This window comes from Megascapheus bottae, chromosome 7 (genome assembly GCF_031878675.1).
Source record: "Megascapheus bottae isolate mThoBot1 chromosome 7, mThoBot2.hap1, whole genome shotgun sequence".
Lineage (NCBI taxonomy): Eukaryota > Metazoa > Chordata > Mammalia > Rodentia > Geomyidae > Megascapheus > Megascapheus bottae.
The window spans coordinates 2,655,682-2,799,860 of NC_143515.1; the positions used below are offsets into that span (position 1 = coordinate 2,655,682).

General features: G+C 42.3%; 2 protein-coding genes across 3 annotated transcripts; one reads left to right on the plus strand and one right to left on the minus strand.

Moving 5' to 3' along the window:
* The first annotated feature begins 32,671 nt into the window (after window positions 1-32,671).
* Window positions 32,672-114,472, plus strand: Uxs1 (UDP-glucuronate decarboxylase 1). 2 transcript variants are annotated; one of them, XM_090336287.1, is made up of 15 exons: window positions 32,672-32,861; window positions 56,395-56,422; window positions 57,970-58,033; window positions 59,375-59,418; window positions 63,023-63,083; window positions 71,206-71,386; window positions 78,457-78,561; window positions 81,136-81,195; window positions 84,300-84,421; window positions 92,953-93,072; window positions 101,970-102,013; window positions 106,366-106,426; window positions 108,244-108,301; window positions 110,176-110,279; window positions 113,604-114,472. In XM_090336287.1, exons 1-15 carry the CDS (start codon window positions 32,768-32,770, stop codon window positions 113,733-113,735), a joined length of 1,278 nt encoding a protein of 425 aa, XP_090192413.1. In that variant the 5' UTR covers window positions 32,672-32,767; the 3' UTR covers window positions 113,736-114,472. The 2 variants fall into 2 exon arrangements, with proteins under 2 accessions (XP_090192413.1, XP_090192412.1); XM_090336286.1 differs by lacking the exon at window positions 32,672-32,861 and having other exon boundaries at window positions 56,385-56,422; window positions 57,985-58,033.
* Window positions 114,473-128,928: 14,456 nt separating this feature from the next.
* Ecrg4 (ECRG4 augurin precursor) lies at window positions 128,929-142,588 on the minus strand. The gene is made up of 4 exons (XM_090336076.1): window positions 142,413-142,588; window positions 135,757-135,804; window positions 133,614-133,771; window positions 128,929-129,266 (listed from the first exon to the last, which is right to left on the minus strand). Exons 1-4 carry the CDS (start codon window positions 142,489-142,491, stop codon window positions 129,105-129,107), a joined length of 447 nt encoding a protein of 148 aa, XP_090192202.1. The 5' UTR covers window positions 142,492-142,588; the 3' UTR covers window positions 128,929-129,104.
* Between the last annotated feature and the right edge of the window lie 1,591 nt (window positions 142,589-144,179).

Genomic DNA, 144,179 nt, shown 5'->3' on the forward strand with positions numbered 1-144,179 from the left:
TCAACAAAATAGCTTTCTTTCATTCTGCTAAGCAGTTAAGCCTACAGGCTGTATAAGAAACCGCAACCACTGGCCCATATTTGTAACCCAGTTAGGCAGGAGGCAGGGACCCAAAGTTCAAAGGCAATCTGGGCAGAAAAAAAAATGTGATACTTCATCTCTGAAATAACCAGCAAAAAGACTTGAGGAATGGGTCGCGCATTTGAGGATAAGCCATTTTGGGTTGCAAAGATATATTTTCTTTTGTTTTGGCCATCTACTGCTCTTTCATGTATTATATTTTGACCTTTGTCTTGGGCATGTATGTGTCATTCATCTTTGTCACTTTTATGCTGAACCCGTAGGTTCAGTTCCTGACCTTCTGGTTCCCTTTGTCCTCTGTCTCTGCTCTAGAAACTCCATCTGTCATCTATTCCCAGCTTCATTGGGGCTGAGGGCCTGCTGGGAGTCTTATAAACTGCTCTTTAGAGCTATGAAGGCACAGATGTAGAGAAAATAGAGGGACCTTCTCTAGGCTAAGTGCTGCCCTTATTGAACTTCAGAGAACTGAACAGATCAGCACATGGAAGCGATAGCAATAGCTCCAAACTGTGAGCTAAGAAACAGCTTTAGGGCATAATTGGATACCAGTTCTCTTTGGGAGGAAAATGGCCAGATGACACTCTGATAGTAACAAAGCTCTTTATCTGCCTAAATTATTTATGACTAGGGAATACTCTTGCATAGGAACGAGTCTCACCACTGACCATCCTGTGTCCTGGAAGGGGAAGCCTGATCTTTCTTTGACAGTTCCTACCTCTATCAAGTCTGTCAGTGACCTCTGATATATTCCAGGCATCCTTCTTAGTCATGTTAAAATTCATACTCTGTATTCCTGACAACAGTATTATACAGATGGTGAGAAATATACAGGGAGGTTTGGAAGCGTTTACCAGCCTGATTAGACACAGCTAACAAGTGTAAGATTCAGAATCCACACACAAGCCTTTGCTCAGTGAGTCTCTGGGCTTTATAACCCTGCAGCTCAATGCTGAGCAGCTGTGGATTAAAGTTGCATTAATCTGCAAGTGGCTACCAACACAGAAGTAATTCTTACATCAGTGTTCATGCCAGTGACAGACCAGAGACCTACTATATAATATGCTTAACAAAAATAAAGGAAGACTTACTTATACCAAAGGGTCATGTGCTTCTTCATGTCTAATCTTCTGGCCTCAGAGGAAATGTTGCCCTGAAGCTGAGTAGGCTTGCAATAATCAATGCTGGTCATGTACAAATGTGCCCATGTTGCTTATGCTCTTTTCTTTTTCTTTCTTTTTTTTTTTGCCAGTCCTGGGGCTTGAACTCAGGGCTTGGGTACTGTCCTTAGACACTTCTTACTCAAGGCTAGTGCTCTGCCACTTGAGCCACAGCACCACTTTGGGCTTTTTCTGAGTATGTAGTACCGAGGTATCAATCTCAGGTCTTTGTGCATGCTGAGCAAGCACTCCACCACTAGGCTATGCTCCTGGCCCATTTATGTTCTTTTCTTTTCCTTCCTTCCTTCCTTTTTCTTTCTTCCTCTCTCCCTCCCTCCCTTCTTTTCTTCTTTTGAGGATACTATAGATAGATTCAGAGCTTTGCACCTGCTGGTTAATCCCTCTTCCACTTGAATCATACGAATATTTCTTTGTGCTTTACTCTTCAGATACGATCTGTGCTAAGGGACAGTGCCTAGGTTCAGAGTTCAAACCACAGTAATAGTACAGAAAACATCAAACAAAATTCAGAATGTGCAGCTGCTGTGTTCAGTACAGGCAGACCATGTGCTATGCCATGATACTTTTCCTGTATTTCTGCTTAGTGTATAAGTGTCTCAGCTTTGTTAGATTCAATCTGTTTTGCTCTGATCATGTTTTGATCTCTTGCATGTAAAAGAAAGTGTTTTAAATTCAACAACAAATATAATTAACATCCAAACAAGACATTATGCTAAAAATTTAGTGACAGTTTGATTTCAGGTTTATGTTATTGTGTTGAAGTTCTCACCTGCCAATGATTTTTTTTTTCTATTAAGAAGTCACCAAGGAGAGTATCCCTAAAAGTTAGATGAACTTGACTGAATAAAAGTTTGCTAGACTTTTTTATTGAAGGCTCTCACTATTCTTTTGAAAAAAAAATCATCTGCCTGTCTTTTCTATCTGAGATTCAAAAGATAGATGCAGACAAAGTCATGAGGGTGCTAAGTTTGAGCTCTGTGACTCCTATCTCGCTCTTCATATGGAGCTATTATCTGGGGAAAGCTATTAGCTGGAAAAAGATGACATCATCACAAAGCACTCTGCTCCACAGCTTCCTGTCAGTTCTGACTGAGAGGAGCCTGAGCCGAGCCATATGAATAGCTATAAAGCAACTATGTCTAAGAGCTTCTTCCCAGAAATTCTAAGTGCTCTATATAGTTTATCTAGTTCTTTCTTCTTTGGTGAGCCCACCCACCCCAGACATTAAATCTTTTATTTCTTTATTTTCTTTATTTATTCATGTTACTGGGGTTTAACTCTGGGTCTCACCCCAACTTGCTAGGCCAATACTTATTAATTAATTTATGATACGGGCATTTCATTCAGGGTCTCACCTCAGTCTTCCCATGCCTTTTCTCAGACACATCTTCAGCAATGTTTATGTATTTGTTTATTTATTGGTTTGTCTATTTATGTACTTATGGTACTGTCATTCAAAGTTGGTGTTTCCCCTCAGGCTTGCTAGCCCCACCTTCAGGCACCCCCTTACCAAAGCTATGTATTTTATTATACGGAATTTAAGTCAGGCTTGCTAGGCCTCATGCCACCCTCAGAAAAGTTACTTATTTATCTGTTAATGTGATTACATTTTAAGTTGGGTTTTACCTTAGGCTTGCTAGGCAGATTCTCTACCTTTTCATCCAATATTCCCACAGTCCCAATTCCAAATGGCAGGATTTAGGGGAGAGGGGTTGTTTTCTTTTTAAGAGAGGGTACCACACTGCTGTGACTATAAGTTCAAGCCAAAAACCGTTCTCTTAAGTTCTCGAAAAAGATGTGCTGGGAGCCAATTCCTCACCCTGACAGAAGTTTGTCCTGTCCATGGCCCAGCAAGCATGCTTTCACTAGCGCACAGGAGATGCCTCCTGAGCCCCCCCGCCCCCTGCCCGCAAGCCCGCGTAATACAGGCTACCTTCAAACTTAAAACTATCTTGCCTCAGCTCTCAAAAGGCTGGGATCACAAGCATGTACTACCATTTTTTACTTCTTACTGGCTCTCATCTCTCTGGTGTGATGATTCAAAAGTACTAGAAGCAAACAAAGCAAAACACTAGAAGCAAGTAGTGTCAAGCAAGGTGTCTCAAAGTCAATGGTTGCTTAACTCAGCTGCACCTCACTCATGACATGGTATAACTCGATTAACCCTCCTTCAGTTTTTCCCTCCTAAATGAAGAATTTGTACCCATCAGAAGTGGAAATCTTTTATATACCTCAAGTTTTTGCACACTGTCAATCAGTTCAGTTCTAAGTCCTCCTAAGTGCTGGTGGCTCACAACTGTAATCCTTACTACAGAGGGCTGGGGGGTATGGGGACCTTGGTTTGAGACCACGTTGGGCAGACAAATCTCTGAGTCTCATCTACAGTTAACAACAACAAAAACAACAACAAAAAAGGAGGGGCTCAGTAGTATAGCACCAGCTGTGAGCAAGCAAGCTAAGAAAGACCACAAGGCCCTGTGTTTAAACCCTGGTACTAGAACACACAAAACACATGCTTATTAATGCTGTTACTTTCTTTGGACATAACTGTAGTTATAAATTTCTCTATTTGGAAACAGATCCTACCATATAGCCTGTTTGCTTCCTTTGTACCTGTTCACAGTACACAACAAGAAACTTGAAACTCGATGAGCAACTTCATTTAAAAAAAGGGAAAGAGAGAGAAAAGGAAATTGCAGAAATCACATAGGATTTATTTCTTTCTACTGCAGTTAGCTCCAAATGTACACATGTGCACACACACACACACACACACACACACACACACACACACTTACTTTGTCATTCTAGAACAGATTTGTAAAAAGAAGCTTGGACAATTAATGTTATTTGGAGGGCTTGGGCTTAAACTCAGAGTTTAGGCATTCTCCCTTAGCTTTTTTGTTCAATATTAACACTGTACTATGGTAGTCACAGGGCGGACGGGGTGCGGGGGGTGTCAGAGAGCCACTATGGCTTTTCTAGTTAATTAGAGATAAGAGTTTCACAGACATTTCTGTCTAGACTGGCTGTGAACCTTGACCCTCATATCCCAGTCTTTACAGTGGCATGAGCCACCAGCTCCCAGCTGGATAAATTTCACTGAAACTCAAATACAGGTCTCTGTATGAGGCCCGCCTTGGAGAGGCCAGCAGCGTGAGTGTTTCCCACATAGGCCTCCCCTCTAGATTCCCTACATCCTTAGGAGGTAAGAGATTCTCCTTAGGGTCCTGCTGGATGGGAAGTCCCCTGCCATCTTTGAGAAAAGCACAGAGCCCCAGTCGTTCTCAGTGTTTTGCACCAGTGTTTCCCAAATCTGTCTTGGCTGGAACCAGGAGCAGGAGAATGTGTTGTGTATTATAGAATGTGATGCAGTCTTCCTGGCACTGACCCACTGGATGCCAAAGACATTCTTTTCCAGGTTGTGAGGATCAAAAACTTCTCTAGACATTGCCAAATGTCCCTCGCAAGGCGAAATTGTCCCCAGTTAAGAGCTACTGTCCTATGTCTATACTCAGAGGATTTTAATAACTAAATTTCTTCTGTGAATTGGCAATTGTCAGATGCTACCCAGAATGCCATTATGCTGCATGGAATGAATGAGAATATTAAACAGAAAAACCCTCAAGAGGCCCCACATCACAAAGGCTCAGATGCAATTGCAAAAGCTGCACTCTCCTTCCCTCCTTCCCTCTTGGTGCCTTTTCTAAGAACTGCAGAACACCTTTCAAGTTAAATATCTTGCTTCACTCCTTAGGGATTTAGGGATTAAGGATATTTTCCCCCACCTAATTATATAGATGTCTAGGAATTCAATGAAATGTTACACTAGTAATCAATGCTAAGATGGATTGCTTTGCCCTGAAAACACATGAGGATTATAGGACAGCTTAGTGATTAAGCAAACAAATTGACACCCATTATAATCATGTTACTACTGCAAACAATTACATGCCGAGGACTAAATTATAGATTTACATACACTTCAGGAGTAAACTTAACTTCCTTTGCATTTTAAGGGGGGGTTTGATTGCTGGAACTTTCTATTTTAAATAAGTCCATCAATCAGGACTTGATTTATTTGGTTACAAGCAGTACTGGTACAAGTATCAATTTATTTAGCATTTCGTTCCCCTTGAAATGCTCAGTGGTGGAGAAAGTTCTCCTCCACGAATTATGTTAGGTTGATGTAGACAGACCTATCCTTTATTGCAAAAACAACAGAGGTAGCATTTTCCAAGAAAAACCACCGGACAGGACCCTGCTGGTACAAATAGTTTGGTGTTGTATTAGTAAGAATATACAACCCAAGCACAGTAAATCAAACAAAAGCCTACAAGAAACAATATGAATACAGGAAGCATTCTGCCAAGGATTTTTAAAAATAGAATAAAAGAAAAACTACAGAGGTAGGGGATGGAAGTCAAAACTGAGTCTTTAGAATGCAGCCTGTGGTAGGTAAAAACACACATGGCATCATAAGGGAGAGAGCCAGAGGCTACACCTTCTACTTCTATTCCAGGAAAAGGACTCTGCAAATATCTTTCCCACGTGTTCCTTTGAAATCATCACCAAGCCCCCCACCATACAATTCCAGAATAGTTCCATTGATGGATTTGTTTTATTCAGGGTACTCTGAAAAGCAGATGTCCTGACTGAACAGGATTCTACCAGGGAAAGTGCTATGTGGAAAAAAAAGTAGGCCAGTTTCCAGGCACTAGTGACTCACACCTATAACCCTTGCCACTCGAGAGGCTGAGATCTGAGGATCACAGGCAGGAAAGTCTGTGAGATTCTTGCTTCCAATTAGCCACTATAAGCTAAAAATGGAGCTGTATCTTAAATGTAGAGCACCAGCCATGGACAAACACACACACACACACACACACACACACACACACACGGAAGAAACAGCCCCTAGCTTCTAAGTTCAAGCCCTAGTATAAACACACATGCACGCAACACATGAGAGAGAGAGAGAGAGAGAGAGAGAGAGAGAGAGAGAGAGAGAGAGAGAGAGAGAGAGAGAAATAAGCCATCAGACCGCATTGCAAGTCTGAACTCACTGGAACTCACTGGAAAGAGAAAGACAGAGATGAACACGTGTTGCAGACACAGTGCAGGAAGCCAGTAGGACATCCTTGGAGTGCCCTTGAACTGCAGCCATCAGAGGAGCCCTTGCCTTTCCACGTCTTCCCTGCCTTTGCATCTACAGCACTCAGTGTGACTGAAAGCATGGCTTCTGCCAACTTAAAAGGACTGCAGCTATAGCCACAGGCTTCTCAGTTAAGCTCCTGTACTCTTTTCTGCGCAAAACACTTCAGAGATGCCACAACCTGACTTTAGAACACCACAATCTCAAACCCACCTGGGCATACCTGGAGACAGAATTGTGGAGTCAGACACACACTGCCAGGAGAGATGGTTACTAAGTAGCTGAAAGATTCCAATCCAAACTCCACTGGAAGCTGCCATAAGCCTTCTATTATCTTCAGCTTTCACCAGCAGAGAAGGTTAAAACATTTAATATATTTAAATAGGCTAGAGGCTACAAGGTTAGACTCACAAAACAGATCAGTGTGTTTTTGTGCTAAAATGATAGTTGTTCGTGTTTCATATTTGTCCACAGACATGTCAGCATTGTAGCATTAACAGGACAGTGAGGTTAAAAGTGTTATTCTGTAGCATAATAAATGGGTCCACAAGTATCAATATTTTCCAAAAAGAGATATTTTGTATTTAATGTTTGGAAGATTTGGGTCCAGGTGATAGTGTAGTCATTTTTTTTCCTTAGTTATTCTGCGGATTCAACACAATCTCAATCGGCATCCCAGCAGGCTGGTTTATGTGTACAGATAAACTTATTCTAAACTTTACATTAGAAGGCAAAGAAACTAACACAGCCAAACAAATAAGAAAATCAAAGGATTTTTTTTTTTTACAGGATCTCAAGATTTTCTCCAAAGCTTCAATCAGGACATCTAGCCTGGTGAAAAGATAAATACATGGGTACATTCTCTGCGCATGGCTGTCCAGTTGTTTCAGTACCTGTTGTTGAAGAGCAGTCATTCTTGGAATTGTCTCTTTTAGCTGTGTCACAACTCATATAACTGCTGTGTCTATTTCTATTCTGTTCCACTATTTTAGCTATTTTAAATCCTTTACCATGAATTGATTGCTCTAGAAATGATGCCTAGGTCAAGTTAGTGGGTGGGGTTTGGTTTTTCTTTAGGTAGTCATTAGAACCACTTAGTTTCTACCTATTTATATTACTGCTGAGAAGGAGCCTTGACATCTCCACAAATGATTGTGGATTTGCCTGTGTTTTGTTGTTGTTTGGGAAGTTTTTGTTTCATGGATTTTGTCTCGTTCAGTACCTGTGGATCTAGGAATGCTATGAAATCTTCCTCCTTGAGTAATAATGTCCTCCTTTATCTCTAATAAGAAGTATTTTTCCAAAGTCACCCTGCTCTCTTTACAGTAGAGCTACTCCAGTTCTCTTGGCTAAAGTTTGTATCATATATATTTTGCAACTTTTGCTTATCCTCTGTTGTACCATATCACATGAGGTGGCACTCTCGCAGACAGTTTTAGAACTAGTCTTGCTTCCTTTTTCTTTTATTTTTGTTGTTATTCTACACTGGGGCTGAAATCAGGATCTCATGCTCTTTCTTAGCTTTTTGCATAAGACTGGGGCTGGTGCTCTACCACTTGAGTCAAAACTTCACTTCCTGTTTTTGATGGTTATTCAGAGATAAGCATCTCATGAGCTTTCCTGCCCAAGCTGGTTTTGAACCATGATCCTCAGATGTCAGCCTCTTGAGTAGCTAGGATTACAGGCATGATGAGCCCCTCACACTTGATTATCATTTGTATTTAATGTGATAACTGGTATGCCTGGATTTAAAACTATGATACGTTCAGCTGTAAACTGAACATTTCTACAATTCACGTCAGCTGCACTGTTGAGTTATCATGCATGTCTGATTTTCTTTTGTTGTAAAGCACTTGTTAGCAATTGAATGAACCTGCCGATATGTGACATCAAACCACCAAGACACAATCCCCTAAACATACACACCATCAATCTCTCCACAGAAGAATCTGACATTTGGGATGCAGGTCTACTTGGGGAGTGTTCCCTTCCTTTCAGTAGCCCACATCACTGGTGGCTGCAGCTCTACTCTTATTTTTGGCAGCCAGCACTCATATCTGCTCACCAGCTAAACTCCATCATTTATCCAAGTATACAGTTGAGCAGGAGCCATGGTTCCTCTTGAGGTGGTAATTCCCTTTCTACCAGCTTTCCAAAGTAAGCAGGGTGATGTTTGCTGAAGTTTGTCCAATGGAGCTGCAGGCACCAGGTGCCAGGGCAAATTCAGTGTCCTGGGAGACTGCGGTGTAGCAAGGGCTCAAATGGCACAAAGATCCCAGGTTTCTCTTGGGTAGGCTGGCATGTTGGTGGCCAAGATGAAAGAGCATACATTTTATTTCTTGTGGTTGCCTTAGATTTACAATATACATCTTAAATCAAGAAGAGTCTAACTTTAAATAACATAACAGGATTTTGCATGTAATGGCAAGACCTCAATACAACACATACTCGGTTCAGTTCACCCTCCCTTCATTGGAGCTATTGGTAGCATATATAGCTTCAGTGTATTATATGAACATATAATGCATTCTAAGGCACTTGCTGTAGACAACTGATGTTCTTTTAGAGACAATTTTGTCTTCATTTATTCCATTTCCAATATGCTTTTTTTCCTGTCTTTTACCATCATCTGCAAATGCACTTACTATGTGCAAAGCACGGCACTAGGTGAGATAAAAGATGTGACGGACTGGGTTTGCCTCAGTGCTGTGAATCTGAGAAGGGAATTGGGACTCAACTCTCAGACCACAGAGCTCCAAGCAATTAGACATGCCCTCTTGCTATTGTGACTTCCTTAAGCTTAATATTATCTTCATGTCACCACAATATTGTCTTTGAATTCTACCTTATGCCCTGCTCACAACAGATAAACATTAATAAATGTTAAATCAAGTCAGAAGCCAGTGGCTCATGCCTGTATTCCTAGCTATTCAGAAGGCTGATATCTGAAAACAGCAGTTCAAAGCCAGGCCAGGCTTTGAACCACAAAAATCCAGAATTAGAGGTGCAATTCTGGCAATAGACAGCCAGTGTTGAATAAAAGCCTAAGAGAAATCTCTAGTTCTGAGATCAAGCCCCCATACTAGCACAAAAACTAAATTAAATTAAAGTTAAGTCAGTGTTTACAGTGCTCCTGAGGGAAATATTTACAAATCTAGGAGTCCCAGGATGAGAGCCAGCAATGCTGAATTAAAAGGATAAACTTAGTATTTATGACTGGAAACTAACGTGGCAGATTTTCATTCTCAATTTACTACTCAGGAAAATTTTGTTAACGTTTCTTTGATCCTACATTTCACATCTACCCTGAGTTATAGAGCTAAAGCAATATAAAACACAAATTAGAAAACTATACAGAGTCACGAGACACAATTAGCAGTCCTTTACCTTTGCCTTTAACTCTTTTTTTTTCCCTCATTTTGTGTCAATACCACAGTTTGAACTCTGAATCGTGCTTTCTTCCTCGGCTTTTTTCACTTAAGGCTTGCTTATACTCTACCACTTGAGTCACACCTCCTCTTTTGGCTTTTTGCTGGTTAATTGGAGATAAGAGTTTTATGAATTTTTCCTACCCAGGGTGGCTTTCAACCTTGTTCCTCAGATCTCAGCCTCCTGAGAAGGTATGAACCACTGGTGCTTGGCCTTTTATACCTTCACCAAATAATTGTCATCATGACATGACATAACAAGATGAAATTTGTCTCAGCATTTGAAGAATGTACAAAAGTAGTAATTGCATGTCTCTGAAGCATTTGCACCTCTAGAGTGAATCCTACAAAAACACTTGGCACAAACACACTATGAATGGGAATGAAATCCTGGAGACCACTTGTAGGTTTGCCAATTTAGATTGCCACTACACAATCAATATACATACATATGTGCACATATATTTATGTATGATCTATAAAAGAAAAAAACATATCTATGGTCATATGTAATATCTAATTTGTATTCTTTCATTGGTTATAGGAATGATTTCTATATTTATAAATTGAATAAAGCACATCATTAATAGCAATTACATTACTTCTGAGTAAGGAAGTTGGATTCACAGAACGTGTGTGTGTATGTGTGTGTGTGTGTGTGTGTGTGTTGAGAGATTGATTTAAGTATAAAAATAGGGATTTTTATTTGACGAGAAAACAGAGTCCATTCTATAAATTATAGATTTAAATACCAAATAAAATCAAAGGCTTCATAACAATTGCAAGAGTGAGGGTCAGGACAGTAGCCATTCAAAGTCAGAAAAGCCAGAACTGTGGGTATACAGATGAATGGATATGGAGTCCTGCCACATCCATAAAAGCAGAAATGCTGGAAGCGGCATTGCTGATTGCTCACAATGGAGTTTATGTGTATGTCTGTCCAGCTTCCACATCGAAACCAACAACTTTCACCAGGGTGACCTCTGATAGAACTGACTTCCAAATCTCATGACTATTTCTCCTTGGCCAGTTCTAACCCCGTCAGGGAAATGGTCCCTGATCCCAAAGCAGATGGGAGTGATGATGCCAGCTCATCCACAAGCAGTGCAGGCATGGACTTAGACTCTTTTCCAGTGTAGATATTGACATGGTTTCAAGATGGGAGAACTGCAGCCTCTACTGAATCACCTCGTCTGTTTAACTCCCAGGGCTCACACAAACTCTCACATTGAAGTCCTTCATGAGAGAAAAATGCTTCTAATGTGTTTACTGGAAACAGAACTCCAGTGCCTGTCAGTTTGCAACATTTTAATTTTTTATTGGACTAGAAATGGATTCTAGCAATTAGGTGAGTGTTTTCCAAATGAATCATTAAAAACCTGCTGTCAGCTACATGCAGAAATTGTAAATGCTTACCCTCGTGCTTATCTCAGTGATTTACAGGCCTAGGAAGGCAGTATACACCACCCACCATTCGAAGTAAAAAACTCACCAGGAGCTTACACTCAGGACTGCGCAATGTCATCTTAGAATGTGCCTAAATTCTAAAAAGCCGGAGGCAGGCACATTTATTGCCTCTCAGCAGCCACTTTTCTCTCCCTGAGTCAACTCAGGCGATGGATAGTACATCTCAGCTCAACCTGGCAATTCCCAATCAAGAAGTATCCTCAATGTGTATGGCCAAGGGAACCTGGAGTAGAAGTCCTCTATAGAGCCTTTTGGACAGGGTTCCCTTGCTCTGACTCACTAAAGGGCCATGGGAGAAGCAGCTCCTCATCACAGGCAGATCATGTGACATTTGAATAAGCTGATGCTGCCTGCTAGCTGATATCCTCCAAAATCCAATCTGGGCAACAGCCCTGGGATACGGACCAGCACAGAGTGGGCAGGGACAGCTGGTACCTAATAAAACTGCAGAGCCATTGCTGGGCCTGGCTCTTTCTCTAGGCTTCCAGGGATTTTTGACATTCAATGTTACATCCCAATTCATCTTACCTGATACTGAATGCCCTTTCTGGAATTCCTTAGGTATGACCCTGAGTGTACATTAAAGTAAAATGTAATGTTGGTAGAGATGTTTTGCTACAGTCAATCCTTGAGCTACGATCATCTAAACTTTCATGTTCCATCGTTCATTCCTCTATTACACAATAGTGATGTCATGTACTCTTTCATCAGTATTTTCAATCTTCTTTGGAGCTAACTTGAATCTATTTTTAATGGACAGATGAGAGCTAGTAATAAAATTGCTTCAGAAGGAGCTCTTGGAGCAGAAGCAAACTAGGTAGGTCTGTAAGAATCACACTTACTATGTGGCATTTTTTAAAATTAAGTCCAAAGATTTTTCCCATATCAAACTGGAAAAGTCACTCTCATTTAAATAGTTGAATGTTTTGGTGGGGGGTTAGACACAGAACTTATTTTAGTTCTTCCATATTAATAAGTTGGTTTAGTAACCAGATGATCGTGTAAAATCTTCTAAAAGAAAATGTCTAGGCTTATTTCCTAAGGTAACATCTTTCAGCCAATTCAGCTTCTTCTCTCCCATGATAACTTGTACACTTGGTAAATATATGAACAAATAAGTGAACTAAGCCATGCGATGTCCAACAAAACCACTACTTCTCCAGCTCTCCTCCATTAGATGGGCCTCGATCCAGGCTTGTATCTCAGCTTTGATATTTAGTATTGGCGATGTTACTGAACGTCCTCAACAAGCCACTGTTTCCATGGTTACACAAGGAGGGTATTAGCAAAATAGTTTTGAAGAGGATCATTGTGATTAATGAGGCAGTGCTCTTAGTGAGCAGTGCATCCATCCCAGAGGGACCAGATTCTTCACAGATAATGGATTGGATGTCTAATCTGTGTTGGCTTAAGCTCCTCTCCTAACTTGTCCTGTTCTTCCCTGTGGAGGTACTGACAGTGCTGGCTAAGCCCAGGGTCCGCTGACGCTTGTGCGGGGAGGAGGCCCATTTTGGTTACACTAGCCTGGCCAAAACAAGCAACATTGCACCTTCAAGCTAAGGAGCCACTGTAACCTGAGCAGTCCCAAGTTCAGCACCTGTCTAGCGAGCATCATGATGAAATATTTCCACCTGAGCATCCAACTTCAATAATTTAAAAATATTGAGACTGCAATCAAACCTTGAGATGAAAAGATCTTCACATGTCTATTAATCTTTCCTCTCTCTGAGGAAACAAGCTTCCAGAGTGCTCTATCCTGAAAGAGTCCAAATCCTGAAAAAAAGGAAATAAAATCATAAGTATGACAGCTCCAAAACAATCCATAAGTACTCAAACTCTCTGCAAGATAAAAGAAATAGAAACATCCTTTTCCTCTATGCCAATTACCTTGGTGAGGGGACTTAGTTGTCAATGATTCCCTAAGCCTTTGAGTCAACTGACAATTAGAGATAACATGAACACTGATTAAGGGCCAGCTGTGTACTGTATTCTTTAGTATCTATCTCATTTAATCCTTGCAAACAGAAAGCATCAGCACTATTATGATTTTCATCTCACGGAAATATCATCTTGAAATCATACGCTGAGTACGTAAGAGTCTCTGGGCTCATTTTCCATTGCTGTCACAGAAACACCCAATGCTAAGTCCTTTACAAAGCATAAGTTTACTTAGTTTATGGTTTAGAATGCTGAAAAGTTTAAGATCACGTGGCCCTCTCTAGTCAACTGAGGCCCTTCTGGCTAGATTTCCACCTGGCAGAGAAATAGAGTGAAATCCAGTCACATGCAGAAGGGGCCAGGAGCTTATAAGCTGCTCATATTGGTGGGAACTGACCAGGGTCCCACAAGAACTACATTCATCTCATCCAAGGCCACATTCTTAATGACCTACCCAGCTTCCACTAGGCCCTGACTCTGAAAGGTTCAGCCATCTTTCACATTTACCAGCACGTGAACTTCTGGGTCAAAGCATACCAGCTTTCAAACCTTTGAAGTCTGAGCTGGGGCTCCATTCTCTTAAGCATGGCCCCCACTCCAACCTCCCAGATGTAGCAAATACTGAACACCTTAAGGCTTACACCACAATACAGACAAAGGAGAGAGAAACACAAGGAGCTTCCCTTCCCAAGGGAGAAGCAACAACCCACTGAGGAAGGCAGACAGAATGAATGACAGCTTTAAGAAGACAGAAATAAACAAGTGTCCTGCCAGAGCTGAATCATGACACTATGATGAGCCAACAGGACAACCACAGAAATGCTGCAGGGGACAAAGAGGACTTCCAGGAGCACTTCAATGAGCCAAGAGCACAAGAAAAGACAAAGGAAAAAGAAGGGAGAAAACTGAGGGCAAGGTGACCGCCAGAGGACTCTGGATAGGATGCACAGCTCAACACAGAGGGGAGCAATGATTGGTGGCAGTGGAAAATACGGAATATAGGACCTCCCTACTGCCTTGCCACTCCAAAGGGCTTTGAAGAGCCCTGGAATTTTATACCAGTTTGTATTTCCATCTGTGGGTCACTGCTAGCGGTTAAAAATCTTGAGCCTTAAAGTGTTATGATTTGGTTTTCCTCCTCCAGAGCAAGTTCTTAGAGAGAAAGAAAATTAGAGGGAAGAGAAAAAGATTGTAAAGGGAGAAGGAAGTGATCCAACAAAGAAAAAAAGCATTGGGATTAAAAAAATATGTCAAAATAGTGTTTCAGAGCTTCACATGGTACTACACATCTGTAATCCCAGGACTCAGAAGACTGAAGCAAGGAGATCAGAAGTTCAAGATCCAGCCTGAGCAAGCCCCTATCTGGGAAAACTAAAAAGTAAAACAAAGACTTGCAAGGGACAGACTTCCTGTGAATGGATGAATGAATAAATGAATGAGTAATTGAGCAAATTACTCATAAGTCTATGAGTTACAGAAACATTAAAAACATGAAAACTAAAAGTAGAGAATTCTCAACTTGGAGGTGGAAAAAAGTGTGACTTTGTTCCAGGCCCCACCCACTTCCTGGAACAAGCTTGCATTGCTTCATTTTATAAGTACTAATTACTAGTGCTTATAAAAGTTCAGAAGTATGCTTTAAAAAACAAGTACATTCCCTGAACACTTCAAACTTAAGAAAGTAATTTCAGGGAACACTGAGGAGTAATAGACCCTATACAGCCCTTTAGGGTATATCTGTAATAATTTTTAAGGTCCTTTACCTTGTAAAAGAGTCTCATGCTGAAAGGTTATCAATGTATATGAATTAATGCACCTTCTATTTGACGAATATAATGTAACCCTTCTATTAATTACAATAAAAATATATGAAAAAAACCCCAAAAGAGCCTCATGCTCTCCTAAAACCTACTGGATTTTTTTTCAATTTCAGAATACATGGTTTGATTAGAAAATAGAGGAAGATGCCCTTATACCATTATAGAGGTTGTTTTGCTTTAAAACAAATGAAACCACCCAAAAATAGCTGGGGCAAGAGATGCTCAAACTGCATAAAATCCCATCTGCCAAGACAAATGATGTGGCCTGTAAAGGGGAAAAGCCAGAAGCTAGGAAGTGAGGGAGTGGGCTGGAAGGAATGTTCTCTCCATTTCCATAGGGTTATGTGATTAATGGTCTTGTCCTAGCTGTTTATTCGAAGACTGCTCCATTCTCATTGCTCAAAATTGCTGTCTCTAACTTCATCCAGAGATGGCTTAGGGCTTCGATTTATTTCTACATCTTTTAATAGAGAACATCTGAAATAGCTCAGGCTTCTATGACATAATACTATAGACTGGAAAGCTCAGAAACAAGGGAAAGACTGATGCTTCAAAACCAAGGTGCCAGTACATCAGACATCTGCTGAGATCATAGATAGTTATTCCCTTGTTCGCTGACAGTCTTCTCACTGTGTCCTCCCAGAAGGATAGGGAGCTGTCTAAGGTCTTCTTTTATAATGTCAGAATCGCATTTATGAAGGACTCTATGCTCGACTTAATAATCACCCACCCCCTAACAACATAGAGGAGGCGAGTGGCAGAAAGTAACAACACCTATATTTCAGAGGAATGTAACAATTCAGTCTATATCTGTGACTAGTATTTCTGTAGCTCAGTCTCACATGTGTGAGAGAGAAAAATGTCTGAGGAGCCCAACTGGAAAGATCTAGTAAGTATGCTCAGAGGAGCTGGCTCCAGGGTTAATTCTATAAAGTCAGCCACAATGAGTTGAGTTCTGATCAAGGGTCAGGTTGGGGAGATTTTCCCATCATCATCCACAAGAGATCTATTCCTAAAATCTATGTAAATACCATGTCTTAATACACTAACTCATATTTAAAATCATCAAATAACTAACACTTGTATAGCAATGCTAAAGCAACAAGACTGTTTAAACGTATCATTCTGACTAGTGTTTACATCCATCTCCATGAAATAAGTGGTATAATCACTATCATAGATCTGAGAAAAGCTCTTGAAAGGTAGATGAGTGAATGACAGCTACATGGCCATGGAATGAGCCTCTCCTTTGACAGCTGAGAGAATATTTCTACATAACTTTTTCTGTGGTATTTGTGATCATTGCTCTTCTTTATTATTGGTTGTTATCAATCTGTTCTCATACCTCCTTTATAAATTAGTTTTACATTAACATGTAGGTACATGAAAAAGGTGTTTGTAGGTACTAAAACTTTGGTACTATCCAAAGTTTCTGGCATTCTTTAAAGGTGTTAGAAGATATCTCTCATGGATGGTGGGATTACTGTATGTATGTTTGCACACACATACGTGTAGAACTTCCTATGTTTATACATATACATACACATGAATGAGGGAAAGAGAGAGAGCATGGATGCCATAATTCATCAAGTCTTCCTCAATGAGTGTGTTTTTCCAACAGAAATGAAATTTTCAGCCAAGTGCCATTTAAATATCAAAGTATTTTCAGCTTAAACTATTTTGGATGGAAATATTTCTAAAATGAAAAAGTCCTTATAAAGCCTGAAGCACAGACCCTGGCACACAGCACTCCATAAGTATGAGTTATTTCTGATGTTCATAAAATATATTATGTAACTCCTGCCTTAAGACTCAGAAAATAGAGTACAATTTAACTTCTCTCCATGACCCAAGTCATCATGAACATTAATTATTTAATGGAACTAGAAGCTCATTACTTAATGAGCACCTTGGGAGGGACTGGGATTGTAGGGTTGTTTGCTTCTGGAATCAGCCTACTCTTGGCTATCTAACTGTTGCTTCTCATGGCTGCCAATATTGTGCCAGGCTACTCCTACCTCTACCCATAATCCCTTTCCACTACTTATCTTTTAAATGTTAGGGCTGAGAGAAAGGGGAACTGTTAGGTAAACAGAGATTTGTCTTTAAGTGGTGGACATAACACATAGCAGACATCTTCCTATAGTGATGTGAGTTTCTGCTCAAACCCTTTTTTTTCACCATAATGCACTGGGTACCGACTCAGCCAATGAAAAGAGCTTGAGTGGGGCATGCATAAGTCATCGACTAATCAGCACAAAGTCCAAGAGCAGAGGATGGCATGAAAGGAGCCTGGCATTATAGTAACTGCCCTTTATTGGACTCTGTTTTTTCGGGGGGCAGGGTGGTCTCTCCAAATGGATGGAAATTCAAGGTACTTTCATGGCTTTCCTATCACTTTCAAATAAAGTGTTTGCCTTAGACAGGTTCTTGCCTTTTAATTCTTTAATGAGTGGAGAAAATGAATTCATTTCCTCAGACTATATGGGAGCCATATTGTAACATGAATCAAATGCGTTCTGACAACCTCAGCTTCAGCATCTTGTTTGTCCAGGTCTTGAATTTTTCAGCCCTAAGAGCTATGAGTCTATCAAACAGTTCAGTAACACTCAGTAGCTATTTTTTAATAGAACTCAGGCCCTGAGCACTGTCCTTGGGCTTTCTCAAGGCTAGAAATCTACCACTTGAGCCACAGCACCATTTCTGGCATGTTTTCCCCCTTTCTGTGTATGTGATACAGGGGAATTGAACCCCAGTCTTCAAGCATGCTAAGCAAGCACTTTACCACTAGGCCAAACTCCCGGCCCATATACCTGTACCTGGAGATTTTTTTCTTTTTGAAACTCTATCTCTGTCTAAGAGGAAATTGAGTGGTTACTGCATAGATTGTCACAGTTAATAGAATATAAAGCTAGCTTAGAACAGTGCAGGCAAGTTGAGGAGGCACAATAAACAAAGCAAAAGCAATGAAATAAAGACTGTAATGTAGCACAGAATTGCTAAATGGTGCCTTATTCTTTGAGTCCTAAGGACTCAAGGCAAAAGGTTCACAAAGAATAATATGAATGTAGCCTTTCCAATGTAAGTTTTCCATTATCTTCTCAAAGAGATGCAGGATGTGGGCACCAGTAGCTCATGCCTGTAATCCTCAAGAGGCAAAGATATGAAGAGTCCAGTTCGACATCAGTCTGGACAGGAAAAGTCATGAATGAGACTCTTATCTCTAATTAACCACAAAAAGGCCAGAAATTGAGCTGTAGCTCTAGCTCAACTCGTAGAGCACCAGCCATGAGCAAATAAAATTTAAGGTCAAAGTTAAGCCCCAGTATCAACACACACACATACACACACACACACACACACACACACACACACACACACAGAGGCTAAAAAAATTAAAATCTTTATGCACTCACATTCTTCCTCTTATTCTTTCAGCTAGATCATGTTCTTTAAGTTTTAAAAATATAATTCAAAACTCACCTCCTGAGGAAAGACTTTTATCATTCCCACTTGATGGCTTGTTTGCACAGACTCAGGACAAACTGTTCCTTCCATCTCTCAAATTCCTCCTTCCCATTGAAAATCAGTTCTTGTTGAGGTTCTATGCATTTTCTTGAGGAATCTGTCAGATAAGATGAGACCTTCTTTGAGAGAAGGTGTTCTCTTCTGGGACACCCACTATGGTGCAGCAGCTAGGACACATCTGGAAGACAAAACTGCCTTTAGGCTCTGTCTCATTAGGGTTACATCTAGACTTACACTGAAAACGATAAGACAATCATTTCAGCAAACCAATGTTCTCTTTCTACCGTTCAGAGAAATCATTGTACTATGCATTGCAAATTTCCCAACAGTTTTTCTTAAAGGAAAAACCACATGGTTTTCACTGTCTTTAATTTTTAAAGTAATGTTTCTACACAGGAAAATGTTCTGAGAATACTTTTCAGGAGCTTTGTAATTTGGAAATAGTAAGTTGGCTATAGGAGGAAGACAACAGGATATCATGCACAAGTGAAGAAGCAAGTCTTACAAGGCTGTTTTCCCATGTGCAGGGAAATATACAACATGGGTTTAAAATCTAGGGAGTAATTAAAGCAGACAGATAATGGACTATCTTTTCTAAGCAGCTACAGAGCCTTCCTGCCATCTTTAGAAGTTTTGTCTTCCTTCTTAGGAAAGGAAGAAGACAGGCTATTAACACTTCTGGGGGTTTTTGTACAAGTGTTTTGAATTTTCACACTTAAAATTGTCTAGTATCACAAGATAACCATGTAATTAAAGTGTTTAGTAGTTAATTGGGCTTCTGGTAATGAACAGATTTATATGAGATCAAGACGATTATTTAAAAGGCAAGGAGCCTGCGTAGAAACTTGATGATAATAGCAGTTTTCAAAGCAGACCTCGAGAGTCCTGATGCTGTACATCTGATGACGGCTTTGTTCCCACCCGATGGGAAACTAATTGCTCATCACACCCCAGAGAAATCACATTCTCTAATGGCCAATGCAAACTTGACAAAATAACAAAATGAAAAGGTGATTTGGTTCTATAATATACTTCTTTGAAGTCAGATAGCATTTACTGAACAGCTACAGTGACAGTTGGCATGTGCCTTAAAGACTAGAATTCATTACCAGTTCATCAAAATCTCTCTCTGCTAGAAAGGTCATATTACCAGTTAGACAGACAAATAATAGTTCATGCTTTTCATGGTGCAAAAGAAAACAAGAAGGAAAACTTAAAGAAAAACGTACCGGGTATTTCTTTCTCTGCTCTTCACTAACAGTCATTTAGCACACAGGTCTGTTTTAAGTTCTTCTTGTAAATCTTCAAAATTTGAAAAAGCTGACAATTTTATTTTAGAAAGTATGAGTGCTGGTTGCCAGTGGCTATAATCTTAGCCACTCAGGAGTCTGGGATCTGAAGGTCAAGACACTAGGCCACCTTGGGCAGGAAAGTCTGAGAGACTCTTAATTCCAGTTAACCAGCAAAATGCTGGAAAGAGATGTGTGGCTCAATTGGAAGAGCACAATCTTAAGAGGAAAAGCACAGGCCCAGTGCTGACACACACAAAAAAGGGCACGGTGGCTCACGCCTAGAATCCTAGCTACTCAGAAGGCTGAGATCTGAGGATCAAGGTTCAAAGCCAGCCTGGGCACTAAAGAACGTGAGACTCTTTTTTTCTGTCTAGATAATTCTTTTTTTAATATATATATTATTTTTGGGATAATATATAGAGGGGTTACAGTTACATTCATCAAGAAGTAGGTACATTACTTCTTGCACATTGATACCCCTTCTCATGTAGAACATGAGACTCTTATCTCCAATAAACCACTAGAAAATGGGAAGTGTGGCTGTGGCTTAAGGAGGTAGGGTGGTAGCCTTGAGCTTCAAGAGCTCAGGGACAGTGCCCGGGGAAGCAAGGAAGGAAGGGAGGGAGGGAGGAGGGGAGAGCAGAAAGAAACTGTCAGTCATGCAAACGCGAATCTTGGAACCTCCTAAACTTGTTTTGTCAATTGCCAGCTTCATTGTCAGCAAGATGGGCAAAGAGATGTGGATTCGAAAAGGTGTCCTGTGAAATCTGCAGGACTCTGTCGGTGCTTGGGCTTTTCTTCTGAATACAATCACTTAGCAGAAACTAGATAGCAGCTAGCACCCTAGAATTCTTTACACCTCAGAACACACATTCGCCATGTCATCATCTTCTCCTTTTATCTTGTCTGGAAGAGATGATCTGCCTGGAGTTCTTGTCTGGCTAAAGGGATGCTGCCTGTGCTCCAGTCTCACTCCATGCTTTGGTCATTGAGTACTTTTTCATTATCTCAAGTGACCAGACCACTACACAATGAATGACCAAGCTACCTCTCCTCCATGTCCCCACAGTAATGGAGTTACATCTGTGGGAAATAGAGGTATGGCTGCTCCCCCACAAACTCCACTCGCCATCAGCATTCCAAGGTCCACATCCATAAATTCAATCAAATGTGAGTAGAAAATATTGTCTTAAAAAAGCACCCACCCCTGGGCTGAGCCCACACCCATTTTTTTCTTGCCATGATTTCTGCAATAATACAGTATGATTACTCCTTTTGTAGTAGTCACAATGTATTAGGTACACGTCAGAATATTCTAGAGTATTCTGGAGTTGTATGGATGCTCTATGCAAACACTACAGGTGTTATCCCAATCAAGTCTTGATCGTTATGGAGTTTGGTGTCTGTTGGAGTCCTAGAGCTGTTATAGATGCTAAAGAATGACAGGGTGCTGATTCTTAACTTTTCCAGGGCACAATGAGAAGTTGAGTAGAAAGATTTATGGACACCAGGCCCCAGGGTGGTCAGAGAGTAAGGGTGGATTCAGATAGCCATCCCTAGCCCTCAATGCCACCAGGGCCGCTGTACTTAAACTCTGATTGAGAAAAGTTACCCAGACAAAAGGCAGAGATTGGAAGGTGAGGAACTTTTCCTTTATTGTGATTTTTTCCTCTAGTTCTTCCTGCAGGTATCTGCAGGGAGGCCATATGAGGAAGGTACATTACACAGGCATCTGGCTTATGTTTACTCTGTAAACCTGGCCGCCTCCCTTCCCATCTGTGAGCAATAATTTCTACCACTCTGAGCCACAAAATACTGCTCAGGGGTGGTGATAGGCAGGAAGCAGATGTCTAAGCCTCTTCCTTTTCAAAGGCCAGGGTGCATGTGGTCTGATGAAGCAAGATTTCTATATAAATAAAGAAAATACTTCTGGCCACCTGATGGCAACCAAAATGCCTAGCTCAGTTTTCAGGAACTGCCTAGTGCCACAATTTGAATGTGTCCTTCCGAAGTTCACTCATCAGAAACTTAATCCCCAAATCCATACCTTAATGGTAGTTGGAGGTGGGGCCTTTGGGATGTGATTAGTGCTAGAAGAGCTCATCAGAACAGGGCCCCCACAATGATACCAGTGGTTTTACAAGAAAAGAAAGAGGAATTTGTGCTAGCATGTTTGCTTCCTTTCATCATGGATTCCATCTCATCATTTTACAATGCAGCTCTAGGTCCTCTCTAGCTGTTTCAGCTTTGCTTTTAAACTCCCCAGCCTCTAGAACTATGAGCCAATAAATCTCTTTTTCTTAATATAAACTGTTTAGTGTCTGGTATTTTATTATACTAACAGAAAGCAAACTAAGACATTATCCTTTGTTTCATTTTCTTTATAGACAAATGAATAGAGGAACTTTTAGGGATATAAATGTAGATCTGTTCAAATGTCTACTGGTAATACTTATTATATTAATTTAGCTATAATACATGCAATTAAATAATATATATATTTATAAATTCTATTTCCCCACATTTTTATTTCTGAGTTTATATTAACTTTGCACATGACTATTTGATATAACTATTGTTCTCATTACCTGTGTTTCCCCTTCCATTTGACATTTTCTATACATGTACTGCACACTTTTATATCACAAATATTGTAGGCATCAACACAGTCTCTAACAGGAGTTTCTGATTAATTTGAATAGATACTTTTTATTTTTAGAATATTCATGTTGGGAAAGAGTTGTCATGATATTTATATCTCTTATAATAAGGTCCGAATCTGCTTTTTCCATGTTTTTAAAGCTAATATACACCATCCCAGACTTCCCACAAAAATATTCCTGAATTCTTCTAGAGAATATTTCTCATTCTACCAATAGATATAGGGATGGTCCAACTTCACTGTCCCTCCAGGCTTCAGGCACTAGCATGTGACCCAGCCAATCCAATCATCATCCAATGTCCTGTAGAGTATAACTGGTTTAAGGAAGACTTCAATTACCCACATGGGAAATGACTGGCCAATTATTCACTTTTCTAAGTAAATACTACAGTAGTTATTTTTCTACAGTAAGTAGTAAAATTCCCATTCTTCAAAAAGGATTTGAGGAGATACTTAGAATTTTGCAGGCCAAGGAGAAAAATTGAGAAAGTCAATTTGTTTGTTTATTTACTTACACTGGTGGTACTGAAGCTTGAACTCAGGTCCTGGGTGCTGTCCCTAAGCTTGTTTTTCCTCAAAGTTATCACTCTATCATTTGAGCCACAACCTCACTTCTGGGATTTTTTTTTAACATTTTTTCATATAATTTCGATTGTAAATAATAGAAGGGTTACATTATATTCAACAGATAAAAGGTGCATTACTTCACAAACATTGACACCCTTTCTCATGTTTGGGTCCCCTTTTCCCTCCGCCCGCCCCCACCCCTCATCTTGTTTTCCCCCTTCTCTATCCTATTTCAAATAAACATATATATAATATATCAGATAACAAGGTAAAATGCTGTAATAATATGAGATAACCAAGGGACAGCAAAAGAGATGAGAGATAACATAGTACATTAAGGACAACAATCACATATTATAGGGCTTTTGTTTCTATATCCTGGAGGTCCTTTCATTTAGTGTCATACTATATGGCCTCATATATGTAGGTTTTGCTCTATTGTGAATCTCTGCTAGGAGAGCCCAAGGTTTCTACTGATTATGACAATTGAGGGAAACCATTAAGCCTATGTTCCTTTGAGTCTGGCTTACTTCACTTAGTATGATTTTTTTCTAAGTCTTTCCATTTCCTTACAAATGGGGAGATGTTCTTTCTGACAGCAGCATAGAATTCCATTGTGTACAAATACCACATCTTGTTGATCCACTCATCAACTGAGGGACATCTGGGTTGGTTCCTTATCTTTGCTATGGTAAATAATGCTGCAATGAATATCGTTGTGGATTTAGAATGTCCTTGTTTCTGGATGAGTGGGTAAATGCCAAGTAGTAGAATTGGTGGGTCATAGGGGAGCTCTATGTTTAGTCTTTTGAGGAACTGCCATACTGCTTTCCATAGTGGTTGAACAAGTTTGCACTCCCACCAACAGTGTAGTAGTGATCCCTCCTGGCCACATCCCTCCAGCATCTGTTGTTATTAGATTTCTTGATCCTGGCCATTCTAACTGGAGTGAGGTGGAATCTTAGAGTTGTTTTGATTTGTATTTCTTTTATGGCCAGAGATGTCGAACATTTCTTCATGTGTCTGTAGAACATTTTTATTTCTTCTTCAGAGAAAACTCTCTTTAAGTCTTTGGCCCATCTTTTAATGGGATGGTTGTTTCTTCGGAGATTAGTTTTGGAGTGATTCAATTTTTTGAGCTGTTGGTATATTTTAGATATGAGGCCTTTGTTCTGTTGTAGGGTTAGTGAAGACCTTCTCTCACTCTGTAGGCTTTCTAGTTAGTTTGCTAGTTATGTCCTTCGCTCTACTGTTTAATGCAGTCCCTCTTATCCAGCCTTTCTCTGATTTGTTGTGATTCTTGGTCCTTATTAAGAAAGTTTCCACCTGTGCCAAGGAGACCTAGTGTATCTCCTATTCCTTCTTGTAAAGTTTTCAGTATATCTGCTTTTCCCTCGAGGTCTTTGATCCATTTGGTGTTAATCCTGGTGCAGGGTGACAAAGAAGGATCCAACTATAGTTTTCTGCAGGTGCTTAACCAGTTCTGCCAGCATCACTTGTTGAAGAGGCTGTCTTTCTTCCATTCTATTTTTTTTGGCTCCTTTATCAAAGATTAGGTGGCCATAGGTCTTTCGGTTGATTTCTGGGTCTTCAGTTCTATTCCACTGATCATCAGGCCTGTTTTTGTGCCAGTACCAAGATGTTTTGATTACTATAGCTCTGCAATAGATTCTAAAGTTTGGTATTGAAATTCCTCCTGCACTGTTTTTTCTGCTGAGAATTGTTTTTGCTATATGCTTTTCCATATGAAATTTTGGATTGCCTCTTCTATTTCTTTAAAGAATGACATTGGGATATTGACGGGTATTGGGTTGAATTTGTAGATAGCCCTTGGTAGGATTGCCATTTTCACAATGTTGATTCTTCCAATCCAGGAGCATGGGAGGTTTTTCCATTTCCTCAGTTCTGCTTTAATTTCCTTTTTCAGGGTTTTAAAGTTTTGGGATTTTTGTGGTTAATTGGGTATAAGAATCTCATGGACTTACTATGGTGAAAATAAACTACACAACTTATGGATGAGGATGGGAGGGGAAAACTGGGGGGGAGCATGGGAAGAGGTGACATTGTACAAAAAGAAATGTAGTCACTACCTGACTTATGTAACTGTAGCCACTCTGTACAATGTCTTTAAAGTAATAATAGAAAACTTGAAAATAAATTAACAGAAGCATCCTACAGCCTTTCCTGCCCAGCTGGCTTTGAACTGGGATCCCAAGATCTTAGCCTCCTACGTACCTACGATTACAGAGTCACTGCCACCCAACTTGATAAAACTCATTTCTATAAAAAAAATTGAAAATTTGAAGTATTGGGATAGATGAACCCTTTTTGTAGTACAAGTTTGTGTATGAGAATAATAGAGTTTTTGTTTGTGGGATGATAGCTTGCATATGTGTGGCCAAGTAACCAAAATCAATTGCAAATGTTCACTTGTTAATATTGATCCATAATGACTTGCTATGTATTTTACCATTCTCTTCATACAGACAATGAGCTGATGAAAATCTATGAGAACATGATTGTACAAAGAATCACCATTGCTTGAGAGGCTTTCAAGGAATTCTATCATGTTTCCCTTGTACATTACAATTGGACTTATCACTTCCAACAAAAGGTTAGGCAAAAGATTTTTAATGCATAGTCAAAAAGAATGGGAAACATAGGAAATTCCTTTACACTTGTGCTGAGGTCTGATAAATAAACACTGTCAGAACTAGTGCCTTAGATTTGAAAACACCTGCTACAGATTTGGGTAGAAGCAAAGTTATCTTTTCTTATTTTAACTACGACAGCATGAGAAGTGTATTAAAGAACTTGATGTGACCATGGTTTAGACATTAGTTGTGACTGATGATTAAATGGCTTCACATAGTTTAAGTTTTGCATGCAAGTGTTGTTTTACTTTGTAATTAGAGGATGGATTTATTAGGGAAAGTTATCAAGTCTGAGGTAGAAAATAATTTCCCCAAAGCCATTCAATGTTCGATAATGAGTTTAAGTGCAGTTATTTTTGTTCAGATCTTTAATAGTCTTGACCTCAAAAAGTTGTAATAAAACTGATGTGTAATGTGCTAAATGGTGATAATGAAGAGATGAGTGAAATTTCTCCCTCTGCTCTCTGAAGGTTTACTGGGATGAACGTACGACAGGGCCAGGCCAAGTCAAAGCAAAGTCATTTAAAAATCTGTCTTGGGGGGGGCCAGGAGTTTGGCCTAGTGGTTAAAGTGCTTGCCTAGCATGCATGAAGGCCTGGGTTCGATTCCTCGGTAGCACATACATAGAAAAAAGCCAGAAGTGGTGCTGAGGCTCAAGTGGTAGAGCTCTAGCCTTGAGAAAGTCCAAGGACAATGCAATAAAAAATGTATGAAAAAAAAAGAAAGAAGGGCCTGGGGCTGAACCTCACATCAAAGTGCCTACAATTAATCAGTCTAGTCAGATATGTATCTACTTCCATTCTATAAATCTTTGTAAAGCCAATGTAATTGAACTTTTAAATAACAGTGACAGAGATTTTGAGTGAAATACAAAAGAGAGCATTACATATACTCATTTTTCTATAGTGACTCCTTTGCTTTCACTGCAGCAAATCCCAAAGTCAAGGCCTGGCCCTTTCCAATAGACACAATTATTCTGAGGGGTTTCCTTTGAGCGGGGACACACACATGGATAGATATTTTAGCATTATTTTACTTTTTAAATATGTATATGTTTCTGTGTATGTATGTCTGTAAATATATATATATATATATATATACATTAATTTCTTTAATGCAGCAGGAGAAAGTTTCAAAGCATAAGATAACAGTTGCTACAGTATTACAACTTCAACGAGCTCAGCATCCTGTCTCTTTGTAGTGAACATAGACAGTACAAGTGACTCCTCCTCCCTTCTTTTTTTCTACTACATCGAGAGCCTGAAATTTAATATTATTGTCACTTTTAACTTTAACAAAGACTTTAGATACTTCCAGGGTAGTACAACTTTCACCATCATCTATTACTAGATTTTTTTCTACATTATTCCAAACAGAAATTCTGAATCTATTGAACACTAACTGCTACCCCCAGCCCCGGAAGCCATCATTATCCTGTTGCTGTGAGTTTGAAAGGTCTTAGTTCCTCACACAACTAGACTCATTCTTGTCTCTTAGCAATTGCCTATATTTCAATGTATAATGTCCGATGCTGCAGAATGTGCCAGAATTATTCCACGGTGTATTTATGTCACATTTTATTCATCCATCGAGTGTTAATGGACACATTCGTAATGTTACTCTGTTTTTGTTTTATATATAAATTCATTTGGTGTTTTCTCTCTTCCTTTTTTACTTTTGGTTACTAGGGTTTGAACTAGGGGTCTGTGCCTACTAGACAGGTACTCTACCACTTGACCGTGTCTCCAGCCCTTTTTGCTTTCATCACTTTTTCAAACAAGGTCTTACTTTTTGCCCACCAGCCCAGAACACAATCTGCCTATTTAAATTTCTATTATAGATGAGATGACAGGTATGTACTACTATGCCTTGCTTTTACTGATTGAGATGGAATCTTGCTTTCTTTAACAGGCTGCCTTTGAACTTTGACCCTTGGATTTCTTTCTTCGAAGTACCTGGGAATAGCATTAGTCATAAGTTACCAAGTTTGGTTAGACTTCATGCTTTCTTGAGCTGCTATTCATCAGTGGATTCTGTTTTCCCTTAAGCCCATATACTAGCTCAACAGGTTTTTAATGGTAGGCCACGCACTGGTGACTCATGCCTGTAATCTAGCTACTCAGAAGGCTGAGACCTGAGGATTGTGATTTGAAGCCAACTCAGGTAGGAAGCCTGTGACATTCTTCTCTCCAATCAGCCACTAAGAGAGCTAGAAGAAGAGCTGTGGCTCAAGTGATAGAGCACTAGTTTTTCAACAATAACGTTTAGGAAGATCTTCTCCCACTCTGTGGGCTTTCTATTTAACTTGCTAGCTATGTCCTTTGCCATACAGAAGCTCTGAAGTTTAATACAGTCCCATTTGTCCAAATTTTCTCTGATTTGTTGTGTTTCTGAGTCCTTATTAAGAAAGTTTCGACGTGCCAAGGAGACCTAGTTTATCTCCTATTTCTTCTTGTAAAGTTTTCAGGGTATCTGCTTTAACCTTAAGGTATACCTACAGCTCAAAAATTGAATCTCTCAAAAACAAATCCTCAAAGAAACAACCACCCTATTAAAAGGTGGGTGAAAGACTTAAAGAAAGACTTTTCTGAAATGGAAATAGGAATGGCCTACAGACACATAAAGAAATGCTTGATATCTCTGGCCATAAAAGAAATGCAAATCAAAACCACTCTAAGATTCCACCTCACTCCAGTTAGAATGGCCATTATCAAGAAATCTAGTAACAACACATGCTGGTGGGGAAGTGGCCAGGAGGGATCCCTACGCCACTGTTGGTGGGAATGTAAACTCTAGAAAGAGTATGACGGTTCCTCAAAAGACTAAACATAGAGCTCCCCTATGACCCAGCATTTACCCAATCGTCCAGAAACAAAGACATACTAAACCACTAGCACAACTATGTTCATTGCAGCATTATTTACCATAGTGAAGATATGGAACCAACACAGATGCCTCTCAGTAGATGAATGGATCAAGAAAATGTGAAATTGTATGCTACATTCAGAAAGAATGACTTGGATAAAATCATTGCTACATTCAGAAAGAATGATTTGGAAAAAATCATATTAAGTGAAGTAAGCCAGACCCAAAGGAACATAGGCTCAATGGTTTCCCTCATTTGTAATAATTAGGACACATCTAGGATACTTCTAGCAGAGAATTACAATAGCTCAAAACCTAGGTACATAAGGTCATTTAGGATGAGACTAAATGAAAGGAACTCTAGGATATGGAACAGAGGTTCATTTTGTGTGATTGCTGTCCTTAATGGACCATGTTATTTCTCTTCTCTTTTTTTTGCCTTTTTGGTTAATCCCATATTGTTACTGTATCTGGCTTGGTTACCTGGTGTATTTTATATATATTTGTTTATTTATAATAGGGAAGCTAAGGGAGAAAACAAGATGATAGGGTGGGGGGATAGAAATGGGGCCAAAAACATGAGAAGGGGTGTCAATGTGTGAGAAGTAATGCACTTACTATCTGATGAATGTAACTGTAACCCCGCTACACATTATCCTGACAATAAAATAATAATAATAATTAATAATAATAAACATTTAGAAACAATGCACAGGCCCTGAGTTCAAGCCCCAGTGCCTGCGTGTGCATGTACGTGCACACACACACACACACACAGAACAAAGTGACATTCATTTTCTCTGTGTCTTCTCTTCTGCTTTACCTTCACATCCCGACCTATTCTGTTAAAATGCTTTGGTTCTATGCCATTAACCTTAATCAATCCTCCATTTCAGCCTTCAGATTGTCCATATTACCCAAAGATGAAGATTTGCTACCAGCACGTGGGTCTGTGATTTTTGCCTCACACGGGTAATTTAACAGCCATTGTCAAGCTAGCTGCACAGGAAGTATGATAGAAAGTAACTGACTTGCATGTGTCCAAATGAATGTTGCCTTTCAAATTCCTCACCTTGAGATTGCCTGCCCATCTATTTTAAGAGACTCTCTATTTTCATGCCAGTGACCTCTTCCCACATGTGACTTAATTCAGACCCAATTGCACCTTCCCTCGACCCTGTCCTTGATTGTGTGTCAAGGGCAGTGGAATGGGAGACATGTGGGATTTCCACACATCACCTGCTTGCCTGCTTGGTTGTGTCTTTGTAAGTGGTAATTGGTTGTGCACGAGAAAATCTAATCAGAGTAACTTTAATTGCAATAGTTCCACAGCCCACAATGTATACAGAGAAATCGTTTGTTTCCTAGCTTGTCTTTTATCTTCCCACTGGATCACTCTGCCCTACGCCCACCACCCTTAGCCACGTATAGAACATACACCTGTGCCGTGCATACATTGATCAAGCACTGTCATAGAAAACAAATGCGTGCAGTCACCATGACAATTCCCTGCCAGCTAGAAATACAGTGTGTTGAGGGAGGTGAGCCATTTTCTGCTTCCTAGCAAAGATCCTATGGGACTATTTGCATTTGCACCCATACCTGATGGTGTCATTCTATCTGAAAGGATGACTGAGTCAGGGCAGATTTCTAACTCACTTCTGCTTATCACACGGTGTTCTGGGCAAAGCCCTTGATGCTTAAAGGAACTCATCATTAATGGACTCTAACCCAGGTCCTTACTTCAGTCTGCAGTACACTGGATAATGAAGCACTGCCTATGAAGGCTTTTGTTCAAAATTCTGTATTTAAATCGATCTTTAAAACTGGTAGTAGAAGGGGCCAGGAGTGTGTGGCGTGGTGGTAGAGCATTCACCTAGTATGCACAAAACCCTGAGTTCGATTCCTAAGTACCACATACACAGAAAAATTGGAAAGTGGTGCTGTGACTCAAGTGGTAGCGCTCTAGCCTTGAGAAAGCACAAGGACAGTGCCCAAGTTCAAGCCCCAGAACTGGCACCACCACCACCACCAACAACAAAAGTAGTAGTAGTGGTCTATTTTTTGTTTGTTTTTGTTTTTATTCTGATATTGAAGCTTGAACTTGGGGCCTGGTTGCCTTCCTTTAGGTTTTTTATTCAAGGCTGGTACCCTACCACTTGAGCCACAGCTCCGCATCTGGCTTTTTGCTGGTTAATTGGAGGTAAGTGTCCTATAAACTTTCCTACCCAAGTTTCTTTCAAACTTCAATCCTCAGATAATGACAGCAAGCAGTACTTCAGCTGCAGCTGCCAATGGCATTCCCATACACTTCATTCAAAGGGGCCAGACAAGTTGGCAAGTGTCAAGTGGCAGGAAAAATATTCAACTAAAAAGTCTGGGTTTTGCAAAGAAATGGCACCTGCGCCACCATTTTAGGCTTATTTGAGTGAATCTGTAGTTATCAACTAAAACCTGTATCCATTTAAAATTTGCTTTCAATCTGATGTTGTCATTTGGTCTCCCATCTCTAGTTCTCATCTTTAAAAACCAAGGGATGGATGTACAGAGGCTATCTTCTCTAGTTACTCTTCTTTCCAAAAATCACAGATCAGCCCATACCCTAAATGTCAATGACAAGGAAAGCAAGACTCACAGACAACGCCTGATTTGTTCCAATTTGATCTATTCGAGAGCCTGGCCCCTTTGCGAACTCAGGAGTTGGCCTCCCATGCCAGGTGCCTTGTAACAAGTCAGCCTCCTTGAACACCTCAGAGACAGGGATATGATTTTCATGGCAGGAGGCAGCATGAATAGTAGTCAGGTGGGAACTGATTCCCTTGTTTCCTGCATTCAATGATTCTACACGTATTTATGGGGAAATGAGCAATGCAGAAAGGACAAAGTAGCATCAAGAGCCTCTGTGCTCAGGAGTTGGAAGAGTGGGGGCCCATCAGTCCTTTTGATTTTTCTATAGTTGGATAGTTTATTTTTGGAGGTTTCTGATGAAGCAGAAGGAGAGCATTCGGTGGTTAAGTTTAGCAAAATAAGCTGCATGTCAGAGGGGGTCTGAGACCATGATCCTATTTAATACTGTGTGTCCTTGGACTCATTGAGCTTCTGATGGGCATTCAGTCTGGTACCGTGTGTAGCTACCATTCTCAGTACACCAGCACAATTCACCCTGTAACTGAGTCGTAGATACACTCGATAAAAGATGGGAACTAGCCTGTTGTCACTGGCTCATGTCTGCAAGCGTAGCTACTTGGGAGGCTGAGATCTGAGGACAGTGGTTCGAAGCCAACCAGAGCAGGAAAGTCTTCAGGCCTCTTACTTCAGGACGCCGGAAACAGAGCCGTGGCTCAAGCGGTGTGTGCCGGCTTTCAGCAAACAAGCTAAGGGACAGGACCATGACCTGGGTGCGTGCCTCGGCGTCACACTCACGAGTGGACCTGGCAGTCTAGTCGAGGAAACCCAGCGTCTTCGTTAGTTCCTCTCCGCGGTCAGTGCCACTCCTCTTCCCTTCCCTGTGGCTGGGCCGTCCCGATGAGGACCGCTTTTACAGGACGGCGAGGGCGGTTCCGGGGGAGGAGGGGACTTATCGCCGGCGGCTCGGGCTCACTCTCAGCAGCCCCGAGCCAGGCGGCGTTCGAGGGAGGCCTTCCCAGAACTGCAAAAGACGTGCGAACTGGGCACACACCTTTCGTGTGCCGTCCGCCCAGTGGGGCTCCAAACACTCCCGGCCCCCGGCCGGCCTCCAGGTTTGGGGACGCACCTTTGCAACTCGCAGACCCCAAGGACGCCCAGTCCCGGGGCACCGCCAGGCGCGGGGCAAGCACGCCGGTTCGCGCATGCGCGCCCCGGCCCCACCAGGCCTTCACGCCACCACCACTGCGCCTGCCCGTGGAGGAGGCGGAGAGTGGGGCGCTGGCGGGGGCGGGGCTGATGGGTGGGGCGGAGCTGCGCGCGCGCAGTGGGCCTACCGGCAGGAAGCCCAGGGCTTGTGGGCGGGGCGCTCGGAGTGGCGGGGGCAGGGCTCTCCCCGGCCGCCGCCGCCGCCGCCTCCGCCGCCGCCGCCGCCGCCGCCGCCGCCGCGCATTGTGCAGCAGGCGGGCCCGCGCGGCAGGGCGCTGGACCAGTGCGGCTCCCGGGCATGGTGAGCCAGACTCTGCTGCGCCTCGTGTCTGCCGTCAACCGCAGGAGGATGAAGCTGCTGCTGGGCCTCGCCCTGCTCGTCTACGTCGCCTGTGAGTGCGCGCCCACGGAAGGCCGGGAGCTCCATTCATTTCCCGCACGACCGCGGGAGGAGCCGGGTCGGGAGCTCGCGGCGGGCCACGCGGGGCCTGGGGCGGTCCTGCGGCCGGCGTGCCTCCCCGCCCGGACCCGCCGGCATGCACCTCCCGCCTCCACCCCTTCCACGCGCGCGGCACAGCCGCGGGCCAAGCTGGACGCGGACGCGCGGCCGTGTAGGCCCGGACGCGGGAGCCCGAGGCGGGCGAAGGGGGCACCGTGCCGGCGGGGCCCCCGCAGCCCTGCCTGCTCGGTCTGGCCGTCTCGGGTCGGGTTGCCCGGGACCCCGCGGCCTCAGCGCTGTCCGCTTGGCCTCAGGACTCCGCTCGGGTCCAGAGGGAGGCGCGCGGGGACGCCCCTGGGGACGCCCGGCCGGGTTACGCGGGACAAAAGTACGTTCAGCACTGCCGGCCCCGCGCCGACTGCGCGCCGCTCAGGAAAATTACTCAGCCTGGAGCCCTCCCCGGTGCCCGGTGTCCTCCCCCGGTACCCCTCAGGGTCACCGCCCCGGGGACCTGGCAGCGCGCTGCCTGGACACAGGCTGGAGGGCCGCGGTGCGGGCGGTACGTGGGGAGGCGGCCCCTCCGGTTTCCAAGAGGTGGCAGAAGCCGTCTTTAAAAAAAAATTGAAAAAGAAAGAAAAACGAGCCTATTAGTCGGTAATGTAAATTGTTGCTATTAATACTTTCCAGAGCAACAAAGTTGCACTAAAATTAGCTCCCAGCGGGAGCTCTTTTTGAGTCCTGGCCACCCAGATGGACACCCACTGAATTGAGACCACTTGCTGAAAGGTTTGAGCAACCCGGGTCCCATGCCCAGGGGAGCAGGTACTAAAGAAAATGAGTGTCCTTGGGAGGAAGACCTTGAGTAGGATCCATCCTGTCCACTGGAGTCCAGGTGTTCTAGGAGGTGGAGCCTGGACATTCCAGCCAGACTCCTGGCTCAGGCTGGGGCTGGGAATAGATATTAGATGTTGAGTACTTTTGCAAAGCAGAATTAATCCTGAGGAGTGTGTGTGTGTTATCAAAGAGAAAGTTCAGCTCCTGCAAAAAGACCCCTTACAATTGCATAAGTGACTAAATTACAGCTGTCATTATAAAAGAATCCTGTCATGACAATGATCATACCTAAATTTATGGAGCTTTTCTCATTCCACGGTTGACTTCCCTTGATTTTGTTGCCCACTGAGGTAGAATCCCTTCTGAGCTCTTCATGCGTGTGTTTCTGATTCTGGTGAGAATCTTAAGCCTCAACAAGGATGAAGTCACTGTCTTAGCTGGTAAAGTACTTAAGGCAGTGCTTAAAACACATTGGAAAGCTCAGTCACTACCCAAGGGATTGAATTGAAATTCATGCCAACCTACCAGATAGCCTGCAGGCAGAGATCCAACTTGAGTTACCATCAGTAGTCTGTTCCCCCCCTCCCCCCCCTCGTCCCCCCTTGTGCCATTATTGGGTCCTTGAACTCAGGGGCCTGGGTTACTTAGCTTTTTTTCTCCAGACGGTGATCTGCCACTTAAACCATCGTCCCACTTCTGAATTTTTAGTCTTTAACTCAAGATTAAGAAGTCTCTCAGTTTTTTTGCTAGGCTGGCTGAATATTATATCTCATTCTCCTGAGTGTTTTGTATCTTAGCACGTGTGTAGATTGAAAAGTCATGTGAATCCCTGCATATAGCCTATGTCAAGCTTGTTAGGCTCAGTAGCCTTCCTGCCACCACCTCCCCTACCCAGAAGCAAACCCTTGACTTGTAGCTCATTGTTCATTATGATTCTTTTCTTTTTCTTTTTAATTATTTTCCTGCTGAATCACAGGCTTCTAGACTTCTCAGTCAGAAATATATGTAGTGACTTTTTTCTCATAAGTTTTCTGATTTCTCAGTGTCATATATATGAGATATATGTAATATATACAAGCTGTATATACATACATATGTAGTGACTTTGTTCTTTGGAAGATGATTGTTCATTCTCCCCCTTATGACCATTTAGTGTTTCTGTGGATGACTGTAAATGCTGCTGGTCATGAGCCATGACATATGTTACTTTTTGTTCTTTCTGAAGCTAATAAGTAGATTTTACCGTATTTGGTGGTACTGGGGTTGAAGTCAAGGCCTTGTGCATGCTAGACAGGCACTCTACTACTTGAGCCCCACCCCCTAGACTTTTTTGCTTTACTTGTTTTTGTATTGGGGTCTTGAGTTTATTCCCAGGTAGCCTGGACCACAATCCTATTGATGCTTCCCTGTGAGCAGGAATAATAAGCACGTGCTACCATACCCAGGTGTTGGTTAAGATGGGGTCTCATTAACTTTTGCTCAGACTAGCCTTGAACGACAATTCTTTCCTTATTTCTACCTCCTTAGTAGCTAGGATTACAGGTGTGAACCTGTAATTACACTTGGCCTTCATTTATTATTTAAATTTTGCTTTGCTTTCTACTCACGGTTACTGAATAAGTCTATACTTCTTTGCCATTTGTCTCTGTCTTTGCATAGACTGTTTGTAAGCATCAAGACGTTTCTACTGGCCCACTTTCCAGAGCATGTCTGGGGACCCTGTGCCTCAGCATCTGCATCTGCCTGGATCTGCCCACCCTAGGGATTTTACTTCTTTCTCATTTTACTCCCTGGTTTGGATTGGGGCATGGGGTAAAATTTGAGGCTGCCTTCATACTTGATGAACTGATTCTGTAGCATTCCAGAAAAGTCTGTTTGGGATTGCTAAGGTATTGTTCCATTCCTGCAGGCTTATTGTATGGTAGAGGAGTTTGAAGCCAGTGTTTGCCTTTCTGGAAGATTGTAGGCTCTTTTATGTGTCCCAGATAGTGTCTATTCACCCCCTATTTCCATCCTGTTGCCCCTGTTCTCACAGAATTATTCTTCCTCTGTGCTTGGTGTTCTTATCCAGTCTCTCTATCCAGGATGAGCCCATGTTTGCCAGGAGCTGAACTGGCCTGCTACCTCTCACTCCTGGGCCCTGTGCTCTGTCACAAATGCAAGTTGTTGCTTCCCACCCCCACCCCCTTTTTTTTCAGTATGGCTTGGTAACTTACTACACTCAAGATAATAGTGCTTGGTGTAGAGAAGACGCTCCCTTTTTCTTCAATTCAGAGATCTAAAGAAGAATCAGTCTCTTCATCATTTCCTGGGACCATTCAATTTTTCTTTGGATGTTCTTCCCCTGCAGTCTCCAGAATTACCCTCCCTTTCCCTTTCCTTAAAACTTTCCCTTTTCCCCTTTCCCCTTCTTCCTACTCCCTACTCTGTTGTGCCCTCTCTCTCTTTCTCCTCCCTTCCTTTTCTCCTTCCTTCCCTTCCTCTCTTCTTTTCTCCTCTCCTCCCATGCCACACTCTCTTCTCAGAGTTTAGTGCTCTTGCATGGCTCTTTTGCTTAAGGCTGGCACTCTACAGCTAAAGACAACTTCCCTCCCCCTTCTACCCCCTTCTTCAATTCTGGCTTTTTGTTGGTTAGTTGGGGATAAGAGTCCTGGATATGTCTACCCAGGCTGGCATCAAATCTTTACCTTCCGATTTCAGCCTCCTTAATTAAGTAGCTAAGTTTTACAGGTTTGAGCCACCAGTGGGCCTTGTCTTTTCTGGAACTATTCCATTGTGATGTAGAGTTGCCCCAAATCGATGCATTTATTTCCTAGTGTCCAGTACTTTACTTTAGAGAATTGCCCTCATCTTTGTGTTTATACTCTTGTCAGGTCCATTCAATTTAGATTTGCTATTTTTAAATTTTTAGTAGTTTTTTTTTTCTCAGAATAGAAGAAGAAAAATGATCTTTCCTTTGTGGTTGCCTTCTTTTAATGATCTTTTTGCCTGCTCGTCTTTCTTCCCATTGAATGGTCTCTGTCCTCCAGGTTGGTGTTGGAGGTCTCCTGCTCCAGCTCAGGAAGAAGACTGTCCTGACCTCAGTGCTGAAGTGCTGTTATGGCCAGAGTTTCCCTGCCTCCTGCTGGGTGGAGAAGAATGACTTCCTGAGCTGAGTGGGGACAGGGCTGTAGACCTAAGTAATGAAATCTGATCGTTCTATTTGGCTAGGAACTCCCCAGTCCAGAGATGGAACTTCAGGTCTTCTGTTAGGATGGGACTTAGACTAGGTAGTTGGCCTGAAATCAGACTGCCTCCACTACCAGCTTCTCTCATGCAGATGTGCCATGCTGGCCCAGTGCTTGGTCTTTCCTAAGAGTAAATCAGCTATTCCCATTGCTGGCTTGGGATCCTATCTTATGAGAACCTCTGTGCCCACTGTCTTCTTTCTGTCTTCCAGCAGTATTGTGTTCCTGGTTCTCCATTTTACTTTTCTAAGTCCATATAGATTTGTCCCTTCAATAAGAATGCTTCCCCCCAAAATACTCAACAAACGTTCTCACATTTAGTAAGGTTTAGGAGATATTATACCAACTATGGTTGGAGCATGAGTTTTCCAGTTTACAGTCTTGCTAAAACTGTTCAAATTACATAGAAACCAGATTTCAGACCTTGGATTTGGATCTTTCCCAGGCTGATGATTCATTCTTGGGATGTTCAGCCACGAAGGGCTGCAATCAGTCAGTTCTGGGATCACAGGGGAAACCACCCACTCTGCATTGTTCAGTGCTGATGAGTGGGGTGTAAGATGTTAGGTAGGTTAAGCATATTTTCTGTTTAGAATAATTTCCAGCTGGGTTGAATCTACCATGATGCAAATCTACCTTAACTGGAGGAGCATAGTTCACAGTCAAAGCATCAGTACCACTGCCAGCAAACTCAGGACATTTGAAAAATAACTTTTTCTCCTTAGAGTATTTTGCATTAAGGGTGCACACGTAGCACTTGTGCTCAAGTATCATATGAATCTGACATAGGGGTGTGTTCCTGTAATCCCAGCATTTAAGACACCAAAGAATTGTGACAACAGAATGAGACCAGGTCTCAAAAAAACCCCAAATTACTTGACATAATATTTTTCTATGCCTAATATGCTTTTCTATGCTAACTTAAACTTACAAGATTATTATTTTGTTGTTTAGGATTTTCCTTTTGGGGGCGGGGGCAAACCATTAGATGGTTTAAAAGCCAAACCAGGAAGTTTCACTGAGGTGTCTGTCCTTGCCTTCCCTTACTTCTCACCAGAATCAATTTCCTTTTTAGTTTGGTTATCCATCCTGAGTTTAATTTAGTAGGTATAGGCAGATAGGTATTTTTCCGTGATCTGCTTATACTTTTGCTCATCTTTCTTCTGGGTATTGGTTGTCCTTTACCCTCATTTTTTAAGAACTCAGTCAATTGAAAACAGTCTTTTTTAAGCCTGGTATTCTCAAAAGAGCACAAATGATACATTTGATCTAGAATTCCTAAACTCTTAAAGCCTTGGTGTCTTCCCTTACCCAGAGAACCTATTCTGATGACACCTATTTGTGAGTTTGGGGCTCTAGACAGACTCAGGATGGGATCATGAAAAAGAACAGTAGATTGAAAAGTTTCAGCCCCATCTGGGGCTGGACACTGAGCTAGGCATGGAGGCTGTACCCCTCTTCCACCTTATCTCTTGCAGCCCTTCCCTTTGGCTGTTCCTAAGTTATATCCTTCACAGAAACTAACAATTGCTAAGTGTTTTCCTGTGAAGTATTCTAGTAAATTCTTGACTCTGAGAAAGGGTTGTAGAAAGTCCTGCTTTGCAGCTGGCTGGTCAGAGGCCAGAAATCTGTGATCTGCAGTTGGCATCTGAAGTGGGACAGTCCTATGGGTTGAGCTTAGCCTGTGAGATCCATGCTGATTCCTCTGTGGGGTCTGAGCTTCCGCTAGGCCACTGATTCTAGAATATATCCAAAGTGGTTTCTAGAAAGTTGCAAAATGGCTTGTTGGTGGTGGGAAAAGCTCACCATTTGATTTCAGGGGTGTTCCAAGAAGAAGTAGGCTTAGGACCTGGGAATGTTCATTTTCAGCAATTTCCCTGTGTAGTTCGGTGGTTTGTATTAGACAAGAATACCACCACTGAACTACTCCTTCATTCCCTTGAGTGCTTAAGAAAATGGTTGTGCTGAGTGCTAGGTAACTTGTGAAAGAGAAAGGAGACCCAAGACCTTGAAGGAACAGGACTACCCTTGAGGTAGAGATACTGAGGGAACAGTTAGCACATGAGTAAGGCTAGGACAAGGGAGGTAAAGAGGAGGCTTGTATGGAGTCTGCTGAGGGGAGGTACATGAGGAGCAGAGTCCCTTGGGGCCCCAAAAAACAGAGTAAGGAAGGCTGACCCTATTGGAAACTTATTTCAGTGGGATGAGTAAACATTTTTTGAGAAGTCAGTCGTCCTACAAAAGGAAATTTTGATGACCCTACTTGAAGCCTGCAAAATGTAATTACCACTTTTGCATTCTGGGGCTCTGCATGGTCTCAACAGTGTGTCTTGCCCAGTACATCTCTGTGCATGTGTACAGGTATGCTGGTGGATTTTAGCTGACATATATTTTGCTAAATGGGCCAGTCTGTTCTTGTCTGTGCAAATTCATCTGTTGAAATCTTTACCCCAAAGCACTGGCATTATGAAGTTGGGCCTTAGGAGGTGACTGGGGCATGGAGTTGAAGCCTTTCTGAGTGGGGTCAGTGTCCTAGGAATGGCCTTGTGAGAACCCAGCAAGGAGTACCGTTTGTGAACAGGCAAGCTGGTCCTTACCAGACACTGACTCTGCTGTTCCAGAGGTAGGAGGTGGAATGTTACGTTGTATATAAGCCATACAGTCTGTGGGGTTTGTGAGAGTAGTCTGAGTTGACTCAGACAGGCAGGATGTTAGGAAGGACCTATGGTGAAGTTGAAGGCTTTCCTCATGTAGAGGTGTCTGTAGGTGTGGTCAGATAGCAGATTACTGTGTGAACTAAACCTTCATGCTGTCTTCACCTTTCTTCTCTTACTTTATCTTCTACAAATGTGATGGACTTAGGAATTATCTGAGGGGTAAAGGTGGGGAGGAGAGATTCAAGGTTGAAGCCTTTTCCCAAAAGGGTGGTCTCACCTGTCCAATTCGAGCCACTTGGGGTGAGGAATCTCTGTACTGTTTTCTCTTAGAAAGTGGAATGTCTGTGTGCTTTTATGTCTTGGAAGTAAGATTTCTTAGGACTACTATGCAGAATTGAAAGGACATGTGTAAGAACAGTAAAATTGAGGAGCCATATAGGAACCAAAGAGGCATCCAAGTATAAGTGTTTTAAAAACTCTGTGATAGGAAGGAACTTCCCAGGCAAAAAGGCCAAGAACTAGCAAGAAGGAACTCCTAGGAGGAGGGAATTTGAATTTATCGTTCAGTTTCTTTTCACTTCCTGATTAAGAATTTTAGAGTTTCTTTAACCAAAATAAGTAAGTACATCAAAAAATACTTGGACTTCTTTAAAGCAGGCTTTTTTTTTTTTTTAAACAGGGAATCTGACTATGTTAGCAAACCAAAACAGTTTTGTCAGGGTGGTGATATCTTCGAATATTTTTTATAACTTTTTCAGAAATGTTGTAAAATTGAGAACAGAGTGTGCTGGTTCTAATTGACATAAATTTTGCGCGTTCTTGGCTTTCATGTATATGTACTTGTCTTAAAGATGTCAGCAGTAAAGATTGGAGGGGTAGATAGCTCAGTCATAACCAAGTAAAGGTTAATCTGATACTCAATGGGAAGAGTGTTTCTTGTAAGTGATTGTGGGCTGTGAATATGGGTCCTTGGAAATTGGGTTCAAAGCAATACTTGATTGTAGCCAAGTCAGTGTCTTCCTTTTCATACTCTGAGTTTCCTTATTAAATAGAATTAACTTGAATTTCCTTGCTTCCCTCATCTTGCTGCATCTTCATTATTTAAAGACAAAATATCTGGGCATATCTTGCCTATAGTGACCAGTGCAGCAGTGAATGTGGTTATACCACTGACTTTACTGTATCCTGATTTGTAATCTTTTAGATAAATGCCCCCAAAGTGGTATCTCTGGATCATAGGATAGTTCTGTGTTTAGTTTTTGAGGAATCTCCGGAATGCTAGTCTCTAGACATTTGCAGAGTCAAGGTACAATTTTTGTTTGTTACAGTGTTTCACTGTGCAATGAGGCTAGCCTGGGATTCTGTGTTCACCTCCCAAAATGACAGATATACAGCATATGGTCTGCTCAGGAGTACTTTTTGCTTTCTGGTTTTTGGAACTGATCTAGCATGCTTCTTTGTATCTTTTCCTTCCTGTCCTCTTCTCCTTGTTTGGTACTATCCTCCAGATGAGAATAATACACTTCTGATGTTTACTGATTCCCTGGCGACATTGCAGAACTGAGTGATACAGTGGAGGAAACTGTTGACAGCCATTCAGGTGACATGTTTTGAACTGCAGGTTTTACATGTTGGCAGTTCTGAGGAGAGCTCTGACTTGTCAGATTGTCAGACAGAATGTATCTTAGTTTCAGTCTAAGAGTTGGACATGTGATTGTTAAGAATGTCCATTTCTATAAAGATTTTACTGTTAGATACTGGGGCTTGAACTCAGGGCCTCGAGCTTGCTAATAGCTAGGGATGTACCACTTGAACCATATTTCCAATTCCAGCTTTTTGCTGTTTAAGTGGGTAGAAAGTTTCTTGGATTTGTCCGCTCAGGCTGGCTTCAAACCTTGACCTCAGGATCTCAGTCTCTTCAGCAGCTAGGATTATAGCCATGAGTCACTTGCACCCAGCTTAGGAAGCTTTTTCTTTGTCGGTCTGCTGCTGCTAGGTACTAAATAGAGTTTGGGACCCAGTTTACTTTGTGTTTAAGGATAGTGTACAAATTGGCTAGTAATGTTCAAGGGTTATTGATATTTTGCCTGTCTTCCTGGGACTTACTTGTAGTTTATCACTAAAAATGTTTAACATTTGAACAATTCTGGGGGCATTTGGGAAGCCTCTGACTTCTAGCTAATCCAGTTCCCTTCCCATTAGACACTGGATGGCAGTTTAGTAGTGTATGTGCAAATCACCACGGAGCGCCCTTTGTGTTCTGTGTTAGTAAGCTGTCTTTAGGTGTTTTTAGTATGCAACAGCTTTCTACCTTAGGTTTTCCCATGACTTGCTATTTCCCTTTATGTGTGGAAAGAAATGTTTCAGTATAGAGATCTACACATTCATCTGAATAGTTGTTTAAACATACTATGTCTTCATTTAAATGAAAAGTCTGATGGAAGGTTTGAGGAGGAGAGCTCTGTTCTTTCAAACTATTGTTCTGATAAGTTTCATAAGTAGGGTAAAGCTCAGTATTAGAGATTTTCGTGTTTTGTCTTGGGGTTCCAAGGTCAGCTCTGTTGCAGTCTCCCTTCCTCCCAATGTGTAACTTGTAGAGTAGTTAGAACAGGGACCCTACCATGTATCCATATGTGGCTAGAGATTCTACAGAGGTTATCACAGAGGGTACCCTGGATGTCCTGTCCAGAGGCATAATCAGGGAATCCTAGTGTTGACTTGCCTTTATGGAGAATGTTCTGCCATGGCCTGCCCATGAAGAGTCTTGGGTGGGAGCCTTGAGCACCCTCATGGAGGAAATAGAAGACACGCAAGGCTTTGCTGTGTAGAGTGGGGGCCACAGGCAATTGTGAGTTGTGCCCGGTGTGCTGGGCAGCCCTGAGACTCCCTGCTTTCCCTTAGAGACCTCTTTGTGATGGAGCCAGTTAACTTGGTTGGAAGTACATCTGTAGTGACATAAGCAGCTACTCTCTTCCCAACCATTTTAGGTTGAGAACACCCCACTTCATAATACTGCTCCAGGGACTGTTAAATTTCCCCATGTATCTGAGAGGCCATTCCAACCATAGCAGTAGGGTGTTATTAGGTAAGCCCGGGAGAAGGTGTGAGTCACCCATAAGGATTTTATAGTTGGAATTCAGTAGCATCCAGGGGAGGATGGGAGGGCCACAGGGCAGGAAATGGAAAGGATGGTCTTCTATGCTTCTCCTATGGCCTCTGGTACCAAGAGTAGGACCAGGGCTCTTAGGAGGCCTGACAAGTCTGATCTTGTATGTGAGACATGGAGAATAAACGAATTACTACAGCCTACTTTCAGCCCTGTGCAACTACTTAGTGTGTGCCCAGGCCTGACCCCTTTAACTGAGAACAGCTCTCAGCCTTAGTGGATCTCCAAGGCCTATTCCAAGGGGCATGCTGGTCACTCTTGTTGCCTGTATTTAACACCTTGTTCCTGAAGTGGGACCTTGAGACAGGAAGTTTCTGCACTTCTGCAGAGCCCCCATTTGTATTGAAAGAATGAACAACAGTGCAGTATCTCCTTGCTTGAACCTCTGGTCCATAACACCAGAACTTCGGTGCTTTTCTTATTCTGAGAATAATGCACCTCCTTATCTGCTTTGTGAGAAGATTTTCATTGCCTGGAGTGAGACACAAATTGGATCTTTTCCGGAGTACTTTGCATTGTTGGGGTTCTTTGGAGGTGAATGAGGTATATATTCTCCAGCTGAAGAGGATGCTTTGTTCACTGGGGCTGGGAATATTGTGCTGTATGGTCAGATCTCCCCAGAACTGCATACTGGACCCTCCCTTTATACCCATATGGCACTATTTTATGAGGAAGGGTGCAGCCATACTTGGTGGGGAATACAGTGAGCCAGGAGTGGTTGAACTGCTGCTGCTGCTGATGATGACTAAGATGTCTTAGTTAGTATAGGCTAACAGAAGAGAGATCTGGCTCTGTTTTGGTCCTGGTAGTATAGCCGCTTTTCCAGCCACTTTACAGTGGTAGAAAACAGCTACTGAGACATTGTGTTCCTATGGCTTTGGGGGTTGAGAATTTTAAAAAGGATGGCTGTTCTTCCATATTTTATAATGTCTTGACCTCCAGCAACCATGCTGGAGGATTCACCTGCAGGTGGCTTCTTCACTTCCCCAGAGAAGCAGGCTCAGCCTCAGTTGTTAGCCACTCCAGCCTTGTGCCACTCCAGCCTTGTGCCTTGAATTTCTTCCACAGTTACCTAGGGTGCCCAGGCTAGGGGTTGCAGCAGCTGAGATGACATGTTCCTGGTCATGGGAGGTGTGTCAAGAAGTTTTTGACAAGGTTTTATTTTTTAATATATTTTAAGACTGGCCACAAACCGTTGCTTTCTATTTTATGTCTCGAGATGGGAGCACAGGTGTATGCTGCCACATCTCACCCTTGGGCATTTTGAAAGCCTCATTGGAAACACTGTGTGTAAAGCCAGTGACACTGTAAACTTTGCACTGAACCCTGAATAGACACACTGTTACATGTCAGGTAATGCACTTTGATGCCCAGGAGAACTTGAGGGGTACATTCTCCAGCAGCAGAATGGATGCAAATAGTAGTATTCCAGAATATTCTGTGGCATTCATACTGTAATTTGTGTTAGGTACTTCTGCTTGATTGCTTGTCTAAACTGGAGTGTTCTGGCCCTGAGAACAGCACAGGGCTAGAATCACTGGGCACTGTCCTGAATTAGGGAGTGTTTTCCATGTTGGAATAGGCTTCGTTGCTTCTGAAGGGCTCACTGAGGACTATCACTCTATTTGACTTTGAGCCACATGGCATTAGAAGTTGGGAGGACAAGTCTGAGAATGAACAGGTGCCTTTCTTTTCTTCTCCACACTTGTCTGGCTCTGGAGCCCTGGACAAGTCACATAAGCTTTAGAATGAAGCCTCATGCTAGGAACGGTGGCTTGGTGCTGGGAGTCATTAGCTTCCTGGCCCACAGCAAGCTATAGGCAATTTCTTGACTCCTTCCTATTTGCTAGTAATATGGAGGTAGCAGAGGGTTATCATGTTACCTGGGAATTAGAAACTGAGAAGGCAAGGCATTGCCCCTATGGTGGTGTTTGAGGCTGTAAAGAGCTGTACTTGGAAGCATGAAGAAGGCATGATTGTGTTCTAATGGCCCCACGCATGTCCTATTTGCATCCCATGCTGGCACCAATATTCCCAATGCCAGGCCTCAGTTTCTACTTTCTGGTTTGACATTTTTATGAGGTCATCCCCACCTCCACCAAAGCATTAAATTCATGGCTTCTGACATCACTGCCTTCTCCATCCTCTGCCACCTACCTTCTTCCTGCTCTGTCAACCTCTCTCTCACATGCTTGTTTCCTGCTTAGCTCATGTACAAACTGGAACATCTTGCTGGACTTCATCACTCTTTTGAGCTGTTGTTGTCCATTGCCTACTAACCAGACCCCAGCTACCCATGAAAAGAAAGCACAGGTTCTGATATTCCATTCATTAACAGAGTCTGTGGAAACTGATGAAGAAAATCACCGTCCTGGCTCACCTTGACCTTGCCATCTCCCATCTTCCTCAAGGTCCTCTGCCAGCACTCTGTCACTCACTGGAGGAGCCAATAGACACTTTTCTGTGTGTGGTTCCATGACTTTCCTCCCGTCTGTTCCTCAGGATGATGCTGACTGCAGCCTGTTCTACTCTGACTTGTATTTTTTTGCAGGTTGCTGTTTACATTGGTGAAGGACAAGAACTTTTCTAGCTGGAATAGGCCTACTAGTACCTTGGGTCTGATTAGAATAGAATTGGTAAACTGTGGCCCATGGAACAAATCCAACTGGCTTGTTAGTTTTTTTGTAGGACTTGGGATAAGAAAGTTTCCATAATTTTTAAATGATAGGAAAATTTCTTTTTTAAAAAAAGTACTATTTCATGACACCTGCAATTATATGAAGTCGAGTCCTGTCTAGGATCACTGCTGTATGTTTGCGTTTCCTGTGTCTGGGTGTCCTGAGATGCTGGAGGTGAGTGCTGGAAGCAGAGATCATGTGACCCTCCAGATTCTCAAGTCATAAAGTTTGGAAATACACCTTTTAATAACATTTTAGACAGATTTGCTAACTTGGTGCCATAGTTCTCATTTGAGGGAGTTAGGGTCCTTCATTTATTCACTCATTCATTCAGCAAATACTTAGTGAACACACATTCTATGCATCTTTCTCAGTGTTTCAGGTAAGGACACTATAGAAAATAGACCTTTGCTATTTTGAAGCTTGTCTTTTATTTGGGGAACAATAGATAGTAAGATCAAAGGCATTTAGATAGATGGGTGTTAGGTTAGTCTAAAGTGTATAGTCAGGAAAACTAAAAAATTTGGGAGCTTTTTTTTTTATAGTACTAACATGATGCTCCATTACCATATCTTTATTATGTGTGAGAAGGTATAAGAAATGACCTATCTTTGGTAGCATGTAAATTCAGATTTAGAGATCTTAGACAGCAGACACCTCCAGGTGGCTAAGATATGTCTTTGCCTTCTGTTGGTTCAACCTGTACAAGCTTTGTTTTATGTACAATTAAGAATATTAACAGAAAGTATCAAGATTACCTTCTGGTTTATATGCATAAGGTATATATGAAACATAATGCTTTATATTTAGACTTCGACCTCATCCTCAATCTCATTATACATGTGCAAATATTCAAAAATCTGAACACAAAATTCCAAGTACTCTTGGTCCTAAATATTTCAAGTATACTCAGTATATAACTCTACAGATTTGTAGGCGGGTAATATATGCTGTGAAAACATAAAGAAGTGGTAATGGGGATGGTGGAGGTTTTCTGACAGATAATTAAGAAAACTCCCTCAAATATGGAACTTTTGACCTGAGACCTAGATGAGTTGAAAAATGGAGGCAGATGAAAAAGTTGTAAAAAGAATTAAGTGCAAAGACTCTGGAGCTAGGGCAGACTTGGCGAGTTGGAGAAACTGCCCACACATATTGTCTCCAACTCGGAATGAGGTATAATGCTCATGAATAATGAGGTATAATGAAGAAAGCCCATGGTGTTTGACACATAAAAGCCTGTAACATGGTTTTGCATTTTTTCAGAAAAGAGCCTGTCAAATAGAAAATGGACAAGGAGGTCAGGGGCTGAAAACTTAAATCTACCTCTTTGCTACTTGGCAGCGTGGGAGAGGAAATAGGAAATGTTTATAGGAAAGAATCCGGGGGCAGTTACTTATTAATAGTGGGAGGTCATGGCTGGGAGGGTCTTTATAGGAAGTGTAGGCCATTCCTTGTTGATTGATAAGGAGAGATACATCGTTCATGGGGGATTTTGAGCTTTGATATCATTGAGCAGACCTCCTGGTTGCTTTGGGTCCGTTCTTGAAAAGTGGCTTCCCAACCATAGACTAAGTTGTGAAAGGCCCAGAAGGTTTTCCTGGCAGACAGTTTAAGAACTTGGTCATGTAAGCTTGTGTGCGCTGGCCACAAATCTCCTGATCTCAGTAATTTCAGCAGTGTCAGGGCTTCAGAAACTAGAATCACCTGGGCTTCCAAATACTGATGCTGGGCCTTATGCAAAGATTGATATCACAGTCCTGAAAACCTAGATTTTAGTGGTTGAAACTGGAGAGTTGGATTCCAGTTCTCAGCTATTGTTAGGTCAGCAGAGCATTTTCAAGGCTGAAGAGATGTGGATCCGCCGGAGCTTGGCTGCCAGACCTCACACATTGCTTGGCTCCCCTATCAAGGACTCAAAAAAAAAAAAAGAAGGAAAGAAAGAAAAGGAAAAAAGAAAATCAGATTTCAGCTAAGACCCACGTTTATACTCGGCAACTGCAGCTCTGTTGCTGCTATTTGGGGCATGTATTTCTCCTCTGAATTCATCTGATCACCAAAGCCTAGGTTAAATGCTAGTGGTAAGTACTTGCTTTCTGTGCAGGAACACATTCTTCTAGTCTTCTTCCTGCAGTCCAGAAAGGACTCTGCCTCTACCAGCCAGGTTAATCTTGGGAAAGTCACAGGGTAGTATGGGCATATCAGCTGTGTGTGGTGAGTAATTGGTGGATGAGTAAGGAAAGAGTATAGGAGACTTTGGAAAAGGAAGGCAAAGCCGGCATGAGGTCACTGTATGATCTGCATTGTTTAAATGCTGCCCAGTTGACTGGGGAGTATCAGGCATGCTGGGGTGCAATGTTCTATAGTGTGAGTCTGTGTGGGGGACAGGAGAGCTGATTCCTGAAATCCTACTTCCTGTGATATAGGACATACACTTTTAAGCTTACAGTGCTGATCAGAATGCCTAATACAAAGACACCAAGGCATTTTACAGTCATTTAAAATGGCCAGGTGCTGGTGTCTCAGGCCTATAATTCTAGCTAGTCAGGAGGCTGAGATCTGAAAATTGAGATTTGAAGCCAGAGCACATGGAGTCTTACAGCAATTAACCACCAAAAAGCCAGAAATGAAGCTGTGGCTTAAGTGGTAGAGCGGCAGCCTTGAGCAAAAAAAAAAAAAAAAAAAAATGCAGGGACTGCTCTCAGATTAAGTTTAAGCCCCAGTTATCAGAAAAATAAGAAGTGAGTGAGGCCATTTTTTCTGGCCCAGCATTGTAGCAGTGTTTCAGTAGAGTTCTTGGAGAAGACTCTGCCCATCTTGTGACCTGATATTCATGGACGTTTAGGGATTCTGAATTCATGCTTATTCTAAAACCAATGTGCTTCTCAACATTATAACCTTTTATGGCTTCTAGACTGGTACTTCTAAGTTTTTGTAGGGGCTTCACATTGAAGGACTATTGAAAACTCTGGACACATGGCTTTGAATATAGGTACTTTCTTTTTGTATATTTTATTTTTTATTATATTCTTTATTGTAATTAATGGAAGGATTACATTATGAATATAGGTACTTTCAAAGGCTCCCCCACATTCCTCCCTCTAGAATTCAGGAAATCATTGAAGAATCCGGGGAGACTCACAAATGTCTTCAGATTGCAAAATTGTATTTTAAAATGATTTATCTTGAGAGAACCAATCAATATTTAAGAAATCAAATAAAGTAACAAAGACTACCAAAGTGTTGGGTTACTCTCATTTTTTTCTTTGCTGTAAACAAGGGTTCTTATTTATACCCTCAAAATGCTCAGTATTTCACTCTAGTGAATTTTAAAATAAATGTATTTTCATTATCTTTAAATATCTGTACAAAAGGATTTCGATCCAACATACCAGTTTATGAGTACAATGCACTTTCATAAGTGTCACCCCTTCTAGCATTCTTCCCTTTTCATCTGTCCCAACTCGACCCATCCCCTCAAATTTCCTAGTTCCAGTTTCACATATGTATGTTGAGTATCATGACTGTATTCAGTCACCATATCTTTCTCCATATGTTTGTTTGTCCTCTCCCCTTACTTTATGCCTCCTCCCCCCAATACAAGATGTGTTTCAGCTTCCTGGTATTCATTTAGTGGTTTAATTCTTCAGAGGTTATACTATGGATATCCATCCTTACGTGTATCCTACTTTCATCAGTTTGAGTCTGTATGTATGCATATAGTCCTGTATGTGTTTTCACACACACACTCACACTCATTTGCATGTTAGATTTACCTTCTACATGTGACAAAAAACATGTTCCCTTTGTCTACGAGCCTCAACTTGTTCAGCATAATTTTTCCCAGGTCTATCCATTTCCTTGTACATGACATATTATTTCTCCTGATAGATGAATAAAATTCATATATATGCCTAATTACATACATATATGTATACAAACATGTATAGAAATATACCTTTAAATATGCATTAATACAAATATAAGTGTCTTCAGATATATATAAATATAGCTATTTTGAATTTTTGAATTTTCTTGATCCATTTGCCAATTGTTGGGAATCTGAGTTGTTTCTGTAACTTGACTGTGGTGATTGTGTGGCAGTGAACATAGGTGGGCAAGTGTCTTTCCTGTACCCTGACTTGTAATCTTTTCTATAAATGCCCAATTATGCTTTTTCTGAATCATGGAATATTTATATTCTTAGTTTTTTTCAAGAATCCATACTGGCTTTCATAGTGGTTGCATTAATTTACATTCTCATCAACACTGTGTTCAGCTTCCTTTTACCTCACATCCTTGTTGTTGAAATGATACCCATTCTAACTGGAGTGAGATAGGGTCTCCTTGTTGTCTTGATTTGCATTTCCTTATGGCCAGTGTTGCTAAGCATTTCTTCATGTATTTACTGTCTTTAGTTCTTTTGAAAAGTCCTCTGCTCATTTATTTATTTGGTTATTGACTCTTTGGCAGTTAATTTTTTTGAGCCCCTTTTGTACTCTAATTGTAAGTCCCTTGTCACATAACTGACAAAGTTTACCCATTCTGTAGTCTGTCTTTTTAGCTTTGTAACTATGTCTTCCTTCACTCTGCAGAAGCTAAGCTTGATTCAGTCTCATTTGTCAGTTCTCTTATGTGCTAAGCCTTGAAATTCTCAGTGTTCCTGCCTATGCTAATAAGTTCTGATGTTTCTCTAATCTTTCCTGTGGCAGTTTCAAGTCTTTTTTTTAATTTTAATATATTTTTATTGTAATTAATAAAAGGGTTACATGATATTTGCCAGATAGAAGGTGCATTAATTCAGTTTCAAGTCTTACATTGAGGTCTCCAGTTGACTCTGGGTTGATATTAGTACTACATAAGAGACAAGGGTCTAGTTTTAGTCTTCGGCATATGGATGTCCAGTTTGCCCCACACTATTTTTGAAGAGGATCTCTCTTTTCCAACATATATTTTTTAGCTTCTTTGTAAAAATCCAGAGGGCTGTAGGTATGTAGACTGATTTTGGGTCTTCCTTTTAGTTCTCTAGATCTTTAGTACCAGGGTCTTTTGTGCCAGTCCCAAGTTGATGGCTTTACTATAGCTCTGTAGTGAAGTTTGATATCTGGAATTGTGATACTTCTAGGATTACTTGTTCTGGTTAGGATTGCTTTAGCTTTTGACAACCTTTTGTGGTTTCCTAGGTGCTTTTGGATTGTTTTCTCTACCTCTGTGAAGAATAATATTGGGATTTGGAAGAGTATTGCATTGAATTTATAGGATAGCAAATTTGTAGTATGTCCTTTTGCACTATGTTCTTCTAACCCACTAACGTAGGAGATCTTTCCACCTCCTAGAGGAACTTTGCTCAACATTTTATAGTTTTTGTTGTAGAGTATCTTTATATTTATTCCTAGGAATAAAAAAAAATGTTTTGATGCTATTGCAAACAGTTGTTTTTGTAGTTTCTTTTTCCATTTGTTCATTGTTTGTAAACAGAAAAATACTGAGTTTTGGAGGTTGGTTTTATATCCTGTTACTTTTCGATAGATTTTTTCTTAAACTAGATTTCCAGCATACCCAAATATTTAGATATATACGTGGCAAAGATTGTGAATGATGTGCCTTATTTGTGTACCTTATGTCCTTTATTTTGCATTCCATGTAAGGACATTGAGTTTTAATCCCATTTATCAGAAACAGCAAAGATGAGAAATGCATTGTTAGGTGATTTTGTTATAGTGAGAGTATCACTGTGTGCATTTGCACCGACAAAGATGATATACTATCAGTCATCACGTGGCCTCTGTGTGAGTGTGTGTGTGTGTGTCTGTCTCTCTCTGTCTGTCTGTCTGTCTCTCAGTCTCTCAGTCTGGGGCTCAAACTCAAGGCTTGGGTGCTATCCTTGACTTTCTGTGCTCAAGGCTAGTGCTCGACAACTTGAGCCACAGGTCTGCTTCTCGATATTCTGGTGATTAACTGGAGATCAATCTCATGGGCTTTGTTGACTGGGCTGGCTTTGATCCACAGTCCTCAGATCTCAGCCTCCTGATTAGCTAGGATTATAGGCATGAGCCATAATCTTGCACTGTATCTTGCAGAGATTCTCACATAAGCTGTCCATTAGAGCAAAGCACAGGGTAGATACTGTGATAACATAGGATCCCCAGTGTCCTGGAGCCATAAAGGTGGAGGAGGAGCTACATTTCTGAGAGTTTGGCCTAGACCACCAGTAGAGGGGGAGCGGTGGGGAATAGTGGAGAGTTCTTTAGAGTCATTCTTGGAGTGGGTTGCCATGGGAAGTGCAAGGTCCAAGCTCTCCTGGGTGAGCCCAGTGGGAGATGTGTCCAGATGCCAGCCGCAGTCTAAGATCTCAGTCATGTACATCAGGACATCACCCATGATGCTCCTTCTCCTTAACCTACAAGGAGTAGTAAAGCAGGGGCTGGTCACCAGCCTCTAGGGGGGGAAGGGGAGAGGGCCCAGGAAGGAGAAAGACCCTTGGGAAGATGGCTGTATGTGCTCTGAAATGGACCGAATGGCCAGTAGGCTTGAGAGATGTTCCTAAAAATGGACTCTGGCAAATGTTGATAGGAAAACTACACAAACCAGTAGCCATGGAATGATTCAAAAAGGTTGTCCAAGGAGCTAACATGAGGGCCTTAAGAGTGGATATAGGTGTTCCTTATGTGTCTAAAGAGATGGTCTGGTTTTAGTCTGTGTTGAGGACTAAAGCCAGCGTGAGACAGTGTATTTCTTTGTGCGAGCACAGTGAGGAGACGTTCCCATTGCTTGGCCACTGGTGTCCCATTGAGATGATCCTTGTGGGCTCTGGTGGGTACTCACAGTGCCTGCTGTCTGTGAGCCCAGATGTCCATGCATATCTAGGAAGAGCCTGAGAGCATGGTAATGGAAGCTTTGAGTTTAGCAACCTTGAGCTATCTCTTCCCTTCAGCTTTAAGAGCCAAGTAAGCTCCTAAACACAAGGACAGATAAACCCTTCTCACATTACCATGTAAATTTAGGATTTTGGCAATTCTGTAGTTTATTTTTTTACTGTTTTGAGCAGGTCTCACTGTTAAGCATGTAGTTTTAATTCCTTTGTGTGTGTGAGATTACAGATAGGGCATAGTATTTGTCTTTTAGTGTTTGAGTCTCACTATGTAACTCGCAGTGGTCTGGAAGTTGCTAATGTGACCTAGGCCTCAAACTCTACATCTCTTGAGTTCTGGGCTTTTGGGTGTCAGCCATCACACCTGGCTTTTGTGCTGTTTTTTGTTTGTTTTGTTGTTGTTGTTGTTGGGGCATGGGGCTTAGACTCGGCCTGGGTGCTGTCCCTGAGCTCTTCAATTCAAGGCTACCATCCTACCCTTGGGCCTGGGCATTGTCCCTGAGCTCTTCAACTCAAGGCTACCACCCTATCCTTGAGCCAAGCCCCACTTCCTGTTTTCTAGAGGTTAATTGGAGATAAGTGTTTCAGGTCCTTTTGTGCCTAGGCCGGCTTTGAACCTTGATGCTCAGATCTCAGCCTCCTGAGTAGCTAGGATTACAGGGGTGAGCCACTGCACCCGGCATTTGTGCTGTTTTTCAGTGTATTTCTTAGCAGAAATCATACTGTACATACATCTCTTCATCTGATACCGTCATAACTGCTTTCTCAGATACCAAGATGTACCCCATTGTGTTGCATGTTGGTGTATTGAATACTTTGAACTGGGGATAGTGAGAGCCTCAGAAGTCACCTCACAGCCTGAGCCACTCTGTCTCAAACTATTTCTAAAGGTATAGAATGCAGGATTCCTCTCTCCCAAGCAGGTCATAGAAACTAGAGTCCTTTTCCCCTAAGCAAGCCATAAAGCCTGGGTATAGGGCTCTAACCCCCATAATCTCTCGTCTCAGAGCTAGCTTGCTTGAGAGTAGATAGTAAGACACACATTACAGAAAGGTCCTGCCTCATGCCTGAGTGGGGAGGCCTGCTGCTGGAGTTGCCAGACGAATCTGGGCAGGCAGGCCTGGCTCCCCCCACCTCCCAACTTCATTTGCTGAGACCCTTTTGTCCAGTGACATTCCTAGGAGGCAGTCCCGGCTTCATCACACTTTCCTTGGGAAGAGTCCTGTGTAACACTGTGATTGAATGCCTTCATTACACTTCCCACGTTAGGAGGGATCTCCCCCACTGGCCCCTCCTCCTCCCCCACAACTCTCATCATTTCCTCTATACAATGCTTTCCGACCTCATCAATTGGCTATAGAGTAATTTATGCAGCAGGTCTCACTGTTGAGGCACTTAGTTTTATTAATTCTTTTGTGTGTGTGAGATTACAGATAAGGCATGGTTATTTGTGAAGGCAACTTTCCCATTCCTTTTTACTCTCTGTGCTTATTTCCTGAAAATAATACTCTTGTGACTAGGTGAAGTTATTCACCACTAGGCAGAGAATATGATGCAACGTAGTTTATTGATTTCACATGGCTTAGCAGAGTTGACACTGTATTCTGGTTATTATCTTTTAGTCCTAACTTGCCTAATCCTAATCTGCCTATGCAGCACACCCGCTGGACTCTCTTCTCTGACATCTCTTAGTTCCGAAGTTAACCGGGCCTGCCCTTACGATGTTAGACGCAGCTTCCAGTCCTGCCTTGGTGTGAGCTCTGTGGCCGCACGACGAGTCTCTGTCCTCGTTGGTCTTCTCGGGCAAGGAGCAACTTCTGTATGGCCAAAGATCCTCGAACCACAGCCTAGGTTAAGGCCAGCAGACTTGCCGTCCCTCATTCTGGGTCCTTGGTTTATATTGATCCTAGGCCTGCTCCTTTCTGGCCCAAACTCCTTCGTGTCTGATTTGGATTGTTTACGCCTCGGACCTTGCTTGGTCTGGATTGGTTACGCCCTTGGTCAGTGATGTCCAGAGATGTGCTGGTTGTTTACTCTAGCTGTTGCTCTATCTATTCTGCCCAGGTGTCTGGGCTCCTATGATACTACATCTTGTAAGCCAGGCTCCTGACCGTTCCTATGGTTACAGTCATATGTGTCCTTACATCATTTTTATCTCCCGTGTCCATAAGCCTTTAGGTACAAGTTTTGTATTGGCAATATATTGATTAGTTTCATTTCATTACTACATTTCATTTAATTATTATTCTCATATTATTATGTCACTATTTTATATCATATTCATTTAGCATTCTATAATATATTCATTATATACAATTTTCATATTATATTTATTATATCCATCATGCTAATATTTTCACCCTATGAAATGCTCACAACATACTCAAAAAGAATTCAGAGGCCTACGTATCCATTATGATTTTCATGAATAATGGCTGGCAGCCGAGCACCAGGGGCTCACACCTGCAATCCCAGCCACTCATGAGGCTGAGATCTGAGGAATGTGGTTCAAAGCCAGCCAGGGCAGACAAATATGAGAGTTCCTTATCTCCCAATTAACCTGCAAAAGGCTGGAAGTTGGAGATGTAGTTTAAGTGGTAAAGCACCTACCTTGAGGAAAAGGGCCAAGCAAGAGAGTAATGCTCTGCATTCAAGCCCTGGTACTGACATGCATGAATACGCACACACACAAAGAACATAAAAAATAATTACTGTGGTAGAGCCTTCGTTTTAACTTCTCTTAGAGCTTTCTTTACTCTTCAGATTATAGGGCTTTCAGCTGATACAAAGGGTGTGAAAGATTTCCATGAGAGATAGATGGTAAACAAGAAAACAAATTTATTCTCTTTAGAATGAAGAAAGGTACAGACACCATAGGCAGGGTTGTGCTGAATGGAGTGTAGAGGAATTGGACTGCTGATGTTTTGTTCTGTAGTTTTAGTTCAGCTGTCTATGCCAAATTGCTGCTGGAGTGTGTGTGTGTGTGTGTGTGTGTGTGTGTGTAAGAACTTATACAATCCAGGAATCCATTGTTAAAACAGGACAGCAGTAGGATTCTGCTTCACTTCAGAAGGACAGTTTCAGCAAAACAAAACAGTCTTCTTGCCAGCCAGAATGGAGTCTTTTAAAGTAAACCAGGTCAGTCTGATTTGAGCTGGAGGAGGTCTTACATTATCCAGTTGTGTTTTGCTGTTAGTTGCTGCCATTCTATCAGTTCTGTCTTCTATTGAGGAGAGGTAGATTTATGATATCAGCAACCTTCCCCTTCCCTTCTGAGGGATGATCTTGGATGCTGAATCTTGGTTAGTGAGCATCAATTATGTTTCTGCCTGTCCCAAGGGTAGCAGGGAAATAAGGTATCAACTTATTAGATATTAACCTCACAGCCTTCCCATACTCAGAGTCAACAACCTGGGTCCAGGGGCATTTGTATCTACTCTGTGCCCATCCCCTACACCAGGCCTGGAGACAGGCCAGAGGGGAATACAAACCAGATATTAGTACCAGTCATTTAAAACCAAGGTGTATTGATGAAATCAAGTGAGGATATTGTGTGATTTCTCATTGTTGGGATATTGGCTCACCTCTTATTAAAAAACAATTGTACCAACCCAAGTGCCAGTGGCTCACCATTATAATTCTAGCTTCTCAGAAGGCAAAGATCTGAGGATAATGGTTTGAAAGCCAGCTGAGGGTTGAAAAGTTTGTAAGACTCTGATCTCCATTTAATTAGCCAGAAGTCAGAGATGGAGCTGTAGCTCAAGTGAGAGAGGGCCAGCTATGAGAAGGGCCTCATAACCAGCAAAAAGCCTCACATACACACATGGACCCTTGAATTACAAACACCAAAACTACCAGTACAGATAGGAGGATCATTTTTTTATTCTTAAGAGAATTTTAGCAAGTGTGCATTATTATCTTCTTAAACTTTATTTTGGGTTTCTTGGTGAACTTTAGAATATTGGTTGAAAATTAAAATTTTGCCATTTGAAATCCCTGAATATTACAGACATAAATATTGACTCCTCCCCTCCCCCCTTTTTTCTCTTACAGCTGTCTGGGGCAACTTCGTTAACATGAGGTAATTATTTTTCATTACTTGGATATTATAGTTGGGTTTTATAGATACATTTCATATTTCAGTATCTCTACTCCATTGTATCAGAGGCTAATACACAGCTATTTTTAATGAAACTATTTTGTTGGTCACAATCTGGGCTGTTTCTTCTCTCTTGAGAACATTCCCATAGCATACAGCTAATGTCACCATATACTTACCCAAAGCTTAAGCAGTACTCTGTGTCTATTCTTCAATAATAGAGTGCTATCCCCAGTTTTCTCATGACAGAGTGCCTTTCTGGGTGGCCTGAGTAAGAACATGGATGCTGAGAAGGGAGGTGTCTTAGGGAATCTTAGCTGGTCCTTCTGTACTAGGGATATGATCACTGCTCCAGTTCTCCTTATCTGAAATGCATAGGATCAGCTGGTAGATTTCCTTATCTACTTCTAGATTTTCAGATATATACTGAAATATTTCAGGAATGGGACCCAAACCTAGACACAAGATTCATTTATTCATTTGTGCTCCTTATCCACATAGCCTGAAAGTAAATTTTATACAGTATTGTTGGTTTATCTGTATTGTGACCGGTGTTGAATCACATGAGGTCAGGTGTGGAATTTTCCTGTTGCTGCTATTCAGTTTGGGGTTTGGAGGCATTTCAGATTGCAGACTTTTCAAGTTAGGGTGCTCGTATGAGATTCGGCTATTGAGACCACTTCCTTATCCAAGTGCTGGGACTATAGGTGTGTACTGTCATGCCCAGGTTGGGCTTGTTTCTTAGTTGACAGAAACAATGCTTATAAAAGTAAACTCTTCATGTGGATTGTCTTTACCAAACTTAAAAAACCCACAGAAATGTAAAGCAAACATTTATTGTAAAAGCAGATTTGGCTCTGTTGTGCCACTTTCCCGCTAAAGAAAAATTCTCTCCACTTTTCTATTCTGTGGTGTCAAGAAATGAAAAGCGTTTCACTCCAGTGTGTGACTATGAGGCTGGCACCAGAATTTTAATGCTGCTGCCCAGCCTAGTAGGGTGGAAGGTTACTGAACCCCCACCAGGCGTTTCATGTGGAGTTGGTTTTGCAAGGTGGGCGGGGCCTGTTGATCTGAACCCTACCACCAGGCTACACATCTCCTGACAAAGGCAGCTGTGTGTGGCTAGGCGGGGTGCTCAGATCTCATTTAGAGGAACTCTGTTTTTAACTTGGAAAAATTCCATTTTGTGTTAAATCCCCAGGGAAGCTCCACGACATGCTCCTATAGACATGTTTCCTGCTTCTAATTCAAAACCCGATGTTGGGTGTAGCATGGCATTATTTTAGTTCAGTGGAAACAAGCAAGTGTGAATGGCAGCATGTTTTTGGACAGATTTAAGGAAATTCCCCCCTCAGTCCTCTTTTATTTTTTTCTCTGTGTGCCCCCTGCTGGAGTGAATTAGCACCTGTGACTGATACTGGGGTTGGACCAGGAGGTGGTCTAAGCCTTGAGTTTATATTATGGTAATTAATTCAGAAACTAATCTTGATATTACAAAAGCATTGTTGTGACTGATCTTAGTTTGTTAGCTTTCTCCTCAACAGGTCTATACAGGAAAATGGCGAACTAAAAGTTGAAAGCAAGATTGAAGAGGTTAGTCTCTTTTCCATCTCTTGCTTCTGTTTTACTCATTCATCTGTCAGATGACTTCCTTTGCTCATGCTGTTATCTTCATTGTGGTGGCTTACTGCTGTTCTGTGGTTTTGAAAAGTAGTTCCAAAAATCCTTTCCCTTTGTGCCAACGTTTATCCCTTGTGTAAAGGGGTGTGTTAAACAACCCACATTCCTCCCTGGAGGCAGAGTGTATTTGGGACTTGTATAGTATTATCCAGCGAGCTTTAAGTGATGAAAGCAAGCTCCAGAGTCCACATGGAGCAGATCCTGAAAGGAAAAGTAACCCCAGATTGGATCCAGAAGTGGAGAAACACTGAACATCTGGATGCGTAGATAGCCATGCAGTTCCAGAGAGTTGGAAACCTCTTATTTTAAAGTGACTGTCTATAGCTTATAGATAAGTAGACAGATTATTGTAGCGTGGGTTCAGACAGGAGGAGGGTTTATGTTATATTTGAAACTTAATGCTGGAGTCCTAGGGAAACCCTTAAATTGCTCTTTCTCTGCTTGAAACCGCAGTGGGTGATGACACACAGGGGTGTGGCTTGGCTCATAGCCTGCCATTTCTGCCCCGGAGCTGATAACATGAACATAAGATATTAAGATTTGTAGGCCAGGGAAATGGGTACCAAGACATGTGAAAGGGTATCAATGTATGTGAATTAATGCACCTTCTATCTGGCAAATATCATGTAACCCTTTTACTAATTACAATAAAAAAATAGAAAAAAAAAGATTTGTAGGCCATAGTAAATTGGTTAGTTCTTAAAGAAAAGGGTAGTACTTCTTCCTGTGATCCTCAGATGTCTTTTACATTTGTCTTTATGAGGCTTAAGAGTTTCAGCCCAGGTGGCTCACACCTATAATCCTAGCTACTCAGGAAACTGAGATCTGAGGGTCAAGGTTCAAAGCCAGCCCAGACACAAAGGACCTGAGACTCTTATCTCCAATAACCTCTAGAAAACCAAAGTGGGGCTTGGCTCAAGGATAGGGTGGTAGCCTTGAGCTAAAAATCTTAGGGATAGCACCCAGGCCCCAGGGGTAGGGTGGTAGCATTGAGCTGAATAGCTCAGGGACAGCGTCCAGGCCAAGTGCAAGCCCCATGACCCACACACACCAAAAAAAAAAAAAAAAAAAAAAAAGAAAGGGAAGAAAAAGAGTTTCAATGTACAGTGTATCTGCTTAATTCTAGTATTGAGTTCAAAGTGGAAATGAATTAAAATCTATTTAGTGTCATATCATGCTCACTTGAAATGTCAGAAGTAGTAGTAATGGGAAGTACGTTTTTTGGCCTAAAACTGATTTTGTTAATTGTTCTAGATTGTTGAGCCACTAAGAGAGAAAATCAGAGACTTGGAAAAAAGGTATGTGTACTTTTTGTTTTATATTTGGTTTTATATGGGTGTCAGGAAAAGTCAATAGCAAACAAGTATAAACTTAGCTCACTTAAAACTACATGTGAAAGTTATGTATAAACTTATAAAATATGAAAGAAATATCCTTAAAACAAATTTTGATAAGATTTTAAAATTTAAAGTTTAGATGTACTACTTTAAACCTCTATCTTGCTAAAGACTACTTCTGATGAAAGGGATAGTTGCTCTCCAGGAAAATAAATATATTTCTACTTGGCATTGTTGTAAACAAACACAGGTACTAAGTTAAAAATCCTTCTAAATCAGTTTAACTTGTGTAAATTGACAATCTATAAGTGTACATTGTGTGAGTAGTCAGAACTTTGGAAGAAGGATTTAGGTGTGTTGAAATCCCTCTTGGTCAAACATTACAGTGTAGCCTAAATGGCCACAAAGAGCAGTTAAGATTGGGTCTTACCTATCTTGTGCATGAGTGGCAGCTATACATCAGTTGTCTGATTCCAGAGCTGGAGAACGAGGTTCTGGAAGGTGTGCCAGGGAAATGTTACGTGCAGTCCTTTTTTTCCTATAGCACAGTCACTATTGCACAGCAGCGAGTCCCAAAGGCAGCCCAAGTGAAGTGACTGGGGATGTAGAATTGAGCTACATAACAGAATTTCCAGTGGGTTCAGAATTCTAGTGAAATACTCCCTCACCTCCACTCCTCCCTGAGCTGTGAGTCTGACACAAAACATCTGTCTCCATCACTTACTTGAAAACCAATTCAATCTTTGGAACTGGAGCTCCAGGGTCTATATATGAAAATTATATGTGATAATTGGCTCCTCAGAATTAAAAAAACAAGTCCATTACCATTGTTTTTTTTTTTTTTTTCTTTTTCTGGGATAAGTTTGGGTGATTTATGCTGCCATTTTGTGGCTCCTTATAACAACTAGAACTGAAAGGAAGAAAAGAAATGCAGTTTTTCTTGAACTTTCATTAAGTGACTGAAGGGAGAAGATTCACCCAGCATGTGCATTGCTTTTCTTTTCCTCGACGGAATGGTCAGGCAGAGTATTACTTTCAGCTCCCTATTCTGAGTGTGGAATAGGTGCTCAATTACAATTCCTGAGTAAATAGACGAGCCAGTACACTGGGGCAGGATTTTCACCTCCATCAGACCTTAAAAAAAGCTTTACTTCTGCTGCCTACTGCTCAGCACCCACAATTACAGGTGTTTGGGACCACTGAGAAGCCAAATGATGGTACCATTCATCTGACAGCACTTAAGACTGTGCTCTTGGCACCTTGCCCTGTAACTCATGGCTACAAGAAGGCAAATAGTAGTGTTAATACGCACTGTGGAGAACCCTGGCAACTCCTCCATCCTGTCACTCACAGCTTTGCATATGTGACTTCTACAAGGGAGATATGAAGGTATAAGCTTGAAAAAGTTGAACATGTTGATTTGTGAATAAAATCTACAATTTGGTTGCTTCCTGTTGTAGAAAAACAAAGCATGAAAAAGTTGACTGTGGTTGTACACACCTATAATTCCTAATCCTCTAGGTCTTAACCTACTGAATAGCTAGCATTATAGACATGAGCCACTGGCATCTGGCAGAGCAACTGGTTTTTGTGTCTTGAGAGGTCTGAAACCCATCTGTGAGGGAACTAGGGGACCCACAGTATTTATTAACTTAGATGAATTTGTTTTTGTGGTGGACCTGTATGTATACTCCTGGTATTGTCATGCAGTCTTCAGCCTGTAGTCCTCACTAAATTGATTTCTCTTCTATTTCATTTTCCAATGTGTAGCTGCCATTTCCCCGTTCAGAGGCACCCTCTCTGAAGTCGTCTAGATGGTAGAGAAATGGTAGAGAAAGAATTCTTGGGCTGGTACAAGTGTTCACTGATAGAGCACTTGCATGGTTCAGTCCCTAGTACTGTAAATACACATACACACACACACACACACACACGCACGCACACCCCACAGGATACACACATACACAGATGCCCATGGTGGGTAAAGGCAGGTGGTAAGTCTATGATAGTTCTACTGTTCCCCTTTAGGTCTGGAGGTTGTGTGTTGGTGTAGTGCTGCTACAGAAGAAAGGTACCATATAGCCAGGTATGCAGTTCAAGGTTGAGGTTACAGATATCGATGTCACAAGCTCAGAGAAGTAGTTGTGGGAACTGCATGCAGCCCACTAGAACTCTACATTGTCTGTCTCCACGCGAGTGGTGAAAGTAAAATGACTGAATATGTTACTTGGCCAACAAGACACCTGTAGTTCTTCTAGTTCCTCTAGTGTGGTCTCTCCTCCCAGCAGCGTTGAAAGCATTGTTCATGAGCTTGCTAAGGGCAGCATCTGGTGTATGTGTCTAGGATGGCTGCATGGATGGAGAGCTGCTCTAAACCATACCACTGAGCTGCACAAAGCTGCTATAAGTCTTGCTTGGGGGCCACAGAGCTAACAAGGAAGGCTGGAAGCTCTTCATGAGGGAATTCCTGTGCATTTTGAAAGTTTTTACTCTACTTCCCGCACACATCTATTCCAAGGTCTCCTGTCTAATGTGCTGTCACACCCCATTACTTCAGCAACCCTTAAGGGTATGTACCTGAACTGTAGTGAGAGCTGGTGCTGGGGACAGGATCTGTGTAGTATGACCCACCACCTCCAGTGAGAATAACTATTCTGCTGTCACGCAGATTTAACTTAAAGCTCTTTTGCTTCCTTCTTATCACATCTTTTGAGAATTAGTTCACATCCACATTTGTTTTCTCTCAGTGGACGTTTGCTACACCAATTATGTTGCTCAGCCCCTAGAATATCTGAGGTTTGGGGGCCTGTGCCACCTTTAGGGAATAGAAGGACATTGAAAGATAAGGTGAGATCTCAGGCAAGGTCAGAGCCACCTGTGGGAGACAGGATGTGCTGGTATTGAGTCACTGGATGCACGACCCTGGTCAGAAAGGGGATGTAGGATTTGCGCTGCTTCTCAGAGCAGGAGATGGTTTTATTCAATCTTTTCTCATCCCAGGAAGCTACACCTTCCTACACAGGGCTGAGACTTCACACAGTCCCAGTCTTCCACTCCTGAGTGAAAGACATCTCTACCACCTCTGCTGATGGTTTTTTGTTTTTGTTTTCTGCTGGTTGTTGAACTCAGGCCCTCACTATTGAACCACACGTCAGTCCTTTTAATTTTGTTTTACTTTGATAAAGGTTGCCACTGTGTAGTCTAGAACCTGAGACCATCCTATTGTATGTCTCTGACCTCTCCTGAGTTGTCGCTTGTCCACCTAGGAGTTGTCACCCATACTTTTCAGCTACTGGTAATTTGTAGCCTCTTAGCTTACACTTCTACCTTTCTCTTGGTAGTAGAACATTAAGTGTATCCTTAGTTCCATCATTCCCCTACAGATAGATAGAGGTGTCTTGAACTGTTGTTAATTAGCCAGTGACCCCCTTCAGCAGCCCCAGTAAAGAAAAAGGAAAGAGAAGCCAGAAGAGGTCCTGAATGTAGCATTGCTTAGTGATAAGTGAAGACAAATAACTGCTAAAGACATTTGACTTTTGCTTTTGAATCTCTTCATGTTATACAGCTTCACCCAGAAATACCCACCAGTAAAGTTCTTATCAGAGAAGGATCGCAAAAGAATTTTGGTAAGTTTGCACATCTGATTAATATATGTAATATTAAGACAGTGATAATATATATAATAGTAAGACCATAGTATATGTAATATTAAGGTAATTCATGTGCCATAAATTCTCCAGTATTGAACTCAGCAGTTGGTAATATGCTTGCCGAGTTTCAGCAGTGTTTTCACCCTTCCCCCATCCTGAGAAGAAACCCTACATCCATCAGTAGTTCTTTGTTACCCATCCTCCCAGCAGCCACTGAAACCACTTTCTATTGCTGTGGAATCGCCTTTTTTGAATGTGTCATATGAACAAAATGACACAGCATGTGGCCTTTTGTGTCCCATTTCTTTTCACTGAGAATAATGTTCATCACACTGATGCATAAATCACTACTCCATCCTTTTCATGGCCGAACAATAGTCCATTGTAAGGTTGTACCACATTTTGTTTATCCCTTCTCAATGGATGGATGGACATTTGGAGTGGTATCTCCCTTGAGGCTACTGCAGCCTATTCACAGTAGTCTGGACATTTTTTTTTTTTTTCCCAGTCCTGGGGTTTGAATTCAGGGCCTGAGCACTATCCTTGGGCTTTCTCAAGGCAGGTGTGCATTCTACCACTTGAGTCACAGCGCCACTTCTGGTGTTTTCTATGTACGTGGTACTACCGAGGAATCGAACCTGGGTCTTGGTGCATGCTAGGCAAGCACTCTACCATTAGGCTAAACTCCCAGCCCAAGTTCTTTCTTTTTTTTTGAGTAGATGAACATTTTCAATTATTTTTCTGTGTTCCTATAAGTAGAAGGTATTAAAAAGGTTAACTTAAAACTACCTATAATTGCTGGTGGGTGACATGATCTGGTATTTAGAAAACTCAACATGAATAGCCCTCTTAAAACTGCTAGAATTAACCAAGGTTGTAAGAGAGTGAAAAATACATGTAGAAGCCAGTAGCAGCAAGTGTTATACCCATCCTGGAACATAATTTTCAAATGGAATAGTCTGTGGGACAAGCTGCATGCTAGGACATGAAACAAGCACAATAAATTTGAAAGTAATTTAATCACACAAAATATGTTTTCTGATAACAGAATGAAATTAATTATCAGAAATAGGAATAACTATGAGACATTCCTAACTATACAAATTAAAGAACGAGAAATCGGGCTGGCCTCAGTAGATGATTGGATCAAGAAGATGTGGTACTTAAACACAACAGAATTCTATGCTGCCATCAGAAAGAATGACATAGCCCCATTTTTAAGGAAATGGAAAGACTTGGAAAAAAAATCATATTAAGTGAAGTAAGCCAAACCCAAATGAACGTAGTCTTCATGGTTTCCCTCATTTGTAATAATCAGTATACATGTAGGACTTTCCTAGCAGAGGATTACAGTAGCTCAGAACCTAGGTACATAAGGTCATGTAGGATGAGACTAAATGAAAGGATCTCTAGCATATGGAAACAAGAGCTTTATCTTGTGTGATTGTTGTTCTTAATGTATTCTTTCTCTTCTCTTTTGTTTTTGCTTTTTGTTTTGTTTTGCTTTTTGGTTAATCTCATATTATTACTGTAGCTGACTTTGTTACCTGGTATATTGTATATACGTTTGTTTATTTATTTGAAATAGGGAAGGGAAGGGGGAAAACAAGTGATTGGGAAGGGGTTGGGAAATCGGGACAAAAACATGAGAAGGGATATCAATGTGTTAGAAGTAATGCACCCACTACCTGGCGAATGTAACTGTAACCCCTCTATTTATTACCCTGACAATTAAAAAAGAAAGAAAGAAAAAAGAAATCGGCCTGGGAGTATGGCATAGTGGTAGAGTGCACGAAGCCCTGGGTTTGATTCCTGAGTACCATGTCCACAGAAAAAGCTGGAAGTAGTGCTGTGGCTCAAGTGATAGAGTATGAGCCTTGAGAAAGCCCAAGGCAGTGCCCAGGCCCAAGTTCAAGACCCAGGACTGGCCAATAAATAAATAAATAAATAAACAAATAAATAAATGGAAAAAATGAAAGAGAGAGGAAAAAAATAACAAGAAATCAAAGATGAAATCTCAAGGGAAATTAAAAAATACTTCGAGATGAATGATAAAGAGAAGAGTATACAAAAACTTTTGTTTTAACTAATACAGTTAAATAAGCAGTACTTAGAGAGAAACTTAACCCTTGTGGTTTATCACAGTTCAGGCCAAACTTGGGCAAATGTAGGACTCTATCCCAAAACTAAGTGAAGTTAAAATGTGCTAGCAGTGTGACTGCCTTGCAAACACAGGTCCTAAGTTCAAACCCTATCTACCACCTTAAGACAATAGAAAAAGAAGAAAAAACTAACCCTGCAGTAAAAAGAAGGGTTATAAAGATTTGAACAAAGCAGGATGCCAGTGGCTACCATCTGTACTCCACGCCACTCATGAGGCTAAGACCCACAGGGTGGAGGTTTGAAGCTAGCTTAGGCAGAAAAGTTGACCAGACTTCATCTTCAAAATAACTAGCAAAAGTATGACATTGTGAGGCATTGCTCCCAGTGCCAGCTGTGACCAATCTGGCCAAATAAGCACCAAGTCCTGAGTTCAAACTCCAGTAGTAGAAAAAAAAATATTGCTTATAAATCTTGAGAGAATAAAAGGAGGGCATAAAGATAATATAAAGGAAATCAAAACCATTTTTAAAGGTTAATAAAAATTGACAAATCCTTAGCTGATAATGAGATACTCAATAAAGTACCTATGTCTAGACTATATGAAGGGCTCTTATAAACCCAGTTAAAAAGTTCATTTTAAGAACTGGGTTAAGTATCTCCAAAGAATGTCATCCAAAGACACAAAAATGGCCAATAAGCCACTGGATGAGCCTTGACCACATTTTGCAAAGTGGAAGAAGGCAGTCATGAAAGGACAGGCATGCCATCACTGTGTCTAGATGGTAAATCTGAGGCTGGGCACTGGTAGCTCATGCCTGTATTCATAGCTACTCAGGAAGCTGAAATTTGAGCATCATGGCTTGGCCAAGAAAGTACATGAGCCTCTTAGCCAGAAGTGTAGCTGTGGTTTGTTTCCCCAGTCCTCTTCCCATAAAAATGATAAAACCAGAACTGGCAAATCTACAACAAAAGTTAGGACTAGAGGTATGAAAGCTGTAGGGGGAAAGCATTACTAATGGCAGAGGGTTTTTTTTGTTTTTGTTTTTGTTTTTTATGGAAGCGGTCATGGCTACATAAGTCTATGAAACTAAACAAATTTGCATTTTACTCCAAAGGATGAATTGTGTGTTATTTGAACGATATCTCAATAAAAATGTCACTTAAAAGCGTGGGTGATTGTTGTCCTTAATGTACTATGTTATCTCTCATCTCTTTTGCTATCCCTTGATTATCTCATATTGTTACAGTATCTTACTTTGTTATCTGATATATTGGATATATTTGTATTTGGTTATTTGAAATTGGATAGGGAAGGGGGGAAAACAAGAGGAGGGGTGGGGGGGAGGGAAATGGGGACCAAGACATGAGAAAGGGTATCAACGTATGTGAATTAATGTACCTTCTATCTGGCAAATAAAATGTAACCCTTCCATTAATTACAATAAAAATATGTGGAAAAAAAAAGTGTGGAACAGCTGGGCTTGGTAGCTCAGGCCTGTAATCCTGGCTACTCAGGAGGCTGAGATCTAAGGATCATGGTTCAAAGCTAGCCTGGGCACTAAAGTCCATGAGACTCTTATGTCGTTAACCACTAGAAAAGCAGAAGTGACACTATGGCTCCAGGGGTAGGGCAATAACCTTGAGCTGAAGAGCTCAGGGACAGCGCCCAGGCCCAGAGTTCAAGCCCCATGACTGGTAAAAAAAAAAAAAAGAGCATGGAACAGTGTAATCTCTGGATAGTTGGATAGTTCACTATATAAAAGTTTAAGAAGACCACCCCTGACCCTGGTGAGTTGGTGAGTTTGTGTTGTTTAATATGAAAACCGTTAGCCAAGGAAACCAAAAACTAATCATCAAAATGATTTTAAAACCAGAAAAGGTTAAAAATTACTGATTTAGAAATTTCCACTTCCTCATAAAACTAAAGACAGGATTACTATATGGATGTATGCATATAAATGTATTTTTTTGTTTGTTTCTTGATGTTGATTTCTTTGGATTTGGGGGACTTTTGTTTTGCTTTTGTGTAGCTTGAACATTGACCTTTAGTTTTTACAGTCTGGTGCTCTGTTCCTTGAGCCCCTTAAGAGTCCCTAAAGAGTCTCATAGACCTTCTTGCCTGCACTGACTTGGAACTACATTCATCAGAGTTCAGCCTTTTTGAGTTGGTGTGATTTTTAAATGTCAACCACCAGCTCCTGATTTTACATACACACACACACACACTATATATATATATATATGTATATATATATACACACACACAAATATATTCCATATATGTTATATATATATTCCTTATATATATTCCAGATATATTTTTTTAAATTGTTGACTAATTACATCTTTCCTTTTTTCCCCTTCCTCTTCCCTTCCCTTTCCCTTTCTCCCTCTTCATGTCCCTCCCTCTTTCTCTCCCTCCCTCTCTTCCTACTCCTTTCCTCTTTGTCTTCTTTCTTGGCAGTATGCCTACTTTCTGAGGTTATTCTTGTGTCAGAAATATGTGTACATTTGAGCATGGATCGAGGAATAGATTAGTGTTTTAAATAGCAAAGTTAATCTTCCTGATTTGTTCATTACCATGTGTCACGTTGATCACACAATCTGTGTGTTGCCAGTTGTCTCGGTCTGTTAATTCTGCTGTATGGAATACCATAGACTGGGTAACTTACAAAGAACATGTCTCTCGCTGCTCTTGGTTCTGGAGACTGGGAAGTTCAAGATCAAGGTGCTGGCATCTGCCCAGGGCTTTCTTGCTACATCATACTAGGGTTAAGAGAGAAAGAGAGAGGCATGGCACTCATTCTTTAATAAGGAATCAGGTGTCACAGCCACGAGGGCAGAGCCTAAGGAGCTCTCATTAGATTTTTACTCCCAATGTGATTTTATTGGGAATTACATTTCTACTCTATGAAGGTTGAGGACCCATTTGTCCTCAAACACAGGTTTGTGACCACTACACCACCTTGCTAGTATTGCTTCTCTGTTGTGTGTCTCCCTGTCAGTGCAACATGGTGTAGAATTTATTCTCTATACATCACACAAGTGCACTTACTGTTTGTTTTTTTCATCTGCCATCTATAGGTTCAGCAGGTTTCAGCCATTTAGCACACCAGTCTGTCATATTGGTGCTAAAACATAAAGCCTTTTTGAACCTCCATGTTGAAAGCTATGCAATGCTATGTATGTTGTAATCCATTTCAGCTTGTCTTTTCTTTTACTGTCTGCCAGGCATTAGCTCCTCCTTGTTATCCGAAGAATGTGCTTGGATTTGGTGGTTAGGGTTTCTTAGAAAGTTTTGCAAGCACTAAAGCTTTTGTTGGTTTTGCTTCCATTTGAAAGTCTTGATCAAAATGGGTACCAAGACATGTGAAAGGGTATCAATGTATGTGAATTAACGCACCTTCTATCTGGCAAATATCATGTAACCCTTTTACTAATTACAATAAAAAATAAAAAAAAAAGTCTTGATCATTGAGTAAAATTGATCAGGAAAAGAATTACAACTATCTAGCATCTAACTATGGTACATAAATCCTTACATGTTTTCAGAAGAAAGGAATATATATGTATACTTACACATAAATATATAGGTATGTATGTGTTTTTGTATATATAGATTCATTTTACAACAACAAAAATAACCCAAAGAATATAGTGTGTTGAATTTGTTATCCCTGCTCAAACCATTAAAGAAAAGGAGCATCTTCAGTGACATAGGGCTCACTTCATAAAGATACATAGGGCTGTATCTTTATGCTGTGAAGACCAAGCGTCTAGTATATAAATTCTTAGGGACAAATCAAGCCTCGCTGTTACAAAGGTACAACAGGCAGCCTGATGGGGTGAACAGAGCATGTGGTTAGGAAGAAGGTGGGTTTATTCTGTCAAGACCAGTGAATGATCTGAGGATCTCAGTCAGGAAGTCAGCTTCTTAACCCAAGAAAGGACTTTGCAAAACAGTGCTCTCAAGCTGCTTGGTTGCCAGCAAACAAGGTCTGCTTATCATTGTGGCACACATCATGGTGAGAGTTTAACAAAATGTTTGTGAAAAAGCAAAAATTTTAACAGTTTTTAATCTTAAGTGGTAAATATATTTATCTCTAAATGCTTATTTCAAAATATGCATGAAATTTTTGATAATGTATTCTTGCATAGAGGATGACTTTTATAGTCAACTCTCACTCATAGGAAAGTCAGCCAGGAAAAAATGTCAGCCAAAATGCCTGACTTATCAATTTCCCATCCTAGGTTTCCATTCTCCCTTATTATCTCAATAACCACTAGACATTCTACAAAACTTCTATACTATTCTTCAATACTTCTGTACTTTTCATTCTGTCCTTGATAGAATGCAGGACTTCTCACTATATGAAATGATTGCCATACTCTTTAATATGACCATCTCTTTGATGACTTCACATGAAAGCTTTGTCCTGTTTTGAATTGGCAAACACATGGTAGCAATTGCAAAGCTCCTTCTCTATCCTTATTATTCAAGCTGCAAATAAATAGTTATCTTTTTTTGGGGGGGTGGGGTCATAAGGCTTGTACTCTTGGCCTGGACATTGTCCCTGAGCTCTTCTCACTCTACCACTTGAGCCACAGTGCCACTTCCAATATTGTTATCTTGAGACAAAATGAACTGAAAACCACAGACCTAGAGATTTATACACTGTCAGTTTTAGGTAAAGAGAATAAATGTTTTCTTACATTAGTAGGTGAAAAGAGCTAGAATGTTTGTTTTAAGATAAATACCCCGTTTTGGGGGGACAAAAACATGAGAATGGGTAGCAATGATTGTTAAGTAATGCACCTTCCATCTGGCAAATATAACGTAACCCTTCTATTAATTACAATAAAATAAATACCCCATTTTTATAATTTATTAGTGCTTTGCATTTTGCTTATTTCCTTCCTTCCTTCCTTCCTTCCTTCCTTCCTTCCTTCCTTCCTTTCTTCCTTTCTTTTCTTCCCTTCTTCCTTCCTTCTTTCTTTTTCTTCTTTTGTGTCAGTCCTGGGGCTTAAACTCCTGTCCTAATCCCTGAGTTTTATACAAAAAGTTAACTCTACCACTTGAGCCACACCTCCTCATCTGATTGGTTTTTTGGGGTTTTTTGTTTGTTTTTTTTGTGATTCATTGGAGATAAAAGTCTGAAGGACTTTCCTGCCTGCACTGGCTTTGAAATTTGATTCTCATGTCCCAAAGTCCCAAATAGCTATGATTATATAGGCTTTAGTCACCAGCACATGTCCCTTATTCATCACTGTGTAAGGATGAAGTCATTCTAAGCCATTTGCAGTTGTGGGATTAGAGTGATACACAGTTGTCCCTTGACACCCCTCGGAGACTAGTTCCAGGATCCCAGGGCTAGCAAAATCCAAGGATGCTCAAGTCCCTTAGATAAACTGGCATGGTATTTGTACAGCCCGTGAACCTACTCTTGCATATGTTAATTCATCTTGAGGTTATTTATCCAATCTAGTACAATCTAAATGTCACGCAGGTAGTTGTGACATTGTATAGTATAATGCCAGGAAAAGAAAAATGTGTGTTCAATACAGATATAACTATCAGAGCTACAGCTGTGCTTTCCGTCTTTGGTCAGTTAGGTTGTGGATGTGGATGTAGACATGGAATCCACATCTATGAGTTGACTCTAAAAGATGTTCCGTAGTTCATCTGTTACAGAGCCAGATGCGTTCAATAATGTGAACTCCCTATCTATAAAGTCATTTTGAATCCTGTAACTACAGTTTTATTATTTCCCAAATTATCATTTAAAATGGCACACTGCTTAGAAGTTTATAGCTGGCACCATTCTTTGCTGTGGATGGGAATATGAAAATGCTACCTTAAGTCTTTGTCCTCCTCCTTATCTGCTTCCAGAGTTTAAGTTGTACCTGCGCTGTAGTTGCATCTCCATGGCATCCATCACGACTGTCTTCTCACCTGCTATTTCTGGGGGTGTTTCCACCTGTCTCCCCAATACAGATCACTGGAGGTGCAGGGTTCGTGGGCTCCCATCTGACTGACAAACTCATGATGGATGGCCATGAGGTGACTGTGGTGGACAACTTTTTCACAGGCAGGAAGAGAAATGTGGAGCACTGGATTGGCCATGAGAACTTTGAGCTGATTAACCATGATGTGGTGGAGCCTCTCTACATCGAAGGTGAGAGAAAACAAGCATCACGTAGAGTGGGGCTGCTCTCCATAGAGCAAGTCCCTGAGGGTTTCTGACTTGACGGCATTGAATGTTGAGTCATGGTGTAGTTTTGCAGTGGACTGTGTCCAAGGCACTCCCCCAGTTTCGAGTGTAAGAATGTTTATGACCTCGTATCCATCTTCACTGCCACGTGACTCCCTAGTTTTGAACTTCTCAGATCTATTGAAGTAGCATTTATTTGTATATGCACATTTGTTTGTTTATGCACTCCGTAAATCTGTGTATTGAAATGGTGAGTGGGACCTTAAGGTGATTAGATCCAGAGGGTGAAGCCCTCACAGCTGGGATCAGAAGATAGGCTCAGAGAGCAACTTTCCCCTTCCTCCATGTGAGGACATGTGAAAAGGGACTTTTTATAAACCAGGAAGTCTGACTATGCCAGTAGCATCCTCATCTTGGGTTCCCAGTCTCCACAACTGTGAGAAGTCAAATCTCTGCTGTTGACTTGCTACCCAGGCTCTGGTATTTTGTTGTGGCAGGCCAAGAGAACTTAAGACAACATCCCTATTGCCTTAACAGGCAATGGGGTGCTTGCTGCCCAGGATTTGTTGTGTTAAAGTGATACTGAGGGTGGTACTATTGGGGGCTATTGAAGTCTTATGGGAGATCCTTAGGTTCTTGGGGATACGCTTTTAAGGGCGATTGAAGTTCTTTGCTCCTGCTTTGACAGTTGCCTTTGCCAGAGGGCCAAAGTCATGGGGCTTTCTGGTTTTGAAGGGGAACCTCTAAAACTGGTAGCCCTTTTCTCTTTATAAATTTATCTGAGGTATTTTGTAATGGACATCTGGCTTCCAGAGATGCTGAATTAATAATGACATCTGAAGCTATAAGTGTTGAAAGCCCTTTAGTAGATGTTACTTTAAAAGAATTAGTGTTTTCACATGGTTGAATGTGGTTCCCCAAAAGATGTATCCACATGTTAATAAACATGTCTTTATATGGAAAATTGGGCTTATATGATTCTGAGCCACCCCGTGAGTCTTACCTGGATATCTAGGCTGGGTTGTGATTTCAGTGATAAAGATCCTTGTGACAGAATTGGAGACAATACAGACATCTTCAGTATGCTGACCACATCCTATGTTTCTGTGAGGACCCACAAACAGTACAGGCTGGGCAACTCCAGGTGGAGGAAAGCCTAAGCAGAGGCAAGAAAGGACTCTGTAGGAGCTGATCAACACCTGTGTTCACACTTGTGGTTTCTAGACTTGTTCAAGAAAAAATGGTTAATGTTTTAAGCAGCCTTCTGTGTGGTATATTAGTCAAATCAACCACAGGAACATACTCATTTTCACAGGTTTCCTTCATCTGAAATTCTGTGAGGTATGCTGATGAGAGGTGCCACCAGCTGACTTGCCTTTGTTATTATTTAAATCTGACTGGAATTTGAATTGGGTTGGACCTATCCAAAGTCTGGGAACTATTATTGGCAGAATTAGAATTCAGCCTTGCATAACCAGTCCTGGCTGGCTTCAAATCAGGATCCTCAGATCTCAGCCTGTGCGTGTGACCACGCCTGTCCTACATGTACATTAACGATAAGCAGTAGAAATGGCTGATTGCAGCTTTGGGGTCACAGTTTAGAGCCAAAGAATACTTATTTATGAACACAGCATTTTTCTTAAGTTTCAGTTTCTCAGTACTAAAATTATATAATCAAAATGTCATACTAGGATGTAGTTTTATTGCCAAGTACAAAACCAAAAAGCACAATGAAAAGGAAAAATATCATCTGGGGAATAGGTAAAGCTCTGTGATCTTTTTCCACTGTTTGCCCAACACCCAAATATAGAGGTTTAAAAACTAGGAAACTAAACTGGGCAGTGGTGGCTCACACCTATAATTCTAGTTACTCAGGAAGGTGAGATCTGAGGATGACAGTTCAAAACCAGCTGGGACAGAAAAAGTCCAGTTAACCAAAAAAGCTGGAAATGGAGCTGCAATTCAAGGGTAGAGCTCTATCCTTGAGATAGAAGCTAAGGGATAATATCCAGATCCAGAGTTCAAGCCTCCTGGCCCAGACACGCATGCACGTGCACACACATGCACACCCTTGTACACCTTCTTAAATAGCTAAAATTATAGGCATGAGCCACCTACATTTGGCATAAACAAGGATTTTTGGCACCAGCATTTCTGTGGGGATCAGACAAACAGCAGTTTTGATTCCTGGTGCTACAACAATTTGTAGAAGAGTTTAGGAAACAATGGAAGGTTATTTTCAACACCCTGAACCATTCTCTGAATGACCTGGCCAGCACTTACTAAATGCATCTGGTATTTCAGACACTATTTAACTTCTGTCTATGATGCAGATTCAGCTCATTTAGGACTCTTGTGAGGCAAGCAGTTATCATTTCACGTATCAGGAAACTGGGGCACAAGCCCTTTCTCTTACAAACCTTTTATCCTGATCCTTAAATCCTGTGAGAAAACATAAGCAAGAATGCCAGGGCAGGAAAGACAACAGAGCCCTCTCCTGTCCCTGGGTGCCCACTGTGAAAATGTGGGGGGAAACTAATGGCCAAGGAGATTGAGTTCATGTTTATATAGACATTTGAGGTGTGTTACTTTGATGAGAGAATTTCTGTTGAATTATACATTTTCATCTGAACATATGTTCAAAATTAAATAGCATCACCTGCAGAGGCAGCAGTTCTCAGAGGCCCCATCTGTTTAATTTGGAGCAGGAGGGGCTTCCTACCGAGCTCTAGGCAGGGGAGACCTCTCTCTCTGTGGTGGTGTCAGGGGAAAGTGAGCCTCTGGATAGCCCCAGGGTTGGGACTGAGCCAGACCTCTGGCATGTTGCAGCCTTCACAGTAAGCAAATAATATTTTATGAAAGCCAAGGCAAAGTCCCTCTCCTCTTCATGCTGACAGAGATTTCAAGAGTCCTGAGTCTTCTGAAATCTCTTTCCTGCCATAAATCCTGTTGTGGGGGACAAGGATTAGGGTCATACATGGAGCTTCATCCTACAGGGTGACTTCTATTGAACAGTGCAATCATCTCTCCGTATCTACTCATGGGGCAGTTGGTTCCAGGACCCCACAGATGCTCTAGTGCCTTACACGTACTGGTATAATATTTGTGTAGTACTTACACAAGTCCTTCTGCAAACTTTATAATTTTCAAGACCTCATAACAACATAAAAATACTGTGTAATGTAGCTGTTATACTTCATTGTTTAGGGAGGAGTAACAAGAAAAAATGGATGCAATTTTGGGAATATTTTTGATCCATGATTGGTTGAGTTGGTTGGGTGTATGGCCCATGGAATATGGAAAAGAGAATCTGATAGTTATGGTATTTAATATGTGCATTTGAAACAGAGTTGGAAGAGGCAGCCCTATGTTCTGCTTTTTTGTGGTTCCATGTATTTGGTGTCACCTTGTAAGTCCTCTGCAGAGATAGCGTGAGAGCAAAGGGTGGAAACCTGGGAGTAGGTTCCGGTGTAGGTTTTCCCCTCCTGGAAGATGTTACCTCATTTCCTTGAGCGCTTCTGGACAGTGGTTTGGGATCATCCCAAGCATTAGATTTCAGTGGTGATTTTGCCATTTCTAGATACATGGCACTGGTAGGTTCCCAGCACAGTGAAATCCTCCTGGAGAAGCTACAGCAGTCTCCTCCACAATGGTGCTGGAGGTTTGTCCCATTTCAGAACCCACAGGAGGGCTCAGCCAGCCTCTCTTCCCAACTTAGAGGCACCGGCTGCCTTCTGGAAAGTGTGCTAGTAACCATTACAGGACCTCTTTTCTTAATGTTCCTCTTTCTAGCTGGGGTCACAGCCTTGTAAATGTGAGAGGGTCATGGCCCAGTCACTGGGCAGTCAGCAGCCAGAGCCACTGAGTGTCCATCAAATGAGTGGCCAGGCCTTTTCCCTTTTTCTCTTGACCCCTAACTTGGGCTTTTGAATGTCACATTGGCTTTTCCTGTTCTTTGAAGTACATGGTTGAAATGCCGAGGGCTTTTCTCTGGATTATGATTAACTTTCAGCTTTATTTACATTCCAGAGCTGGTGGTTATTAATATCACTTGTGGCATCTCACATTCCGTGTTGTTTATCCCTGCACTGAAGTTCTGCCCCTCCCCCCTTCCATGATTCCTTACCAGACTAATTAAGTTACCAGCTCTCAGCAGTGTCCTTTTTAGGTGAGGAGCTAAAGCCACTGTCCTCAGCATAACAGACAGCCCATTCTCAGATGGAGGAGGAGCAGAGGAGAACCTGAATTTTCAGTGTTTTCAGAGTTTCACCTACATAAAGTCATGACATAGTGTTTTAGGACATTTGCTAGATCTCCAGGAGCAGCATTTAGACTGAATGCCAAATTGAGGATGGAAAAAGCACCAGTGTATAAAGCAGCTCATCTCTTCACTTAGCTAACTCAGTCTTGTCCCAGAGGCCCTGGCCAGAGCTCAAATGAGGGATATGGGGTATTTGTTTTCCACTCATTTGTTTTCTGGACTCACTGAAAGTGGAGTGGAATCCTGCATGGCTTCAGGACTGTACTTTCAAGAGCTCCTCAGGTACAGTGGGCAGAAGTTGGGGAGGGAGAGCCCTGTCCCTCCTGTACTCATAGCTATGTAGACACATAGGAAGAAGAAATGGCTTTTGCTATGCTCAGTGAACTTGACAACTACTGACTTGCTAACAAGGCAGCCAGATCACTGAGGTAGCGGCTCTGACGGCCAGGGGACAGAGGGATTTTCTTCTACCCAGGACCGTCGCACTGTTGGCACTGAGCCTTGGTAAAGAGAACCTATGCTGGAGTGATGGGGAAGGAGGGAAGCATGGGGTTAATGTTTTCTGTTGGAGGGCAGGGAAGTACCAGGCATTCATTTTCCCTTCCTGCTCTTGAAGGCACTTGCTTGTCTCTCCTGGCTGATGCTGTTGTCACAGATGTCAAAGTGAGGCTGACGGCTTAGTTCTCTGGGATTGTAGCTCATGCAGTTGGGCCTGCACTGAAGTCCCACTTACTAGAGCAGAAATTCTCCTTCCCCGTGATGAAAATGGATGGACGCTCAAGATCTTAGATCACGACCTTCTTCCACTTTCTCCGACAGTCATAGAAACTTTCCTTACGTGTGCAGAAATAGACCCTGTGGGATAATAAGTTTTCTGTTACTGTAGCAAACATTGGCCTTACTGCACTTTCAGACAGGAAAGGTTTCTTTGGGCTCACCTTATTGGGAGGGTTTCACCCACGACAATCTGTCCTGTTGCTTTTGGGCCTGTAGCAAATCAGCACATCGTGGAGAGAACATGGTGGAGTAAAACCACTCAGTTCATAGCAGGGAAGGGGAAGGACTGAGCTTCCTCCTTCCCCGTTGAGAACATGCCTGGGTGATCTTAAGATTTACTACTATGCCCTTCCCCTGGAAGGCTCCACATTTTCCAAATAGCACCACAGCTTGGGAACCAAGATCCAAATTGTAGTACCAAGCCTTACACTGTTCTTCTCTATAAACTGGACCAAGACAGAGTGGCCTAAGGGTTATGGGAATTTATACCATTTGACTTAAAAAAAAAACTGTTTTGTAAACAAGCCCATAGTTTGCAAAATAGGAATTTTGTCCTGGGGCTTGAACTCAGGACCTAGGCACTGTCCTTGAGCTTCTTTTGCTCAAGGCTAGCAGTCCACCACTTCTGGCTTTTTCTAAGGAATAGAACCCAGGGCTTCATGCATGCGAGGGAAGCACTCTACACTAAGCTACACTCCCAGTCCTTGTTCACATTTTATATTTAGCATTTTGTCAACTCAGAATAACTTGAAGAGGTGGGTAAAAGTCATAAGATTTTGCTGTTCTTTGGACAGATACTTTCAGTAGAGTTTGCAAATGGGTGTGCTCAACTATTGTAAGAAGCTTTGTGTCTTCTCTTGAATATTTTCCTTTTCACATTGATTTCTATTCATAAATCAGCTCAGTATTTTGGTCTTAGCTTTTTAAAAGATACATAAAGAGTTGCATCATCTTCATCAGAGTGTTGGGCATGTAATATAGTACCTGTAATGACCTTCCACTAGGCCCTCTTTCTTAAGGGTTTTACCCCTCAATGTTGCCCTAGAGAACCAGGCTTTGGCACTGAACCCGCGGTTACAGTACAGGGATTGATTATCTCCAGATTGACTCTGTGGTTCAACAACCTCCTCCTTAGCTCTAATATTCCCATAACTGGGAAAAGGGGGGAGGACAGGAGCCATTGGAGAATTGGGAGGGCCAAGCAGAGCTTTCTGTAGGCACTTGCCCAGGATGAACAAGAGGATTCATTTTGAAGTCTCTTTCTGATCCCTTAGTCTTCAGCTCTACCATGAACACTGGTGAATTTTCTTTCCCTTGTAGCTGGAGTGGAATGGCATGACACAGGCATTCTTGGATATGTTTATCTGTCATTATGTAGGGAAAAGGTGATCTCTGAGGGCCTGTGCTATGTACAGGCCATATCTGAACTGGGGAGCTCAGGTGCAGGTGGTAATGTTAAAGCCAGTGCCTGTGGAGGAGGGAAGCTGGGCAGAGTTGTTCTGTCATCCACAGCTTTACCTTACCCATCACTTTGGGGTCTGGTTTCCCTATATGAGAAAAGGCTATGGTTTCCCATAGGTCTGTGTTTTTTCTTTCCTGATTTTCTCCATTAGCTGAAAACATTGACTTTAGATGTTCATATTTAATTCTACGTCTAAAAAAAAAATCAAACGTTCCTTCTCACACGAATGGTTTGTCTGGGAGAGATACATCAGAAAACCATCATCTCCATGATCACATTGACTAGGTACAGGAAAACAGACTCCAATTACTGGTTCACCATGTGTTCTTTCCAGATAATTAGCCTTTCTATTTCTGTTTAAAGTTCTTTTAATTGCAAATGTAAGTTTCTATAAAGAGCAATATGTTCACAACTAGCATTTCATTGGTATATATACTAACACTTTTATTTTGCAGTGTAGTCCTTTAGAGTTCAGAATTATTTTCTGCCTTTTTTTTTTTCTTGAATGTAATGTTTCCTTTCTGTCTCCTTTAGTCGATCAAATATACCATCTGGCGTCTCCAGCCTCCCCTCCAAACTACATGTACAATCCCATCAAGACCCTAAAAACCAATACGATCGGGACATTAAATATGTTGGGTAAGTGTGATTTTCTTTCATTGCTTAGTTGGTATTGAGGCTTTAACTCAAGCCCCTGTACTTTCCCTTGACTTTTCACTAAAAACCGGAACTTACCACATGATCCACAGCTCTACTTCTTTTTTTTTTTGCTAGTTAATTAGAGATGAGTTTCATATATTTTCCTGCTGAAACTGGCTTCAAACCTTCATCCTCAGATCTCATCTTACGTTGCTACTCTTACTGCAAAGTGTTTTAAGCAGTTCCAAACACAGGCAGAATAATTTACCCTGATATACAGGGGCATATTATCCTCAGGCCTCAGATTGTACCAGTATAATATGATGCCTTTTCCTTCCTCGCTGACACTTACCATGCACATGGCTGTTTCTTCTGCAGCTTGCGGTTCAGTAGCAAAACTGGCATATATTTCTTAACAGTTTCCCATATGAAGCTTATTTCTAGAGGGAGCTTCACAAACTTAGCCTATTTTTCTTTCTTAAGTTGAATCACTATTCCATGATCTTTTGTTTGACTTAGCTAAATTGCCAGTATCACTACTTTGGGCTTGGGGATATTGTAAAATAAGGGTTACTCTAACACTAGCACTGTGGAACCTTGTCTTTCAGTCATTAGGATAGCTACTGAGTGACAGATGGGTGGGTAACATATATACCAAGATTATACTGGGCACGAGAGATTGGGACAACATCAGAGTTTATGCTATTCAATAAAGTATGCACTTGAAAACTTTCAAACTGTTTCTTTTCTTGCACTCTGCAAATACCCAAGAGGCTTTGTTACTAAACAAAACTACGACAAATTTAAGCATATTTCTAATTTTAATGTTAACAAGTACACATAACCACAGCTGCAATCTAAGGCAAGCTGTTTATCAATATACATACATGGCCACCTTTAATGGTACCAACCCTACCATCTTCTACAACTCAAGTGAATCCTGGGGTCAGTCTGACTTTTGTAGAATGAAGCGAGTGATACCTGTGATGGTATCCTGGGAATTCCCTTTCTTCAGCACCCTTTTAGCAACTCCTCTCTCATCCTAGCTAGGATGTTTCAGACTCCTTGCTTCCCTGCCCAGGTGGTCACTCATACTTGAGTTCTTTCCCACATGCCCACTCTTCAGCTTGATTCCTTGCTTCCTCCACCATAGCTGCCCTTTGGTGACAGTGACAGTGACAGATACAGCTGGGTTTTTTCCTTCCAGCAGGGCTGAATGCTAAGCAGAGTCTCACAGAGCCTCTAGTGTAGTGGGGTGTGGCAATGGGAGAAGGTTGGGGAGCAGCATATTTAAGTCTTCCAATGACCTTCTATCCTTTGGGAATGTGAGAAAGTTTCACTATTTGTGTGGTCAAGCCACACAAATAGTGGTCATCTGGGGTGCACTCAGGTTCAGGAAAGAGGTTTGGGAGGGTGGAGAAGTGCAGGAGTTGATTTGGGAAAAGTGTTGTGCATGGGGAAGTTGGAGGGCAGCTCAAAGCTGTTGTATTCAGAGTTACTCAGACAGAGGCAGAAGATCCCAGGGCCTTCTGAGTGCAGCCAGTAGGCCATTTTGGAAAGTATGGGAAGAAGGGCCTTCTGCCTATTTAAGTAAATTCAGAAAGCGGGGCAAACATTCATAAGGAAATGCAAAGACTTGGAAGAAACTATACTTAGCAAAGTAAGATGGACCCAAAGAAACAGGCTGCACGATTTCCCTCATTTGTAATAACTAGAATGTGCCTGTAAATCTACAAGTAAACCCAATGGATAGTAAAAGACAAATAATTGCACCTGGACATGATTAATTAAACAGCAGTCTAAACAGTCACACAGTGAGAACAAAGAAAATATTCATAGGAGAGGATCACAAGGGCTCAGTAGCTTTGTGCATAAGATCATATAAAATCATGCTTATAGAAATTAACTCCAAGAAATGGAAGTAAGAGTTTTTTTTTCTATACTGTTTGTAGTTCTTTTCTTTCTATTTTATTTGATTTATTCCCTTCTGTTTTTGATTTCTGTATCCTCTGTTTTGTATATACATTTATCTAATTTGGGGATAGGAAGGGGAAGCACAGAAACAGTGGGACAAAAGGTGAACCGATTCAGCAGTAGAACCCACTAAATACTATGTTGAAAATGAACTAGAGACCTTTGAGGGGAAGGGAACTGGGAGGAGAAAGATTGGGGGAGAATGAGGGAGGGGGTGACACTGTTCAAAAGAAAATGTACTCATTACCCGACTCATGTAACTGCAACCCCTCTGTACATCACCTTTACAATAAATTTTTTTTAAAAATTAAAATATGTGATAAAGGAGATTTTATGCACTTTCCTGAATCATTATCTTAACAGACCAGTTGATCTGGCTCTGCTGCTGACAGTTTAGTATCCAACCGCACTCTGCTCTTGAGATGACCCATTTATATGGGCTTTTTGTTTTGGTCTAAAGCTGGTGGCACTGATCAGATAATATGATAGCTATCACCAGCTACCATTAATATTAAAACATTGCTCAAATTGGCCACAAAACGAACTTTGTTCACAGAACTCAGCAGTTTCTCTGATCATGTGTTTATCTACCTTCTGCAGGGCTGGCAAAGCGTGTAGGTGCCCGACTGCTCTTGGCCTCCACATCAGAGGTATATGGAGGTAAGTGGGGCTCCTGTTGAAGATTGGGGTGCTCTGTTAGCCCATCAGTCTGCTTGCCTGCAGTTAGGTGCAATAGGGACCAAAGCTCAGGGTGTATGTGGTGGCTGCCTGACCCTCCTCCAAACTCACATAGTTCTTCCTCCAGGTGGTACAGCCTCTTTTACCTTACTGTATTCTCTACCTAGACCAAGAAAGGCACTGTTTCTGGTTCCATAGAAGTGATTTTCCTAGCCTGCTTTCAAAGTTCCCCAGAAACGACATTTGCTATAGTGTTTTTGCCTATCTGGTTGGCCTACAGTATTCTTTACCAAGAACAGTACTTGCTGCTTATGTGGCCCTTAGAGCTTTCTGACAACAGGTATGTGCTGATTGCCTATCTCATACGTTGTACATTCCTGGGAAAGCTATAAGTAGGGAATTCAGTAAACTCCAGAACCTCCTTCTGTCATCCTTTGCAGACCACCCCTCACTTGAGAATTTGTGACAGGAATGGGAAAGTGAACTGTATTTTCAATCTACCTTGGTTCTTACTCAGTCCTAAACCAACCAGGTACAAGGTTTGGGAGAATTGTTTAGTTGTTGCAATGGGAGCCAGTCCTTAGCGCAATATAGTTTCCTTTTGTATTTTCCCTCCCTCCCTTCCTCTCTGTCCTATCTGTCCTTTCACTCTCTCTTCTTTTCCCTCCCTCACTACCCCCTCTCCCAACCACATCTCTTCTTTCTTTTTTTCTTTCTTGTGCCAGTACTGAGGCTTGGAGTCAGGGCCTAATAACACTTGTGCTTTGCTTTTTCCACTCAAGGTTGATATTCTGCTATTTAAGCCACAGCTTCACTTCTGGTGTTTTGCTGATTAACTAACAATAAGACTTTCACAGAGTTTACTGCCTGGCACTGGCTTCTAAGTGCAATCCTCAGATCTCAGCCTTTTAAGTAACTAAGATTACAGACTTGAGGTACCTGCCTGGTATATTTTCTCTATTTCACATTATTGTTCTTAGCAAAAAGAATGAGGAAGTAGAAGAGTAAAATCAGAATAGACACATTTAAAAATGTGAGAACACCAAATACATAGGAAGACATAGCAACAGGGAAATTCCACAAATGCAGTTGTCTTTTTTGCCATCCCTTGAGTGTATATAATCCTATTTTGAAGTCCCAGCCAGTTATAGGGCAGAGCAGGCATCTTCCACCTGTGTTCTCTGCCCAAAAGTCATAGGAACATCTTTTCCCTTCCTTCTCACTCTTCTAAGTTATTGTGTACTCATTGAATAAGACTTCCTTTAGGGTTCTTAAATGAATTTAAGAGTATAATTTTTAGAATTCACCCATTGCCCTACACAAACGATTGTGAATCCTTTGTGGAGCCATTGTTTAGTCCATTAGCTTCATAAAACGTGGATGAGAAATATATCCAGTATCTCTCTGTCCATTATCTACTCATGATTCTCTTCCCGCAGCCTGCTTGTTCTGTGATGGTAGGCATACACCACCAAACTTGCCTTGCAAACCACTTTTTACTGGACTTCTACTTCTTTTGGGGGTGGGGTGGGGACGCTGTCCCTGAGCTCTTCAGCTCAAGACTACCGCCTTACCCTTGAGCCAAGCCCCATTTCCTGTTTTCTAGAGGTTAGTTGGAGATAAAGTGTCGCTGGTCCTTTTGTGCCTAAGCTGGCTTTGAACCTTGATCTCAGATCTCAGCCTCCTGAGTAGCTAGGATTACAGGCATGAGCCACCATGCCCAACTAGACTTCTACTTTTGTAATACAAAATGATTTCCCCTGGGAAGTGTAGACAGTGCCAGCTGAGAGCTGAATGTGTACACCCAGCTTTTTCTTACCCTCTGTCGAAGTTTGTCTTGTGCTATTTAGGATCTCGCTCATTGAGCCCATGTCAGACTTTGCTAAACAAAGGTCTAGGATCGGTTATCTGTGCAACTCTCTCTTTTTTTTTTTTGCCAGTCCTGGGCTTGAGCTCAGGGCCTGACACTGTCCTTGGACTTTCTCAAGGCTAGAGCTCTACCACTTGAGCCTCAGCACCACTTCTGGCTTTTTGCTATGTATGTGGGGTACTGAGGAATCAAACCCGGGTCTTCATGCATGCTAGGCAAGCACTCTACCACTAGGCCAAACTCCCGGCCCTGTGCAACTCTCTTACATTGTCTTTGCCTCTTCTCCCATAATGCATTGAAAACTGCGCCTCTTCCTAAGAGAATCTTAAGCCACAATGGCAGAGGTCTCACTGTGCCAAGTTGGGCTGCATAGCTACTGCTGTCTCCAGAAGGCTGTAATGACTCAGGAGCACATGCTAGGGGCCCATTATCATGATGAACCTGGAGTCAGACCAGACACAAATCAGCACAATGTGAATTCATAACAGTCCATGTGTCTTTTTTTTCTGAATTTCTTGGCAAAGCCTGTACATTTTATATTTTGGTTATACTTAAAGTGAGTATAAAGTTATCAGTACCTTAGATGAACATTCTAGAAATATACTAGTGCTTCAGAAAAACAGAATCTGTTACCTGGGTTCGTTAAATAGCCCAATACCCTAATAGATTGTAAAGTATGGAAAATAGGAACTGGGAATTCTGCTTATCTGTGGGTACTGCTTTCCTCTTCTTTACTGCCACATTTGTGCTCAGATTTGTTCTGGTAATGTAAAAACCATTCTGTTCTACATAGATGTTATATTTTAAACTTGTTCTGTAAACACATGGCTTTTCTCTAATTGCACCTTTTATAAGAACAAAAGTAAGCCATGCATTTCTTCACATAATTTGTCCAACAGCCTATAAGTTAATGACAACTTGTGAAAGCAAGCGAAGGCATTCAGAGGCTTTGATCCTTTTTGCTTTTTCCTGTAAGCCAGTATCCTATTAGATATCAGTAGTAGAACATAGTATCCTACTAGAACATGAGGTAATGCGGCATAGAATACTGAGTTTCCTCTTTGATATTCCTCTCCAGTTTTAAATATCTATATCAGGTCAGAGTCCTGTTTTGCTTCATAAATACCCATTGTTGCTAGTGCCTATAAACTTGGGGTGGGGGGAGGAGGAATGATGAAAGTTTCTTTCTCTTTTTTCCTTTTTCCTCTTACTGTAGATCCTGAAGTCCACCCTCAATCTGAGGATTATTGGGGCCACGTGAATCCCATTGGACCCCGGGCCTGCTACGATGAGGGCAAACGTGTCGCAGAGACCATGTGCTATGCCTACATGAAGCAGGTATTCAGCCATGCTTTGGGCTTATTCATTAGCTATAAAGAGCCCTCCTTGGTCAGACAGGAAACATGACAAAGAATTGCATACCATGGCTAGTTGTGCCTAGGTGGTTTGGGGGAAGCCTGGTTGCCTACTAGTGGATGTGAATGGTGTGATCAACAGCTTTCCCCATTTCCTTACATTGAAAATGGCTTAAAAGGGTTTCCTTAAGAAACTTTCTTACGTTTCAGTACTGTAAGCTGTTATGTACAGTGTGTGTGTGTGGGTCTGTGTGTATGTGTGCATGCTCTGGTACTGGAGCCAAAGCTCTGTGCTTACACAGTGTCTCTGAGCTTTTGTGCTCTAGGCTAGAGCTCTACCACTTTAAGCCACATATACATTTCTGGCCTTTCTTTCCCCTGTGGTTGTAGGCTTGAACTCAGGGCCTGGGCGCCGTCTCTGAACTCTTGCTCAGAGCTAGCATACCACTTTGAGCCACAGCCCCACTTCCAACTTGTAAGTGATAATTAGAGATAAGAGGCTCATGAGGACTTTTCTTCCTGGGCTAGCTCTGAACTGTGACTCTCAGATCTCAGTCTTCTGAAAAGCTAGGATTGCAGATGTGACTCTATGGAGTTTATTGATGGAATTTACTCTAGACTAAAAGGGAATTTTTTTTACTACCTAATGTGAACCTCTTAAGGGACTTGTGTTAGTTACTATTTCTTATTCATATTATTTACATGCTTTATTATTTACCAGTGTGTTGGATGCTTCTGCCATGAGTATTTTAGCATCCATGTGCTGTACCAAAAGTTGCACACAGAACAAGAGGCCAAGTTTCCCATAACTGGTTCTGTCACTGTGTGATCTGGAAACATGGCATGGCCTTATTCTAATCTCTGGCTTTTGTCTACCCTGCCTCACTGGAATAGGGCCCTTGCCTGTATTTTCTCAGCCAGTGTGTCCTGTTCTTCTGCCAGAGTCTACTCAGATATACCCTGCATTGATGATGGACACAAGGAAATAAATGTGGGCGTGCAATGCTGTCCCAAACAGGTCCAACCTCCAGGTTAGCTGGGGACACTGAGAAAGGGCAGAGCCACCCAGCAAGTGAGGCAAGACCCCCAGCCTTTAACTGCTCTGTGCAGTCAGTCAGACCTGCCTCGAACTACAGGCAGTGGCATAAGGTCAAGTCACCCAGGCTTGCCTTATTGTCGTCAGGGAGGGGCTGTCTTCACTTATTTATTTATTTAAGTAATTATACAAAGGGGCTTTAATTCAACATGTCCAGGTTATGGGTATAATACACTTTCTTGGTGACATACTAACATAAATGGTCCATAAAATAAGCCACTGTGGCCGGGTGCTGGTGGCTCACATTTGTGATCCTAGCTGAGGAGGCTGAGATCTGAAGATCGTGCTTTAAAGCCAGCCTGGGTAGAAAAGTCCCTGTGAGACTCTTATCTCCACTCTACTTCCACTGGAAGTAGAGCTGTGACTCAGAAGTGGTCGAGTGCTAGGCTTGAGGAAAAAGAGCTCAAGGACAGCACCCAGGCCCTGAGTTAAAACCCCATGACCAAAAAATAAAAAATAACAACCATTAAAACCCAAAACCATTCCAGTGTGCTGGTGTAGGTATTTAGACCTCTCACCTTTCATTAGCAAAAATATCACTTTTAGGAAGAATGTGTATTTGTCCTTTTTGAGCCCAGATTATTTGAAACTAAAATGGAGATGTTCTCATGAACCCACAGAACATCCTCCATGTTTATGGGAAGTGGCCGGAGGGAGCATGGTGAAGGAAAGAACATGTAAATGGGTTCTCCTGAGGGAGATCGAGGCACCACAGTTCTGTGTTTCTGTCTTCAACAACTGTATCTTACTTAGTGAATCATCCCTTAAGTAAAAGCTGGTCAGCCATGTTGATTGAAACTTTTAAATTTTTATTAAGTGATTTACATTGGAACTTGGTTGATAATTTTTTCACTATGCATATTGCTTAAGTGTACACTCATAATAGTTATCTAGTTACACAGTTTAGTAACAGTGGAGCCAGCCATTACTGAGTAAGCATTGACTAGGTGCCAAGTCTTCTCTGCGTGTCACAGTGACCCTTGAATACCGGGCCATTCTTACCATCTTTTGGGCTCCACAAAGTAGCACCGAGGCTGTTAGGACTCAGCACTTCCATTCTGCTTGCTCTGTCTTGGGTTTGACTGCCTGTAGGGCAGTGCCCTGGGAAATGTAACAGAATGTACCTGTCAGACAACCCTTCGTGAAAGGCTGGTCCTCATGCCTGTGAATAAGTGTTCTTGACAAGAGCCCATCAGAAGGTGGTCCTACCCAGCAAGGGCCATCTTTGGCACTGTGTTTCTTCTCTGAATCACCAGTCCTCCCACTCAGAAGATCCAGAAACAAAGGTAGAATAAATACAACAGTCCTGGCCACTGCCAGCCCCACCTGTCACTGGGACATAGTGGCTCCTACTTGTGGAAATGTCACCCACTTCATTTCCTGTTACAAAACTGGGCTCAGAAATTGCCTTATGGAAAACAGGCTTACCACTTTTTGGATAAAAGATGGCGGAACTTAGGCTCTTGGCTGTCAGGTAGTCAGTGGTACTGTATGGCATATCACTCTGTTAGCACATCTGGTCAGGAACTCATGCCTGCACAAGTGAGCAATGCCACTGTTGTAATCTTGGAGATAGCACCATGAAGACAGCCTGTGTGCGCATCTCAATTTGTTGGCAGGTGCAATGTAGCATCCTGTTTCCACAAACCCTGGCCCATTCCCACTGTCTGACCATTAGGGCAAGGAATGATGTGAGCCTGACCTGTGTGGCCAGAATCCTATCCAGTTCTAGCAACAGGCTTCCTGAGGAGGAGGGGGTGAGAGGGCCAAGAATCAGACCTGCGTGGATGTCATGGTGACCTTTACTTGAGTTCTCACAGGCCTGCAAAGAAGGCTTGATATGAACTTCCATTCCTGTGTTGTAAAGATTGGGCTCCTCATAAGGAGCCTTTGGTGGGGCTCTTACACACACCCCAGCATCACATTTTTCTGAATCAGTGCTGAAGAGGGAGGAAAACAATGTTTTTCCTCTGTCTGTAAGAATGGAATCCATACAGTTAGGCAGAATGCTTTGTTGCTGTACAAATAAGAACCCATAATGACATGTAGAGACAGACAAAAGCAGGAAAAATAGAAGAGGAAAACCCACCACGTGAAGACGTTGAAGACTATTAGACATCAAAAACCTTGATCATCCTGTAGCTCAAGATTTCCTGTTCGTAGTGAAGCTGGGTCTGAGCTCTTGTTGTCCTTGCTGGGCTTGCCTTCTTGGTGTGGTCTAGTCTTGCCTTCTCTAGGCTCAGACTTGCTTTCTGGGACTGTGACGTCTCCCTTCATTTCAGTGCATGTCTTGTTTACTGAGCCTAGACCCTACAGGGCACTCTGATGTTGTGCTTGCCCAGTGTGCCACTAGATGAAGGTATTACGTGAGGTTGCCCTGTGTGCCTGGAGTGGATATTACAGAGGAGCAGGAGATGGGGCCATGCACTCTGTTGAAGTGGTTAACCCATTTTACAGAAGGGAAAGGGAGACCTGAAACTTTGTTTTCAGCTCTCTGGCTCATTGGTGGAGCTGGAGCCAATGGCTGGCTACCCGAAAGGCTTGTCTTCTTCTCTCTTGGCTGTTCTGGTGAGCTGTGGTAAGGAAGGAAACCACACTGAAAGAAAGAAGGTGACACTATTCTGAGTCCCAGAACATAGAGTCCGAGGACAGAAAGCACAGTTGCTGTCCCCATCACCAGCACGTCCCTCTCAGCAGGAAGATGACGCTACAGGTAGCTACATTGCAACCTTGTTAGGTTTGAGATAATTTTAGAAAACACTTCTTTAACATTTTACTGTTTACCATTTATATCAAGAGATAAATGAAAATAATTAGAAAGGATTACCCAAGTATAATAGTATGGGTGTGTTTCATGCCTGATAAATGTAATACATAATATAAACAGGATAATAGAAGTATACATGTGTGCACACGTGCGTATGTGCATGCGTCTGTGTGTCTGTGTGTGCTTGTGCCGAGCGTGCATGTGCTCATGCCCCAGTACTGAGTCTTAAATTCAAGGCCTGGGTGTTACCCCTTTGCTTTTTTTCTCCATGTCACAGTTCTACTTACAGCTTTTTCCTGGTTGTTTGGAAATTAGAGTCTCATGGACTTTCTTTCTTGGGTAGCTTTGAACCATGATCCTGAGATTTAAGCTTTCTGTATAGGTAGGATTATAGGCATGAGCCACCAGTGCCTGGCTGAGCAACTTAAAAAGAAAAATTCTTTTGAAGGCATCTCTTTTGAATTCTCCTAATGAATGAAATTCCTAATGTAGTCAAAATAAGATTTGAATACAGAAAAATGATGAATGAGATGGTGTTGGGATCAAAGGGTTAGAACATCCTTTTTGAATAATGTGAACTTGCTAGAGAGGGCTTCGGATGCCACTTTTGCATGGTTGTGGGTTCAGTGGTTTTAAAATGTGAGACCCATCCAGTGACTACTGTCAGGGCGTAGTGTGCATGTGAGTCTGCCCCTGAGCTTGTGGACTGCCCACCCTTTGAGCTGCCCCTGAGCTTGTGGACTGCCCACCCTTTGAGCTGCCCCTGAGCTTGTGGACTGCCCACCCTTTGAGCTGCCCCTGAGCTTGTGGACTGCCCACCCTTTGAGCTGCCCCTGAGCTTGAGGACTGCCCACCCTTTGAGTTGCCCCTGAGCTTGTGGACTGCCCACCCTTTGAGTTGCCCCTGAGCTTGAGGACTGCCCACCCTTTGAGTTGCCCCTGAGCTTGTGGACTGCCCACCCTTTGAGCTGCATCTGCAAAACGGGCAACTATTCCTAAAACCATGGACTAGCCAGCAGGAAGCAGACTCAGAAGTCATCTAAGCCCCTGGCTTTGACAGTGTAGGATTTGTTTTTTTGTTTTTGTTTTTGTTTTTTTGTCAGTCATGGGGCTTGAACTATGGACCTGGGTACTACCCTGAGTTCTTCAGCTCAAGGCTACTGCCCTTCCCCTAGAACCATAGTACCACTTCCAATATAGCTTTTTTTTTTTTAATTAACATCAGAATACTTTAAAAAAATATATATCAGAGAGCTGGTGTGTAGATTATATTACAATAAAGAAGCCAAAACAAGTCCAGTGTTCCTGGATGAAATTTCGTTGCAAAGGTATCCCAGAACTAGGTCCGCTTTGTGTCTTGACAGTGTGAGCTGCTCACAGAGTCCCTGATGTCCATACTCTGCTTCCCAACTAAGGACTAGCATAGCCTACTACATGGAAAGCATCAAGAAGGAGAGTTCAGTTCTTTTTTTTCAACATAATGTAAAATTTTTATTATTATAAAAGTGATATATAGGGGCCGGGAGTTTGGCCTAGTGGTTAAAGTGCTTGCCTAGCATGCATGAAGACCGGGTTCGATTCCTCGAACCAGAAGTGGTGCTGAGGCTCAAGTGGTAGAGCTCTAGCCTTGAGAAAGTCCAAGGACAGTGCTCAGGCCCTGAGCTCAAGCCCAGGACTGGCAAAAAAAAAAAGTGATATAAGGGCTACAGTTACCTAAGTTAGGTAATGGGTATATTTCTTTTTGGACAATGTCACCCTTCCCTGTCTCCCAGATTTTCCCTCTCTGTCCCCACCCACAAGTTGTATATTTCGATTTCAACATAGTATCTAGAGTGTACCACTGCTGCATTTGTTCCTCCATTGTCCTTCCATTTCTGTGCCCACCCCTTACCCTCCCAAAGACAAACAAGCAAAGAAGGCAAAAAGAAAAGAAAACCAAGGCAATAGGAAAAAACAAAGTGGTTTCCATTTCTTAGAGTTTTTATTTTGTATTATTTTATATAACCAGATGCACATAGGCATTATGCCTTTGTATTCCTCTCCTAAAAATACCATCCTTCAGTCTCACAGTGTGTGACAGAGAACTCAGGGATAAGGCTGTGGACAGAGGTAGTGATCTAGTGGCTTCAGCCCTAGCAAGGGCTCACTGGACTCTTGGGGAGCTGGAGCACATACCATTTAACTTGCTGTCTTTGCTGTCCTGTGTGGTCTACCCATTTCAGATTCAAATGGAGAAAGGAAAACAAGCCAGCCAGTGTGCATTGGCCAGTTAATGTCCGCAGAGCTCAGCTCTTAATGAGGCCTTGTTTTGGAGTATATTTCCTGAAGTAGAAGTCTAAGGCATAAAAGCACTTGATTGGTTGCATACTTGGCAGAGCACATTGAGCTTTCCTAAATTTGCTGTGGTTTTCTTAGAAGAAAGCCATCTACATCCACTTCTGATTCTTTCCTGGTCTCAGTGGTTAAATGCAAGTGTACATTTGAGTACCATTTCATTGAGAAGTACCTCCACTCCTCTTTCCCGCTGTTGTAAATAAGCCCTTGTTATCCAGAAGTATGCATTCCAAGACCCCCAGTGCAAGAGACTACAAATAGACTGTACCTCGTTGCTTAATAATTTTGTCTTTACTGGTAACTTATCATACACTGACCATAGCTATACCTTTTACAGTCCATAAAGTGACAGTAAAGCTAGCACACTTCTGCTCTGTTATCCACCCCAGCCCTCCAGTATTTTGTGGGTAGATTGTTCTTACTATAGATTTCAGTGTCCTCGGCATATGAATTTATTTTCTTATGTCTTCTTTTCTTTTTCATCATTACACTTAAAGGAGGTATTCTGAGACTTTTTGGGGGGCATATCTTAGTTGTCTTAATCACTTCGGGGTCTGGGAACATTATTAAGTAGAATAAAGGTTTCCTGTGTGCATGCACATGTGCTTGCGTGAGTACACGCGTGCACATACACACACACACAGCTGCCTACACAGTTAACCTGACAACAAGACCACTACTAGGTAACAAATGAGTGGGTAGCTTATCCAGCATGGATTCCCTGGATGGACGCACGGCTTGTATCCTAGACAGAACCCAGTAGGATCATGAGAGATATTACCATGTTATTCAGGTTAAAACTTAGAAGTTTGTTTTTATAATTTTTCATTTAATGTTTCCAGACCCCAGATTACTTGAAACTGCAGGTAGCAAAACTACAGGTTTGATGATTGGGTATTCTAACTAGTCCAGTGGAGAAAAGGGTTGCTTTATTCCTAGCCTTAGAAACTCCTAAGAACGGTACTAAGAATCTCAGTAGCTCATCTGAAATTATAATCAATCAGATATTCCTAGAGTTAGCATTGATAAATATCACTCTGGTTGGTAGAAATTAACTGTGTGCTAGCTCCAGGACTTCCAAACCCTTGCAAATCCCAGCACAGGAATCAACTCCCTAGAGAGATAGATGAGGCTGCTGTGTACAGAGGTGGAAGCTGGGGGACTCCAGCCTTTTAAGGGCTCACATGAGCCCCCAGGACTGTGCAACACTTCCCTCTAACTTGCTGTCAGTGGAAAAATTCCAGCCTCATTAGGTAAGGGTCTGTTGGTTCCCCCATGCAGATCTGCAGTGGTAGAATTAGCAACTAAAAGAATGGTTTTAATTGACAAGGATAACAATAGCAGCTATTTTCCATTACCACCACTGGCCCTGTGCTAAGCACACTCTTAATACCCCTAAAGGTAAGTACTGGACCTGCGACTGTGACTAACACGAGTGGAGGTAGGCTTGGATTGAGGGCAGCGGTGCTGAAAGGAACTGGGAGAAGCAAGCCTCACCTGGTCACACCTAATCCCCCCTGCTCACAGACTCCCAGCCATGCGCATCGTAGTATAGGGGATCTAACACTAGCAGCACACTGTGAAAGCCCACTGACCCGGGCTTTGTGATAACAGCACTGAACTTGATCCATAGCAAAGCAGCCGGTAACATTTACAGTTGAGCCAGATTGCTTGGGAAGGCTTTAACAAACACATTGAAAGTACACTTTGCCAGATTACAAAAGTAATGTCTGTCTATTACTGTAAACTTAAAAAGACAGCAAACATAGAGATGAAAATAAACAGCAATATCGATGTGTATCTGTCCAGGCCCTTAGCCATCCACTTGTGATAAGGACTTACCTGTGTTTATTCTTCACTGGACAGAAATTTAGGATATAGACCCAAGGTACCTATTTAGAATGTTCAGATCCTTCTTTTTCTAATATAAAGTAATTCAGTTTGTTTTCTTTTTCTTGTCAGCTATCCAGTACATTTTGACATTTGGATCTATATTGAGTGACAAAGCTGCAGAATGTATTACATGAAAAAAGTGATACAGTATTCAGAGCATGCTGCTGTTTGGAAAATGCTGCCTTGGGAAACGAGTTTCATACCTAAATTTCCCCTTGCACTCTCAGACTGTCACACAGCCTCGCTTACCTACATGAGGACATTGGTGCCTTTGGGGAGTGAGATCTGGGACAGCTTTGGCGATCTTTTCTGTAGCTCTGACCTAGAATGAAAAGCAGACCATTTTTGGTCTGTTTTCTACACCTCCACAACCTTCAGGCTGGAAAGGGAGATGCCCCTCACCTCCTCTTTTCCCTGTGTTTCAGGAAGGCGTGGAAGTGCGAGTGGCAAGGATCTTCAACACCTTTGGGCCTCGTATGCACATGAATGATGGGCGGGTGGTCAGCAACTTCATCCTGCAGGCCCTTCAGGGGGAGCCCCTCACGGTAGGTACCCGACACTGGGCTTAGGGGCCACTTGTTACCCACATCCAGATTCAGCCCACACAGGTGAAAGACAGCAAACCTTGATTCAAAGAAGAATGATTCCATAGTTGCCCTTTCCTAGTCATACATATCTCTGCCAGTTGTGTGAAGAGGAACGAAGGTAGGTTGTCAGAACCCAGATGAGGAGCAGTTTCACAGTAAAATTCCTGTGCCCACCTTATCCAGTTGCCCATGCCTGGGATGTGGTATGCTTGTACCAGATGGCCTGTTCAAAAATCCTGTCAGCCAAGCACCTGATCCATGCCTGCAATTCTAGCTACTGAAGAGGCTAAAGATCTGAGGATCGCAATTAAAAGTTAGCCTGGGCAGGAAATATCTCAGAGACTGGTATCATCTCCAGGTAACTAGCAAAATGCCAGTAGAGCTGTGGCTCAAGTGGTAGCCTGCCAACCTTGAGCAAACAAGCTAAGGGGTAGTTCCTAGACCCTGAGTTCAAGCCCCAGTAGCACAGAATAACTAAAACAAAAAACAAAGTTTTACTCCTGTCGTTTTCTTGTCATACTGGATCGTAGCTAAGGATATCCAGGAAGGATCAGGTCAGGGTAGGAAAAAAGTGAGCTGACTATGGATTGACCTTGCCAAGAGTGACAAGGGCTTAGTTCCTTCCTCCCTCCCAGGAGGCTCCCATGGCTTAGGGTCACAAGGCACTGTGAGAATGTCTGCTGACACTGACTACTCTTGGTACACCTAGATACTGTTGGGGGTGGGAGCTATTGCACCTTCCATATCAGTCCCTGACCCTCTTGCCTGTCAATGGAATTGTACCCCTGGCCCACTCACATGCTCAGTTGGGTTTCTTCATTTGCTGAATTCTTCTGGCTCTCCTCTGTCTCCTCCCTCCTCTGGACTTCCTCCTTGTCTTTTCCAAGCTCTGCCTCAGAGTATTTGCTATTCCGTTCTGTAGCCTTCTAGAGTTTTTTTCAATGTGGTGAGACTCTGGAGACTAGCCATCTGTCCTGAAAATGCTGCACCATGGTTTGTTTGTTGGCTGGTTGTATCTTGGAGAAAACCCTGTAAGTATTCAGATACTCCTTGACCCTCATTAGGATTACATTTTGATAAACCCATCATAAGCTGAAAAATTTCCAGATCATCCTGGCTCCAGATGCTCCTTGACTTCTAATTGGGTTCCGTTTTAAAGTTGAACCATCATTTATTGAGGATATGTGCATTTATTGAGGATATCCATCTCCCAGTCACCTGCTCAATAGTTAGTAGACCAGCCTTTTATTCTGATCTTCAAAGCTGTTACCTCTTAGCAGTCATAGCAGTTCTGTGGGTTCCAGTGACATGATGCCCGTTTTCTAAGTGAAGGCACTGAGGCACAAAAATTAGTTTCCAGGTTCCTGTGGCAAATCATAATAACTCGAACCCAGAGCCTGCTCTTAATCCCTGTTTTCCATGATATATCTGCCATACATGTGTTAGCTGCTCTACTACCTGGGTAGGACAAAGGCTTAGCCTGTACCTAGTGGGTTGCTCTCTCCCCTGTCCCCAAAGCAGGGGTGCTCTGAACATGGATGATTATGACAGCAGTTGTAAGTTCCTCATAGCCAGCACTCCTCACCTCCTTTTCTCCCTGAGGGGCATCTGTGCACCTGACCAAGGGCCCTGCATGGTTCTTCTTCCCACACCAGCACATGATCAGGGCCTGGCCCTGGCTGAGTATTCCGTGGGACTGCTCTTTTTCTTCTGTTCTCACAGTCTTTCCCAAGAGCTTACCATCCAGAGACACTCCAGTGGCTTTCACCCCAGGAACAACTTGAGTCCACAGCTTCTTCCTGATGTGCCCCACGGCTCCCAATCTCCCCTGGATGACGTGTCCTGGCAGTGTTTCCGTGGACAGTCTCCTCATTTAGGTGGAGCCCTTTGAACCACTCTATATCATTGTCCTCGTTGTCATTCTCATTTTCATTACAGGTGTCACTGAGAACATACTAATTTTTCCCAGCACCCTGCTGGTACATGTCAGCCCTTCAAATTAGTGTTATTCTGTTAACAGCTGTGTCCCAGCGCTCAGGTGGTGTTAGATAAATGTTGATAACGTGATTGAGTCTTGGGTAGTTTCCTTCTGTGGTGATGAGTAAAGGCAGTGTAGCAACATGTCATAGAAACTAGAGCTGTAGCTCATATTCTTAGATAGATCTTGCCCTTGTTCTTCCTGCAGCTACACCTGGCCTCTGTATCTGTGGGTCCCATAGGCACATATTCAGATGGCTTTAGGTTATTAGAAAATAATTTGTGCAGTTCAGAACACGGACAGAATTGTTTTCCTTCATCATCATCCCCTAAATAATACAGTATAATGTTTTTTCACATGGCAGTGACATTAAATTAGCTAACATGAGATAGTTTCATTTACCACAGAAAGATGTACATAGTCTATGCAGATTGCTACACCATTTTATCTAAGGAACTTGAGCAGCCATAGATTTTCGTGTTTGTGGAGTGTTCTGAAATTAGTTCCTATAGATACCAAGACTTTGTGTGAAGTTCAGAGACTCGTGTCCTAGAACCCCTCTCTAGCACTTCCATTGAGAATGCTGCCTCTTCAGGAGAGCGTCCTGATACCTTTTCTTCAGACAGTACTCTCAGTAAGTCTTCCTACTAGTAAGATCACAGTGCTTTGTTTAAACTGTAACAGCCTTCTACTTGATGTATTGCCTCCTTCACGGCATTGAGGCCCCCTGTCAGTGCTGGGGAGTGAGTTCTCTGGCCAGTCCCCAAATGCACTCATTGTTAGCAGATGGTAATAACTCATGGTTGTCTTCTGGCCCAACACATTTCTGTGCCAGGGACAGGAGGGACAAGACCACCAGTGCCAGTGAGTGCGTCCAACCAGAACATGGCAGGCGTTCATCCTTCCTAGATGCCTGTGCATGCACGAGCCCTCAGGGACGGCTTGGTTTCTTTCTGTCACAGAATTCTTGATCCCATCAAGAACTTGAGGAAGCCACTAGCTCATTATGCTTTTCTATCCCATTTAAATGTTTCTTGCTTTTGTCAAGTGGTTATCTTGAGAAATCTGGAGAGACCCATACAGAGCTGTCTCTACCCAGCCTGTGTTTTGTGTTTTGGAAGGCTTTATTAAGGAAAGGAAATAGGGGAGATGGCGTTTTTACTTTCCTTTCTCTGTCTCTTTCTCTGCCTTGTGTGTGCGTGCACGTGTGCTCTCTTTCTCTCTTTATGCCAGTTGTAGGGCTTGAGCTCAGGGCCTGAGGACTGTCCTTGGGCTTTTCTCAAGGCTAGTGCTTTACCACTTGAGCCACAGCACCACTTCCAGTTTTTTCTATGTATGTGGTACTGAGGAATCGAACCCGGGTCTTGGTGGATGCTAGGCAAGCACTCTACTACTAGGCCAAACTCCCGACCCTCCCACTTGCTTCTTTCTTTCTTTCTTTCTTTCTTTCTTTCTTTCTTTCTTTCTTTCTTTCTTTCTTCCTTCCTTCCTTCCTTCCTTCCTTCCTTCCTTCCTTCCTTTCTTCCTTTCTTCCTTGTTCCTTCCTTCCTTCCTTCCTTCTTTCTTCCTTCCTTCCTTCTTTCCTTCCTTCCTCCATCTTTCTCTTTGGTGCTAATACTGAGATTTCAGCCCAGGGCCTAGGTGCTTTCCTTTAGTTTTTTCACTCAAGGCTAGCACTCTGCCACTTGGAGCCACGCCTTAATCTCTAGCATTTTAGTGGTTAATTAAAACTGAGAGTCTGCCTAGCCTACGTAGGCTGGCTTTGAACTATGACCCTCAGATCTCAGCCTCCTGAGCAGCTAGGATTACAAGCCAGTGGCATCTGGCCCTTCACTTTCCCAGATCTGTTACTAGAGCTACCTGCCTTCTAAAATGCCTTTGTTATCTGATAGCTCAGCAAAGTTAAGTCCTTGAGCATGCCTCAGCTTTTGAGTCTTATTTACTTCCCTATCAGAAACCTGCTATGAGAGCATCGCATGTGTGTTGCTTACTTAAGAACATTGCCATGCATCAAAGTGGTATTTTAAATTGAATCACATAGAAGGTCTGAGTATTGTGTCCTACTTTAGAAAGTTTGGAAAGTAGGTAAGTATACTCAGGTGGAGCTAGCATACTAAGGGTATCTTTGAAGACGTTTTGGCTCACAATTTAGTTATGACATACACATTCACATTTGGATTTAATTCTGTTTTACCAAAGATTTATTCTAGTTTGCAGATAAGAAGCCAGCATATTGAGATTTGCCCAGGTCAGCCTATATCTGGCAGATCTGGAGTATGAATATTCTAAGACTGTCGTTTATAAAGCCTTTCTTTCCAAAGATCAGTTCTACAGAAATTACTCTTAAAGAACCAGTTATCTCATATTGTTACAGTATTTTACCTTGTTATCTGATATATTCGATATATGTGTATTTGGTTATTTGAAATCGGAAAAGGAAGGAAAACAAGATGAGGGGTGGGGGTGAGTGGAGGTAAATGGGGACCAAGACATGAGAAAGGGTATCAATGTATGTGAAGTAATGCACCTTCTATCTGGTGAATATAATGTAACCCTTCTATTAATTACAATAAAAATATATATGGAAAAAAAGAACCAACTTAAAATGGATGTGATATTTAGTATGATGGGCATTATAGAATCCTAGGCAATCCTGAACTTCCTTTTTTGAAGAGAAGATACTATTCTGTTACAGAAAGTCATTTGGTAACACTTGTAGAAAGCATGGGAAATCTTCAAAATCTTCATGAAGCATATGGAGACATAGCAGTTAAACTTTGTGGAGTGGAGTGGAGTGGAGGGAGGGAGAGGCAGAGAGACACAGAGACAGAGACAGAGACAGAGAGACTGAGCTCACTTCAGCTCTAAGCACAGCATAGACTAGTGAGAACTTACAACCAAGAAGGAAGGTATACAGAAGTGTACCGAAGGAAGTAGGAAGCAGCTTAGGAGCCTATGGGTTCTGGCCCTTCCACCCTAACAGGATTCTTTCTTCTCTCTCCTTGTGCTGGTATTGGGTTCTATCTGGGCACTGTCGCTTAGCTTTTTTTGCTCAAGGCTGACCGTCTCCTACATGTGCCCAACCTCCCCTTCTGACCTTTTGGTCGTTAATTAGAGATGAGTCTCATGGACTTTCCTGCCAAGGCTAACTTTGAACTGTAATCTTCAGATCTCAGCTTCCTGAGTAGTTAGGATTACAAGTGTGAGCCTCCACTCCTCAGCTCTAACAAGAATTGTTTTAGAAGACATGTCAAAGTGTTCAGAGATGAGAAAACTGCTAAGATGAAAGGTGATGAAAGAGAGAGGGAGGGGTTTCTTACTAATTGGACTCTGCATAGACTTTGCTACAGCAGGATTGTCTTTTTTTTTTATTGTAATTAGTTAAAGGGTTACATGATATTTGCCAGATAGAAGGTGCATTAATTCACATACATTGATACCCTTTCACATGTCTTGGTACCCGTTTCCCTCCCCCCCCACACCCCCCACCCGTCTTGGTTTTCCCCCCTTCCCTATCAAATTTCAAATATCCAAATACAAATAAATTCAATATATCAGATAACAAAGTGAGATACTATACCAATATGAGATAACCAAGGGACAGCAAAGGAGATGAGAGACAACATAGTACATTAAGGACAACAATCATTCATTATATGGCTTTTGTTTCAATATCCTGGAGGTCCTTTCAATTAGCTTCACGTTATATGTCCTTATGTATCAAGATTTTGCTCTATTGCAAATCTCTGCTAGTAGAGCCCAAGGTTTCTACTGATTATGACAAATGAGGGAAACCATTGAGCCTAAGTTCCTTTGAGTCTGGCTTACTTCACTTAATATGATTTTTTCTAAGTCTTTCCATTTCCTAACAAATGGGGCGATGTCATTCTTTCTGACAGCAGCATAGAATTCCATTGTGTACAAATACCACAACTTGTTGATCCACTCATCAACTGAGGGACATCTAGGTTGGTTCCATGTCTTTGCTATGGTGAATAGTGCTGCAATGAACATTGTTGTGCTAGTGGGTTTAGTATGTCCTTGTTTCTGGGTGGTTGGGTAAATGCCAAGTAGTGGAATTGCTGGGTCATAGGGGAGTTCTATGTTTAGCCTTTTGAGGCACTGCCACACTGCTTTCCATAGTGGTTGAACGAGTTTGCACTCCCACCAACAGTGTAGTAGTGATCCCTCCTGGCCACATCCCCTCCAGCATCTGTTGTCATTCGTTTTCCTGATCCTGGCCATTCTAGCTGGAGTGAGGTGGAATCTTAGAGTTGTTTTGATTTGCATTTCTTTTATGACCAGAGATGTTGAGCATTTCTTCATGTGTCTATAGGCCATTTTTGTTTCTTCTTCAGAGAAGACTCTCTTTAAGTCTTTGGCCCATTTTTTTAATGGGATGGTTGTTACTTTGGAGGTTAGTTTTGGAGTGATTCAATTTTTTGAGTTGTTGATATATTTTAGATATGAGGCCTTTGTCCGTTGTTTGGTTGGTGAAGATCTTCTCCCACTCTGTAGGCTTCCTGATTAGTTTACTAGCTATGTCCTTTGCCCTACAAAAGCTCTGCAGTTTAATGCAGTCCCACTTATCCAGCCTTTCTAGCAGGATTGTCTTAAGAGCACAGATGGATCTGTGAGAAGTTTTGGATTTCCTGCTGAAATGAATCAGCAGGAAATCTTTGTCACATCGTAAGCACACAGCACATAGTAGAAGTGGACAGTGCTATGCAATCAGCAGAGCGCTCCCTTCTGCCTTCTAGGTCACCACGCTGCTCTGTCCTGCATGCAGCCCTAGTTCCCAGGCCCTTGACAGTGACGTTGACTAGGCATTCCCTGCATGACTCCTGCCCTCTGAAATACACAAGAGTGCTAGACCTCACACGATCTGCTAGGACAGCACAGGGGCCACCAGCATTGATCAGGTGCTCCCTGCCACCCTGCAGTGCTCTCATTCTGGCCTTGCTCAGCACCTGCTGTGTGCCAGGCCCATGGACAAGGTGAGGCCTCTGCCCCTGAGATCAAATGTGTCTGAACATCAAGGAAGTGAAAAAGGTGGGTTCAGTCAGTACCAGCAAGTAGTTGAGTCTACTTCTAGAGGCCCCATTGTTTTTTCCATCCTTTGCTGAGATTTGCTGCGGTAGCTTTTGTTCCTCATCACAGACATTCCCCAGCCTCTCTTCCTGGCCCCCAAACACTGCAGCAGAACCTCCAAGATAGCAGTAAGAGCCAAGTGAACTGGCATGTGTGAATGCATGTTGGGGGTTGCTTTTGCAACATGCCTTTTAACTTGGCATCAGGACATCTGAGGCATACTTTACTACTCTCTTGCCTGCCTACTACCTTTCCTGCCTAGATCAGGTGAGATGAACCCCCAGAGGCAGGGAGGAACCTGGGGCTGGGGGAAGAGGTGATCCTGATCATTATAATTTTTTTTTCCCTAAAGAAAACTACTGTCCAGCTGACCTCTTCCCCCCGCCCCCCGCCACAGCAGACAGCAGAAATTTTCTGCCTTTGCCTCTGGATGAGGGGGACTGTAAGGTTAAGGACTCTCAGAGGCTCTGTTGTAGGTTTCATTAATGGTACAGATTGAGTATCCACAACCCCAAGTTTAGGTTTGTCTCAAACCTGACTGTCACATGACATCACACACAGAAAATTAGATCACAAGTTAAAATAAAAATACAGGCATACCAAAAAGACTGTGTATAATTACCTTTAGACTTTGTGGTAACTGAATAAAGAATAAAAGCAAATGTTGTGTTTATACTTGAATCGCGTTCCCAAGTTGTTACTGTGCTTGTGTAGCTGTCCCAAAACTGAAAAATAAAATAAAGTTCCAAACACCTGGTCCCATGCATTTCAGAGTAAAGAGTGTGCATGGTGTTTTGTTGAACTGCTATAAGACAAATGAGCCTGGCCCAGGGGCTCACAGAGATTATGCTTTCCTCAGAAATTATTGGAATTATTTTAGGAGTTTAATAATTGGCCTGGACTCACCCAGATTATTCGAGTCTGACTTTGTAGATGGTATGCAAGAACTGGTCATTTTAGAAGGCGATAGGGCATACCATGGTTCAGTCACGATGGAGAATTACAGATATAGAGATTACATATAGAGCTGTAGGTCAGATAGGAGGGCCAGTAGCCTTACAAGCAGTCATCTACCCCATCCTACCCTATTCAGTTTTCATGACCTTCTTGTACAAAGAGAATGAGTAGGGATCAGTAAGACTCCTTCAGATCTGTTCCTCTGCTCCCACCAGTCTCCCGGGAGGCTAGCAGCTTGGTGTTGGTCACCTGTTGGGGTCACTGGGCAGCTAGCTGCAGAGTGTGAGGATACACCTGTCTCATCTTGAGTCTGTTGCCCTGTCTGGACTGTGATTCCAGTGATTCTGTAGGTATCCAGGGTGGAAAGCCCCAGTTGAATGTTTGCATTACCCTCTGCATGTGGAGTCAGTTGTCCAGTGGGACTGAGATTGCATTCCCAGAACTTAATGTGGCCAGAGAGAAGTGTATTCCAATTACCATCCTTTTTTTTTAATGTATAGAGGGGTTACAGTTATATTCACCAGAGAGAAGGTGCGTTACTTCTCACACATTGATACCCTTTCTCATGTTTTTGTCCCAATTTCCCTTCCCCTACCCGAAATTACTATCCCTTAATGAAGACCTTTACATTTGGGGGGTTTTGCTAGCTTCTCACTTTTAAGCATAATACTTCGAAAGTAGTGTCAAATGTGGCTTGAGATGTTTTACAGCTGTATCACCTCCCTTTCAGGGAGATGTTTTGGTTTTAGTATCCCAGAACTTTGAGGGACCTCGATTTCCAGTGCTGGTGTACTTATTTTGGCAGGCCTAACTGTTGATTTCCTCCTAGGTGTATGGATCTGGGTCTCAGACGAGGGCTTTCCAATATGTCAGGTAAGGCACTATGACTTCGCACTAGCCGGGAACTGGGGAATAGACTTGGACAGCTCAGTATCTACTGTGTCTGTTATTTCACTCTTACGTGTATGCTGGTTAATAGTGAATTTTAATGTTAGAATTGGAAACCTCTTGCTCTTCTCTGAAATTTAAAACTAGAATGTGCCTATAAATCTACAAGTAAACACACTGGATGGTGAAAGAAAGAAATGCACTAGGACATGATAAAATATGCAGGTCTCTAGGCTTTCACACAGAGACTGACCAAGGGATAATATTCTTAGGAGAGGATCACATAAACACGATACCTATACATCGGACCAGATAAAATGATACTTATTGTAACGAACTCTGGGAATTGGAAACAAGACATTTTTTTCTTATTTGCCGTTTTTGTTTTCATTTTCCTGTATCTTATTTGCTTGTTTGTTTGTTTGTTGTTCCTGTCTTTGGGAGGTTGGGGAGGGCACAGAAATGGTAGGATATAATCATGCGTGGTACTGTGCTGAGCTACAGCAGTGACAGTCACTAGCCACAGTGTTGAAAATGACTGAGGGAGATAGTGAGGGAAGGAGTGACATTGTTCATAAAGAAATGTAGTCTTTATCTGACTTATGTAGCCATAATACCTCTATAAATCATCTTTACAACAACAATAAATATCTTTTTAATCTGATGCTCATCTTCCTCACGTCTGTGACTGCTGAGTTATAGTCTTTTACTGCCACCTAGTGTTGTGGAAGTGAAGAGGCCCAGAGCTGAGGGCAGCTTGCGTGATCCCATTGCAGTCCAAGTAAAGAAATAGATGATAGATACTCTGCTAATCACCCTTCCAGGCTGCATATAGCCAAAGCAGGTCTATTTTAAAGGTGACTTTCTAGGGAGGATGACAGAGCCTTCATTAAGGTTACACCTTGTAAGTAGTATCCTAACATTGAACTTTGTGCTGAAATAATGAAGGGGAAAAATATATCTTTAGAATAGTTTCATGTGATGCTTTTTACTGTTGTGGGTTTTTTTTTTCCTGGTTAGTTAGTTGGTTTGCAGTCCTTTTAAATTTACTTTTTTTTTTGGTTGGGAAGTGCAGGTGTTAACTAACTGTAGAGTGTCACGTGAATTCTGAGAGAAGAGTTACAATGACAAGCAGTTACTATACCGAAGTTCCAACCCCTACTTACATGGCTATGATAAATTATGTAGAACTTTCTAATCCCAGTTCATTGTAAGAACCCATTTCTATATTTTGTCACCATGTAATTTTGTTCTTTCATCTATACTCCTAGAAATGCTATTTCTGGTGTCTTGGGTCCTCTTGAGGACACTGTAAAGATTTAAGTTGGCTGTGGGGTACAGTTCTGTCTCAGCCAAAGAAACCATGTGGGATTTTACCTGATTAGACAGGGCACCGGTAGGAGTCTGTTAGAAAAAGGAAAAAAAAAAATAGAACTACTGGCAGTAACTTAAAAGGTTGAAACAGCTGCTGTTGATTTTTGTCAGTAGTTGTTATATTTCCTCCAGAAGAAACAGAATAAACAAACATACACCTTATTCAGTGATTTTGAAGATTTTCCCTTTATCTATTACGCTCTTGCCAAAACAAGGCAAAAAGCCTACAAGGGAAATATACCAAGCCCAGGTATTGCCCAACAGGTGACCTTTTTGGAAGAAGGAAGTTTTGTGCCTCCGAGTCAAGACTCTTCCCATTTCAAAACGCGTAGCTTGGGCACCAGGTGCTGTGAGAAACTTAACTACCAGGGCACTCTTCTGCAGCAGGACCAGTCAGTCAGTTGGCTTCTTTGTGCTGAGTGCCATCTCCTCATAATAATATGTTTTCATTCCATCTTCCATCACCCACTTCCTGAGGCAGTATTAATACCCTTAGGTACACCCTCACCTTGAATTTCCTAACTTGACAGCTCCTACGCCACATGCAGTTACCTTCCTTCTTTTTACTGGGTGCATTGTTTCAAAGTCATCTGTTACAAAATTCCTTTAAATAGCTTCAGATGCTTTGTGGAAGGGATGAGGCACTAATTAAAATAGTTTAGGAACTCAGGAGTACCTGTGCATCTGCAATGACATATCTCATGTCAAAGTAAGACATACCCATGGTGACAGGCCTATGTTGACAGCCATAGCTCACATTGGTTTTTGTGTATACATGTACACACACAGTCCAGGACTCAGACAACTTGGAAAGAAGGCTTAGGTGCTTTCTTAAGAAACATAGGTGTGAATCCTCTCAGCAAATCCCTGTCGCCATGATGCCACAGTGCTGTCTCACTGGTGATATCCAGTGACTAAGCTTAGGGCCAAGAACTCCCAATATGTGTTCATCTGAGGACTGACCAGTTTCCCTCTCCCTCCTCCTGCCTCCTCCCTCCTCCCTCCTCTCTCCTCTCTCCTCTCTCTCCTAGTACTAGGTCTTGAACTCAAAGATTAGATATTGTCCCTTTTCTTTTCACTCAAGGCTAGCACTCTACCACTTGAGCCACATCTCCACTTTTGACCTTTTGCTGGTTAATTGGAAAAAGGATTCTCATGCACTTTCCTGTCCAAGCTGGCTTTGAACTAAGATCTTCAGGTCTTAGTCTCCTGATTAGCTAGAATTACAAGCTTTAGCCAGCAGTTTTGTTCTTAACAAGCTGCTATTTTAAGAATTGAGAATCTTATACTTCACAGAAAAAAAATCAAAACAACTTTAGAATACCTGAATCCATATTTACCATACTGAATTCAGTGTCCCTAGCAGCCACAATTCCCTCCAAAGTATTGCAGGGACCCAGAGGCCTAGGTGTCACCTGCATCAGCATTTGACATGACTGTCTGAATTTCCATAGTCGGGTTCTGTCTCCATTTACATAACAAGGCATGCCGTATCTATTTAAAAAGTCACTTTGTCAAAATGACACTTTTAAAGGGCTCAGGTGAAATGAGTGGTCTAAGCAATTTTGACCTTAAAAGTTGCCAGCCAGTCACATAAAAGATGCACGGCCCCCATGAGGATGACTGCCTAACATTCAGCATCTTGCCACTTCCCCCCACCTCCCATGTCAACCTTAAAGACCTCTTATGGGTACTACAGAATGGCAGCTTTTAATGTCTCCTTTTAAATTTGCATAGCAGATGACCAAGATTGTAATGCTTAAGATTACTGCCGTAATGATGAAGTGACTTTTTGCCAGTTCCTATTGAAAAAAAGAAGTCAGCCAAGGTCAACCAGTGATTTGCATTTGTACTTGATTTCAGAGTAGAATGTAAAGCATGTTCGTATAAAAGTACCCATTTGTTGAGAAAGGCAAAGCAGAACTAATCTGTTTACTGAATTCCCCTCTCCCCCAGTTCTCCCCCCCCTAATCAAAAAGAAGCCAAATCAATCTGGGGTTTTCTTTTGGAAGCTGATCAAGACATACAATGACCCGCTCCTCATTGGTAATTATAGAAGAAGAGGAGGGAGAGGTTTCAAAGTAGAGTTATAGATCACCAGGAAAAAAACAAAAAAAGTTCTGATGTTTTCTAATAAGTGTAGCAGATGAACAGTAGACTTAGAGAAAGTTCTTATGTGTAGCAGTGAGGTGTCATTTTTACGAAGTAACTTTTTTTTAACAGAGCCACACTTTAAAGCTTCTGAAAATAAGAACCAAACTTTGGTAAGCGAAAATTTGCTTACTTACTTTCACCTTCATGGCCCAGTCAATCATGATCCATCTGAAACATCCTGACTCCCCTGACAGTTTCATGTGAGGTGTTTTGGGGGAGAGGGGAGAGAAAGGGGAGGGAGCACTGGTTCTGGTTGATTTCAACACTCAGTGTAGTTTGGATTTGTCTGTGATTTGCCAGTATGGAGACTACACATACTGGAATCCATTCATTTCAGCAGATTTTATTTTATAAAATAGTCGCGATTTTGTACAGGTCAACTAAAACAGGTTCACAGTAAACCTGGGCTTTACGTTGGAGACTTCTGCAAACCCCATCTTTTTCAGGTGTCTGTCTGTTTTAACTTCCTTTTAGTTTTTTATTGGTCCAGGATTTGTGAAAATGTACAGAGGGGGCAAACTCCACCCCATCAGCCAGCTTCCATTCTCCTGTTTAATTTTCCCACCCTAACCAAAAAAGCAAATCCCAGATGTCATATGTGTCATTTCATCCATGAACATGTTGGCATTATTATGTACCACCCTTAATTGTTTAGGGTTTTATTTTGGCATCCAGTTTTCCATGAGGGTGTTTGTTTTCTCCCGGGAAGTGGTAACTTTTCTTTGGGGAGGGCCAGTCTCTGGTACAGGATGCTCAGTATTGGTGTGCCTCTGTAGGCAGGGCCTGACCCACCTCCCCTTCTCTTCCAGTGATCTGGTGAATGGCCTGGTGGCTCTCATGAACAGTAATGTTAGCAGTCCTGTCAACTTGGTAAGTACTTCTCCCCTCTGCTCTCCCAAGGCAGCCCAGCATGTCATTCTTTGGTGAAAGGCCCCTTCGCTTCATTTGCCCTTAGCATGTGGAGGCCATGTGTGTTTGGGGTGTGCTAAGTACTCAATTAAAGCAAAACAAAGCAAAGTAAGATACACAAAGCTGTCTGCCAGGCACAACAAGCCACATAATAAACAGAACTGCATGTGTCTACAGGATTCTCCTCTAAAGAATCACAGGGGCTGTAACTCACAGCCCCTCCTCCCTGCCTGTAGCCCCAACCATCTCCTATTGCAGGAAGGATCCTCAGATAGTTTTGTCCCATCTCATTTCCAAATGTGAGGCCTTTCAGGGTGACTGAGATGACTTCTGCGCACATCAAAGCAGCAGGTCATTGTCTTGAGCCGGTTTTCTCCAGCAGGAAGTTCTTCATCTTTAAAGTCTCGCTCTCATGTCCAGCATGCACACACGGTCACTTCACTTTGCCTGGGAGCCCTTCCCAACTTGTGTCTCTCACCAAGGATTTGCAGAACTTGTGTTCTACCAGGTCCTCTGACAAAACCTTGAGGTCATTTCAGGTCTCCTTCTGAACTATACCGCCTATAGTGCTTTGGGGTTCCTAGGGACAGGTGGGTAGTACATGCCTGAAAGTTCTGGAAAGCCCACTAGTCCAAAGCCTTTTCTATAACCAGTCATCTCATTCGTGTTCAAAACCATTTGTCATTTGTTTTCTCCCAAGTTGAGAGCGAATTTTTGTCTTGGAGGAAGTGGACAGCAATATGCTTCAATTATTGTGGTGGTTTGTTTCATGGGTGCAGGTTGGCTGCAGTCCTGGGCCAGTGCTCTATGGATGCATTAACAAACAGAACAGAAAGGGCCTTTTACTGTATGTGTCCATTCTGTTGGAGCGATTTCCCACCTGATAACACAGTAGCCAAAGCCACTTTTTCCCAAGTTCCTATCTTCCACTTTGCCAATCTTGTTTTCTTTGTGCTCACAATGGGGCACCTTTCTGCTGCTTTTACCTTCTAACTTCAGACCAACTGAGGAAATTGGGAACAAGAATTAAGGGCACAGAGTTGCCCCCTTTACTATGGTCTCTTGTGGCTGGAGGTGGTAGGAGCAGAATAAGAACCAGATAAGGAAAGGGAGCTGATGTAAAAGAGAAAGGGAAACTTTTCCTAACCACCACCACCACCACCCTCCCCTGCCAAAAAAAAATAAATAAATAAAACTAAGCTCACTCTCTGCACCTCATGGAGACATCCCTTTGGCTTCTCTACCTGCTGTCATGTCAGTCATCCTGATTGTCACACCTTTCTCTACCAGCATCAGGTCCTCTGCTACAGAAGTTGTTGGCACCAGAGGGAAGTATATTGTCTTAGGACTGCTAAGTTTGTGAACCCAACCTTCATGAAAAGTAGCATAGCTGTCCCAAGGATGTAGATACAGAAATGTCCTAGGGCTGGTCCGCAGCTTTACTGGTAGAGTGCATGTCTAGCAACTGTCAGGTCTTGAGGTTAAAAAAAGGGAAACTCAGCCAGTAGTATGTCTCCTTGTTAGGTGTTCTTAGCTTGCCGGAAGGCTGTTCTTATGTAGAGGAGTCAAGCTAGCACTTGGCTGGGTCAGTAACCATCACCTTTGAGCATTTCAGTGATTTGGGGAGCTCAGGTGAAAGTACAGGACAGCACCTGAGTCTGGTGGCTTTGGGAACAGATATATTGGCCAGCAAGTATTTCCCAAGATGTACTTGTGGGCTGGTAAGGGATGGCTACTGTGGTAATTTTATTTTTAATGGAATCCCACTTCTTCCTTAGGGAAACCCCGAGGAACACACTATCCTTGAATTTGCCCAGTTAATTAAAGACCTAGTTGGTAAGTACAAGAAACTACCTGAAAGAAACTAGGTAAACCCACATGATCTGTAGATAGAAACTGGGTGATGAATACAAGCTGATTAGACCAGAGCAGAACATTTTATTAGGAACACTTCATCTATTTTTCTAGTTCTTCAATCAAGTAACAAAGAAAAGAAGGATTGGGTTTGTTTGCTTCAAGTTTTATTTATAAATCTGTGTGGATTGAGGGGAAGCTATCTCTTCTCTGTATCTAACTTGAGATTGTGTTAGTTCTTCCAGATCAATAATTTGACTTCATGTCCAAGCACGGGTCCTGTTAGGAATAGTATTTCAGAGAGAGTACCACCAGTTTGTAGGTTCCTGGCGTGTCCAAAATAGTTTGTGGTTTGGGGCAGGCTGGCTTATATTGGAGGCCAACATTGCAGTATTATCAGTGTGGAGGAGGTAGGAGAAGGGCCTGTGGTTATACCACAGGTGGAGAGTAGGTGATCCCTCGTCTCACCCTTAGCTTTATGGGAGCTCCAGAAAGCCTGTCTCTTGGAGGAGTCCTCTCTTAAGTTTGATCCAGAAATTTGAGTTCAGGGACATAACAGCCTGTCCTGCTTGGAGGAGCCAGGGGTGCGATATGCATGCTGTAGGCCACACTGGACTAACCATCCAGACCCCACGGAACTGGCTGGACTCTTCCAGGTTGACATGGGGCTGTTGTTCTGACTGGACAGCTTAGATCCTGTTCCATGAGGCAGTGGAGGAAAAAGCCTTCCTGACACTCACTATCTAGCGTATTTCCACATCACCAGCCCCACCTAAGACCTATGTCCCCAGCTTTGCATTCCAAGCCTGTCTGCCCTTCCCAGGTGAGACAAGATGTGATCATTGTGTAAGTGCTATCCATGCCTTCTAAACCATGCTTCTCCGGGTCAGGCCATTCCAGAAAGTTAATGAGATAAGGAGTCTTGGTCCCACCCTAGTACCTGTATCTTCCAGATCAGAATTTCACATGTGGTTCACAGGCAGTTTCACATGTGGCTCTGGTGGGCCATTTGCACTTTAGTGTTTGAGAAGTCCCAATCTTCAACAATGAGAGCTGGGCTAAAGGGATTCCCCAACCATGCTGCTATGTGTTCAGTGCATCACACCACCCCCATCTGCTTAAACAACAGCTGTTTCTATTTGCTCCCAATTCTGCTATCAATTCCAGCCTCCACTGAAGATTTCCTCTGAGAGTTTGGCTGATGTCACTTGTGTGGATTTATTCCATAATGGTGGGTCTTGCTCACCAAGCATGCCAAGCCAGCCAGGTTCTTCTGTTCTCCCTCTAATCCCTCCATCTGATACCTAAGATGTTTTAGTTCTCTGCTCATGGCTTAGTCTTCGTGAGCTGAAGCTGGTCAGCTGATGGAACAAGAGGAAGTCCATTTGATTCCAGGAAGCATGGCGAGTTGGTGGTATCCACAACAGAGCTGACTTTATCCCATTGATATTCCATTCTTCAGAATAGTTTTTTTAGTTGTCATGAATATTGGGGACAATGTACAGGACCCCAGTGAGCATGTCTGTTTACTAACATAGAGGGTCAGCCTTGTCAGTGTTCAGGTGAATACCCCTCCCCCCCACCTTCCTTACTAGCTCAGCGTACAGAAGGAAGCCAGGACACATAAAGGGTCACTTGCCAGGGCCAGCCAGCCATAGCCATGACACATAATGCTGCCTAGATTTCTAAAGACTGTCACTTCTTTGGCTCAGTGGTGTGTAGGAGGTGCTGTCACACAGTCTCCACCCCAGTTCACGCCACAGATGGTATTTTACTTGTACATGGTAGAATGGCACACATTCAGATGTCTGGAATTCTCTTCTAACTCTTTCCCCCCCTTTTCTTAAACAACTCAGGTAGCAGAAGTGAAATTCAGTTTCTCTCTGAAGCCCAGGATGACCCACAGAAAAGAAAACCAGACATCAGGAAAGCAAAGCTGATGCTGGGGTGGGAGCCTGTGGTAAGTGGGGGAGGCTCGCCTGTCACCTCCTGCATCCCATGTCCTTGGCACTGGCCCTCCTTGGGAGAATCTGTCTCAAAAGCAAGCAGAGTGAGGCAGGCTCTGACATCCAGGCAAGTGTAGGGTTTCTCCAGGCCAGTGAGAGGCTTCTTTCTCCTTCCCCAGGTATCTCAGCCTCTTATGGAGAAAGACCCAGGCCTGCTGAGCCCTGTTGTTGTGAAACCACAGGCACAGATCCATCTCTAATGCGGAGGAGGGGATGCAGCTTTCACACAGTTGTGGGCACACTTGCTGGGCTGGGCAGGGTTACTATCTAGAGAGTGAGAGCCAGTCCACATCAACACCCAGGCAGGTGGAACCCTAGAGTAGAAGGGTGCAGCCTGAAGGGCATAGAGGAATGTGACCTCAGTGTCTTTCTAGAGCGCTTACACAAAGTCAGACTCTTGGCTGGCCTGTCAGACACAGCAGGAGGTGCTGTCTGCCTCCCTCCCACTCACTTCTTCCCTTGCAGGTCGTTGAGTGCCCTCGCCTCACCTGCCGGTGCCCAGCCTACCCCCATGGGGGTTGTGTGGCTGCTGTATTCTTGTCCCCTGAAGGATCAGTCCTTCAGACACCAGCTCCGTAGAGAATTCTCCTCACTCCAGCTTTATTGTAGGAGCTAGCCTCATGACCATCCACTGTGTCTTGTGCTACATCCACTCAAGCACAGCTCGTCTGTAGCAGGAATGCATGTAGCATTGTACCTAGAAGCAGACTCCTGCCACTGCGATGGGGGCACATTAAGTAGTGGGTAAATGGCAGGGCCATCCTAGACATGGTCCAGTAGGTATGACTGCCTCATCTGTAGGGTAGTCAGAGAGGCCAGGGTAAGCCCAGGGCTGTTGACCTTCTAAAGATGTAAAATGTCTTCAAAGCATGCTGGCTTATGCCTATAGTCCTAGTTGCTCTGGAGTCCAAGATCAGGAAGGTCATAGTTTGAGGCCAGCCTGGGCAAAAAGTTCATGATCTCATTTCAACCAATAAAAGCTAGGGCACTTGTGTCTATTTGTCATCTCAGCTCTACATGGAAAGCATAAATAAGAGGCCCTGGCCTAAATGAGAGAATCTATCTCAAAAACAAGGAAAGAGAAAAGGTCTAGAGAGACTGCTGGCTAAGCCAGCACAAAGCCCTAAATTCAGAATCTTAATACCATGAATGAATGAATGAATGAGAAAAATGAAATAGTGAGAACTGAGTAGGATCCTAGAGAGCTGAACCCTGAAAGGGGGCTGGGGGGGATGAGAGTTCAGAACAACATTTACTCTTGTCTTGTGATAGAGGTCTGAGAGATCTACTGGAGATGGCAGAAATGCAATCATAAACATGATTATGCTATGCCCCAACCTAAAATCCAGTAATATAAGCAATAAGAAGCAAGTTCTGACAGAGACTTTGTTCCTTTGGTTTTTAATTGATTATTTTTTTTTTTTGTCAATACTGGAGATTGCATTCAGAGCCTTGAGCTTGCCCAGCTTGCTTGCTTGGCTGGTGCTGTACCACTTGAACTATACTTTTTTATTTTGTCAATGGAGTCTCAAGGACTACAAACCGTGATCCTCCCCACCTTTTTCGGAGCAGCTAGGAGTAAGGCGCCACCAGCACCCAGCCTTGTCCTTTGGTGTGGTCTCTTTTAGTAGAACCTGTATTCTAGATGAAATATTATAAACCAAGTTGAAAGCTCGTTCGCTGTTGGAACTTTTACAATATGCAAGGCATGCCCATACAACTACTATGTCTGTCCAGAGTCTAGATGTACAGAATAGGAGGTATTTGCCATTCATTTCTGTTCTTACGGTAATTTTTAAGTCAGGAGAAAGTTTTGAGGCAATCTAATGTAAAGAAATACCTCTAACCCAGTTCTATGTACGCGTGTGTGTGTGTGTGTTAGTGGAGTCAGAGCCATTCTCACCAGGATATGGCTTTGATTTGCATTTCCCTGGTGAATACTGATGTACCTTTGTCCATCTCAGTGTCTTCCATAAGAAAGTTGTCGAGCTTTGTTTGTGGTCCATTTTTTTTGTGTGTGTTGTTTTATTTGAGTTGTTTGGAGTTCCTTACATGTTCTCATTAACCTTGTCTGATGTGTAGTTGGCAAGCATTCTCTCCCATTCTATATCTGTCTCTGCTACTATTGATTATTTCCTTTGCTCTGCTGACGCTTTGTAGTTTGATGGAATGAATCCCCTTTGTTTATTTTGCTTTTGTTTTCTGTGCTTTGGAAGTCTTAATTGTCCAAGCTTATTGAGTTTTAATGAGCATGAGGCAAAGTATTGACATTTAAAATGTACAATTCTGTAAGTTGATGGGTTGACATGTGTGAAATCATGGCCACCATACATATCCTCCTAGCCATTTCCTGTGCCCTTGGCAGTGCCCCTCTCCATTTTTTCTTCATTCTCTTCATTAGCAGCTGATGTGGCTTCTGTTTCCTGCAGCACCAAGTCTATGTTGTAGTTTTTGTTTGAGGTGGGGGGGCGGGTTACCAGTACTGGAGCTTGGGACTCAAGGCCTGGATGCTGTCCTTCAGTATTTTTGTTCAAAACTAGAGCTCTACCACTTGAGCCACAGCTCCACCTCCAGCCTTTTTTGGTGCTTAATTGGAAATAAGACCCTCACAGGCTTTTCTGATTGTGGTAAGTTGAAACTGCATTCCTCAGATCTCCGCTTCCAAAGATGGCTTTCCTAAAATCATCTTCCCCTCACCTCGAGGTGGATTTTTTTTCCAAAAGAATGAGGCCTTTGCATATCACTTTAAAAATGGTGCAGCTAATTCAGTCTGGGCAAGAGCTAGTGTAGAGTCTTTAGAAATGCTGTCACTGCACAGAAGAATGTGTGTCAATTATTGAATCACACATGTTCTGAAAGCAGCTTTTTAATTTATTTTGTGTTTTATTTATTTTTTCCAATGTGAAGGTTTGAATCCAGGGCCTTGTAGTCTCACTCTACTTGCTTGTTCCCTTGACTGGTACTCTTATCACTTGAGCCACACACCTCCAGCCCTACTTTTTTGCTGGTTAGTTGGAGATGGAATCTGACAGGGATTTTTCCCCTGTCTGGCTTTGAACTTGTCTTCTACTCTCAGCCAAGCTCTGAAAACAGATTGTAAGTATCTCTTTCACAGAATAGGCTTCCATGTGCTCTCGAATGGCTTGTGGCATTATGAATATTCCCAGAAAGGGACCACCTGACCACAAGTCAGCACTTTATGGATGCCATCCTGTTCCTTTCAAAGATGCCCTTGATTTTCATGTGACCCCCCATCTCTCTCCCTTTCTCTCCAACAGGTCCCACTGGAGGAAGGGCTGAACAAAGCAATTCACTACTTCCGGAAAGAACTGGAGTACCAGGCAAACAATCAGTACATACCCAAACCAAAGCCTGCCAGAATAAAAAAAGGTCGGACGCGCCACAACTGAGGCCCCACTTTCAGGACATGAGACTCCGTTTTACACTTGATGAGATGTATTTTTGGGCTTTTTTGTTTTGTTTTATTTTGTTTTTGTTTTTGTTTTTTAAAGAAAGACTTAAACAGGTGTCATGAAGAACCAACTGGAATTTCATTCTGAAGCTTGCTTTAAAGATGTGGATGTGCCTAAAATTTCCCTCAAAAAAAACCTACAGCCTTTGCCTTGCACTTTTCAAATCTGTCTTTTTGTGTAAACTAGCCTAGATGCATCTCTGTGTGTTTTCCAGTTTTTTATCTTGCTATGAGAGCATACTTTGTGACTGTCGTTGACAGTTTTATTTACTGGTTTCTTTGCGAAGCTGAAAAGGAACGTTAAATGGGACAAAAAATAATGCCGATTTTATTTATAAAAGTGGGTACTTATTAATGGATGTTATACTATGCATAAAGAATAAAAAGAAAAAATAACTAACAGTATTGTCAGGTGGATGGGGCACCGGCATTTATTTTGGGACAAGTAAAAGAATTCTGTTTGAGAGCTTTATGTTTCGTTTTTAAAATCAGAATTTTTCCAAGGTCTAGTTTTTAGTTGTAAACTTGACTTTGAAATACTTGTTGATTACTATGATCAAGGATATTGAAATCACTACTGTATTGTGCTGCATTTTCAGGGGTGGGGAGACAAAATTAACGTATTCTTGGTTAACCATGGTTAAATATGCTATTTTAATAAAATATTGAAACTCACCAGTTATGAGCTTTCCAATTCAAAGTCTTGCTTTCTACATCACATACAACATTGTTGGATTGATGCCTGGCATAGTGGCTCCAGCCCGTAATCCTGTCTGCTTGGGGCCAGTGATCGAGAGATTATAGTTTCTGGCTAGCCTGGGCCAAAAGAGGTTTGAGAGACTCCATGTCAACCAACGGCTGGACACAGTGATGCCAGTCTGAAAGCGCAGTGACTGAGCCAAGTGGCACATATCTGTTATCCCAGCAGCATAAGGAAGTACAGTAGAAGAATCACAGTGCTGCCCGGACATAAAGCAAGACACCACCTTAAAAATAACCAATGCAAAAAAACAAACCAAAAAAGGAGGGCCAGTGGCAGGGCTCATGTGATAGAGCACCTATCAAACAAGCGTGAGGCATTCAATCCCAGTTCCACCCCCACCCCCCCAAAAAGACAAAAACACCCCAAAATAGACATTGTTGGATGCTAAAGAAACTAGAAAATTTAATTTAAAAGAATTTTTTTTTTAAATATGGGTTTATGTGATTGGATATATGGAAGACTCTTCAGTGTTACTTTTACCATGTCTGTCCATGCAACACAGATTGTATCTTATCTGACATGCTGAGGACCAAATGACGTTCTGATTGGGGGCCATTTGGATCCGTTTTATTGCCTGAGCATTCCTAATCCCCAAATCTGAAAGGCTCTGAAATTCGAAACTTCAAGTTTGTCAGCATACATATCTTTCAGATTTCAAATTTTTGGATTAGGGACAGAGGTTCGATTTATATTCACTGTTTTGTGAAGTTCTTAGAATCATATTTTTGTGCCTGTCTTTAGCAACCTAGACCAAATGGAGCAAAAGTTTCATTTGTCCTGTAGAGAATGATTTGCAAGGGAAACTCATTTTGTAAATCTGTGAGCCTGTTTATTTTCATCAAGAACTCTTTCAAGGCCTATCTTAGGACTTTCTTTTTTGGCCTTATAATAAGTAAAGAACAATGTAAGTTAAAATAACCTTATGTCCAAAGGCATCGTCTCTGCCTGGCAACAACAAAAGCTAGAACAGACGCTGACAGGATAAAAGGTATTGGAATAGTGCATCAGCAGAATCTGACAGTAGGAGAGCCAAGAACACCCAAGATTGTTTGGCCTTTAGTCACCTGGGAGTTTTTCAAGTCAGAGTCTCTGAGGTCCCCAAAAGTGACTGAAACTTTTGTGTTGTAAGAAAGAGAGAGAATAGAAAGAAGAAAGGAAAGAAAGAAAAGAAACAGCTGACCCACCCTTCCTGCCTTCTTGCCTGCCTATCTCCTTCCCTTCCTCTCTCTTCTTCTTTCCTTTCTTCCCTCCTTTCCCTGACATGATAAGTGTATGTCACCCAGCTCTACCTTTGCCCCCCCCCTTTTTTTTTAATTTCTGTCACTCTGGCTTAAAGTAGATGACACATCTTTTCAAAAGCTGGGAAGCTGACTTGGTAACTACTAATGTTGAGCTTGGGCCAAAGAGGAGTGAAGATAGGAATGATTCAAAAGTTTTGTGGGATAAAGCTGAGCATTGTGATATGGGACTATATACAAAGTCTTGGAGTCCAGATTCTCTTATCGTATAAAGGTAAGAATCCCTTCCAGGATGCCATTCATTCATCCATTCTTCCCTGTGATTTTCACAAAACATTTTCAAGGTAGGAAAAACAAATAGAAGAGGAACAGTATAATTGCACCAGAGAAAAGGGCTAGTGCATCTTGGGAAATACTGTGGGCATCCTAAGCAGAGAGAAAAGTAGAATTGAAAGCCCTGAAACTGATAAGTGGACAGGTAAGGACTTCGATGGTTTAAATGTTTGTGTCCCCACAAGTTCACAAGTTTAAACTATTTGTAATACAGTGGTGTGAAGTCTGTGAGGCAGTGCAATTCAAAGAGAGCAGAGCAGGCACCATCTGTGAACCAAAGAGTGGACTTGATCATACTCCAGCTCAGCAACTAGGTTTCAGGTTTCCCAGTGCTCAGAACCAGGAGCAATAAATTCTTGTCATTTCTAAACTACCCAGATGGTGGTGTTTTGTTACAGTAGCCAGAAGAGATGGAGACAACACCGCCCCTGCATTTTTGAAATCGTTCCTGATGAAACGGAGACACACTTCTCAGGACTGCAGTGGCAGTCATGGAGACTGAGCAAGGAGGAAATGGCAGAGTCTGAGTCTCCACCTGGGCACTGATCCCAGCCCACCAGCCTCAGATGGAATCTCACAGCGCCATCATGACCACTAGGTGTCACATTGGTGCTTTTGGCTGTGGTGCTAATCAAAATGCATAGCCGTGTTGATGTACGGTTCTTAAGTTGTATGTGATGTTGGCTTCAATAGCCGCTGCTATGAATGATAGCTTTGATTTCATAGGCCGAAAGGTAGAAAATTTCCCACAATGTCCTGGGACACAGGAATGATGAGTTTTGGTGTATCTATAAAAATGACTTGTATAGTTACCCAAACCTTTTTCTGTGGTTGATAGGGAGCTGGAAAACTGTACTACACTACCCTGTGCACTGGGACAGTATCTGATTGTGTGAAATTCTGCCTTGAGGACAGCAGCAGAGCTTTATGTTCTGAGGATGTGCTTTCCAGACTGTTGCTGTATATATCTCAACCCCACTGAGGAATAAGGGCCAATGTTTTTTATCAGCAGTCATGTTACAGGAAGGAAAAAAATACAGATTTTTAGTATAAAACTTGCTGTGGTTTTAATGTGACTGGAGTGTGTCTGCTAGTGTTTTGTGTATTGAAATTTCACCCTGGGAGATAGAAGAGTGGGAATGTAATCACACTGTGGCTTTTCAAGAGGCCCCTTTGTGGGGTGACCGGGTTAGCTGACATCATCAGGGTGTGTCCCGGGTTGACCCTTGATGCCTTTATAGAAACAAAGGCCAACACACTGTCTTTTGCCCTGTGGGTCTCTGTACCACCTCAGACTTCTGCCAGCAAAGTCATTGCCACATGCAGCTTCTGGACCATGAGCCAAAGTAAACTTTTAAAAATGTTAGTCAAAGCTGGGCGCGGTGGCTCATGTCTGTAATCCTACCTACTCAGGAGGCTGAGATCTGAGGATGGAGATTCAAAAGCCAGCCCAGGTACAAAAGGACCTGAGACTCCTATTTCCAATTAACTTAGAAAACTGGAAATGGGGCTTGGCTCAAGGGTAGGGTGATAGCCTTGAGCTAAAGAGCTCAGTTGACAGCACCCAGGCCAAGTTCAAGCCCCATGACCTCCCCTACACAAACACACACAAAAAAAGTTATTCAAATCTGTAGTACTGTATTGTTAGCAACATGAGAATAGACTAAAAGGCCAGGCACCGGTGGTTCACACCTGTAATACTAACTACTCAGGAAGCTGAGGTCTGAGGACTGCATTTCACATCTATCTCTGGCAGCAAAGTCTTGCGAGACGATTAACCAGAAAAAAAGCCAGAAGTGGAGTTGTGGCTCGAGTAGCAGAGCTCTAGCCTTGAGTAGAAAAGCAGTGGGACAGTGCCTAGGCCCTGCACTCAAGCCCCGGTACTGGCACGAGGAAAAAAAAAAACATACCAGAAGAAAATCTGTACATAGTATGAGTCCTATTTGAACTCTACCTTAATATGTCAGACATGGAGCTTTAGGATTGACTACCCGCCTTGTATTTCAGTCTTGCTTTGGATTATTAGTCCATTTCTATATCTCTATTTCTTCCTTTGGGAAGAGGCATGTTTATTCACTCCCTGTGTTGGTATTGTATCTTGGAAATATACAATCCAGTGTGCATGTGTGTGCAAATGTGTGTTTACAGGTTGACAGATGGGAGCATTTACCTTGAATGTCACAGAAGACTTGGGGCTTCAAAACTGAAGTAAAAATGGAAAATGGGGGTGAAAGTGTCTGACACCTGACCTTCCCACTTTAAAAGGTGAAGTGAGGTGAAAATGAATTAACACCATCTTTTTCTTACTTCCAGAACAAAACCATAGCTGAGTTACCTGGCCAACTGGGAGGCTTGCAACTGGACAGTTAATCCAATTCTTTGTTCTCAGCTTCCTCAATCAAAAAGCAGGAGGTAAAGGTTTTCTGTTAGCAGTGTGGGACAGGCCTGCCCAGTTGTTTCCTGTCAGCATCTGGGCTATTTATTTATGTTTTGGGTTGTGATTTCTCTAACTAGACCAGACTGGTCCCCAATCTAAGGAGTTATGTAACCATCCTGCTCCAAGACCCAAGTAGCTGGTGGTAAAGTTCTTAAATGGATGGCTAGCATGCCACGTTGCCCAGTTTATTCTCATAAAATATTTCAGCAAGAAAAGGAAGTAGAGATAAAAAACAAAAAGACCAGCCAGGAGCTGGTAGCTCCTGCCACCAGGAGACTGAAACCTGAGTATCCTGGTTCGAAACCAGCTTAGGCAGACAAATCTGAGAGAAATTTATCTCCAATTAATCAACTATAGCTCAAGTGGTACAGCACCATATTTTGGCAAAAAAAAAAAGCCAAATGAAATCAAACTCCAGTACTGGTACTCCCCTCCCCCCCCAAAAAAAAGCCCAATGAAAAACCGTGAGCAACAGTCCAATGAATGAACACCCCAGGTTGTTTGTCACTGTTCATTCCCGTTCTAGCTGTGTGTTGAAATGTCATCTTCACATTCCTGGAGACTGCAGTGCATTGCTTATCCCCAAATCTTACATTTACATAGGACGTACTTCAGTGAACACACACAGTTCTTTCTGAATCCCAGTTGCCCTTGTATACTAAACTTGTTGTTTTCCATTCGCTACGTTAAACATGGCGACACACAGGGTAGACAGTAAATGATGGATGAAATTGTCGCTCAGTTGTTCCTGCCTCCTTTGACTTCCTCCAACTTTCATTGACTTGTCTGAGGAAAACAGAGGGTCTCTTTGGGCTCTTAACAATCCCTACATCTAGCCCTGCTAGCCTTCATAATGTGCACAAACTAATTAATCAGAGTAAAAATTCCAGTAATATATCAGGCTGGACAAGGATGAGGAAGCACTGGCTACTTGAGATAATGAGAAACTGTAGCCCCTGGATATGGTCATTTGTCTCTATGGTCTCAAAGGAGGAGTCCATGGATACAGAAGGAGAGGTAAAATGACCAAGATTTATTAAAGAAGTAAAGACCTCCTCCTAGATGAGGGAGGTCCCAAGAGAGGGTACCCCCCTTTAGTGGCCGTGCCAGGGTTAGGGTTAGTAAGATGCATCTAGTAGAGGGCTATGCGACTCTCAAGATCACTGGGCAGCCTGAAGGCCATACTGTCCCCAGACCAAATCAGAAACTCCATGCAGCCTACATGAGCTCTCCAAGTATTCTTTGGCTGCTGTGATTGTTGACCTGTTCCGTGCACACCTCTGGTGTCCAATCAGCCCTTTGTTCAAATGCAAAGTTTGCAGGAACAGTGGGCCACGACATGAGGCACAGCTGCTCAAGGCCTGCACTTGAGATTGCTTGAGCCCCTGGTAAGGGATTCAGAACCTCTGTGGGAGCCACAGCCAGGTTTTGTTCTGCTGTCACTTAAATCACCATCTCCATTCTAACCTCATTGTACCAAACACGAGGAGCAAAAATGGTGAATGAGAGCTCAACAGAAACTTAGGCAAAAAAATTCACATATTTTTTTACATTGCTACATAATGATAATGCGTTCCAGTCCCTATAAACATTCATCTGTTTCAAAAGTGTGAGCTCTCATCCTCCTAATGACTGCCCACACCAACAAGATTAAAGGGAAACATCAAAACCCCATCACAGACGATTTTAACACACTTCCTAGTAATTGTGAAGTGAAAGCAAGGACAAAAACCCCATAGAAGAGAGAAAAATGCAGACATTAAATGAATGAACTTGATCCTGTCTGACATCTGAGAAAGACAGTCCTTTCAAGTGTGTGTGGAACAGTTAATGGGGTGACACACCCCAACTATACCACTGTAAGGGGACACTTGAAGGGACAAAGATCTGACAGACTGCCTTGGGTACTGCAGAGCAATTAAGCTAGAAAACAAAGCCAGGGAGATAATTAGAAAAGCCCATTTGCTTGGAAATGTAATAATACTTATAAATTGATGCATAGGTCAAATGAGAAATACTGAAACGAAAAGATTTTGCAAGCTACTTTTTCACAGGAGACTCTTGGGACATAATATTGAAGCATTAAATCCTTGCTTTAAAACAGGAATAAGGCACAGCACCAGTGGCTCATGACTATAATCCCAGCTACTCAGGAGGCTGATCTGATTCTTGCAGTTCATAGCCAGCCCAGGCAGGAAAATCCCTGTGATTCTTCTCTTCCAGTCAACCACTAAACAGCTGGAAGTGGCGTTGTGGCTCAAATAGTAGAGAGACAGTGTCCAAGCTCTGAATCCAAGCCCCAGAACTGGTATGTGTGCATGCACACGCTTGTGTGTGTGCACATGTGCACACACACACACACACACACACACCCCAGTCAAAATGGAGCAAAAATTAGATCAAACACACATAAAAATAAAAGGAAATGAAAAGGACAAAATTAATTTAACAAAATAGACAAGGATACAAAAGAAGAAATGAATCTAGTAAAAGCTGCATGTTTGGAAGTATAAGTTCAGTTTGTTACATGGCACAAATGGAATGCAATGGAGAAATGAAATGAATAGCCACAGACCTGGAGAAGGGATGTTTAGAGCAAATCTTTGTTAACCCTCTGCACTTTGATAGGGAGGACTTCCTATAAATATGGAAATTAGAGAGACACACTTGCCAAAATTAAAGCAAACCTCTTTCAAAGAAATTTAATTAATAGGATTCCAATGGATTCCAATAGTGCAACTACTTTTGAACAACTAACTTAACAGTTCAACAAATGAATACTAGGAACTGAAATACGGATTATCAGAGTAGGTAGGCGGTATTGGGTGGGGAATGGGAACCATTGGGGGACAGATGAATGGAGAAAGGAGGGGTCAACAAATATGGTCACAATATAGTCACATAAAGTGAAAATGGAGCCTGGTAATTTGAGGGATGGGTGGAGTTTGGATAGATGGGGAAGAATGATGGAACAGGTAACACTGATCAAGATGTTGTATGATCTGACTTGTTGGACTGAAACCTCTTTGGACAAATACTTGAGATAGTAAAAACTAAGCTATATCAAAAATTCAACTATGCATTATTAGGAAAATGGAGGAGAAAGGAAGAAAACAGGCCAGACTTGATCTTCCACAGATGAGGACTGTTTATTGAGATATAACAGTAAGGGGCGTATCCTTCCCCAGGACTTGGAAACTGTACAAAGAGGTGGGACTGAAGATGTGTTTTTATGGGGTCTGAGCAAGGAAGCAGAGATTAATGAAAAAGCCATTAGGTTTAGGCAGAAGGGTGGGCTTTTCAGTTGGCCCTGTAGGGGAATATTTACAGCCAGGCTTATGTAGATTGCCTTACCTACATTGGTAGGTCTTACACATAGCTTTGGTGACTTGCCTGACATCTGTGTGCACATGGAATAATAGAGTGGCAGTCAATATTTTATCTTTAGATACATAAAAAGAGTGGGCCAAAAGGGGAAAGGCAAGTCCTTCATTTTGGGTCTTTGGATACGTAAAAAGATTGAGCTAAGAGGGGAGAGTCCTTCAAGCATGACAACAGGGCTTAACCCAGTTACACATAGGCTAATGGGGAGTATGTTAGGAAAATGTAGGAGAAAGGAAGGTTAGGCACCAGAATAGCTGTGAGAACAAAGTGACTTACTTAGACCTAGTCTTTCCCTTACTTTAGTACTTTCCTGCTTGTGCTGGTTTGGAACCATGATCCTTGGCTTTCATTCTCTTGAGTAGTCCGTCTCCTGATTACAGGTGTGAGCTCTGGTGCCTGCCTGCAAATGGTTTTATCTGAATTCTATCAGCCACTCTGGAAATGTTTGCATTCTTACAGAGAATCTTAAAAGGCTAATTCATTTTATAAGACTAGCTTAACCTAAATGCATCAACTTCCCCACTGGAACAGAACGAGAATGAAAGTAACAGGCCAGTCTTAACTGATGAGGCAGAAACCAAACTTCCAAACCAGATTTGGAAAGTAGTCAAAAGATCAGGTTTATTCTGAAATTTTAATTGCTAGCTTTATTTAATTGATTAATGATAGGCTATTTAGTAATAAAATTCACCACAATAATAAACAGACTTAAAAGAAAAAGTTACAAAATCTCAATAAAGAAGGCAGAACCTAAGATGTGTGCTGTGGCTCATACCCGTAATCCCAGTTACTCAAGAGGCTGAGATCTGAGGCTCTTAATTTGAAGTCAGACTAAATACATGAGACTCTTATCTGCAACTAACCAGCAGGAAACCAAAAGTGCAGCTGTGCTGAAGTGGTAGGTAGCCAGCCTCAGGTAGAAAAAGCCAAGCAAGAGTGTGAGGCTGAACACAAAATACCAGCTCTTTTGGGACACGGCCAAAGCAGTACTCAGAGGAAAATTTATAGCTCTAAGTGCCTACATTAACAAATTGGAAAAATCCCAAACCAACAATTTAATCTTTTACCTTAAGCTCCTGGAAAAAGAGCAACAAACCAACCCCAATCCCGGTAGAAGGAAGCAAATTATTAAAATCAAAGCAGAACTAAATAAATTGGAGTCAAAAAAACTATAGAAAGAATCAACAAAACAAGGACTTGGTTCTTTGAAAAAATTAACAAAATTGACAGACCCTTAGCAAATCTTACCAAAAAAAGAAGGGAGCACACCCAAATAAACAAAATCACAGACAAGAATGGTAAAATCACGACAGAAATTACCAAGATCCAGAGCATCATTAGGGAATACTTTTAAATCCTTTATGCCAACAAATTTGAGAATCTAGAAGAAATGGATGAATTTCTACCCAATATTAACATACCCACACTGAACCAAGAAGAACTAATCCAACTAAACAGACCTATTTCAAGCACTGAAATAGAAATGGCAATAAGAGACCATCCATCTAAGAAAAGCCCAGGGCCAGATGGATTCACAGCTGAATTCTATAAGGTCTTCAAAGCAGAGCTCACACCAATACTCCTCAAGCTCTTCAATGAAATTGAAAACAAAGGCTCATTGCCAAACTCGTTCTACGAAGCCAGTATAACCCTCATCCCCAAACCAGACAGAGATTCATCAAAGAAAGAGAACTATAGGCCCATTTCTTTGATGAATATTGATGTAAAACTTCTCCACAAAATACCGGCCAACCATCTTCAGCAACTCATCAAAAAAATATGCACTATAATCAAACAGTATTCACCACAGGGATGAAAAACTGATTCAACATATGCAAATCAATTAATATAATTCAACACATCAACAGGAGGAAAGACAAAAATCACATGATTGTCTCAATAGATGCAGAAAAGGCATTTGACAAGACCCAACACCCCTTTATGTTAAAAGCTCTGGAGAAACTAGGAATCCAGGGAACATTCCTCAGTATAATAAAGGCTGCGTATGACAAACCCACAGCTAGTATTATACTTAATGGTGAAAAGCTAAAGCCATTCCCTCTAAAATCAGGAATGAGACAAGGATTTTCACCCTCTCCACTCCTCTTTAACATAGTATTAGAATTCGTAGCCAGAGAAATAAGGCAAGAAGCAAGCAAAAAGGGGGTCCAAATAGGTAAAGAGGAAGTGAAACTTTCCCTCTTTGCAGGTGACATGATTCTGTATTTAAACTACCCTGTAGACTCCACTCCCAAGGTGCTTGAGATGATTCAAAACTTTGGCAAAGTAGCAGAATATAAAATTGACCCTCAAAAATCAACTACTTTCCTACATGCCAACAATGAGAGGAACAAAGCAACAACCAGGAAAGCAACTCCTTTTGCAATAGCCTCAAAAAAAAAATAAAGTACCTAGGAATTAACTAAGAATGTAAAGGATCTTTTTGATGAAAACTTTAAAACCCTGAAAAAGGAAATTAAAGCAGAACTGAGGAAATGGAAAAACCTCCCATGCTCCTGGATTGGAAGAATTAACATCGTGAATATGGCAATCTTGTCAAGGGCTATCTACAAATTCAACGCAATACCCATCAATATCCCAATGTCATTCTTAAAAGAAATAGAAGAGGCAATCTAAAATTTCATATGGAATAATAAAAGACCCCCATATAGTAACAACACTTCTTAGCAGAAAGAACAGCGAAGGAGGAATTTCAATACCAAACTTCAGATTCTATTATAGAGCTATAGTAACCAAAACAGCTTAGTACTGGCACAAGAACAGTCCTGAAGACCAATGGAATAGAACTGAGGACCCACATATTAATCCATAGACCTATGGCCACACAATCTTTGATAAGGGAGCCAAAAATTAGAAAGGAAGAAAGACAGCCTCTTCAACAAGTGGTGCTGGCAGAACTGGTTAAGCACCTGCAGAAAACCAAAGTTGGATCCTTCTTTGTCACCCTGCAGTAGGATTAACTCCAAATGGATTAAAGACCTCAAGGTAAAAGCAGATACACTGAAAACTTTACAAGAAGGAATAGGACATACACTAGATCTCCTTGGCACAGGTCAAAACTTTCTTAATAAGGACCAAGAATCACAACAAATCAGAGAAAGGCTGGATAAGTGGGACTGCATTAAATTGCAGAGCTTCTGTATGGCAAAGGACATAGCTAGCAAACTAACTAGAGAGCCTACAGAGTCGGAGAAGATCTTCATTAACCATACAACAGACAAAGGCTAAAATCATATCTAAAATATATCAACAGCTCAAAAAATTGAATCACTCCAAACCTAATCTCCAAAGAAACAACCATCCCATTAAAAGATGGGCCAAAGACTTAAAGAGAGTCTTCTCTGAAGAAGAAACAAAAATGGTCTATAGACACATGAAGAAATGCTCAACATCTCTGGTCATAAAAGAAATGCAAATCAAAACAACTCTAAGATTCCACCTCACTCCAGTTAGAATGGCCAGGATCAAGAAATCTAATAGCAACAGATGCTGGAGGGGATGTGGCCAGGAGGGATCACTACTACACTGTTGGTAGGAGTGCAAACTTGTTCAACCACTATGGAAAGCAGTATGGCAGTTCCTCAAAAGGCTAAACATAGAACTCCCCTATGACCCAGCAATTCCACTACTTGGCATTTACCCAACCACCCAGAAACAAGGACATCCTAAATCCACTAGCACAACAATGTTCATTGCAGCACGATTTACCATAGCAAAGATATGGAACCAACCCAGATGCCACCCAGTTGATGAGTGGATCAACAAGATGTGGTATTTATACACAATGGAATTCTATGCTGCTGTCAGAAAGAATGATATCTCCCCATTAGTAAGGAAATGGAAAGACTTAGAAAAAATCATATTAAGTGAAGTAAACCAGCTAAAAGAAACATAATAAGCTCAATGGTTTCCCTCATTTGCCATAATCAGTAGAAACCTTGTGCTCTCCTAGCAGAGATTTACAATAGAACAAAACCTAGATACATAAGTCCAGAAAGTATGATGGTAAATGAAAGGACCTCCATGATATAGAAAAAAAGTCATATAATGAGTGATTGTTGTCCTTAATGTACTATGTTATCTTTCATCTCTTCTGCTGTTCCTTGCTTATCTCATTTGTTACAATATTTCACCTTGTTATCTGATATACTGTATATATGCTTGATTGGTTATTTGAAATTGGATAGGGAAGGGGGGAAAACAACACGAGCAGTGGTGTGGGGGAGGGAAATGGGGACCATGACATGAGAAAGAGTATCAATGTATGTGAAGTAATGCACCTTCTATCTGGTGAATATAATGTAACCCTTCTATTAATTACAATAAAAATATATGAAAAAAAAGAAAAATAAGTGTGAGGCTGAATTCAAGCCCCAGTATCAGCAAAAATACAAAATAAAACAATTCAATACCCATATATGACATAAGCATTTCTTAGCATGTTTATAGAAGGAAATTTCCTTAACTTGGAGAAGGGAAGGCCATGGTCAGTTTTGCTGCAAGCACCTAGAGCAGGGGCAGAGGATACTCTGGGGTGCGTCTGTGTGGGGCTAGCCGCAGCTGGGCTGTGGATCTGCAAGGAATTCCCACACTGAGTGTGGGTGTCTCTTCTTATAGATTAGAATCTCAGAATCAACTAGATTAACAGAAAAGGATTAAACAGAAAAAAGGCTTCTCCTTCTAGAGGAGACTGATTTTCTGCTTAGGCGGTGTTTGATATCAGAGCCCAGGTTCTTTGGATTGCAGGGACTTGTACCAATGGATTGGAGGTCTAAGAGCCCCCCCCCCGCCCCGCCCAGTCTGATATGAAGCTTCTGGTTTCTCAGTTTTTGGGGTGTCCTCTGTGGTCATGTAAGACAAGTGAATTAATGTATGTATGTATGTATGTATGTATGTATGTATGTATGTATGTATGTATGTATGTTTTCTGTTCTGTTTTCTGGCAAATCATAATTCAGACACCTATTAAAAAAACAAACAGGAAACACAGAGGGTTGAGCCACCTCAGCCGGAGTCAAGAAAAAGAAAATGGAAAGGGTTGGAATGCAAAATGGTTGGGATGTTTTGGAAAACAATATGGCAATCTTCAAAAAATAAAACCCAGTATTACTTATAGTGAAGTAATTTAAAAGGCAATTGAGAGTCAGAGCATCAAGAGAACCTTGAGCTCACGGTACTATATGACTCACGGGTTAGCTACTGAGGTCACTCACCCAAATGTCCATCAGATGAGCAGATAAACAAAATGTGGCGTCAACATACAAAGAAATGGTACTCAGCCAGAAAAAAAGGAAGTTCTGACACATGCTACCTTGGAGACACTACGCCACATGAAATTAAGTAAACACAAAGACAAACACCTTGTGTCTACCAAGGTGTGCTTACTGTAGTCAAAATAGAGACAAGAAGTCGAGTAATGGTACAGTGAACTAGCAGCCACGGGTGTGGAAAGCTAATTTTTAATAGGGACAGAATTTCAGCTTGAGAGGCTGGAAAATTTGTAAAGATGCCTGATGTACAGGACAAATTAAATGCATTTAATGCCACTGATCTGAACACATAAAACTGGTTAAAATGGTAAGTTTTATGTGATGTATGATAAATATACATATATATGAATTTTACTAATCAGGAAGATTATGTAATTTGTAGAGAAGTGGATGAGCCTTGAAAAGTTGCATTAAGTGAAGTCAGGTGAGGAGAGTGCAAGCTTTCTGTCATATATGGAAGTTAGGTATAAATTATAAATATAGGTATAAACATATACAGTGTCATATGCATATAGACTCGAGCACATTAACTAAAGTATGGTATAATTAGGGCGAGTTTCATCTCCTTTGGAACAGGTAGGGGGCTGTCAAGAGGTAGGGTGTGGATGAGGGAAAGAGGGTGTGTAAATACATCCATATGTGAAAATGGAACCAGATACATTCAAGGAATGGGCAGGATTGGAAGAGATGGGGAGAATGATGACGAGGGTGGCATTGAGCAAGATGCATTGTGCTCATAAACTGACATGTGGAATTAAACCCTTTTGACAACTACTTGATGATGATGGTGATGATGATGATGATGATGACGTTATAGGATTCCCAGGTAAGAAAGAGATGAGCTTGTGTATAATTACCATGCCGCCTGTTATCCTCAAGGTGGAGGACACCGCTGCTTATCCCCTGGGGTTTGAGAATAATCGTGCGTTACAGAGATGATTACACAACAATGCCACACATGTTGTTTTTTATGGGAAGAGCAAAGGTTTTCATTTAATGGGGGGTCTATGAAAGTGGGGTCTCTGAACCACAAAAATGTGGAGAACCATTCTGAACCCCAGCCCACCCCCATGCTGTGAAATCTCCTACCACACCTGTGCAGATGTGCCCAGGGCCGCCAAGGCCAGACCACACCCTCTCTCCTGGAGGACCTGCTCAGATCCTTCACTGCCTCCCCATCACCTCCCACCTTCCTCCTCCTCTCTTTCCACATTCCAGTACTTCTCCTTCAGAGGTTCAAGTCAAATGCAATGTGGTTTCTTTAACTTCCTTTAACAAAATTTGTCTTTCTTAGATGAGCATGGCTCTGTAATCTACTATCCTTCAGGGTATTTTCTGCGGTTCTTTGTTTTCTAGGTGATATATTAAATAGATCCAGCTTTGACTTGGGGCCTGACAAATGATAATAATCCTCTAAACCACATCCTGTAAACAGAAATCATTTTCAACTAGATTTTCTTGTTGATTCTAACTTTTTGAATTCACTATTCACTTCATTTGAATAAACCTTAAACCGTTGGCTCTCTCCTATGCTGTGCTTGCAGCTAGGCGGCTTTCTTGTAGGATACAGCATAACGGGTCTTCAACGGCATTCTAACTTCAAGGTATGAAGGAAATGAAAAATGTCATAGCTTAATTTTTAGCCAAATGAATGCTGAGCCTTTTTTTTTAACAAAATGCTTTATTCCTATTTTTAAATGAAATGTGTTGTTAGGGATTCGCATGAACAGGTAGTTATATTGGGTGTTTGAACTCGGTTCAGTGACACTGAAATAAAGCACTTTACATGAATAGTGCGAGGCATTGGGTACAGTTGAAGAGAGGCACTATGGGATTTCTGCACAGAGGCATCCAGGAGTGGTCAGTAGTCATCATAGTTGACGCTGGCCCCGTGCCTGAAGCTGTGGGGACTCCGGGGACCAATGGCAGCATCTTCATCATAGTGACGTTGGTAATAATCGCCATAGTCGTCGTGTCCATTCCGATCTCTGTTTAGCCAATAGGTGATGTCATCTTCAAATTTCTGAAGGAAAGAAGAAACAAGGATTGAGAACGGATTTAAAGGTGCAGGGTTCGGGGGGGGGGGTGAGGGAAATGGGGACCAAAACATAAAAAAGGGTATCAATGGTTGTAAAGTAATGCACCTTCTATCTGGTGAATATAATGTAACCCTTCTATTAATTATAATAAAAATATATGATAAAAAAGGTGCATGTTCATTTAAAATCACCTTGCCCAGGGCTGGGAGTTTGGATTAGTGGTAGAGTGCTTGCCTAGCATGCACAAAGACTCAGGTTTGATTCTTTGGTACCACATACATAGAAAAAAGCCAGAAGTGGTGGTGAGGCTCAAGTGGTAGAGCTCTAGCCTTGAGAAAGTCCAAGGACAGGGCCTTAAGTTCAAGGCCCAGGATTGGCAAAAATCAAATCAAATCAAATCAAATCACCTTGTCCTTACAGCTTTCCTCCACAGTCGTTTCACTTTGATGAGGAACAACTATTACATCTAATGCCTTGCTGAACTGTCCTTAGATTCCCACTTATTTTCTTCTGTAGAGTCAATCGCCTATACTGTGTGTGTGTGTGTGTGTGTGTGTGTGCGCGCGTGCGCTCGCGCGTACATGTGCCAGTTGTGGGACTGAACTCAGAGCCTGAGCATTGTCCCTTAGCTCTTTTACTCAAGGCCAGTATGCTACCACTTGAGACACGGCTCCACTTTCTGTTTTCTTTTTTGTTTTGTTTTGCTGGTTAATTGGTGCTAAGAGTCTCATGGACTTTCTGGACTTTCCTGCCTAGGATGGCTTTGAAGCAGCATAGACTAAGGAAAATGAGCTATGGTAAGCTTACAGCAAATACAGGGGATATTCCTTCATGGACTTTCCTTAAGATTAAGGGAACAAAGTCATTTTAGGGGAAGTGATACCAGATAATTTAAGGATGATAAGGCCTCGTGAAGGCAGCTGAGAAATAGAGTATTTAGAAACATACAAGTGCCGCCTTTGTTTCAAAAAGAGACAATAGGATGTGTCCCTTTTTGAAGAATGCATTCCTCAACCCAAGAATTAACACTTATCAGACAGGATGTATGCTTTCCTGAGAAAAATGCTTCCCCCTAAACTTAAGCAACCTCCTGCCCCAAAGCAGGACTCTCCTTACCTCAAGGATAGGTAGGGGTCTGCTTTATGACAGGATGCATTCTTACCTGGAAACTCAGAAACACCAGGTGTGATCAGAGCAAAGACAAAGCACCCATCTTGACATGACTTTGAAGCCGAACCCTCTTGCCATTACTCTGTAAATAGCCTGCCTCAACAGCCAAGGAGCTGTGTGTTTCTCTCTCTCTTTGTGCGAGCACCACACTCTTTTTGAGTATGTCCCTGTCCTTCTGCTTGTCTGTTTGTCTCTGTTGTGTCTGTCTACTTTCCTGCTTGTTTCCTACTTGTCCAGAAAGTCTAATGCTGTGATTGAAGTGAAGGATCTTAAGTGTTGCTACCTTTAAAGGAAAACTTCACTAACCATTACCTGCATCCGGAGACAGCATCAAACCAAGATCCTTAGACCACAGCCTCCTGAGTACTTAATATTAGTTAGGATTACAGGCATGAGCCACTGGAACCCAGCTTACTAAGATGATTTTTTAAGTTAATATCTGTTTTTATTTTTCAGATTGACAGACAGCTAGTAGACGTAGCTGAGTCTTCCTGCCCTCCACATCTCCTCCAGTGATTTCTAGAGCTTGCTAACTGGTGTGGACTAAATTTTAGTCCTAGGCTCACTTCAGCTGCTGCTAAAAATGCCAAGATTTTGGGGCAGCCTGGTTTCTGCTTTATCCATTAATAGCCGCTACAAGAAGCTGCCTTATCATTAGTCAGTTTTTGTTACCAGCTATTATATTATATTAAATTAACTTCTCCGTATTAAATTTTTCATGCCCATTTCTACTGGTTATCAAAGAAATGCAAATTACTGAACAATGATATAGTATTCGCAACTAGTATATCTAAGTATATACACATATATACATACATATATAAATGAGCGTGTTATAATTAATTAGCTCATTATTGATACGACTCAGCTTTCACTTAATTTGCTTGCTCATGACAGACACTCTGTCACTTCAGCCATGCCTCCAATCCAGCATTTTTCTGGTCATTGGGGATAAGAGTTTCACAGACTTTTCTGTCCATGCTGACTTCAAACCATGATCCTCCAGGTCTCAGCCTCCTGAGTTGCTTAGGATTACAAGTGTGGGTCACAGAACCCCATTTATCTTATTGAACATTTCAAACATAAGACGATGCTAACAAGTCTATAAATATTAGTGCTTCATGTAGGACTTAGAGGATCATGCAACTTAAACATACAAATTCTTAGAAGTGAATCTATCTCCACAGTAACTCCACTAGGCAGGATATCAACCTCAGCAACACACGAGTGTCAAAGAGATACAAACCATGGAAATGACCCGTGGGCTGTTCCAGTATCGAATAAGCTCTTTCCTGTAAGTATTTAACATCACACAGGGCAAAAGCTGTGGCTGTAGGTGCTTACCTGTTTGCACAGGAAAAGGAAACTCACATTTGCTTTCCAAAAAGCCATTTAGGGAATAACCAATGGCAAGAAACCATGACATGGCCACATGGTTTTATTTAATGCAGTCATTAAAAATGAGCTATCAAGGCTGGGAGCCAGAGTTCCACATTTGTAATCCTAATAACTCAGGAAGAAAAGATCAGAGGATCACTGCTTGAGGTCAGTCCAGACAAAAACGTACACCAGATCCCATCTCAACAGAAAACAATTGAGTATGGTAGTTTTCACCTGTCATCCCAGCTATAACAAGGTAACAGAATCAAGGTCTAGGCTGGCCGGGTCCCCAAACAAGACTGTGTGTCAATATAAGCAGACTAAAAGGAGTTCCAAGTATGGATGCCACAGTAAAGCATCTACTTAGCAAGTGCAAAGGCCTGAGTTCAAGCCTTAAGGCCACACACACACACACACACACACACACACACACACACACACACACACAATGTTTAAAGCTTTATTTCAGCTGCTGGAGTTGAAGATGACATTTGTGACAAACCCATCTGTCCTGGGGATGGAGTGCAGGCTAAATGATTTCCTAGGAAATAATCTGTTACTCCTCAGCCAGACTCAGTCTAGGCCTTCAGCCCTGGCCCCTCTGAGCTGCTCTGCACCCTAAGTGGTATCTGCAACTATAAATATGCCTTTGTCTTTATTTGTTGAAATTTTTCCACTCATGCTACGTAGTCACATGAGCTGTATGTGCCATCAAGGGGACAAAGTTTCTCCTGAGATTTATAAGAACTCAGCTCTATTTAATATAATCACTTTTCATTCCATTATACTACGTTATAATTTTCACATGTTTTCATACCAATGCTGATATTCTGAACATATTTTGAGATTTAAAAAAACTGGTTGGATTGGGGGGGGATGTGTTTTTGCTTTGGTGCCTGTCCTGGGCTTGAACTCAGGGCTGAGCTTTTTGCTCAAGGCTAACACTCTACCCTTGAAGCCAAGGCTCCACTTCTAGCTTTATATATTTATCCATTTCAGTGGTTCACTAGAGAAAAAAGTATGACAGTTTTTCCTTCCCAGGCTGGCTTTGAACTGCAGTCCTCAGACCTCAGACTCAGAATAGATACAGCTCTCAGCACTGTGATTTTAAGGCTGTCCAGACAAAACAGGGTATGTCTAGAAACACTGTTTGCCAAGGAATCAGAGACCCAGGCTTTTGGCTCTTGCCTTCTCTGGATTCAGACTCCCAAATCTCCTAGTGAAAAATGGCAACTCTTACCCATTCACTGTCAATTACAGTAATCTAATGTCTGGATAGCACATGGGCTCTACCAGAGCTCATACTTTTGTAAGGAATAGCTCTGTGTTTTGGATGTGCTTTCAGTGTGGTGCCCTCATGAGGCAAGGGCTCACTTCATAGAACCATGGTCTCCAGAGGGCAGCGCTAAGGTGGCTGGACCTTTAAGAGGTGGAAGGAAACTAGGTCCTGGGGATTTATTGTCCTAAGAGTTCAGGGCTGCTTTCTCCCCATTCCTCAGAATGGTCGTTGTAAAGCAAGTTCAGGCTTCCTTCTGCACATACCCCTGCTGTGGTGAGACCATCCATGACAAAGCTGTCACCAGGGCCAAGCATGGCCCTGAATTTTCTAGAACTTACAAAATAATTCTCTTTTCTTTATAATGTACCTCATCCTCAAGTATTTTGATACAGCATCAGGAAACAGACAAAAATAACGAAGCAAGCTGTATCGTTCCCCTGCCTTTCTCCTAAGCCCAGGAAGCCCAGCAAGGCGCCAGCCTCCAGCAGAAAAGCTCACCCACCGCTTCATCGAAGCCCATGTAGAGGAACTGCTGGTACCACTGCTGCACCTCTGGCCGAGCTCGGTCCCACAGCTGCCTCTTGGCACGCTTCAGGCTGCCCAGGAACTCTTTGGCTTTGTTCTCGTCCACGGCCACGTTTGTCTTAGCTGGAGCAGGTGCTGAAATGGTTGGTGAGTCTTTCCATTGTTAGATTTCTCCATGTTTGAGCTACTTCTGTTTTCCTGAACTAACTGACACAGGGTGTGTGCATGGTGTGGTGATTCAACCCGGGTACAATGCACAACGATCCCATCACACTAGCACTTTCCCTCCTTAACCACAGTCCACATCTTACTCCTGGGAAAGTCTGACCTCTTCTCTGTCACGTGTCACCTACTGTGTCATAGAACATGAGCACTGACTCCTCACATGTCTTGTATTTTGGTACTTGTTATTCAACCTCTTTGTATCACTCTCCCCCACACAATGATTTTTTTTTTCCCAGTCTCAGGGCTTGAATTCAGAGATTTGTGTTCACTCAGCTTGCCCAAGCTAGTACTCTACCACCTGAACAAGGCATCCAGTCTGGTTTTTGCTGGTTTATTAGAAATGGAATCTCACAGACCTTTCCACCTGCACTGGCTTCAAGCCATAATCTTCCGACCTTAACTTCCTGAGCGGCTAGGTTTGCAGGTGTGAATCAACTTCATTCTTGCACACATGTGATAAAACACAGTCAGTAGTTTCCCTGCTCCTTATGAATAAACTTTCCTACTTGTGGACACAGCCATGTATCAAGTCAAGCATTAACAGTCAACTTCTGTTTCTTAGGGTAGCAATGAAACTCAGCTCATCTCTTACAAAACATGCTCACAGGCTAGACCTCAACTACAGCTGGTGGCTTACCCTTTGGGTTCTACACTCTGGAAACATAACTGGCTATCCAGTGTCGCAGGCATCATACCATGTATATTTCATTGTAGCTACAAACAGAAGAGGGTTGGGTTTAGGAGACAAGGAAGTATAAAGAAACTGAATTGATAAGCCAGGAACAAGCAGGGACAGAACCACCCAGTTCTGACATTAAGTTGCTGAAGCACACAGCACCCCCTTGAGGCAGCTTTGGGCCTAACAGTCTGAGTGTGGCCCGTTTGGCAGATTGAGGTGTGCTGAACCTTGCTTTACCACAACTTATATCCTGTGGCCAATAGGGACCAACTTTTCTCCAGGCACCTAAGTGTGTGGGGATTGTGGTGTCCTTGAAGTTAGCTGGGAAGTTCTGGGAATACACTATCAAGGACCCCACCTTAGGAGTTTCCCTGTAAACTAAGAAGGAGAAAAATAAGGCATTGAGTGGCTAGGTCAGAAATGGCCACACCTAGTTATTTCTGACATACTTAGTTTTACAGAGTTAGATTCAGAGAAGGAAAATGATGCTCATAAGACCACACGACAGACCCATTTGACCTAACTGATGTCAGCTGGCCTAGAACCCATATTTTGTGATGCCTAGAATGTTCTATTTCCATGACATTCTACTACTGTCTATCACATAGATCTTAGGAGCATTTTTCCATAAACTACCAGCAGCAGATTTTGGTGTAGATAACATTCTCAAATTGCAAACTGGATATGCAGAGAAATATACAATGTGGATCCAAGACTTTCCCACCAAGTAAGACTTATGTGCTGTGTGTGCCCTAAGTCCAGACATGATCTCTGACATTCTTAAGAGATGGAGGCTCCACCAGCTCTTAGGAAAACAACCTCCAGCATTTACCACAATAATACTTATCTAATAAAATACCACACCACAAACCCACAGAGAAAGTCCCTCAGATCTGAAAATATATTTTTTTCAGTTCGGGGGCTTGAAATCAGGGCCTGAGAACTATCCTTTTGGGCTTTCTCAAGGCTAGAGCTCTACCGCTTGAGCCACAGTACAACCTCTGGCTTTTTCTGTGTATGTAGTACCAAGGAATTGAACCTGGATCTTCATGCATGTTAGATAAGTGCTCTACCACTAGGCCAAACTCCCAGCCCCAGATCTGAAAATCTTCTTAGGGAGAGGTTTGATTCTCCAAACACAAAGCATATCATTTATTCTAAGGCAATTTTCTTACTAAAAGACTGCATCCCTGTCGATAATCACAGGCATGCTTACCTTCTCGTTTCTGAAGCATCTGCTTGAGTTTATTCCCACTTATACCACCTAAAAGAATGAGAATAGAAATCAGTTTTCGAGTCACCCTGTACCCCATCATGTATCAAATGCAAAAATAAGAATGGAAAATAAGAACCTCAGGTCCCTGTCTTGGCTTGGCAGCTTGGCAAGATTATGGAAATTCATGTTTCTTGTATACTTCAGAAAAAGAAATCTGGAAAGCTTGTGGCTAATACTGGTGACAATAACCAAGGGCAGTGCCATTTCAAAAAAAGGCGATATTGATCTTTTAACTCATATATCTTATCCTTAGAGTCAGCCATCTGTCTTGTGTACCTTCCTGAACATGTCTGCTTCATGATATAAGGAGTCCAATAGTGCCTGCAAATCCCTATCCTCTCAGGACCTCCAAGTGTGAACTTATTTGGAAATATGGTCTTCATAATTGTGATCCGTTAAAGAATGCAACATGTGGACATTCTGGATATAGGGTGGGCTCCAAATCCTGTGACTGATGTCCTGATGTGGAGAGGAAAAGATCCCCACCCGGCAGCCCTGACAAATAGAGCCTGGCAGCAATGGGACTTGGGTCACCAGCATCCTTAGAACATGCCTGTTAGCTTGCTCTATATAATCTCTCGATCATAGAACCCCACCATCAAGCATTATTAGGACTACTTACCATGAAGGCTATTTTTTAAGTTTCTAATTATCCTGATCATTTTAATAGAAAATAATATTTGTGGCCTGAAAGAACATGAGCTGGCATGAGGGGCCTTACAGCAAACTTCTGGTCCTTAACTGTTTCACTATTTTCATTGGGAACGGGGGTCACGAGCTGGAAGGCGCCGAGGCCCTGGGGGCCCTTTGCCTTTAGCATCCTAAGGAGGGACCAGAAAGCCTGCAGTGGCAGGAAGGGGAGTGTAGGCTGCTCAGGGTGCAGAAATGCCCTGAGGTAGGGGAGCCTGCCTTCTGGGTAGGCTCTTCACCTCATTCTATGGACAAGTTCCAGGGGACTCAAAGAGGGTTGACATCATGTTTGTGTCCGCAAAGGTGCAACTTTTAGAGAAAACAACAGTTTCGGCCGAACTCCAGAAGTGTCTGTATCCCAAAGGTGACTAAGAATGCCTGCTTTGGGTGCATTCTTGGGTTTCATTTAGCACCACACACACACTTCATTGCTTTATTTGTCAATTATGCATCAATAAAGTTGAAAATACCTTTTTTGTGTGCTGGTACTAGGGCTTTATATTCCTTTTTTATTGTTGAGGTAATGTATAGAGGGGTTACAGTTATATTCGCCAGATAGTAGTTGCATTATTTCTCACACATTGATACCCCTTCTCATGTTTTTGTCCCCATTTCCTTCCACCCACTCCCTCCCGATCATCTTGTTTTCTCCCTTCTCATTCCTATTTCAAATAAACAAAAATATATACAATATACTTGTAACAAAGTCAGATACAGTAATAATATGAGATTAACCAAAGGGCAAAAAAAAGAGAAGAGAAATAACATAGTATATTAAGAACACACAAGATAAAGCTCTTGTTTCCATATCCTAGAGTTCATTTCATTTAGTCTCATCCTATATGACCTTATGTACCTAGGTTTTGAGCTATTGTAATCCTCTCCCAGGAGAGTCCTAGATGTGTCCTAATCATTACAAATGAGGGAAACCATTGAGTCTATGTTCCTTTGGGTCTGGCTTACTTTACTTAACATGATTTTTTTCCAAGTCTTTCCATTTCCTTATAAAATGGGCCCATGTCATTCTTTCTGATGGCAGCATAGAATTCCACTGTGTGTAAGAACCACATCTTCTTGATCCAATCATCAATTGAGGGACATCTGGGTTGGTTCCATATCTTTGCTATGGTAAATAGTACTTCAATGAACATCGTTATGCTAGTGGCTTTAGTATGTCCTTGTTTCTGGACATTTGGGTAAAAGCCAAGGAGTGGAATTGCTGGGTCATAGGGGAGCTCTGTTTAGTCTTTTGAGGAAATGCCATACTGCTTTCCATAGTGGTTGAACGAGTTTACACTCCCACCAACAGTGTAGTAGCAATCCCTCCTGAAGGGCCTTATATTCTTGCTTAGCTTTTTCACTCAAGGCTGGTCCTCTACCACTTAAATCATACCTCTACTTCCAGCTTTTTGCTGTTGAATTGGAGATAAGAATTTCTGGGATTTTGTTTTGCAGGCTGGCCTCAAATCTTGATTCTCAGACCTTAGTTTCATGAGTAGCTAGGGTTATAGGCATGGACCACCAATGCCTGACTAGTTTTTAAAAGTTATTTTATCAAGCTGGACACCAGTGGCTCTCACCTATAAGCCTAGCTACTCAGAAGGCTGAGATCTGAGAATCACGGTTCAAAGCCAGCCTGGGCAGGAAAGTCTATAAAACCTTTATTTCCAGTTAACCATCGGAAAACTGGAGCTTGGCTCAAAATGGTAGAGTGTTAACCTTGAGCAAAAAGAGCTTAGGGACAGTGTCCTTGCCCTGAGTTCAAGCCCCACCACTGACAAAAACAAACAACAAAACCTATTCAATAATTTCTCCTATATTACTTGTGTGGGGGAACTGCGTTCTTTGCTAAGAATCATCAACTGGCTCTTGTGAAGCCAAACTCTATCTACACAGGTATTTTGTGCAAACTCACATTTGATTCACTCACACAGCCCATGATGCATAAGCAGCAGTCAGGTGACTCATTAGCTCCTGCTGGAGTCTGGCACTTAGCTCTGTCTTCTGACCTCTATCAGCAAGTAGTAGCTCCCTGTTACTCAGGACGCTGAAATCTGAGGACCATGGTTTGAAGCCAGCCTTGGCAGGAAAGTCTCATGAGACCCTTATCTTCGATTAACCATCACAAAGTTGGAAGTGGAATTTTGGCTCAAGTGGTAGAATGCTAGCCCAGCACACACACACACACACACACACACACACACACACACACACACACACACACACAGAATAATGGTAGCACACAGTGAGCTGACTGGCTGACCTCTGTGATGGGATGGGGAGAATAAAATGAGAACCTCACGGTTTCCTGTTTCTCATCCATAGGGCTTCTTAGTGATGTGTAGGTATGGTGCCTACCCCTTCTGCCTATTCCAGCACAGCTCCAGTTTTATTTATTGTCCAATGGATTCATGACAGTGCGCCTTTTCTACATCAGACCTGCTCTAATTTGGACCGGCTTCTATGACTACCTAACTTCAGAGGACAAATGGCATGGGAATAGCTTGGGAAAACTATCTCAGACCCATGCTGAAGGGTCAGAAACAGGTTTGGTTCTTGTCCTCACATCTTGCACAGGTGGGCTGTGGGCTCTTGGGCAGGTCACTGAGGTGTTAAGTGTAGCATGAAGCAGAATATGGGGGAGACGTGGTGGCTTCCAGCATTTCTGGCCAGGTTGGGCTACAGCCACATGGCTATTGAAGAGATGATGACAACTTGGGGCTGCCGTCATGAAGGCCAGTCTCTGAAAGTGGCAGCTGTCCTACCTGTGCTCTGAGTGCGCTGTTCAGGCCACTTCTCTGCTCCTCACACCATCGCACTTTAAGAAGGTCACGGGAAATGGGAAGCTGTGTTGGAAGGGAAAACGTCTAGAGCAGACAGATGAGGGCCTGTGCTTGTGGTATGTCAGAAACAAAAACAAAAGCATGTGAGGCTCCACCAAGAAAAATAAAACTTCCAGGAGAAAAGCTGTGGCTCTAGGGAGCCACAAGATCAGAGTTCAGGGTTTTAACTCTGTACCCATGCTCCCATGCAGGGATGGAACATGGCCCCAAGTGTCACCTCATTAAGAGTCACTTAATCAAGATGCATTGCATTCAGAATCTGCTTTGGTAAATTGCAACTCCTTTGTACAACTACTTACATTACTAAAACATTTTAAAAAGAATTACTTGAAAGCCACGTGTGATATTACATATAGTAATCTCCAAACTCAGGAAGCTGAGACAGGAGAATCGTAAGTTCCAGGACAGTCTTGGCTTCATCATAAAACCCTATCTCAAAAATAAATAAATAAATAAATAAATAATAGTGCTGAGCACTGGCAGCTCACGCTTATAATCGTGGGACACTGGGATCAGAGGACTGCAGTTCAAAACTACCCTGGGCAGCAAAATCCATGAGACTCTCTTTCCAATTAGTGACCAAAAAACCAGAATCTGCTATGGCTAGAGTGCTAACCTTGAGAAGAAAATAAAGCTAAGGGACAGCACCCAGGCCTTTAGTTCAACCCCAGTACTAGGGCACCTGTGTGCATGCGCTTCTATACACACATATACACACCAAACACCAAAAAGAAAAAAAAACAATACAAAAGATCTCAACATACATCAACAGTATTGAGCATTGCACTAGCCTACTGCAGGAAAACCATCTCCTTTAATGGATGGGAAGTTTTGTAAATGCTGTTTCCCTTCTAAAGTTAAGAGTTAATGAAGGGGGACTACGGATGTGGCTCAGTAGTAGAGTGCTTGCCTAACACGCATGAAGCCCTGGGTTCGATTCCTCAGTACCACATAAATAGAAAAGGCTAGAATTGGTGCTGTGGCTCAAGTGATAGAGTTCTAGTCTTTAGCACTGAGAGGCTCAGGGACAGAACCCAGGCCCTGAGTTTAGGCCCCAAGGATCTGCAAACAAACAAACAAACAAAAAATGACAACAAAGGGATCTAAGAACATACTTGTGAAAGTGGACAGAATTCATTCCTTGACACTAATATTAGCATTCACACATGACTTTACATTTGTAGGTCTGTAACAAATCACAGGGCAGTGCATACAGAATGAAGTAGTGCCACTCCATCTCTTTCCTTTCTGCAAAACCACTTAAGAGTTAATGAACAAAATGTGATCTGATGTACAAACAGACATTGGGTTTAAATATTTCCCTTAAGACTGCAGTGTCTGTAGCAAGTGCATGTTACTACAGATGACAGTTTATCTCAGCTCTACAACTCAAAGGCAGGCAGAGCCCTTGTCTAGTGTTCTACCACTTGAGCTCTGTCTCCAGCCCAGATTTTTGCTGGTTAATTAGAAATAGACTTTTCTGCCTGGTCAGGCTTCAGACTTCAGTCCTCTGCATCCCAGCCTACTGAATAACTAAGATTACAGGATTGAGCTATCAGCCCCTGGCTTCAATGAAAGCATGCGTGCGTGCGTGCGTTCGTGCGTGTGTGCGTGTGTGCGTGTGTATGCACATGCATGAGCTCACGTGCACTGGGGTTTGAATTCCAAGCCTAGACACTGTCCCTGAGCTTTTTTGCTCAAGGCTAGTGCTCTACTACTTAAGCCACAGTGTCACTTCTGCCTTTTTTGGGGGTTGCTTACTTGGAGATAAGGGTCTCACAGGCTTTCTTACTCTGACTGGCTTCCAAGCATGATCCTCAGATCTCTGAGGATGTGCCACTAGCGTCCAGCTTAATAGTTTAACTGGCTCTTAATGTCAACTTCTTGGTATAAACTAAATAAAAGATGAGTAGTAAATATAAACAGCTTACAGTCAGAGCTCACAAACCTTATTTGTATATGCTTCCTTTTAAAGGAAAGAAAATAAAAAAGGAAGGTCTATAGATCACCCAATAGAATACTGATTAGCTTCATCAGTGGCTGCCAGTTACTTAGAACACTAATCTGGATGCCCAGACCAGTTTCCTGGCAATTTGGGTGACCTTGACCCTGTGGCTCCCATCCTAGGACTCCTATTCCTTTTCCTCCACTGGACTTTAGTTTGCCACACTCTTTTTTTTTATATAAGAAAAATGCAGGTACAGAGAGATCCCCTGGGTCTTCATCTACATTGGGCAGTGCCAGCTACTTTGCACACTGGGACAAGCACCAGTCTCAGGAGCTTGGCTGAGTTACTTAACTCCTGCCAGGCCTAGCACCCTAGGAGATTGAACCTAGGGGTGAACCTGTCTCTTAGAATTATAAGTGTTCCTGAGTCTCTGACACCAGTGGTGACACTTAGAAAGTTTCAGGACCAGAGTGTGGTATCCGTGGATGAGATGCCCTTCTGATTGCAGTTTATAATCTGGTGTCAGTGAGCCTCCACTCTGAAGTCTTTCTGGGTAAGTGTGAATGCACTTCTAATGGCAGATACAGATTTCTCAGACTTTCCAGCCAACTCACCCTGAGCCCTGCCAAGTGAAAGTTAAGCACTACTCCTTTAAGAGGGTTCACCTATCTTGGACGTGAGGCCTGCACTCAGCTTTGCAGATTGGAACAAGGTGGGCTCTGTTGCCCCAGATTTCCTGAAGGCAATCTCTCCACAATGGAACGATTCCTCTCCTTCCCAGAAGACACAGTCGATTAGAGCCCACGCTACCCCTCCATCCCTTCCATGCACAAAAGGCAGATCCCTGTTCCTTCCCCACCCCCCCGAGTCTGAGACCCTCCCCTGGACACTGGTACCCTCTCTGTCCTCACCCTCCCCATCTGCCCACATGCCATCAGTTTGTGCTCATCTCAGGACAAAATCCTAGCCTTGTTTTCCTCCATGGCCTTGACCCAGCGAGACCTAAGGGTGGGTGTCTACACCCGCACCCCATCCTCAATCTCCTTTTCAGGAGACCCAGGCGGCACCACCCTAAGCCAGCTCCACTTACTGTCAGCCTGACATGGACCGCTCACCTGGACCCAGGCACAGCAGCAGCAGCAGTGCCAGCCCGCTCAGGGCCAGGATGGTGGGCCTTGCGGAAGAGGCGGTCATGGCAGCGGTGGGTGAGCGTTGGAAGGAAGAGGGGCGCAAGGGGAGAAGCCGCACGAAAACTGGGTGCCTGAGACTTCAGCGCAGGAGGGTAGGAGCAGCTGCGGGAGCTCTTCAGTGTCCTTGCTGGAGGCGGGGCTCGAGGGGTGGGCGACAGGCCAGCCGGCCCCTGGCCAACTTCAGCTCCAAGCAACCAAACCAACACCATCAGAGCTGAACGGGGGGAGCCAGGGGCGCTTCGTCTGCATTTCCAGCAGCAAGAGTGGCAAAGGTAAGGCAGGATCCCGAGTGCCCAAGGACTGCAGGCCTGCAGGAGCAACCCGTGCTCAGCTCATATCTCTCCCTGGTCCCCTAGTGTCCCTGCCCCCATCCTCATGAGCCAGGCTCAAGCTGTGCCCAAGGTCGAGGACCTCAGTTCCAGGGCCAGTCTGCGTCTGGCTTCCTCACCCTGATGGCTCTGGCTCTGGCCTCCCTTCTGCCTTGGCTTAGGAAGCAGCCTTATGGAATTTCCTCCATTCCTGAACTGGATTAAAGCTGGCTTTGGCAGGACTGAGTCTGGGGGGCTACTTTGAAAGACTCCACAGTCCAGATTCATAGCTGCAGTCCAGGGAAACATCTCACCTCAAGCCGCTGTGGTGTCCAAGCCTTTGAGAAACCAGAAACCCTGCTGCCTGCAGCTGTGAGCAAAGCTACTGTGGTCTGTGGCTCTTTTTTCCCCCTTCCTCCCCTCCTCTCCCAACACACACACACACACACACACACACACACACACACACACACACACACACACACACCCTAAGGGACTTGAAGGGGAAACAGATGGACACGGACTACAAACTTAGAACCAAGCCTGATTCCAAAAAGAGGACTCAGAAAAAGTGGCAGGTAAGACCAAAAGCCAGATCAGGAGCTACACTGGCTTTGGCCTGTAAATCCTATTTACTCAGAAGGCTGAGTTCTGAAAATTGGGTTCCAGGCCAGCCCAGGCAGGCAAAATCATGAGACTCTTATTTCCAATTAACTGACAAAAAAGCTAGAAGTGGAGGAAGGGTGTCTCAAAAGTGCAAGCCTTGACCAAAATACCCAGGAAGATCACAAGGCCCTGTGTCAGGCCCCAGTACAGGAAGGAAAGAAGGAAAGAAAGAAAGAGAGAGAAAGAAAAAGTAAGAAAGAAAGAAAAAAGAAAGAAAGAAAGAAAAAAGAAAGAGAAAGAGAAAGAAAGAAGTCTAAGACAGAATGGGAATGTTTCTCAGTGGTTACAGCCTTGCCTAGTGAGCCTGAGGCCTAAGTTTCACCTCTAGCAACACACACACACACACACACACACACACACACACACTGATCCCATAAACCTTGAATGGTTTAACAGCCTTCTTTTCAAGCAAGGCTTCCTTAACCAGATCTTGTGATGGGAAATGATCTTGAGAGTCCTTTCCAGGTAAGATCTGCCCTGAACTCCATAGCAGCCTCTCCTCTCCACCTCATTTCTCATGAGGCTTGCTGCCTCACTCAAGGAGGCACTGGGGTTCTTCTAAGTCTTATGCACACATGGTGGAAGAAGGGAAAGATGAGTGTGAAATGTAAAACAAGGATTTGGAGGCAAAGGCAGGGTGCTGAGAGGATGGGAAAGATAATGTTGCCTAACAGGTTATCATAGGAAGTGCAGTAATCTCTTGAGGAGACTGGATTTC

What these genes read in the sequence shown, in the direction of transcription:
- Uxs1 (XM_090336287.1), top strand. Translation starts at nt 32,768, where the DNA reads ATGGTGAGCCAGACTCTGCTGCGCCTCGTGTCTGCCGTCAACCGCAGG. An exon ending in GGCAACTTCGTTAACATGAG is followed by an intron (nt 56,423 to 57,969) that starts GTAATTATTTTT and finishes TTAGTTTGTTAG; the next exon opens with CTTTCTCCTCAACAGGTCTA. An exon ending in TGCTGGGGTGGGAGCCTGTG is followed by an intron (nt 110,280 to 113,603) that starts GTAAGTGGGGGA and finishes TCTCTCCAACAG; the next exon opens with GTCCCACTGGAGGAAGGGCT.
- Ecrg4 (XM_090336076.1), bottom strand. Translation starts at nt 142,491, where the DNA reads ATGACCGCCTCTTCCGCAAGGCCCACCATCCTGGCCCTGAGCGGGCTG. An exon ending in GCTGCTGTGCCTGGGTCCAG is followed by an intron (nt 135,805 to 142,412) that starts GTGAGCGGTCCA and finishes TCATTCTTTTAG; the next exon opens with GTGGTATAAGTGGGAATAAA. An exon ending in GATGCTTCAGAAACGAGAAG is followed by an intron (nt 133,772 to 135,756) that starts GTAAGCATGCCT and finishes CAACCATTTCAG; the next exon opens with CACCTGCTCCAGCTAAGACA.